General features: G+C 43.8%; 1 protein-coding gene across 1 annotated transcript; it reads left to right on the forward strand.

Annotated features, from left to right (window-relative positions):
- Positions 1-5,805: 5,805 nt before the first annotated feature.
- On the forward strand, positions 5,806-102,101 carry PRELP (proline and arginine rich end leucine rich repeat protein). The gene is made up of 3 exons (XM_075264337.1): positions 5,806-6,041; positions 44,596-45,553; positions 97,761-102,101. The coding sequence occupies exons 2-3, from the start codon at positions 44,605-44,607 to the stop codon at positions 97,934-97,936; spliced, it is 1,125 nt and encodes a 374-aa protein (XP_075120438.1). The 5' UTR covers positions 5,806-6,041; positions 44,596-44,604; the 3' UTR covers positions 97,937-102,101.
- Positions 102,102-144,179: the final 42,078 nt, after the last annotated feature.

Consider the following 144,179-nt stretch of genomic DNA (forward strand, 5'->3'; position numbering starts at 1 on the left):
GAGTCTGTTTGCAGCCTCTCCACCATGAATCCGCATTTTATGGACAGACACAAAGTCCTGTATGTTCTACTTTGGTTTCCGTCCAAAACAGCAGATTCACGGCAGGGAGGCTGCAAACAGACACCTACGGATTGTTTTAAAAACCCATTGATTATGTTTACTCTCATTTATACATTGTGGAAAAAAGAGCCCTGGAAAGATGCAGTTTGTTACTTATTAGAGATGAGCAAACAGTAAAATGTTCGAGGTTCGATATTCGTTTCGAGTAGCCCCTCAATATTCGACTACTCAAATCGAATAACGAACCCTATTATAGTCTATGGGGGGAAAATGCTCGTTTCAGGGGTAGGCAACATTCAATCAAATTATACTTACCAAGTCCACGAGTGAGGGTCGGGCTGGATCCTCCAAGCAGTCTTTTCCTTGCAGCGTCCCTGCGGCATCTTCCGGCTTTTCATTCACTCTGCCAGGCATCGGGCCTGGGCAGAGCCGACTGTGCATGCCCGCACTACAAGTGGACACGCGCAGTCGGCTCTACCCAGGCCCGATGCCTGGTAGAGTGAATGAAGAGCCAGAAGACGCCCCGGGGAAGCTGCACGGAGAAGACTTCTAAAGGTAGGAGAAGAACCAGTGTTGATTGGTCGACTGTATAGTATTCGGCCAATCAATGCTGGTTCTGCATTGAACTTTTACAATCGAACAGCGAGTGGTACTCGATCGAGTACGAGTATTTCGAATACCGTAGTATTCGATCGAGTACTACTCGCTCATCTCTATTATTATTCATAATTTTTTTGCTGCGCTGCGTGTTATTTGTCTTTTCTCTTCCTCTATTAAATCTATAGCTCTTTTTTTCTGGAATGTGTGGATAAGCAGATAACGCAGATAAAGCACAAGAAAAAAATTTAGGAATAAGTAACATATAGCATTTTTCTAGTGTGTTTCTGTAGTTGGCAAAAATTCTGCATTTCTGCAATGTGGGGTCTTAGCCTAAAACTGGCTGTGGTAGGAAAGAGTTAAACCAGAAAATTGTAACTAAATGCCTTTAAGAGAAATGGTGAAATTCAATACCAAGACAAATTATTAAACTTCACAAGCTTAATTTACAGTTATTCACTTTGAAAATAAGAATATACGGTAGAGAGATTTATCTGATTATCTCATTACAACTAGACCTGTAACAATGACCGGAAAAAAAGATTTCACCATCATCATAGATGGAAACTCCTTACCAAAGGAAAAAGTGCTAAAAAAAACTAGTTTATATTCTTATCCGGGTTCTCGGGGCTATCTCTATTGTAGGTAATCATTTGAAGGTTTGTGGGGGGTCCAACCCCCATGGATTAGCTGAAGTCACAGCGCTGCTTGGGCCATGTGATGTCACATTAATCTATCAAATGGCCTGATAAATCAGACCCATTGCAGTGAATGGGCTGATAGGTGATACTAAGTACAAATGTATTTGTAAATGTCTGAACAAATGTATTGCAATGTGCTTGCTAAGTACGAACTACTAAGTCACCCAAGCGTTGCAACTTCCTCAAACAGCTCATCAATTATGTATCCTAGAAAACCCCTTTAGGCTAAGGCCCACAGCAAGCCACAGCCACGTTGATCACAGCAAGCCACAGCCAAAAAATGCTGTGGAAAAGACCATGTCGGGAATCGCATCAAGTTTTCTCCGATCACAAGGGGATGACGCTTATTGAGAAATGGGTTGTGGTCTACTGGAAAGGGGCATGATCTAAGTTGCAACACCTTGCATCAAAAATGTTGGCACTTTTTTTTGTCAGAGAATAACTCAACTAATAAGTAGTAAAAAGTGTGTAAAATGTGTAAAGACTCAAATTATTTTCTACACAAATTGGAAAATTGCCCTATTTTACGGACAGTTGGCAACCCCGGTATAGGATTGAGTTAAGAAATACATGGAAGATTCAGTGAAGCCAGAATATTTGTGAAAAGACTACATTACTACATTAGAACTGCCATTCAAGATCGGTGTTGATCACAGCAGGGGCGTAGCGGCTACCACAGGGCCCAGGACATTAGGGGGTCCGGCAACAGCTGTTGCCGCTGAGTTTTTCTTTTGTTTTTTTTTTAATAGGCCATTACTTACTGATCGTGGCAAGGGCCAGGATTGGTAAGTGACACTGCGGACCCCACAAACGCTATTATTATACTCGGGGGTCTTTTCAGACCACCGAGTATAATGATCGTAGACCCAGGAGAAACAAAAAAAAAACACTGTTACTTACCTCTCCTAGCTCCAGGCAGGCTTCAGGCCTATTTCAGTGGCATCCCTGACATCACATGACCGGGGCCTACAACCTCGTACGCGACGCAGGCCCCAGGTCACATGAAGTCCCGGATGTCATTGTAGATGGCCGCCATCAGCGGTGTTTTTTATGTTTGTATCCCCCTCTTGGGTCTCCAATTATTAAAAGACCCCAGAGTATAATAATTGTTCATGGGTGTCCACAATGGAGCATAATAGTGGGTGCAGGGGCCATTATGGGGTATAATAAGGTGTGCAGGGGCCACTAAGTGGCATAATACTGGGTGCAGGGGGGCCACTATGGGGTATAATGCTGTCTGCAGGGGCCACTATGGGGCATAATACTGTGTGCAGGGGCCACTATGGGGCATAATACAGTGTGTAGGGGCCACTATTTGGCATAATACTGGGTGCAGGGACCACTATGGGGCATATGACTGTGTGCAGGTGCCACTATGGGGCATATTACTGTGTGCAGGGGCCACTATGGGACATAATGCTGTGTGCAGGGGCCACTATGGGGCATAATAATGTGTGCAGGGGCCACTATGGGGCATAATATTGTTTTGCAGGGGCCACCATGGGGCATAATACTGTGTGCAGGGGTCACTATGTGGCATAATACTGGGTGCAGGGGGCCACTATGTGGCATCATACTGTGTGCAGGGGCCACTATGTGGCATCATACTGTGTGCAGGGGCCACTATGGGGTATAATGCTGTGTGCAGTGGCCACTATGGGGCATAATGCTGTGTACTATACAGGTGTCACTATGGGGCATAATAATGTGTGCAAGGCCCACTATGGGGCATAATACTGTTTTTCAGGGACCATTATGGGGCATAATAGCTCGTTCAGGAAAGTGGGGGGGTTCGGTTGGGGTCTTCTTCGTCGGTTGTTCGGGGGGGGGGCAAGTTTGCCATGGCACCCCTCCATTCCTAGTTACGCCACTGGATCACAGGTAGACCTTTTATATCCTCTACAATGTGATATGTTATATACTGTTGCAAAGCTGACAGTGCACTGAATTTTTATCAGTTTTGCAGGTATGTACCCCAGAAGTGGCTTTAGTTTTGGCTATGAATATCACTTCGCTGTCAGAGGAGCCAGCTTTACAGCTAACCCTTATCACTGAACAGTGAGTGAACTCTGACCTGATGGTACACTTCTATAGACTTGTACTGTAAAATGGCCTTGTTCCTTAGCACCCAGTGATGACTCTGAGGTGTAAGGCAGCACCTCTGACAGTGATATCTGTAACCCAAACTAGCAGCACCAATATCTCTAACACCAGGGCACATACCTGAAAAGTTAAGAGATTTATAGCAATATATATGTCACATCTTAAGGACAAGAAAGGTCCTATTTAACCGTAACACATATTATTTCTGAATCATATACTGTGTCCCCTCTTATAGTTTTCCTTTCTGTTTATTTACTCTGGCTGACTATTTCCAGAGGATGACGGGTTTCACATTAGTAAATTTTGCCATCTGCTTCACAAAGATATCTGTGTTATGCTGTCCAAAAGCCATATAGAAAACAGACAGTCTACTGTTCCGAAATACTGAATATATATGTACCGAGGGAGAGAAAAGAAACGTGGGAAAACAAAATGAAAAGTGTTCATGAATAGCAAAAAGACAAAATTTAAAGCAGACTGTCAGGATAATATGAATCTATGAGTTACTAGTTTGGGTATGACTATAGTTTGCATTATAACAGTGATTACATAAAAATAATGTTTTGCTTAAAAATCAATGTACAATAAGGCAGATTTATTTAGAATGGTGGGATTGTACAACAGTCTTAAAGAGGTTGTCCGGGATAAAGTGATACTTTGATACTAAGCTAACCCCTGCCTAACTTCTGACTTAGTTTATAAAAAATGTGTTATATAGGTAGGGCTAGTAGTCCACGGGCTAGCTAGGGAAACAAGGATGTGAAAGAAGGAGGGGCAGAGAGTAAGAGGGGGATCTGAGTGAAGAGCAATACATCATGGCAGTTGTAGGGTAAGAGAGCAGGAAGCTAACCTTGTAAACAAATGCAGAAGATATCAGGAACTTCCAGAGTTTTCTTTTCTTTTCCTCCTACACAACAGATAGAACAATAACAGGTAAATATAAATATAAACAGAGCAAGAAAAACTCCCTTGGTGATAATCTGAATTAGCACCTATGACCTGCTACCTGCAAAAAAAACCAAACCCTTAATCTGAATTAGCACCTATAACATGCTACCTGCTACATCTTTCCGGTTTCAGTCTTCATATTGGCTCCGCAGTTTCAGTCCGGGGCACTTCTCCATGCGGCCTCTTCATCATGTTCATTTCAACATTTGGAATTCATTTCGTTCCAAGGTGGTAAGAGCTTCACTATTTTTTTTATTTTTTTTTGTGTACTTCCAGAGAAACCCATAAATCACTGAAAACACTGCTACAGGTATTTGGGTGCACTTATTAACTCATTAATAGCACTGACAAACCTTTTTTTTTTTTTTTTTTTTTCAAAGAAAAAAAAAGGGTTTTTTTGCTAGGAAACCCCTTTTAATAAAGTCCCCAACTGGTGCAGGAAACAAGTGACTTATGAATGAAGTTCCAGCCTGTTTATAAATCAGATACCTCCCTGCGCCAGAATGAATATCTATGCCAGTTAGAGATCATACATGAAAGCTAGTTTCACAAAATTAGCGTCATGCTACAGTTTTAGGCTAAGGGCCACCATAGCAGGCTGAAGTCAAAAAAAGCGCTGAAGGAAAAACCACAGTGGATACGCGTTACGGTTTTTCCTGCAGAACTTTTCACAGAAAGTCCGCAGAGTTTTCCTCTGCAGACTTTCTGCTTCAATTATAGCTATAGGGAAACTACCAGCGTTTCCCAAGGTATCACTGACATGCTGCGATTCACACAAATGCAATGGTTTTTTAAATCGCAGCATGTCTTCTGCAGATTTTGTCTGCAGCGTGTGGATGGGATTATCCAGAATCCCATCTTCTTTGCAGATACTGTAAAATGCTGCCACAAAATTGCAGCGTTTTTGCAAGGTGGTGCCCCGACCTTACAGTCTGTTGTTCTTATCTGTCTGAGGATCTGAACAATGGACTGTAAAATTGTGAGAATGACTGCAACATTATCAATCACATCAGAACCCTTCTGCCGCATAACACAAGTATGGTACAAGATAGGTCAGGACTCTTATACAGATTTGCATGAAGGAGACTGTTGACTCGAACATTTTTACCAATCCTTAAAACTTTATTCTTCATACACTTTATACTATTCAATATTTGGTAAAGCAGAAATGTGTAAATGTTTCATCTCTGTTATTGCCTTTTGTTTTGTGACTCTTCCTGTTTATAATGGGAACAGAACATTACCAAATGGAAGGTGTGCATAAGAGGGGATGCTAGCAGGCAGGAATATATCCAACAAGCTCTAGCTGCCAAATAAAGACTTCATTGTACTTTCCCTTTGCCCCCACCGTATTTGATTTTGTCATTATCCCCTCCTCTCTCATTTTCCCTTTTTCACCCTCTCTTGTCCTCCTCCCTAATACGCTCCCCTCCTGTATATTGCTCTTCTCCACCCTTCTTTCCTGTATCCCAGAAAACTCAAACATCTGCTCACAGGGATCTGGACTCAAAAGAGAGATAAAGAAGAAAAGGAGGGTGGATAGATAAAAGAGAAGCTGCAGAAGTGACTGGCAGATCCAAATATTATTTTGGGGAAAAAGCCCACCTGTAATCGTGACCAGCTCCTTCACAGGTAAGAGGTCTGCATCCTTTGTGAGTTTACATCAGGAAAAAAGAGTGGAACATGAGATCTTATTATTCGGATGTGCAATGAATATAGAGAACACAGTGAGCCGCAGTGAGAGGAGCCAAGCAGTGCTGTTAGGTTTTATGTTACAAAAGCTGTGTGTTACTGAACAGAATACCAAAACTGCCTAGAAAACATTTTCCTGACCAGTCTCCCAGCCATCATTGGAGTGTGTAAGCTGTAGCTTTATAGAACATCTAAAACTGTCAGAGAAGCCATTAATAGTAAGTAAAGCACATAGATATTCTATTTCAGAGTGTAGTATATAACCTATTCTTTCCACATAATGATCTCCTATTAGAAGAAATATCAGCCTTATGATACCGATTTATTTATTAGCGAATACAAGCATGGGTTAAGTAGCTTAATAACTAATAACCAATATAAAGATGTGTATTGCTAGTAATCCAGGTTAAAACAACAACATACTAATAGGAAAATTAATAGTATAAGCAAAGTGTTTAATCCAACGTGTATATAACCTGTAGCTCCTTCTGGGAATGTATTATTCATGCTTCATATTATCAAACCAATTAATTTAATAAAAACAGATTTTGTCAGTTACTTGCTATATTTCTACATCTCACAGAGCTGTTTGTTAAACAAAATAACAGGCACTAAAAATTTGCCAACTTTCCTGGATACGGATAGAGCATCTGACTCAGTAAAGAAATACAGCATCCCATACTATTACATGTTCACTGTAAAGGATGATAGTAACCAGAGAGCTGTAACACAGACATGATTGGTAGAGATGAGCGAACAGTGTTCTATCGAACACATGTTCGATCGGATATCAGGGTGTTCGCCATGTTCGAATCGAATCGAACACCACGTGGTAAAGTGCGCCAAAATTCGATTCCCCTCCCACCTTCCCTGGCGCCTTTTTTGCACCAATAACAGCGCAGGGGAGGTGGGACAGGAACTACGACACTGGGGGCATTGAAAAAAATTGGAAAAAGTCATTGGCTGCCGAAATCAGGTGACCTCCATTTTAGACGAATAGTGGATTTCAAATCCGGGTCATATGAGAATGTGAACTTTGTGACTATGAGACAGGGATAGCTGTACAGGCAGGGATAGCTAGGGATAACCTTTATTTAGGGGGGAATGTTATTAAAAATAACTTTTTGGGGCTCTATCGGGTGTGTAATTGTGATTTTTGTGAGATAAACTTTTTCCCATAGGGATGCATTGGCCAGCGCTGATTGGCCGAATTCCGTACTCTGGCCAATCAGTGCTGGCCAATGCATTCTATTAGCTTGATGAAGCAGAGTGTGCACAAGGGTTCAAGCGCACCCTCGGCTCTGATGTAGCAGAGCCGAGGCTGCACAAGGGTTCAAGCGCACCCTCGGCTCTGATGTAGGAGAGCCGAGGGTGCACTTGAACCCTTGTGCAGCCTCGGCTCTGCTACATCAGAGCCGAGGGTGCGCTTGAACCCTTGTGCACACTCTGCTTCATCAAGCTAATAGAATGCATTGGCCAGCGCTGATTGGCCAATGTATTCTATTAGCCTGATGAAGTAGAGCTGAATGTGTGTGCTAAGCACACACATTCAGCTCTACTTCATCGGGCTAATAGAATGCATTGGCCAGCGCTGATTGGCCAGAGTACGGAACTCGACCAATCAGCGCTGGCTCTGCTGGAGGAGGCGGAGTCTAAGATCGCTCCACACCAGTCTCCATTCAGGTCCGACCTTAGACTCCGCCTCCTCCGGCAGAGCCAGCGCTGATTGGCCGAAGGCTGGCCAATGCATTCCTATGCGAATGCAGAGACTTAGCAGTGCTGAGTCAGTTTTGCTCAACTACACATCTGATGCACACTCGGCACTGCTACATCAGATGTAGCAATCTGATGTAGCAGAGCCGAGGGTGCACTAGAACCCCTGTGCAAACTCAGTTCACGCTAATAGAATGCATTGGCCAGCGCTGATTGGCCAATGCATTCTATTAGCCCGATGAAGTAGAGCTGAATGTGTGTGCTAAGCACACACATTCAGCACTGCTTCATCACGCCAATACAATGCATTAGCCAGTGCTGATTGGCCAGAGTACGGAATTCGGCCAATCAGCGCTGGCTCTGCTGGAGGAGGCGGAGTCTAAGGTCGGACCTGAATGGAGACTGGTGTGGAGCGATCTTAGACTCCGCCTCCTCCAGCAGAGCCAGCGCTGATTGGTCGAGTTCCGTACTCTGGCCAATCAGCGCTGGCCAATGCATTCTATTAGCCCGATGAAGTAGAGCTGAATGTGTGTGCTTAGCACACACATTCAGCTCTACTTCATCAGGCTAATAGAATACATTGGCCAATCAGCGCTGGCCAATGCATTCTATTAGCTTGATGAAGCAGAGTGTGCACAAGGGTTCAAGCGCACCCTCGGCTCTGATGTAGCAGAGCCGAGGCTGCACAAGGGTTCAAGTGCACCCTCGGCTCTCCTACATCAGAGCCGAGGGTGCGCTTGAACCCTTGTGCAGCCTCGGCTCTGCTACATCAGAGCCGAGGGTGCGCTTGAACCCTTGTGCACACTCTGCTTCATCAAGCTAATAGAATGCATTGGCCAGCACTGATTGGCCAGAGTACGGAATTCGGCCAATCAGCGCTGGCCAATGCATTCTATTAGCCCGATGAAGTAGAGCTGAATGTGTGTGCTAAGCACACACATTCAGCACTGCTTCATCACGCCAATACAATGCATTAGCCAGTGCTGATTGGCCAGAGTACGGAATTCGGCCAATCAGCGCTGGCTCTGCTGGAGGAGGCGGAGTCTAAGATCGCTCCACACCAGTCTCCATTCAGGTCCGACCTTAGACTCCGCCTCCTCCAGCAGAGCCAGCGCTGATTGGCCGAATTCCGTACTCTGGCCAATCAGCACTGGCTAATGCATTGTATTGGCTTGATGAAGCAGTGCTGAATGTGTGTGCTTAGCACACACATTCAGCTCTACTTCATCGGGCTAATAGAATGCATTGGCCAATCAGCGCTGGCCAATGCATTCTATTAGCGTGAACTGAGTTTGCACAGGGGTTCTAGTGCACCCTCGGCTCTGCTACATCAGATTGCTACATCTGATGTAGCAGTGCCGAGTGTGCATCAGATGTGTAGTTGAGCAAAACTGACTCAGCACTGCTAAGTCTGCATTCGCATAGGAATGCATTGGCCAGCCTTCGGCCAATCAGCGCTGGCTCTGCCGGAGGAGGCGGAGTCTAAGGTCGGACCTGAATGGAGACTGGTGTGGAGCGATCTTAGACTCCGCCTCCTCCAGCAGAGCCAGCGCTGATTGGCCGAATTCCGTACTCTGGCCAATCAGCACTGGCTAATGCATTGTATTGGCTTGATGAAGCAGTGCTGAATGTGTGTGCTTAGCACACACATTCAGCTCTACTTCATCGGGCTAATAGAATGCATTGGCCAATCAGCGCTGGCCAATGCATTCTATTAGCGTGAACTGAGTTTGCACAGGGGTTCTAGTGCACCCTCGGCTCTGCTACATCAGATTGCTACATCTGATGTAGCAGTGCCGAGTGTGCATCAGATGTGTAGTTGAGCAAAACTGACTCAGCACTGCTAAGTCTGCATTCGCATAGGAATGCATTGGCCAGCCTTCGGCCAATCAGCGCTGGCTCTGCCGGAGGAGGCGGAGTCTAAGGTCGGACCTGAATGGAGACTGGTGTGGAGCTATCTTAGACTCCGCCTCCTCCAGCAGAGCCAGCGCTGATTGGTCGAGTTCCGTACTCTGGCCAATCAGCACTGGCCAATGCATTTCTATGGGGAAAAGTTAGCTTGCGAAAATCGCAAACTGACAGGGATTTCCATGAAATAAAGTGACTTTTATGCCCCCAGACATGCTTCCCCTGCTGTCCCAGTGTCATTCCAGGGTGTTGGTATCATTTCCTGGGGTGTCATAGTGGACTTGGTGACCCTCCAGACACGAATTTGGGTTTCCCCCTTAACGAGTTTATGTTCCCCATAGACTATAATGGGGTTCGAAACCCATTCGAACACTCAAACAGTGAGCGGCTGTTCGAATCGAATTTCGAACCTCGAACATTTTAGTGTTCGCTCATCTCTAATGATTGGCTCCTTGTTTTCCAAAAATAAAAGGACAAGACTGTTGGTTTTCCTTATAAATCCAAAGTAGTAAAGCATTTAATATGCAGTCTAATTTGAAGGCAGTGAGTTATAGGAGGAACTGAGCAGATTGATATGTAGGATTTTGCTGGGGAAGATTCGGTAAAACTTGTCATATTGTAAGGGAATTGCTAAGACAACAATTCCCAGAACTGTTAAACCCTGGGAGGGGCACAAGAGACAGTGAGCCCTAGGCTATGCCCCCCGCTCTCCCTTCCTATTGCCAGGCCCTATCCTAGGTAATAGGCGACAACCACGAGGACAATCCCTCCCTGAGTACGTGAAACACAAAACGCAGACAAGACGAACAACAACAAAGGGAGGTCAGCTAGCCAGGGTTCGGTAACAGGAGAGTGATGCAGTGCCAAATCGGAGTCAAGAGAATAGTCAATGAGAAAAGCCAAAGGTCAAGTATAATAGTATAAGCAAACAGGGACAGTAAGAGCAGGTATGCGCACGGCAATAACAAGCACTGGTGTGAATGGGAACCAAGGCTAAATAGGGAGGAAGAACCCGCCCATGGAGTTCACAGAAAGGCAGCTGTCAATCACAGGGCAAGGCCAGGTTAACCACTTAATGGACAGAGGCAACCTTGGCAGAAGACGGGTGTGGTGCAAATCCAATTAAGGACTAGAGCCGTGTTCACACAGTGCAACTAAAAACTTTAAGCAGATTCTCAAACTGCACCCGCCTCCTGCGCCGCAGCACGCGAGCAGAGGGTGGTGCAGTGACCCGAACAGGCAGAGATGTTACACATATAGTCATTTACAGCTCAAGAGATCAGTCTTTTAGTGACTGATAGCCTTTGATCATGGCGAACTTTGACTTTTCATATACTGAATCTTTTCCGACAAAACCATATATCAATCTGATCAGCTCATCCTGCTCTAAACATGATGCCTGGAGATTAGAGATGAGCGAACAGTGAAATGTTCGAAGTTCGATATTCGATTCGAGTAGTCCCTCAAAACTCGACTAGTCTATGGGGAAAAATACTCGTTTAGGGGGAACCAATATTCGACTCAGGAGGGTCACCAAGTCCACTATGACACCTCAGCAAATGATGACAACACCTCGGGAATGCAACTGGGACAGCAGGGGAAGCATGCCTGGGTGCATCTAACACGTCAAAGTCCCTGTATTACACCACTAATAATGAGAGAGCTGACTTTTCCCCATATGAAAGCATTGGCCAGCGTTGATTGGCCGAATGCCGTACAGTGTACAGTATTCAGCCAATCAACGCTGGCCAATGCTTTCCTATGGGGAAAAGTCAGCTCCCACATAACGCAAGCTGACAGGGATCCCAACTAGCATATGATTGGTCAATGCTGCTACATCTCAGATGTACACAGCTCTGTCAACTCTGCTATTCCTGAGATGTAGCAGTGCTGTGCGGTCAACGAGAATCATCTGCAATCTGCATTTTTCATATGACAGGTTCCCTTAACAATGACTAACCTGTTACATGAGTGAATTGTTTGGGGGTTAGAGAAGAATACCAACGTATCCGGAATCAATGGAGCAACATCTATTGAAGAATGTGAAGAGTTACTTTTCTGTTATAAAGGACATGTGGGAGAGCTTCATTTAGCTTTCCTCCTACCTGTGCTGCTTTGAGAGTGAATTATCTTTTTTCATTTTTAATTGACAATGCTAATTACATTGGAGCACTAAAGTGAATCTCCAATGAGGTAGGCTAATAAGAAAGGGTCAAGGGGTTGGCCACTTAGACAAATGTTATTGTTCATATAATAAAAAGTGTCCATCAATTCCTCACAGTTTTCTAGATCTCTGCTTGTCATTCATTCTACTTACCCCTATTGGATGAAATTCTGACCATGGTCATGTGATGAGCATACAGGTGCACAGCTCATTACAGTCACAACTCATTAATCAGACCTCTGCCTGGGAACGAGCTGTGCACATGTGTCATCACATGACCAAGGACTGCGTATCACATGACCATGGATTATTTTTAATTTTATTGGAGTAAACAGAATGAATGACAACAAACAGAGATCTATAATACCGTGAAGAATTGATACAGAACATATATTGGAGAATTGTATATATTTTTATTATACAAACCATAACATTTGTCTCTCAATATTGGTCTGAAAGTGGCCAACCCCTCTAAGGCTCTTAGGCCCCAATTGGTAATGAGTAGAGATGAGCGAACACTGTTCGGAACAGCCGTTCCAAACAGCACACTCCCATAGAAATGAATGGATGTAGCCGGGACGCGGGGGGTTAAGCGTCCGGCCGCCGGCAAAGTGTACGTGCCAACTGCTTCCATTCATTTCTATGGGAGCGTGCTGTTCGGAACGGCTGATCCGAACAGTGTTCGCTCATCTCTAGTAATGAGCTCTCACTTATCATGTGGTATCTATAATACAGGTATCTTTGTATGTTGCACAAAGGCCTTTGCTACCTCCATAAAAACACCCCTGAAAGGTTTTTGTCAAACCAGTAAAAATATTAATAAATCTGCTGAGAATGGTATCAAAGATTGTCAAAGCTGCCTGGCCCTCGTACGTTCTGCTACAGATGTCACTTGTCCAAGTTGGGCCATCATCACTTCAGCAGTAAGAAGAGAAACCTTCTGTAAAGTCAGAATCATCACTTGCAATTTATTAGGAATCATTTCTAGGAAAGTTACACACATGAGAGGATAGTCTCATGATGCATATACCAAGCACATAAGAAAAATAATATTTTTAGGTTTGTGTAAAGCATATTCTACGGTTCTTCCAGGATAACCAGAAATTTCTATATAAAAACAAAAAACTTAAAATTACCATACTGCTTTTCCATTAACACTCATCTGTAAAGCAATTTACACATTTAGATTAAGACCCCACATTACAGAAAAGCAAGATTTTATTTTTGTTGCAGATTTTGCTGCAGTTCTTTAAGTCAAAGGCCGGAGCGGATTGGGCAGAAGGGAAGAGTATAAGTGTTTCCTTTATGTTTCCCATTCCTTTTGTATATACTTCTTCGTTTTCTCAAAAAACCACAGCTTTTCAGGTCCTTTGCTTTAAAGTGGCAGGTCTTCCATACTACTCCATATTTCCTGTATGTTTGTATGAGTGAGAAAGACAGGATCGACAGAGCCAGCTCCACTTGGGCAAAAGAGTTAGGCTGGTTGCAGAAGACCGTCTGCTGCCGGCCTGAATTAAAGGCACGGGGGACATGCAGACGTCACCTATAAGTGGCCAGTGCACTGGGCGTGCTTCCACGGCCCCTTTCATTAAATGAATAGGAGCCATGGAAGCAAGGGCCGCAAAATAGGACTTTGCGGCCTGGACTGTTGGCTCGCACATGTGAGTGTGTAATTCAAGATCATGCGTATGGGCCCATAGAAATTAATAGGTGAGTGTGCTATCCGTGAAATACTTGGATAGCACACAGAGTATGGCCACAGTCGTCTGCAAGGGGACTAAAGCCTCATTCACACCTGCAAATGCATGGGGTTCATGCTATTCACTGACAGCACCTCACCCTGCTTATTTGTGGATGGTTTGCTGTTCATTATTGATTCGCTTTTCTGTGAAAAAGAGATCGATTTTTTTTGTTTCATTTTTTTATATCTATGTGTCTGGGCCTGTGAAAAAGGAATGACGCACAGATGTCATTGGGTTTTTTTCTGAGACCCGTAGGCTTTCATTGGTGTGATGCATTCATGGCCTATGTTCAAAAAAAAAAAAAAAAAAAAAAATGAACGTCTGAAGGAAAGCATTGATAACGTGTAAGTACAGAATAACATGGCCATATTCTGTCTGTGAAAAGTGGAGATGGTACATGTACCTGATATACGGATGTGTGCATAAGGCCTTATAATGAGTCCTCTTATGCCAAACCCTATGCACCAATAATGATGCTGGTAACAATTTTTTTTTGTTGTTTTATAATCAAAAATAGAATCTATAATATAATTTCTACCAAAGTATGCTAAAAACCCACCAGGTGTGAACACACCTTCTTAAGGAAGTCAGAAGATTTTTTTGCTTTTACCTTTCCAGAATTATAGCCATATCAGTCATATCAAACAAAACATATGACTTTTACTTTTCATCTTTTTTTGAAGTATAATCTATTCTTATATAAAGATACATCTGTATTTACAGCCTTCACACAGAACAGTAGAGCCTGTGGTTCACTGCTTATGTTTTTTTGCCTTTCACATAGCAAGTTCTGTTTTGAAGACCTGAAGTAAAATATTTATGGTACTGTACTCTCTGGAGAGGTGGTGCTTGTGTGGTAGGGGTCTCCAACCCAATGCAACCAATAGAAGAAACCACAGCACACGCTCTGGAGAGATGCTAAATATTAGTCTGATTTATTGGAGAATTTGCTGTCCACCATATGCGAGTTAATTCAAAAAGACGGTATTCATACTCATATGCAACATTTATGTCCAACTAGCTGGTACCCGCGACTTCGTCTGCGGTGAGTGTAGAAGTGGGTATATACAGGCGTGGGTAAGGTTTTCGTACTGTGTATAAGGTATGGGATATGAAATGTAAGTTTGTATCTTGTTTTTGCTGTAATTCAGAGAATACGTGAGACTTTTGTGTTGAAGTTAATTTGTATTAGAGCTGCTATACGGTGTTGTGAGAAACTTTACATAGTGACTTTGGGACAGAGGTATTTGAAGTTAACCCTTTCCCGCCGATTGCATTTTTTGATTTTCGTTTTTGACTCCCCTCCTTCTAAACCCCATAACTTTTTTATTTCTCCGCTCCCAGAGCCATATGAGGTCTTAATTTTTGCGGGACAAATTTTTCTTCATGATGCCACCATTAATTATTCTATATAATGTACTGGGAAGCAGGGAAAAAATTCTGAATGGGGTGGATTTCAAGAAAAAATGCATTTCTGCGACTTTCTTACGGGCTTTGGTTTTACGGCGTTCACTGTGCAACCAAAATGACATGTCCCCTGTATTCTGTGTTTTGTTACGATTCCGGGGATACCAAATTTATATGGTTTTAGTTACATTTTGACCCCTTAAAAACAAATCCAAAACTGTTAAAAAAATTTTTTTTTGAAAAGTTGCCATATTCCAACAACCGTAACTTTTTTATACGTGCATGTACGGGGATGTATATGGCGTCTTTTTTTGCAGGACCGGGTGTACTTTGTAGTTCTACCATTTTCAGGAAATGTTATTGCTTTGATCACTTTTTATTCAAATTTTTATCAGAATCAAAACAGTGAAAAAACGGCGGTTTGGCACTTTTGACCATTTTTCCCACTACGGCGTTTACCGAACAGGAAAAATATTTGTACAGCTTTGTAGAGCGGGCGATTTCGGACGCGGGGATACCTAACATGTATGTGTTTCACAGTTTTTAACTACTTTTATATGTGTTCTAGGGAAAGGGGGGTGATTTGAATTTTTAATCCTTTTTTTTGTTTTTAATATTTTTTTACTTTTTATAAACTTTTTTTTTGCATTTATTAGACCGCCTAGGGGTATTGACATGGGTGGGCGGTGTCGCGGATTGTCATTGACATGGCTGCTCCGGAGCTTTAAAGAGAGTCTCTTGGAGTATCGTTAAGATAAGGGGCAAAGTGGTAAAGTATATGTATATGTGATTGTGTGGGGTTAGGGGCGAGGCTGTAGAGGGCAATATGAATTTTGTGGCTTGCTATGGTCCAAAGTGTGTGAGATTGCAGAGATGGTGATGTGAGTTTGGGGTTTGTGGGGGTCCTGGGAAAAACGTATGTGCGCTATTGTGACGAAAAGTAGCCTATTGCGCAATGGGGTGTATTAACTATGTTTGTGGAAAATTTCAGCCAAATCGGTGGAGCGAGTTTTGCGTGATTGACTAACAAACATCCGAACACACAAACATCCAAACTCACAAACTTTCACATTTATAATATTAATAGGATAGGATAATGACCTTTGTCAAACAAAATCTGCTTGTAGTAGAGAAGGGGCTTGGTGGAGTCTGATTTTAAGTCCTGGAAGAAATTCAGATACTGAAAAAAAGGGTGAGGGTTAATTAAAAGTATTCAACACTCGGAGAGTCCTTCTTCACACATCCTGTATCTAAGGAGAAACTCCAGAGGATGAAGGATATAGTCTTATATTTTCTACACTAAACAAGAATGAAGAATCTGGTTTATGTTTTAAATATAAAGTCATTCTCTGCATAGCTTAAAATAAATCAAACATCATAATCGCTGGAAAACTCCAGTATGGTATGTCATGGGATGTTACTAAGATAAGATAAGATAATCCTTTAATAGTCCCACCATGTGGAAATTCAGTGTGTTACACCTGCATGGATAATACAGTAATATTACAAGAAATAACACATAGCTCAGAATAGCAGATAGAAGTATAGAAATAGCAGATAGAAATATACTAGGAGTCATAGCAACTAAAAAGAAAAATAAAGACTTCAGGATCATTTCGTTTTCTATGCGGCGTGATCTCCGCTTAACCTGATGTTGATTATATAGCCTAACCGCAGTTGGGAGGAAGGACCACCGATACCGCTCCTTCTCACACTTGGGGTGAAGCAGTCCGTCACTGACAGTACTGCCCAGTGCTGTCACAGTCTCATACATGGGATGGGACTTGTTCTCCAGCATGGAGCTCATCATGGATCGTATCCTTCTGTCGCCCACCACCTGCACTGTGTCCAGGGGGCTCCCCAGGACAGAGCTGGCCCTTCTAATCAGTCTGTCAAGTCTATCTCTGTCCCTGGCTGGTATGTTACTCCCACAGCAGGCCACTCTGAAGAAGATGGCTGATGCTACTACAGAGTTGAAGAAGGCCTTAAGAAGTGGCCCTATGTACTCCAAAGGCCCTCAGCTTCCTGAGCTGTGACCCTTTCTGTGCAGCGCATCCAGGTGATCATCCCAGTCCAGCTTATTATTGAGGTGCACACCCAGGTAATTATAGGTCTTGACTATCTCAATGCCTGTCCCCTGGATGTCCACCGAATTCAGAGCATGTCTCCACTTACTAAAGTCCACCACCATCTCCTTGGTCTTCCCAGCATTAATCCTGAGGTGGTTCCGCTGGCAACATTCCATATAATCCCAGTTTAATTCTCTGCATTCCCTGTCATCTCCATATGTGATGAGGCCTACTATCATAGAGTCATTGGAGTTTCTGTAAGTAACAGCTAGAAGAGTTGCACCTAAAGTCAGCAGTGTAGTGTGAAGAGAAATGGGGCAAGAACTGTACCTTGTGGTGCCTCCGTACTACAGATCACAATGTCAGACACTCAGCCCTGGGCTCTCACATACTGAGTGGATATACTTTGTTAACTGAAATAGAAGTGTAAATACTGTGAGAAGGTGACAGGCAGAGTGCTGGAGTCAAGGTATTTCTTCCCCGGATTCCTGACATATGAGTGGTCCAAGGCGGATCTTGAGTAAACTGCAGCCCGGGTGTGGGTCATAGGCTTGTTACTGGGCCATAAAAGGCTGCAGAGCCTGCACTTCAGGGCATTGTGAAAAAAATATGCGTACCATTGCCATTGCAGCTTTGGAGATTGCAAACATGTCAGTTATATATATAGAAACAATGGCCTTTTCCTTATAGGAATAATGGAAACAGAAAGCTCGTAGAGACTTTTTTGCTGCAGCCCAGTACATTGGGCATAGGGTTCACTTAACATCTTTGTCACATTACAGTACTGGATCCTTTGTGTATGGCTGCAGCGGTATTGATTTCTTTGAGTAAAAAAAAATTGCGCTGCATGCAAGATCCTTTTTAATGTAGATTGTGAGCCCCATATAGGGATCACAATGTACATTTATTTTCCTATTATATTTTTATAGAATGGGAGGAAATCCACGCAAAAATGGGGAGAACATACGACCTCCTTGCAGGTGTTATTCCTAGCAGGATTTGAACCCAGCACTACAGTACTGTAAGGCTGCAGTGCTAACCAGTGAGCCACCGTATTGCCCCACAAGCACTATTCTTACCAAGAGAAGCTATTGAATTTACACCAAAATCTCTGAACTCACTGTGAAATAGCCTAAATTGTATGTATACTAAGTTGCAGCCTCTATTTGAGGTTATTCACGTCACAGTTTTTGTTTTTTAAAAACAAGGTATTTTATAACAATCTTGTAAAATACTTATGATAAAATTATTAGAAATATAAATTAAAATTTGTAAAATAAATATTGTAACAAAGGATAACCTGTATGTGTGTATACACATGTAACCAGGAACATACAACATACCTGATGACAGTTGAATACAAGCACAGAGCATTACCTAAGTTATTAACAATTGTACAATTGTAGCTATGCAGTGCAGCCTCAGTAAAGATTTTATGATAGACAACATTTGCTAGTAAACTATAATTCACTTTGTCATGTTTTAGGTTTCCCTCCAGCTTCTTACTGTGAACCTCCTTTGGATCTTATGCCTGAAATTTCTGCTCAGTCACTTTCCATCAATTTTACTAAGTCTGGGAATGTTTCTGTGAATAAACATAATGGAACTCTTGAGGGCCAGGTAAAAAAAATCCATGGAAACAAATGTAAGTGTTAGATTCAATATCCCTGTTGACAGCAAGAGAGACTACAATTAGACCACAAACAGGCTTATGAATTTTTGATCAAACAGACTAGATTCAGCCCTCCCATTGACTTCATTGTGTTCCGCGCAGAAAACGGAACCCATTCAAGTCAATTCCATTCATTACTCCTAGGCCAGTGACAGTGACAAGAGGACACCCTCTATGTCTGTAGGAGAGAAAGTTTCACTAGAAATATAAAAGGGGATTCTACACAGTAAGAACAGCGAGGCTCTGGAACTCTCTGTCCCAAGAAGTGGTGATGGTGGACTCATTAAACAAGTTCAAAGAGGGCCTGGGTGAAGAGAAAAATATAACAGGTTATGGACTCTAGATTTTAAGGACACGTTGATCCAGGGTTTTATACTGACTGCCAGATTTGAGTCGGGAAGGGATTTTTTCCCCTGAAATGGGGCAATTGGCATGAGCCTCATGGGGTTTTTTTTGCCTTTCCCTGGATAAACACTGTAGGGGATTGTAGAGTTATAGGTTGGACTTGATGGACTGATGTCTTTATCCAACCTCATCTACTATGTAACTATGTAACAATGGGAGTCTTTTTATCAGCGCTGATCCTGCTGCGAGTTATCATGGCAGAATCAGCGCCACTTTACTCCATGTGAATGCCCCCTTAGAGTTCATCAAAAACATTTACTAGGAAGGGTGGAGTTTATTCCCTAGAGTATAATTGTAGCATATGATTGGTGGATCCAGTCACGTGACCTGTTTTGATTGAACAAGGGCATCTCCTTTATGTAAGTCCATTACCCATGCTTTGCAAAAAATTAAAGATGGGCGAACCGTTCAAGATGAATTTTGTTTTGAGTTCAGATGGTTTAGTTCATAGTTCCGTTTTGGATCCAACTAGATTTGCACAAATTGCCTAAATTGGCTTAAAATGTAGTTTATGTCACTGACAGGGATCCTAGGACCCTATCTATCCAATTTTGAGCTTCCAAAGAGAAAGTGACATGTATGTCTATTGAAAAAAACAAAGCAGCAAGCAGTGGATACAAACTCCTAGTTTAACCAATTTGTGGTCCAGGACCAGACACGTTAGGTTTTTTTTTGTATGTGCAGTTTTGAGGGCTGTAACATTTTTCTCAAATGTCTCATTCAACTAATTTTTGCGTCTTTTTTCAGGGGCACATAGGGATTTATTTGTATGTTGTTTTTATTTTCGAACATGTTTAATTTTTTTTATATCCGGGAAAATATAAACAAAATAGGAGGGAAATTGTGTCTGGTTTTCACTTTTCTTTTTTAAATTTTTTTTATTTAATAACACATAGTGCCACTGAAAAACTTTATGAAATAGTTTTTCCTCTCCGTTATGGTCATTTTTATTTTGTATGGTGTTGTCGAGGGTGGGGCTATAACCTTTAATAACGGCATTTTATTGGCATATTATTTTACTTATTTTTTAAAATTATTTTGTTTACATTTTTTTTTTTAACTTTTTTATTTATTTTTTTATACTTTTTTTTCAGATGGTGGCCCCATAAGGTGATAAGAGACCTTTGGGGACATCTGATCACTTTTTTTTTTGTATTCGAGGCTGAGCTTGGTATATCCTGAAATTTAATAGCACGGTCTCTCACGATATCAATGTGAGGACTGACCTCTCGTTCATTTATTAGCATGAATTGAACTGTGGTTTAGGCAGGTTTATGCCTTGCAATGTATTTAAGAATTTAATAATTTTACATTAGCATTGCATTAGCTCTGGGAGGTTGAAGAGAATTAGGTGATACACTATTGTAGTGTTATCTGAGATCTAAGATGACCCTTGCTATAAGATACATTTGTATGCAGTTAAACAATCTATAGTAGTTATGAACTATATAAGTCTACTTACCTGTGTAGTAGTTTGGTCTGGTTAGCTGGAGTTTTTTTTCTATGTGTCCGTGTCCAATTCCACAGTATGTGATCGGCTAACGTATGTTGTAAGAAGGTGATTGGCTAGAAAGTACCACGTGACCATAGGGGAGGAGTTGAAAGGGGTTCATTCATATCTAGTGTTATCTTGAGCGAGTAGTTGTGCGTGGAGTTTATACCCCATAGTGTAGGCGTAGAAAATGATTGGATAGTCCGATCAGCCTATGCAAGAGAATGATAGGCCAGTTTACATCACGTGATCATTAGGGAGGAGTTTGGAGTGGATCCATTCATATATAGAGTAATAGCTCAACGGAATAAAGGAAGGGTGGAGTTTATTCCCTAGAGTATAATTGTAGCATATGATTGGTGGATCCAGTCACGTGACCTGTTTTGATTGAACAAGGGCATCTCCTTTATGTAAGTCCATTACCCATGCTTTGCAAAAATTATGTCATACCATATTGCGATAAGGAAGGGGGACGTTTTTTTTTTATATAGGCATGTAGGATCATTTCGATCTACATCTGTTTTAGAACTAGAGTGAGAACATGGTGGTGATTATTGTGTCTATTACTTCCTTTCATTAGTTAGACTTAGTTGGTGTTTCTTATATGTAGGATCGTTTCGATTTACCTCTGCCTTAGAATGAGAGTAACAATACGGTGGTGAATACTGTATCTATCACTTCCTTGCATTGTATGGACCGAGATGGTGGGTCTTGAATTAATAAACTTTATTGAAGTAACATTTACTAACCGAGTTACAACTCAGGCAAATTGACTTAATGGGTTACAGATGCTATCAATGTATTTGACACTAGAAGCTACACTTTACACTTTATGAGGTTGCAGACCTCATGTTCAGTACGCTATGACTAAGGGAGCTTTTTACCACGAAACGCGTTAGAGGTTTTTTTATCTGCACTATGTTTGTTTTTTCCTACTGCCACTGATGTTTGTTGTGTGAAATCTTTTATATGGAGTAAATAAAGAACACATTTTTGTAGACTCGGAGCATTGCAGTCCTACTTTGTCTATATTTACCTATTACTGGATGTCCTTGTTGGTCCGAAGGTTGGTCTAGCACCCCGAATTACTACCTTGGAAGTGGTAAGCAGCAGTCACCTTATTTTTTATTTACATTTAGCCACATGTAGTTGTAGGAGGAATACAGCCTCATGCATGTTGTATACAGTATACAGAGCTGATCTGGGTTCTGTAGGATCCAGCAGCTCTTGCAAGACACTGATCCCGGCGGACCACGTGACTGACGGGTCAGAGGGTGGCCACATCATGGCGGCGCCCATAGCTGTGTTTACAGCGCTCATTGAGTGCTGTATACACAGTGATCGAGAAGGCAGGGAAGGGAATAAACCTTCCCTGTCTTCTCTCTGGGAGCTCTGGCTGAAATTACAGCTGTGTTCTGGCAGGACGTACCGGCACGTCTTGTCAGAGCAAGGCAACCACTATCCGGACGCATATAGTCAATGGGTGGTCCGGAAGTGGTTAACCATACACTGTGCTGCCACTTGCTTTTATGCAGCTTAATATTTAAAATGCTCCAAAAATAGCTTTTTTTTTTAATACACACGTGGCAGTTATAGTGCAAAAAAAACAATACTTGTATAGAAAAATTAGCCCGTTTTGATGACTTGTGTTACAGGCTTGTTATTCTAGAGAAATACTTGTGGCTGTGTGCCTCGTTGAAAAATGAAGAGGATGATGAAGCTTTCCAAAACAAAAAGCCATGAAAAATGATCCCTTAATGGGAGAAGATGTGAGATCAAAATGATTGATGATTTTTTATGTCAACACTGTGTCAGTGGTAGCTGTGGTAGCATGAGCGGCAAACAATACAGTATGGATTAATATGATGGTTCAGGCCACAGAACATGATGTCTGGCTGAGTGTTGGCAGTGGTAGCTGTGGCAGCATGAGTGACAGCAGTGCAATATGGAGTAATATGATAAGCCAGGCCACAGAGCTCTAGCTGAGTGGTCGCAGAGGCAACAGTGCAGCTTGGTATAAAATGATGGTCAAGGTAGCAAGAGATAATGTCCAGCTGTTTAGGAGTAGCTGGCAGTATCAGCAGTACAGTAAATGGAACATGATACACGTGTGAGAGGCAGCTTTTTTTAAAATTAGATTGTGAGCTCCATGTAGGGCTCACAATGTACATTTATTTTCCTATCAGTATGTCTGTTGTAGAATGGGAAGAAATCCACGCAAACACAGGGAGAACATACAAACTCCTTGAAGATGTTGTTCCTGGCAGGATTCAAATCCAGGACTCCAGCGTTGCAAGCTGCAGTGCTAACCACTGAGCCACCGTGTTGCCCCATGAGTGAGTGGCAGCTTTATTATTAGGCATCAATCAGTAATATGTGAAAATCCTCACCAAACCATGCCTGATGCATATTGATTCACTATGTCAAAGTGAACAGAACATGTATGTCAATGGAAAAACAGATGGTCAACAGTGAATACAAATTCTGACTTTAACCATACACTGTAATGCAACTCGCTTTTGTGCATTTTAACATTTAAAACTCTCCAAAAAATACTTTTTTGGGGAAAAAGGTGCTTTCCTGTCTTTTTTATTTTTTACACATATATTATGGTTTTATTGGAAAACACAATGGTTTTGTAGAAAAATTAGCCCGTTTTGAAGACTTGTAAGTTCTACAGGCATGTTATTTTTGTCAACAAATTTGTGGCTAGTAGGGGGCCACATGGTGGCTCAGTGGTTAGCACTTCAGCCTTGCAGCGCTGGAGACTACAAATTCTGTGAGTGATGTCCTGAAAAAAATACAGACTACACTACAGAAAATGACTGCTGAGGATGTGGAGGATTATTTAACTGTCTTTGAACAGGTTGCAGACAGAGAGATATTGCCTGTACAAGAGTGGACTGAAATACTGGCTCCATACCTGACAGATGAACCACAAAAGGCCTATTATGATCTCTCTGTGCAGGACTCCAAAGACCACAGCAAACTCAAAGCTGAAATACTGGGAGGCCACGTGGTGGCTCAGTGGTTAGCACTGCAGCTTTGCAGCACTGGGGTCCTGGTGCTCAAATCCCACCAAGAGCAAAAAAACACCTGCAAAGAGTTTGTATGTTTTCCCTGTGTTTGCGTGGATTTCCGTCCCATATTCCAAAGACATACTGATAGGGAAAAACAAATGTACATTGTGAGCTCTATGTGGGGCTCACAATCTACATTTAAAAAAAATAAAATAAAAAAATTGTGGCTAGTTGAAACGATGAAGAAACATTGTGGGATTGTTTGTTTTATTTTCTTTATATAATGCCAATAGAGTGGCAGTGGAAAAAATTTTAAGACAAATTTGTGGCAATTGCCTGCCACATAAAAAGAGAAGCATTAAAGAATTGACTTCATATAAAAGCCACCAAAAATTGTCTCTATATGGGAGGAGATGCGGCACCAATGAGTGACAATTCTAAGATATGTAGAAATATTTGAGACACAATATCAGTGTGCATGGCCTGCCTGCAGAAAAAGCTAGAACATACTATAATATGGAACAGATTCCTTGACCGCAAAGAACAGCACTTGGGAGGCAGAAAAGAACCTGGATTATTCTGCTGGTTATCCCTGTATGGGAGCACATGATACTTCAACATTGTTTTGGCAGAGTAACAATTTACAAAATTTAAAAAAAAATAAAAATTTGGAACACACTATCAGCCTGCCAACTGAAAAACTTAGAATATCTTCAAAAATGGAAAGGGATCTAGGACCCTGAGAACAACACTTTGGAGGCAGAAAAAACAAGGATTATCCTACTGGTTATCTCTATATGGCAGCACATGCTACTTCAACATCATAATGACAGAGTAGAAGATTACAAAATTTCAATTAAAATTTGGGGCAAACTATCAGGGTGCGTGGCCTAGCTGCTGAAAAAACTGGACTATTTCATCATGACTGAGGTAGAAACTCCAGACTGGTTATCCAGTCCATTGTAGTTTGCCTTATGCAGTTATCCTTTACCATATACTACTGCTCAATGTACGCTTCACTTTACAACCATGAAATAAGTGCCATGGTGTTTGGGGGCGAAAGATAAGATAAAATAATCCTTTAACAGTTCCACCAGGAGGAAATTCAGTGTGTTACAGCAGCATGGATAATACAGTAATATATTACAAGAAAGAATACATACAAGCTCATAGCAGATAGAAAAGATACTAGGAGTCATAGCAACTAAAAAGAAAAGAAAGACTCAGGATCATTTAGTTCTCTCTGCGGAGTGATCTCCACTTATGTTGATTATACAGCCTTGGGGTGAAGCAGTCGGTCACTGACAGTACTGCTCAGTGCTGTCATGGTCTCATGCATGGGGTGGGACCTGTTCTCCAGCCTGGAGCTCACCACAGACAGTATACTGTTGGTGACAGTATATTCTTTCACCAACCACCTGTACTGGGTCCAGGGGTTTCCCCAGGACAGAGCTGGCCCTTCTAACCAGCCTGTCAAGTCTATTTCTATCCATGGCTGGTATGCTACTTCCCCAAAAAGACCCTAAGAAGTGCCCCCTTTACTCCAAAGGCCCTCAGCCGGTAGAATCTGCTGTGAGAACTCCATCAGATACCATCACATATGTTCAGACCCTGTAGATATGGACAAACACCTTAGTGGCCTCAAAAATACATTCTTGAGGCAGGGTTATCATCCAAAAACAGTTGAAAAACAGGGCCACCAGAATACCAAGATTGGATTTATTAAAATACAACACCAATCAGGAAAACAATCGGGTGCCCCTGGTCATCACATACAACCCACACCTGGAGATGCTGAGAGGAATCAGATACAAAATACATCCACTATTGCAAAACGACAACTGTCTAAAATCAATATTTCCAGACCTCCCTCTCCTGTGCTATGGACAGCCACCTAATCTCAGGAATATGATCATTAGAAGCCCACTGTCACCTGCAACTACAACAGGAAGAATGACAAAGGAGAAATGGTCTGTAACGTAAAGCAAAATCTACAATGCAATGGTTCACAAATAAACGTATCCAGGTGTTAGAATGGCTAAGTCAAAGTCCAGACCTGAATCCAATTGTGAATCATTGGAAAGAGCTGAAAACTGCTGTTCACAAACGCTCTCCATCCAACCTCACTGAGCTCCAGCTGTTTTGCAAGAAAGAATGGACAAGAATTTCAGTCTCTCGATGTGCAAAACTGATAGAGACATACCCCAAGTAACTTGCAGTTATAATCACAGCAAAAGCTGGCACTACAAAGTATTAACGCAAGGGGGCCGAATAATTTTGCGCGCTCAATTTTTCAGTTTTTTGTTTCTTAAAAAAAGTTTAAAATATCCAATAAATTTCGTTCCACTTCACAATTGTGTGACACTTGTTGTTGATTCTTTCCCCCAAAATTTAAATTTGATACCTTTATGTTTGAAGCCTGAAATGTGGCAAAAGATTGAAAAGTTCAAGGGGGCCAAATACTTTTGCAAGGCACTGTAAGTGTTTGAAGAACCATGTACTGCAGAGATTAGTGGCTAAGAATGATTTATTTTTGCCACTACAGTCTTAAGAAATGGCGTGTAATGTGATGGTGGGAACAAAACAGTGAATTTGTGCGTAATTTGTTTTTTCACTGATAAACACTTTTATTTAAGTGATTAGTTGCTAAGAATGATTTATTTTTGCCACTATGGCCACTATGCCAAATGGCCTGTAATGTAATAGTGGGAACAAAACAGCGAATATGTGCGGAATTTGTTTCCCCACTGATAAACTCCTTTAAATAAGTGAAAGATGACTACAGTGATAACTGGATAAGAATTCCATTTTCTTTGGCACAGTAGTACTGATTTATTTTTGCCACTATGGCCACTATGCCAAATGGCCTGTAATGTAATAGTGGGAACAAAACAGTGAATGTGTGCGGAATTTGTTTCCCCACTGATAAACGCCTTTAAATAAGTGAAAGATGACTGCAGAGATAACTGGATAAGAATTCCATTTTCTTTGGCACAGTAGTACTGAATAATGGCCTGTAATATTATGCTTTGAATGAACAGTGAATGCAGTGAATGCCTTGAAAAAAGTATGAGATTAGATAAGTGCAGATGTTAGTGGATAATAATTCACTGTTTTTGGCTGTAAAAGGCTTGCTGTGTTCCACCTTGAACACACAGGTATGAGTAATGAGCAGCAGTATAGTGGCAGTGAGCACTGCAATATGTATTAAGTTTCTTTCTGTTAACAACACTGCAACCACCCCAAATTCTTCTTTGATTCTCTCCCTATACTTTCTCTACACTTGTAATCCTCTTTCCCTGGACATATCCATTTTCTATCACTGTCCCTAGCTCCTGCTGATGTCTGTCCCTGCAGTAAGAGCGATGTGAAACAACAGTACCTAAAATGGCCACTGGTTTTTATAAGGCTGTGACATCACAGGGGAGGCTGGCTGCTGATTAGCTGCATGCTTGGCATTATGGGTGATCCCACGTTCCCTGCCCATTGTCCTAACATGTGCAGCGGTCATTTTAGTAAAAAATGCGATTCAATGCATTGAAGCGTGAGGAAATCCAGATTCTTGGTGAATTGAAGAATTCCTGAAATTCGTATTGAATTCTACTTCTGCAGAATTGATTCGCTCATCTCTATTCACTATTACTACTTTTTTTGTAATTGTATGGGCTCCTCACATTTGTTATGCAAGAGGTGCTCTTAATCTTAGAGTCTGACTGAGAAGTTCTTGCAAGTCAATACCGTTTGCTGTCCCAATGATATGGTGGGAACCGAAGGATCATGTGACCGACTGTTACTTCTGTCTTACCAATGTCTCTGGTTTCTCTGCTAAGAATAAAAAATGCATTGAATATCCCAATCTGCCTTCAGCTATGAGACCAGTACCACATGATGACACCCTTCCAGTACCAAAGCCACCAGAAACATGGAGCCTAGAGGAGGCAGCCAATAAACATTTGGCAGGCTGTAGGTCAGAGATGGGGAATGATGCTGATTCAGACTTTAAGCCATGTGTGTCTGGTGAGCTTCATCTTAGAACACAGCCAAAACTGAATGACTTGGTCCGGGACTTACATTTGTTAAAAGCAAATGCAAAGTTACTGACTTCAAGTCTTCAAGGATGGCATTTGCTGTCACCTGGTAGAAAAGTTTCTGTTGGTTTTTGTTGGTCCACAAATCTGACACATTATGAATGACAAGCGCTTTGAAGAGCTGCTGGTGGGGCCTGAGAAAATGGCTTGGAAATCTTTCAAGGATGTTTCAGAGAATTTCCTTGGGAACTATTGAACACCAAACTACATCAGATTGGTTGAACATCTTCTTAAAGGGGCTCTATCATTTGGAAAAGTCATTTTTAACTTAGTACATAGTTGCATAGCCTTCAGAAAGGCTATTCCAAACATACCTTTTGTATGTAAATCGCCTGAGTGGTTTTTGAATGAGCCGGTTTTTATTTATATGCTAATTAGCTTCCAGCGAGTACAGGAAGTTCTCATTGTGCACCCTCTGCTATTCTTTCCTATCTGTGTGTGCGAGCAGGGAAATGAGTCATCAGTAGCAGCATCAGCAGCAGCAGCAGCCTGTGCTGTACACACGCATAGGAGAGAATAGCAGAGGGTGCACGATCAGACTTCCGGGGTACACGCAAAAGGCTAATTAGCATATGAATAAAAACGGGCTTATTCAAAAACTACTGAGGCAATTTACATACAAAAGGTATGCGTCAAATAGGCTATGCAAGCATGGGCTTAGTTAAAAATGACTTTTCCCAATGATAGAGCTCCTTTAAAGCTTACAAAGCAATGAAGTGCAACTTGTCATTGAAAATTCATTTTCTGTATTCTCATTTGGAATGTTCCCTGCAAATCTTGGTACAGTCAGTGACAAACATGGTGAATGGTTTCACCAGGATATTGCCATAATAGAAAAGTGTTATCAAGGCTACTGGAATCCATCAATGCTAGCTAACTATTGCTGGACAATATTATGGGATGCACCAGACATTGAGTACAAAAGAAAATCAGTAGAAAAACACTTTTCGTTCATAAGAACTAATGCTGTTGGTAATATTTACTGTATATGCTTCATATTCACAAACACTTAGTCTCATGTTTCTTAAAATTTCTACATGATACAGATTATTATAATATTATTATAATTATTAGAGATGAGCGAGTACTATTCGAAACTCCCATTTCGAATAGCACACACCCATAGGAATGAATGGACGCAGTCGGCACGCAGGGGGTTAAGCAGCCAGCCGCCGGCAAAGTCTGCATGTAGGCTGCTTCCATTCATCCCTTGGATGCGTGCTATTCGAAACGGCCGTTTCAAATAGTGCTCGCTCATCTCTAGAAGTTATATTTCTGCTTACTTTGAATGGGTTAATCATAATCACCTGAAATTTTCAAGGAAGCAAAACTCTTGTAAAAAATTGTTGTCCGTTGTAATTATATTGTAATAATTATATTGCAAAAGCTAAGAGTACGTTTCTTCATCCTACTCAGGTATTGGCTACACATTGGGCCAGCAAAGCAGGGGTTGGGCATCTTACATTTAAGTGCTTGTTAACAGGTACACCATTCAGGTACAGGTACACCATTCCCTACTTTCTCTGATTATGTGGTTTATGTACTTGTTAAGGCAACTAGGTCAGTACCCAGGTTCTCATAAATGGACATTTGCCAGGGTTGAATGATGGACTGTTATTAATTCCAGTAAAGTTACTATTTAATCATACTCCGGTATGAAAGTACAAAAGTTTTTGTTTCTATAGAATACTTAACAAGCAACCACACATTGGGCCAGCAAAGAAGTGACTTGTGCACTTACTCATATACATAGATTTAAAGAAATGTCAACTGTCCTAGCAGTAAAAGGTTTAAAGAAAGTTTGCCAGAACAACCACCAATTCCAAAGTAAAAACATAGTACTGTTGGGCAGATTCCAATGGTACATTTATATTGTGATCCAGCATTGAGAAATTCAGCTTTATATAAATTTGTAACTGAGTCCCCAAGTATCACTTGGGGCATTTTATCAAGGGCACCTATAACTGAGAGAACATCCTCTGCAGCACTTTGGACTCATTTGCAGTAGTTTATGACAGATGTTTGTGCTAACATACCTCCCAACTTTTGAAAAGCAGAAAGAGGGATAAAATGTGCAGTGCGCGCAGCGCGCTGTGCCAAATTTGGCTCCGCCCACTTTTATGTTGACTCCACCCATTCTCATTCATTTTTCATGTGCTCCCACACAGTATAATTCTCCTACAGTCACCCATAAATTATGTCCCCCCTCCATCTCTCCCCCAGTTTCATATACACCCTTCATCTGCCCCTAGTTTCATGTCCCCACCTCCATCTCTGTCCCTGGTTTCATGTCCCCCCCTCCATCTCTGTCCCCAGTTTCATATCCCCCCCAGTTTCATGTCCCCCGTCTCTGCCTAGTTTCATGCCGTTCTCACCCCCTTCATCTGCCCACAGTTTCTGTCCCCCGTCTCTGCTCCAGTATCATGCGGTTCTTCCCCCCCTTCATCTGCCCCAGTGTCATGCCATTCTCCCCCCTTTCTTTCATTTGCCCCAGTATCATGCTGTTCTCCCCCCCTTCATCTGCCCCAGTGTCATGCCACCCCCCCCTTCTTTTGCCCTAGTGTTATGCTGTTCTCCCCCCTTCATCTGCCCCAGTGTCATGCCGTTCTCCCCCCTTCATCTGTCCCAGTGTCATGCTGTTCTCCGCCCCCCCCCCCTTCATCTGGCCGCAATTTCATGTTAAACATTATGTTCCACCTTAATGTTTAACACAAACAAACACACTCACCTTCCATCGCTCCCCCGCCGCTCTCTCCACTCTCTCACTCATACACAGTTGTAGGCACGATGTAACATCATCACATTGCGGCTACAAATGCCGGAGCGCAGCATTAAAGCAGGAGCTGAGCTGTGACAGCTCCTGCTTTAAACGCCTATGTATTCAGTTGAAATCGGGACATACCTCCCGCTGACCGGGACCGTGGGACAGGACACCGAAATCGTGACGGTTGGGAGGTATGAAATAATGTTCCAGTCAGATCCACAGTTAAATAATAATATTGTAAGTATGGGGTGCAAATATAATAAAAACAGCTAGTTTAACCGTACGTTATGCTGCTGCTTTCTTTTAACATTTGAAACGCTTCAAAATTAGCCTGTTTGAGAGGAAGTGATCATCTGACGCTAGGTTCACACCTGCGTTCAGGGTCTCCGTTCTATGGTTTCCGTCTTCTGCATGCCAGAAGACGGAAACCATAGACCCGGTCCGGCCGTGAGCGGCAGTGAGCGTTTTAGGCTCTCCGCCGCGAAACCATTTTTTTTAAATGCGGACACAGAGTACTGCATGTCCGACTCTGTGTCCGGATTATAAAACCCGGTTTTGCGGCGGAGAGCCTAAAACGCTCACCGCCGCTCACGGCCGGACAGCTTTCTCACCCATTCAAATGAATGGGTGAGAAAGAGTCCTGTAGGTTTCCATCTCCTGCCTCTGTTTTAGGCAGGAAACGGAAACCTGAAGTACAGAGTGCCGGCGCAGATGTGAACAAGCCCTGAGGTGTATTATACACCCATGTCAGTTATATTGTAAAAACCTATGGTTTTGTATAAAAAAAATTTGCTCATTCTGGGGGCTTGTAAGTACAACTTGTTATTTTGAAGAAAACGTTGGTGTTGTGTGTTTGGTTGAAAGTGATGAACAAGTGGCTTTTCAAAAAAAAAAAAGCCACCAAGAATTATCGTTTTATATGAGAAAAATGCTCAGCAACAAAGTATTGACTTATGGAGGGAGTAATGGGGGGGGGGTGTTTGTTTTATTTTGTTGTTATTATGCCAACAGTGTGGCAGTGGCGAGTGGCAACTACAGACTTTGAAAAAAAAAATGTGTGTCACAGTGTCGTTGTGCCTGCAAGTAGACAAGTGATAAAGAATTGAGTTTATATATAGTCAGTTTCAAACAGGTTTTACCCTGTATGTTTATTTTCTAAAAATGGCAAAACAAAATAAGCCTTAAAAGGCAAAACAATAACAAAAATCCTGCTCGTCTGAGCTACTACATCCGTCCAAGCAAAGATCACTCTGCACAGAAAACTAATGATTATGATTATGAAGTCTTCCTTCTTTCTTCTTCTGTTCCTTAGCTGCTATGGACTCCTAGTATATCTTCTCTTCTCAGCATATGTGTGCCTAAGTCTGTAATATATTACTGTGTATTATCCTGTATCTGTATTACTATGCTGCTATAACATGCTGAAATTTACTATTAAAGGATTATCTTATCTTATCTTACTAACTAAACAAAGAGGCCCTAACTATACATGTGGCTTGCTTCAGCCACATGGTCAACACAAAGCAAAAACAAAAGCAACAGTTCACACTGGTCTCTCCCCAGTTGTTAGAGTGTTAAGGCAAAACCTGGCTCCTTCCTCTTTCCCCCAGTACCTGCCCAGGACTGAGGTCTTTTCAACCTTTTATAGGCTTTTTAATGAGGCCCAGCTCCTACTTGTGCTTGAAGGCTACCTCCTGTTGTTGGACAAGAAATGGTTAACATGTGTTGTGACCTCACTCACCATTAGAGATGAGCGAACACTAAAATGTTCGAGGTTCGAAATTCGATTCGAACAGCCGCTCACTGTTCGAGTGTTCGAATGGGTTTCGAACCCCATTATAGTCTATGGGGAACAGATACTCGTTAAGGGGGAAACCCAAATTCGTGTCTGGAGGGTCACCAAGTCCACTATGACACCCCAGGAAATGATACCAACACCCTGGAATGACACTGGGACAGCAGGGGAAGCATGTCTGGTGGCATAAAAGTCACTTTATTTCATGGAAATCCCTGTCAGTTTGCGATTTTCGCAAGCTAACTTTTCCCCATAGAAATGCATTGGCCAGTGCTGATTGGCCAGAGTACGGAACTCGACCAATCAGCGCTGGCTCTGCTGGAGGAGGCGGAGTCTAAGATCGCTCCACACCAGTCTCCATTCAGGTCCGACCTTAGACTCCGCCTCCTCCCGCAGAGCCAGCGCTGATTGGCCGAAGGCTGGCCTATGCATTCCTATGCGAATGCAGAGACTTAGCAGTGCTGAGTCAGTTTTGCTCAACTACACATCTGATGCACACTCGGCACTGCTACATCAGATGTAGCAATCTGATGTAGCAGAGCCGAGGGTGCACTAGAACCCCTGTGCAATCTCAGTTCACGCTAATAGAATGCATTGGCCAGCGCTGATTGGCCAATGCATTCTATTAGCCCGATGAAGTAGAGCTGAATGTGTGTGCTAAGCACACACATTCAGCACTGCTTCATCATGCCAATACAATGCATTAGCCAGTGCTGATTGGCCAGAGTACGGAATTCGGCCAATCAGCGCTGGCTCTGCTGGAGAAGGCGGAGTCTAAGGTCGGACCTGAATGGAGACTGGTGTGGAGCGATCTTAGACTCCGCCTCCTCCAGCAGAGCCAGCGCTGATTGGCCGAATTCCGTACTCTGGCCAATCAGCGCTGGCCAATGCATTCTATTAGCCCGATGAAGTAGAGCTGAATGTGTGTGCTAAGCACACACATTCAGCACTGCTTCATCACGCCAATACAATGCATTAGCCAGTGCTGATTGGCCAGAGTACGGAATTCGGCCAATCAGCGCTGGCTCTGCTGGAGGAGGCGGAGTCTAAGGTCGGACCTGAATGGAGACTGGTGTGGAGCGATCTTAGACTCCGCCTCCTCCAGCAGAGCCAGCGCTGATTGGCCGAATTCCGTACTCTGGCCAATCAGCGCTGGCCAATGCATTCTATTAGCCCGATGAAGTAGAGCTGAATGTGTGTGCTTAGCACACACATTCAGCTCTACTTCATCAGGCTAATAGAATGCATTGGCCAATCAGCGCTGGCCAATGCATTCTATTAGCTTGATGAAGCAGAGTGTGCACAAGGGTTCAAGCGCACCCTCGGCTCTGATGTAGCAGAGCCGAGGGTGCACAAGGGTTCAAGTGCACCCTCGGCTCTCCTACATCAGAGTGCATTGGCCAGCGCTGATTGGCCAGAGTTCGGAATCAGCGCTGGCCAATACATCCCTATGGGAAAAAGTTTATCTCACAAAAATCATAATTACACACCCGATAGAGCCCCAAAAAGTTATTTTTAATAACATTCCCCCCTAAATAAAGGTTATCCCTAGCTATCCCTGCCTGTACAGCTATCCCTGTCTCATAGTCACAAAGTTCACATTCTCATATGACCCGGATTTGAAATCCACTATTCGTCTAAAATGGAGGTCACCTGATTTCGGCAGCCAATGACTTTTTCCAATTTTTTTCAATGCCCCCGGTGTCGTAGTTCCTGTCCCACCTCCCCTGCGCTCTTATTGGTGCAAAAAAGGCGCCAGGGAAGGTGGGAGGGGAATCGAATTTTGGCGCACTTTACCACGCGGTGTTCGATTCGATTCGAACATGGCGAACACCCTGATATCCGATCGAACATGTGTTCGATAGAACACTGTTCGCTCATCTCTACTCACCATACATAAGCACAGAATCTGGGGGAGCCCTTCCAGAACTTTATCTGTCACTTTCTCACAATATACTGTATATATATATATATATATATATATATATATATATATATATATATATATATATATATACAGTATATATTATCCCTCCTTGCAGAATCAAGGAGTGATAATTACAGAATTTGAAGAAAAATTTCTGGCACAACGTCAGCATGCTTGGAATCACTTGTAAAATGGAAAGGATTATAGGACCATGAGAACAGCACTTGGGAGCCAACAGAGACCCTGGATTATCCTGCCAGTTATCCCTGTATTGAAACAAATGCCACAGCAACATAGCATTGGCAGAGTGACAGTTTACAGAATCTCAATCAAAATTTTTGGCACACTGTCAGTGTGCCTGCCAGGGGAAAGTGCTGAAAAAAATTGAGTTTATAAAATAAAAGCCACAAAAATACATCCTATTATGGGATCACATGCGGTAACAAGGAGTGACAATTTACAGAATTTCAAAAAATCCTCTGGTACCATCAGTGTGCCTAGCCCTTCATCGGAAAAAGCTGGACTATCTTTCAAAAATGAACAATTGTTATTCTTCTTCCTCTCATTGCATAACCGTAAATGTTTGCTCTATGATATATAGAAAATGGATGACATCACTGATACTGCAGTTGTTCCTACTGCTGGGACATTTAGTGGCTTTCTCAAAGTGCTTCAGTAGATGGCACACTACCCTCATTAGCAAAAAATACAAAAACATCACCAATATCAACTAGCATCTTGCAGAAACCTTGCATTAAGCCTGGAGAACTTGATCTAAACTTTAAGATTAGAATAGATGCTACATTTGACTCAAGACACATATGACGCTTGTGAGACATCAGTAGTATACATACGCCGCAGCCCAGATGGAGAGAACTGGAGGATGGGTGTAGTAGTGATGGATGGTGTGCCACCAGATAGACTGAATGCCCTCAAAAAATTAAGAATGAGTTGGATTTGAAGAAAAAATGCATTTCTGCGACTTTCTTACGGGCTTCGGTTTTACGACGTTCACTGTGCAGCCAAAATGACATGTCCCCTGTATTCTGTGTTTTGTTACGATTCCAAGGATACCAAATTTATATGGTTTTATTTACAATTTAACCCCTTAAAAAAAATACAAAATTGTGTTAAAAAATTTTTTTCTAAAAGTCACCATATTCTGACGGCCGTAACTTTTTTATACGTCCGTGTACGGGGATGCATAGGGCTCCTTTTTTGCGGGTCTGGGTGTACTTTTTAGTTCTATCATTTTCGGGAAATGCTATTGCTTTGATCACTTTTTGTTCAAATTTTTATCAGAATCAAAACAGTGAAAAACGGCAGTTTGGCACTTTTGACTATTTTTCCCACTACAGCGTTTACCGTACAGGAAAAATATTTTTATAGATTTGTAGAGTGGGCAATTTCGGACACAGGGATACCTAACGTATGTTTTTCACAGTATTTAACTACTTTTATATATGTTCTAGGGAAAGGGGGTGATTTGAATTTTTAATACTTTTTTAAAAATTTTATATTTTTTTACTTTTTTTTTACACTTTCAGTGTATCCCACTTAGTATTATCCCCACTGCGGAGAGCTGGGTAGCGCTGATGCAGCCTGTGAATCCCACTTTAGCGTTAGTGGGTAGACACTGTGACAATCATTATTTTGGATTCTCCCTTCAATGTAGCTCTTAAAAGAGCTGTTGGTTTTCTTCTCCTCTCCTCTCCTATCGTATCCCTGCCTAGCAGAATCTAATCCCTATCTAAATTGACGGAGACCTCTGTCTGTGACCAGGTGTAAGCTCAGAATGACGCGAAGCTGGGCGGCGCTGTTTTTATGAATCAGAGGTCACATATTTTCGGCAGCCAATGGGTTTTTAGTATTTTTTTCAATGTCCCTGTTGTCATAGTTCCTTTCCCACCTCCCCTGCGCTGTTATTGGTGCAAAAAAAGCGCCAGGGAAGGTGGGAGGGGAATCGAGTTTTTAGTTAGTATACCACGCGGTGTTCGATTCGATTCGAACATGGCGAACAGCATGATATCCGATCGAACATGTGTTCGATAGAACACGGTTCGCTCATCTCTAATAATTCTGCATGTTCTTGCATATTTAATTTAATAAATTTGGGCCACTGCGTGAGATCATTTCTAGAGCAACCATATTGTGGCACAACCACACATCTGACATAAAATGATCAGTGCATGAAAAATGATAAAGGATGATAAATAGAGATGAGCGAACAGTGTTCTATCGAACACATGTTCGATCGGATATCAGGGTGTTCGCCATGTTCGAATCGAATCGAACACCGCGTGGTAAAGTGCGCCAAAATTCGATTCCCCTCCCACCTTCCCTGGCGCCTTTTTTGCACCAATAACAGCGCAGGGGAGGTGGGACAGGAACTATGACACCGGGGGCATTGAAAAAAATTGGAAAAAGTCATTGGCTGCCGAAATCAGGTGACCTCCATTTTAGACGAATAGTGGATTTCAAATCCGGGTCATATGAGAATGTGAACTTTGTGACTATGAGACAGGGATAGCTGTACAGGCAGGGATAGCTAGGGATAACCTTTATTTAGGGGGGAATGTTATTAAAAATAACTTTTTGGGGCTCTATCGGGTGTGTAATTATGATTTTTGTGAGATAAACTTTTTCCCATAGGGATGCATTGGCCAGCGCTGATTGGCCTAATTCCGTACTCTGGCCAATCAGCGCTGGCCAATGCACTCTATTAGCTTGATGAAGCAGAGTGTGCACAAGGGTTCAAGCGCACCCTCGGCTCTGATGTAGCAGAGCCGAGGCTGCACAAGGGTTCAAGCGCACCCTCGGCTCTGATGTAGGAGAGCCGAGGGTGCACTTGAACCCTTGTGCACCCTCGGCTCTGCTACATCAGAGCCGAGGGTGCGCTTGAACCCTTGTGCACACTCTGCTTCATCAAGCTAATAGAATGCATTGGCCAGCGCTGATTGGCCAATGCATTCTATTAGCCTGATGAAGTAGAGCTGAATGTGTGTGCTAAGCACACACATTCAGCTCTACTTCATCGGGCTAATAGAATGCATTGGCCAGCGCTGATTGGCCAGAGTACGGAATTCGGCCAATCAGCGCTGGCTCTGCTGGAGGAGGCGGAGTCTAAGATCGCTCCACACCAGTCTCCATTCAGGTCCGACCTTAGACTCCGCCTCCTCCAGCAGAGCCAGCGCTGATTGGCCGAATTCCGTACTCTGGCCAATCAGCACTGGCTAATGCATTGTATTGGCGTGATGAAGCAGTGCTGAATGTGTGTGCTTAGCACACACATTCAGCTCTACTTCATCGGGCTAATAGAATGCATTGGCCAGCGCTGATTGGCCAGAGTACGGAATTCGGCCAATCAGCGCTGGCTCTGCTGGAGGAGGCGGAGTCTAAGATCGCTCCACACCAGTCTCCATTCAGGTCCGACCTTAGACTCCGCCTCCTCCAGCAGAGCCAGCGCTGATTGGCCGAATTCCGTACTCTGGCCAATCAGCACTGGCTAATGCATTGTATTGGCGTGATGAAGCAGTGCTGAATGTGTGTGCTTAGCACACACATTCAGCTCTACTTCATCGGGCTAATAGAATGCATTGGCCAATCAGCGCTGGCCAATGCATTCTATTAGCGTGAACTGAGATTGCACAGGGGTTCTAGTGCACCCTCGGCTCTGCTACATCAGATTGCTACATCTGATGTAGCAGTGCCGAGTGTGCATCAGATGTGTAGTTGAGCAAAACTGACTCAGCACTGCTAAGTCTCTGCATTCGCATAGGAATGCATAGGCCAGCCTTCGGCCAATCAGCGCTGGCTCTGCGGGAGGAGGCGGAGTCTAAGGTCGGACCTGAATGGAGACTGGTGTGGAGCGATCTTAGACTCCGCCTCCTCCAGCAGAGCCAGCGCTGATTGGTCGAGTTCCGTACTCTGGCCAATCAGCACTGGCCAATGCATTTCTATGGGGAAAAGTTAGCTTGCGAAAATCGCAAACTGACAGGGATTTCCATGAAATAAAGTGACTTTTATGCCCCCAGACATGCTTCCCCTGCTGTCCCAGTGTCATTCCAGGGTGTTGGTATCATTTCCTGGGGTGTCATAGTGGACTTGGTGACCCTCCAGACACGAATTTGGGTTTCCCCCTTAACGAGTTTATGTTCCCCATAGACTATAATGGGGTTCGAAACCCATTCGAACACTCGAACAGTGAGCGGCTGTTCGAATCGAATTTCGAACCTCGAACATTTTAGTGTTCGCTCATCTCTAATGATAAAGCAGAGCACAAGTACAATACTTTGTCACCCCTGTATCATTGGATATGATGATGAGTAATGATGCTATATGAGAATGGAATTGTGTGTGCGTTTATCAAACAAATTACAGAGGTGTCCGGTTACCCTGTCCTGTCATTGTAAGGAGGTCAGCTCATGGGCCAGATGTGTGTGCCCCTTGGGAGTTTCCACCTAATAGACATGCATCCGGCCTAAACATTAGGCTGTTTAATGGGACTTTAACTGTGAATCTCTGGCCTTAGGAGACTTATATGACCCATCATTTCTCCACACTCTCATAATATTTGCAAGATTGCATAATATTAACACTACATGATGAGAAGAGGAAATACATATTAATGATTTTACAAATGGCCAAACATTTAATTGTGTTCATGAACTTCTAAAGAAGGTACTGACATTGTCTGCACAGCTTAATACACAAGGTAACAAATGAATAATGTGCAATATCTAAAATTATTCAAGTTGGTAAACATAGGTAAGTATGTAGAGAAAGAAACAATTATTCAGTCATCTCTAAGCCTTCCTTAGCCAGTATTTTAGTGAGGAGAAGCTGAGACATTCATTTTGTAGGAATGTGAAGCCTGTTGTGAGGCCAAGAAGCCAGCTGTGTTTAAAGTACTTATTCCAACTCCTAGTGTAACTGGGTGTGTCTGACTAGAGCAGTGAAACCATCATGACTGCTATATTACTTCATCATGCAGTCATTTTATTGCCCTGCATTAAAATCTTTATGATTTACTTCAAGGGATAAAATACTGTGCATTCAGTATTAAGTAGTCTCACTGCATGACTGGAAATTTGTAGAAATATGAACAAATGCTAAAGCTATAAAAGATAATATTTAGAGATGAGCGAACGCCGTTCGATCAAATACATATTCAATCGAATATCAGGCCGTTCGAGGTGTTCGATTGCAATCGAACACCATGAGGCAAACGTAGTAAAAATTCGTATCCCCTCCCACCTTCCCTGGCACGTTTTTTGCACCAATAACTGCGCAGGGGAGGTGGGACAGGAACTACAACAACGGAGACAGTTAAAAAAATTGAAAAAACCCATTGGCTGACGAAATCAGGTGACCTCCAATTTAGACGAATGGTGGATTTAACATTCAATTAATTTGGGACTGTGAACTATGTGACTGTGAGACAGGGACAGATCTACAGGCAGGGTTAGCTAGGGATTACCTTTATTTAGGGGGGAATGTTAATGGAATGGGGGAATGTTGGGAACTCACCCAGCACTTTGGGGCTCTATCTGGTCGGGATCCCTGTCAGCTTGCAATATGAGCGAGCTGACTTTTTCCCATAGGAATGCATTGACCAGTGTTGATTGGCCAGTGTACAGCATTCAGCCAATCAACACTGGTTCTGCTGGAGGAGGCGGAGTCTAAGATCTGTCCACATTAGTTTCCATTGTGGTCCGATCTCAGATGTAGCAGTGCTGACATAGCACTGCTTCACAGAGAAGCGGCAGAGCTCAGCACACACAGAGCTGCAGAGCAGAGCTGAGTGTGCAGCATGCTTCAGCGCACACTCAGCACTGCTTACAACAGATGCAGCAGAGCTGATTGTGCAGCATGGTTCAATGCACACTCAGCACTACTACATCAGATGCAGCAGAGCTGAGTGTGCAACAGGTTCAGCTGAACCCTGCTGCACACTCAGCACTGCTGCATCGAACTGCTACATAGGACACTGCTACATCGGCCAGCACTGCTACATCAGGACGTGCGCTCAGCTCGACTACTCTGGAGTAGCCAAGCTCAGCGAACGGCCAGCTCTGCTTCATCTCCGATGTAGCAGTGCTGGCCGATGTAGCAGTGTCCAATGTAGCAGTCCGATGCAGCAGAGCTGCACCTGCTACACACTCAGCTCTGCTGCATCGGACTGCTACATCGGACACTGCTACATCGGCTAGCACTGCTACATCGGAGATGAAGCAGAGCTGGCCGTTCGCTGAGCTTGGCTACTCCAGAGTAGCCAACACCAGGGAACCTGCTACACACTCAGCTCTGCTGCATCGGACTGCTACATCGGACACTGCTACATCGGCTAGCACTGCTACATTGGGCTGTGCGCTCAGCTCGGCTACTCCGGAGTAGTACCGAGCTCAGCAAACGGCCAGCTCTGCTTTATCTCTGATGTAGCAGTGTCCGATGTAGCAATCCGATGCAGTAGAGCTGAGTGTGTTGCAGGTTCACCTGCTACACACTCAGCTCTGCTGCATAGGACTGCTACATCGGCCAGCACTGCTACATCGGGCCATGCGCTCAGCTCGGCTACTCCGGAGTAGCTGAGCTCAGCGAACGGCCAGCTCTGCTTCATCTCTGATGTAGCAGTGTCCGATGTAGCAGTCCGATGCAGCAGAGCTGAGTGTTTAGCAGGTGAACCTGCTACACACTCAGCACTGCTGCATCGGACTGCTACATCGGACACTGCTACATCGGCCAGCACTTAAGGTTGAGCCGATCTTGAAGGATCTTCAGGATCATTTTTAAAATCCGATTTCCGATCATTCGAAGATTGGATTTTAAAAACGTTCCTATTCACTACACAGCATGTAGTCCAAAAATTGTTTCAATTTTTGGATGCCACGCTGTGTAGTGATTAACCCCCCCACACACACATACTCTGGTGTCCACTTACCTGTATAGCTGCAGCTCCCAGTTCTTCTTGGTACGATCCTCTGTCCTTCACATGTTTTCCGAGCGCCCTGCGCCCCACCCCCGCCTCCCGAGACTAGTATTATAGAGAAGGCAGGGCTTAGGAGAGTGTGGGTGGGTACTGGGAGGGGAGACATGAGTGATACACTCATATTTCCCCGCTCACACTCTCCAGCCGCATCAAGCTCCACTTACTATCTGCATCTCTACAATGCTAGTCTAGGGAGGCGGGGGAAGGGAGATGTTTAGCACTCAGCTCTGCTGCATCGGACTGCTACATCGGACACTGCTACATCGGCCAGCACTGCTACATCGGAGATGAAGCAGAGCTGGCCATTCGTTGAGCTCGGCTGAGTGCACGGCCCGATGCAGCAGTGCTGGCCGATGTAGCAGTGTCCAATGTAGCAGTCCGATGCAGCAGAGCTGAGTGCTAAGCATCTCTGAGAACTCCTTCAAGACTACCTCTTGAAGCTCATCAAGAGAATGCCAAGAGTGTGCAAAGCAGTAATCAAAGCAAAAGGTGGCTACTTTGAAGAACCTAAAACATAAGACATATTTTCAGTTGTTTCACACTTTTTTGTTAAGTATATAATTCCACATGTGTTAATTCATAGTTTTGATGCCTTCAGTGTAAATCTACAATTTTCATAATCATGAAAATACAGAAAGCTCTTTGAAAGAGAAGGTGTGTCCAAACTTTTGGTCTGTACTGTACATGTTAGGTATCCCTGTGTCCGAAAATGCCTTCTCTACAAATCAATAAAAATATTTTTATTGTATGATAAACGCCGTAGCAGGAAAAAGAATCAAAAGTGCCAAACCACCGTTTTTTCACTGTTTTGCTTACAATAAAAATTTGAATAAAAAGTGATGAAAGCAATACCAATTCCCCAAAATGCTAGAACTAAAAAGTACACCTAGTCCCGCAAAAAAAAGATGCCCTATACATCCCCGTACATGGAAGAATAAAAAAATTACGGGTGTCAGAATATGGTGACTTTTAGAAAAAAAAAATTTGGCACAGTTTTGGATTTTTGTTAAGGGGTTAAAATAAATAAATAAATAAAACCATATAAATTTATCTCCAGAATCGTACCGAAACATAGAATACAGGTGACGTCATTTTGGCTGTACAGTTAACGCCGTAAAAACAAATCCCGTAAGAAAATCGCTCAAATGCACTTTTTCTTCAAATCCCCCCCCATTCTGAATATATTTCCAGCTTCCCAATACATTGCACAGAATAATTAATGGCGGCATCAAGAAGAACAATTTGTCCCACAAACATTAAGACCTCATATGGCTCTGAGAACAGAGAAATAGAAAAGTTATGGAGTTTGGAAGGAGGGGGGAATTCAAAAACGCAAAACGAAAATCAAAAAATGCCGTCGGCGGGAAGGGGTTAAGAGTGTTTGCTTGTAAAATATTTAAATGTTTTCTAAGAGATGTATCCTGAAGAATTAGGTCATCCTCAGTGTCAATTAGGAGGAGGAAACCCCCCCCCCATGCTACTCTCATACAATCTACCACTGCAAGTACTAGTAAGAAAAATGTGGTAGCAACAGCACTACTTCTGGTTTGGACAGCATCGCGAGTAGCCACAGGGTTGCTGTACTTTCAGATTATAAAGGTGAAGTTTTTTATTACTTTTCTCATTCATCTCAATCTCAGCAGGATATAATACCCATCATCAGAGAAACAGCAATGCTGAGTCAGTGTTCGGTGTGTTACTCCTCCCACTCCTTTGATGTTGTAATGCATAATTTACCACATATAGACTTTCTGCACTGCCAACTATGTCCTTCAGCTTCATCTTCACTGGCGCAGATGTGATTCGCTAGTAGTGATGTAGCATGCATCTGCTGAAAGAGATACTCCTCCCAGCCCAAGTCTGGCTCTTCTTCCATTAGTGGCAGTAGGTGTGGTAGTTGTGCTGTAATGGGCACAAGGGGAAAATCTGGAGGTGGAAATTATAGGGGAATGCAAGAATCCCATTTCAATGATGAGTCAGAAGAAAGGGGGAAGATGATGACTAGAGATGGGTGAACCTCTGGAGATCATTCGTTTTCAGCGGCTCAGGTTCCTTATTCCTTTCGTGTTGAGCAAGTTCAGTATGAACCACACCTTAAATTGGTTTAAGGTTTATGGTATTTTCAAACCTCTGCAGATAAACCTCCAAGTCCCCATCCTTCTCCATAACAGGAAAGTTTTGTAGATGAGGCCCCTGTGTATGGATATTCTGGACTTTTTTCTCCACCTTACGTTCTACCGCTTCTCTCTCAGTTTGTTGATATTGGAGGATCAGCTGTAGATACATGCTAGAGTCACTGGGGCTCTGTTATTGTAAAGCTATTTGCAAAAGAAAAGTCCATTCGCTCCAGAGGGCTAGGGCTTCTTGTCCTGCCAGGAGAAGTTCTCAGGAATAGGGTTAACTGCTGGACTTTCTGGAGTGATGATGACTTCTTAACCCAGCACTTCAGGATACTGCGCCAAATCCTGCCCCACCAGTGCAGAGATCAGCAGGTCCTTGTTCTTCTCAGCATTTGCACATCCAGCTAAAAGCAGTGATTGCTCACTAAAGGGGAATCTTGTACCGGATTCCCTGTTAGTGAGCGATCCGGTCGACCACACATATGCAAGTATAGAGGACTCTGTGTGCCTTCTCTGGCATACGTGCCATAGGTTCGCCATCTAAAAAGACCCCAGAGTATAATCGTTTGTGGGTTGTGAACCCCGAAAATTTTCAGTTCAGCAAAGCACAAAATTTTTGCAATATTTGCAATGAATACTGTATGGGCCACATTATATTGTGTGAAGGGGCCACTATGAGACATTATACTGTATGCTGGTCACTATGAGGCATTATACTTTGTGGATGGGCCACTTTGAGAAATTATACTGTATGGAGGCCACTATGGGACACTATAGTGTGTGTAAATGGGACCGTTCAATATGGCAGTGGGGGACGGGAGGAGTCAAAAGTTTGCTATGGAGCCCAGTCTTTGCTAGTTACGCCTCTGGAAAGGGCTGACAGACTTCCAGGGAATTCTATATATTTAGTCCCTGTTTTTAATCACAGACTAGGCCTTTAGAGTTTTACTGTGTGTCTGCTCTATTTGGCAACTGTCTCCTACATTTTATTACAATAGTGAAAAGTATGGTCTACTGATGTATTACTGGAAATGCGATAAAATGAAAGAATACCACAGTCTATAGATAAACATATTTTAGTTACAATATATCTTTAAAGCCTAATACTTTTTAAACAAGTTCTATCTTTTAGTTTAAACTGCAATAACTTAAATTTTATTACAAAAGAAAATATGCCTATTTCAACTTGGTTTATTTTTCTTTAATCTTTTATTTTACAGGAGGTGACTATGAGAACTTGGGGCATTCTACTTTTACCTCTGATCCTAATTTTGTTTCTAAAAGTAAATGGTCAAAGGCGTAAACCTCGTCCAACAGTAGTTCGTCCACCTAAAAGACCAACTCCACCTCCAATAGAACCTGTGGAACCCACAGATCTTCCCCCGCCACTTCCACCTGGCCCTCCATCTATTTTTCCCGATTGTCCCCGTGAATGCTACTGTCCTCCAGATTTTCCTTCCACAATTTATTGTGACAGTCGTAATTTACGCAAAGTTCCAGTTTTACCATCTCGTGCCAGGTATGTCTACCTGCAAAATAATTTTATTGAGGATCTACCAGAAGAAGCCTTCAAAAATGCCAGTGAAATACAGTGGATCAATCTTGACAACAACCGCATTAAGAAGCTAGACAAAAAAATCCTGGAGAAAATGGAAAACTTGACATACCTGTATATGGAAAAGAACCAGTTAAAAGAAGTACCATCTTATTTGCCGCCAAGCTTGGAGCAACTTCGTCTCAGCCGCAATCAGATTTCCAAAATCCCATCTGGTGTGTTCAACAAAATGAACCATCTAATCTTGTTGGACTTGCACCACAATAAGTTAAGTGATAATGTGTTTAACAAGAATACATTCAAGGGTCTAAAGAATCTTATTCAGCTAAATTTGGCACACAATATACTAAGGAAAATGCCTCCAACTGTACCAGATACCGTGAATCAACTATTTCTTGACAGAAATAACATAGAAGAAATCCCTGCAAACTACTTTAAAGATCTCCCTAATTTAGCTTTCCTAAGGCTCAACTATAACCAGCTCTCGGATAAAGGACTTGATAAAAACACTTTCAACATTTCCAGCCTTTTGGTTCTACAACTGGCCCATAACCGATTTACATCAGTACCATTCATAAGCCAGCAGCTGGAGCACCTCTATATGAATGACAATGTAATAGAAAGTAAGTTGCATTTTTGCATGATCCTTCATAGGATATAACCATAGTTCAATGTTTTGTTGCAAAAGTTCTATTGGTGCTTTGAACGCTCATTTTCACATATTGGCAGTGGCGTAACTACCGTAGAGGCAGCGGAGGCGGCTGTCACAGGGCCTGGGCCATTAGGGGGCTCGGTGACAGCCGCTACCACTGCGTTTTTTTTTTTTTTTTAATAGGCCGTTACGGGCCCTATTCACTCGCTGATCCTGGCTGGGCCGGGATTGGTAAGTGACGCCGCGGGCCCCACAAATACTATCATTATACTCGGGTGTCTTTGCAGACCCCCAAGTATAATGATCGGAGGCCCGGGAGAGGTAAGGGAACGTAAAAAACACTGTTACTTACCTCTCCACGATCCTGCCAGGCCTCCGTCCTACTTGTCTGACGTCTCTGACGTCACATGAACCCGGCCTGCTTCCCGGGTCATGTGACGTCCGACGTCATACAAGAGGGCCGACAGCGGACAAGACAGTGTAGGAGCCAGGGGACAGGTAAGTAACAGTAATTTTTTATGTTATTATTCCCCCGGGTCTCCAATTATTATACTCTGGGGTCTGAAAAGACCCCAGAGTAAAATAATTGTTTATGGATGTCCACTATGGGCTATAATACCGTGTGCAGGGACCACTATGGGCTATAATACTGTGTGAAGGGACCACTATGGGCTATAATACTGTGTGCAGGGGACACTATGGGGACATAATACTGTGTACAGGGGTCACTATGGGCTATAATACTGTGTGCAGGGGCCACTAAGGTACATAATACTGTGTGCAGGGCTTACTAAGGGACATAATAGAGTGCGGAGGAGGGGGTCGGTCGAGGTCTTCGGCGTCGGTGTCGGTTGGGGGGGGTCATGTCAAAAGTTCGCCACGGGGCCCCGCCATTCCTAGTTACGCCACTGCATATTGGGGCAGGTTTATTAAACTAAATATGTCAGAATTTTGACTTAATTTGCACCAATAAACTTTTTTCTTAAGATGGTGTCTCTTACATCAAAAGGGTTATATTATTTGGGATTAATTTACAACAACATGCATAAAAACTGCAACAATTTTCTGGCATGTTTTGTCAGAAGCTAAGTCAACTAAAATCCCTTTTCTACTGCAAGGTACTGGAACTTCTGACTGCTTTAGTTGTTTTTAACTGTGAAACATTACCAGAAAGTACCTGATACTGAGTATTTTGTAGTGAAGAACTCCCCCAGTAATAGTCTATGCATGAGTACTGTCAGGAGGGAGGGGCATTCCTCACTGCTCAGCGTCATGGCTGGGTGGTAAGGAATGCTCCCTCTGACACTAATCAAATCAAATCAAATAGGCTTCATTGGCACGTCCGAATGGATATTTGGCATTGCCAAAGCTAGTAAAGTGTGCGGGGGGGGGGGGGGGGAGTCGAGGGTGAGAGTATGGGGTAGGGGGGTGGCTGATTTGGGGTATAACAGTCCATGGAGTCTCAACTTCCTCTTAGTTGGTGACCGCTATATGGGGAGGTGGGGTGGGGCAGGAGGTTTGGGGTATAACAGTCCGTGGAGTCTCATCTTCCTCTGGTTTGGTGACAGCTGGACACGTATTGGGCAGCGATCTCCACAGTGGTCTCTTCTTCTCCCAGTAGGATGTAGAGTTTCCTCTTCTCGTCTGCAGATATGAAGTCTGGGATGTGGGCAGAGAGTCTTTGGTAGTAGACGGCCCTCACAGCTGAGTATTTGGTGCAATGTAGCAGGACATGAGTCTCGTCTTCTAGGGCCCCCTGGTCACAGTGCCGGCATAGTCTGTTCTCCCGTGGCTTGTACGTCTGCCTGTGTCGCCCCATCTCCATCTCCAGGTTGTGGGCGCTCAGTCTGTACCAGCTCAGGGTCTGTCTGTGTTTGGGGTGGCGTATTCTCTCCAGGTAGGTGGCCATGGTGTAGTCTCTTTGCAGTGACTGGTACACGGTGAGTTTCTTGGAGTTATTTATTGCGCTTCTCCATTCCTCGAGGTACCGCTCTTTGTCTCTCTCAATGACTCCTTTTATTTGAGCCTTGTTCAGGGCATGTTGGGGGTTTTGGCTTGGCAGATGGCTGATGCTTGGTTGGGGGATATCAGTTTTTCTCTGGGCTCTGTGGCTCAGCCAGGCTTGGTGGTGGTAAGAGCCAGGACTGCTGTCCTGTATGTGAGTCCAGAATGATAGCGCCCTTTTCTGCATGGTGATCCATAGGGGGAGTCTGCCTAGCTCTGCCCTGCATGCCAAGTTGGAGGTGCTGCGATGGACATGGAGCAGGTACTTGCAGAACTCCAGGTGGAAGTTCTCTGTTGGGCTGGAATCCCACTATGACTGGTCTGAGTAGGTGGCTGGGCCCCAAACCTCACTGCCATAGAGAAGGATCGGGGAGATGACTGCGTCACTATAGCACTACGGACAGTACTTTCAGGAGGGGCATCAGGAACTGTAAGGAACACCCTTCTGACAGTGAAGAACTATCAGTAATTGCCCCGATATCTCTTCCCCCAGGGCACATAACGGGAAAGCCTTCAGTGCGCTGAATTCAGCGCACTGTCGGATTTCTAGTCTCTCTATATTATAAAAATGAATTCCTGTCTGTCTGTCTGTTCTTTATGCGCGACCAAACGACTAAATGGATCTTCACCAAAGTGTGCACACAGAAACGTCAGGTGTCCGATAAGGTTTAAGACCAGGCCCCAATTCGCTTGTACATACCGTTCCGGATATACGGCTTTCCCAAAACCCTGACCCCCCCCCCCCCCATTAGCCAATACAAACCTGCAAATCTTTCTTTCATATTCCAACTGCCATAAACACGGTCACTCCACATGCACAAACCAGCACTGATATCCAAACTGAGATACATGCATCAGAGGATTAGATGCACAGGTCAGCACCCAGTAGCACACAATAGCATATGCCAGAGGATTGGATACGCGCCATTGCACACAGTTACACACGCCGCAGGATTAGATACGCGCATCTATACACAGTTTCACACGCCGGAGGATTAGATACGCATGTCTTCACACAGTTCTACATGCCGTAGGATTAGATACGCACGTCTGCACACAGTTCGACATGCCATAGGATTAGATGCGTGGCTCAACACATAGTACCACACGCCGGAGGATTAGATTCATACGTCTTTACACAATACCACACGATGGAGGATTAGATACGTGCCACTGCACACAATACCACATGCCGGAGGATTAGATATGCACGTCTGCACACAGTTCCACATGCCGTAGGATCAGATACATGCGTCTATACACAGTTACACATGCCGCAGAATTAGATACGTGCCTCAACACAAACTACCACAAACCGAAGGATGAGATATGCACATCTGCACACAGTACCTCACGCCAGAGGATTAGATACGTGAGTCTATACACAGTTACACACACCGCACGATTAGATACGCACGTCTGTGCACAGTTACACATGCCAGAGGATTACATATGCGTGTCAGCACACAGTAACACACACCGGAGTACTAGATACGTGCATCTGCACACAGTACCACATGCTGGAGGATTAGATACACAAGTCAGCACACAGTATTACATGCCAGAGGATTAGATATGCACGTCTTTACACAGTTCCACACGCTGGAGGATTAGATACGTGCAACTGCACAGAGTACAACATGCTGGAGGATTAGATACGCACTACTGCACAGAATACCACATGGGGAGAGTTAGATACACGCACCTGCAAACAGTACCGCACACCAGAGGATTAGATACGTGTGTCAGCACACAGAACCACACATCGGAGGATTAGATACCCGTGTCTGCACACAGTTCCACATGTCAGAGGATTAGATATGCGCCTCTGCACACAGCACCACACACCAGAGGATTAGATATGTGGGTATGCACAGACTATCACACATTAGAGTTTTATTCCAGGTTTCCATAGCAACCCAGTCATTTTTCTTCACTGTATTATGTCAACTTTAAAGGGGCAGAGTGCTGTGGATGACACTGTTACACAAGATCACAGTCACACAGCTTTACTCCAGGTATCCATAACAATTGATCGCAGGTTTTTCACTGATATCCAAACTGATATACACATGATCACATGACGCTTGTGGACACAAACACAAACGACATACAAAATACACAACTGCAAAACTACACAATTCTTAAACAAAAAATGAAATATACCCATGCGAAGCCGGGTCCTCCTGCTAGTGGTATATAAAACTGCATGTGCCCAAGGACATAAAGGTACTCTTTAAACTAGGGACCAAGTAAGCCAAAAATGGTGCTAGAATGTCATGTGTCCAAAGACTTCAACTATGGGTGACAACCAGATATGTGACATAAATACTGAGTGGCGTTGAACGGTACGAAATTGAGCTAATGTTATTTAGTGATATAAACTTAGAGCAGACACCTCACCGGATTTATTATCCAGCATCAGACACCTCATTCTAAGATTGTCTGACTTATGTTTGTACTGAAATTAGAAGCATTAGTAAACATTAGAGATGAGTAAGTAGTGAAATATTCGATATTCGTTTCAAGTAGACCCTCAATATTCGACTATCTGACCGAATATCTAATCATATTATAGTCTATGGGGGAAAAAAGGCTTGTTTCAGGGGAAACCACAATTCGAATAAGGAGAATCACCAAGCCCACAATGACACCCCAGGAAATGATGCCAACACCTCTGGAATGCAACTGGGACAGCAGCGGAAGCTTGTCTGGGTGCATCTAACACGCCCAAGTCCCAGTATTACTCCACTATCACAGCCTATCAACTAGACACTTTCCACACTCAATAAAACCTCTATAAAAGTGGAAAAATACTTTGAAACCTTCTTTCCTCTACATTAGTATGGACAGAAACACAAATTTTAAGCTAAAGAAACATTAGCATGCACCTCTTTAAATCATGTTGCCCATGACAACCACAGATGGCATAGGCAATAGGAAATCCAACAGCCCCCACCCTTAATTGTCATTGTTTATGTGTGTGTGATGTGGTGAGACCTCCAAAAATTACTTTTCTGTTCCTTCACGCGAGCCCTTCCAAATTAAGTTAGAGGCCCCTAAGTTGAGCCATACAAAAATTTACTTTTCAGGCCCTTGGGGTGAGCCCTCCCAAACTTAGCTTCAGGCCCTTGAGGTGAGTTGAGCCTTGTACCAGCAGAGTTTTAGGCCCTTGGGGTGAGTTGAGCTTTGTACCGGCAGAGTTTTAGGCCCTTTGGGTGAGTTGAGCCTTTAACCAGCAATGTTTTTGGCCCTTTGGATGAGATGAGCCTTGTAGCAGCAGAGTTTTAGTTATTGACCCTTTGGGTGAATTGAGCCTTTAACCAGCAGTGTTTTTGGCCCTTGATGTGAATTGAGCCTTTAACCAGCAGTGTTTTTGGCCCTTGAGGTGACTTGAGCCTTGCACCAGCAGAGTTTTTGTTATTGACCCTTTGGGTGAATTGAGCCTTTAACCAGCAGTGTTCTTGGCCCTTTGAGTGAATTGAGCCTTTAACCAGCAGAGTTTTAGTTTTTGGCCCTTTGGGTGAGTTGAGCCTTTTAACCAGCAGTGCTTTAGTTTTTGGCCCTTTGGGTGAATTGAGCCTTTAACCAGCAGTGTTTTAGGCCCTTGGGGTGAGTTGAGCCTTTAACCAGCAGATTTTTAGTTTTTGGCCCTTGGGGTGAGCCCTAAAACATTAATTTTCAGGCCCTTGAGGTGAACCATAAAAACATTATTTTTCAGGCCCTTGGGGTGAGCCTTAATGGGGTCATTTTAATTAGTTTTTAACGGTGATGGTGGTGGTATTGGAGGAGGAGGAGAAGGACGAGGAGGAGGACAAGGAACTTGTGAGCTGGCACAGAAACATGGAACTGTGTCTCGTCGTCAGCACTGAGGACGGGACATGCTGGTTGGTCCACAGCCACTACATCGCCAGGAGAGGCAGACTGTTGTGTTATTACACGTCTGGGGGTAGTGGCTGACCGGCTGGTGCAAATGCCGCTGGAAGCAATATCCGCTATCCACTGTAACATCAGTTCCTGGTGCTCGTCAGCGGGGTACCCTGTACCCTGCTTGACTGCTTGACGTTGTGGATGAGGGCACTGCTGGCTGCCCCTCTCCAGAAGCCATTGGATCCGCAGTAGCTCAACTGTGGACTGGATCCCCAGATGGATTTCCACGTCCCCGTCCTCGTCCCCATCCCTTTGTAATACCCTGATGCATTTTCAGATGATTACAGGTGATGACAGTATTAAGCTTTCTTCTTACCCCTATGGGACAGTTAGAATGTATACCGCTTGTAATGAATTTGAGCCCTAAAAAGGGCTTTTGTAAAATTTTGGCAGGTTGAATGTATATACATGGTTGGGTATATACACTCTTCCTGCAGTGTAGCTCTGAAAAGAGCTGTTTGTTTTCAGTTTTCCTGCCTAGCAGAAGCTAATCGCTATCTCACCCTCAGCAGTAAGTCTCTCCCTATCTCACCAAACCGCATCTGACACGAATATGGCTGACACTATTCTTATAAATCCGAGGTCACCTGATTTAGCCAGCCAATGACTTTTTCCTATTTTTTTTTTTCGATGCCTACGTTTTCCTGCTTCCTGTGCCACCTTTCCTGCACAACTATTGGTGCAAAAAAAGGGAAGGTGGGAAGGGATATGAATTTTTACTGTGTTTACCGCGTGGTATTCGATCGAAATCGAATATGTTGAATACCTTAATATTCGATCTAATACCTACTCGATCGAACAGTATTCGCTCATCTCTAGTAAACATAAATCTTCCGAAATCTAAACTCTTCCATTGAAAAACTAATAATATTATAAACTAATAATATTGTTAATTATGATGGTGGCTTTTTGGAAGATGAAAATGAAAACGTAAAAATAAAAAAAGGAAAATTGACTTTTTTTAAAATCAGTTGAAATTAGATAGTGATTCTTATTAGTTTTTTCTTACCTGTTTTTACTTTTTGAGTGCAGATTTTTTTATTCCATGTTTTACACATGATTATGGAGGCTGTTAGCTATCCTGAGCTATTTTTAACATTTAGAGATATGTTTTACAATAGCCACATGGAGATATTCATTGAGGTCTATTATTTATTATGTTAATATTTTTAAGATAAAAACTTGATTTTCGAAAGGAACATTCCTTTTAAGGAATTAAGGACCAAGGCTACTTTGGCATTGAACTGCAGAAATTTTTTGATTTTTGAGTTGTTGCATTCAGAGAGCCATAGATATTTTTTTTATCTTTTTACTGATGTAATTATATGAGGGCTTGTGTTTTGCTGGATGAGTCATGTTTTAATGTCACCAATTTAGGCTCACATAACTTAATGAGCTTTTATTAACTTTTGATAGGACTGAAACAACAGTAATGGATCAGTAGTCTGTGTTTAAAATGTATGCTGTCCATCATGTGATATAAATAATATGTTAGTGTAACACTCCTTTGAGCCATCCTTCATAGTGTCTCCACCTAAATATTGCTGAGAGTTCCACAGGAATGTCTTTCTCTTCTGCTACAGGTCAACTTACACTCAACCCACACCTAAGCTCAGTACCAACTCACAAGCAGTAAGGATAAAACTACGTAACATGTTTATTGGAGAAGGGAAAACTAGGATGAACATAAGAACATAATAACAGTGATTGAAATAGAAAAATGGTGCAGCAGTTTACACAATACACAGGTACAGTGTAAAATAACGCAAAATAACGCGGCGTATACGATCCTAACTCCCATTGAAATCAATGGGAGCTTTTACAGCGTGCAAACTCTCACACGCCGTATACATGCCAGATCACGCTGCACATTACATCGTGTGAAGGCACCCTAATATGATTGAACACCCTAGCGGTGGGAATGTGCTATATGCCAGGCCTGATTGATGTAATGAAATATGGTGAATAACAAAGGTTTAAGATACCGTTTTCACCAAATTCAGTAACTCACATATGATAATGGTCACACATGCAATCATACTGCAGGTAACAGCTATCACACCTAAATACAAATGGCCATCAAAATGGGGGGAATCCATAAAAACAGGTTGCACCATTTTTTGCAGAAGAAAAAAACCTGAAACACATTAATGAAAATGTAACAAAAAATGCAACAAACTACTGTGTGTGATTTTTGCCTTATATGGGAATGTTTTCACAAATATTTTAAAAGTTGAGCAGGTTCTTAGGTTCTGTGAACTATGTGACCTATCAAACTCAAAGCAGCTAAAGTCTCTACTTCAAAGCATAGCAGTCCTCATTTTTAATTAACCCTGAAAGGCTTACATGGATTTTTTCACAAATTTGATCCATTCACTTTTTTTTAACTCATATATATATATATATATATATATATATATATATATATATATATATATATATATATATATATATATATATATATTTTAATGTTTCATCCTATTGAAACACAGTACTATTGATTAAAAAAAAAAAAAAAAAAAAAGGAATTGCACAATTGTTTACTGTTTAACATGTTTTTCTACCATAAATTTTTTTATAGGATGACTTGATCACCAATCTTAGGGCCCGTGCACACGGAGTTTACGTGAGCGCATTTTAGCATAATACATGTGTATTGGAAAAATGGTCAGGTCCCGAACTGGTTAAGGGCCCGTGCACACGGAGTTAACGTGAGCGCATTTTATCATAATACACGTGTATAGAATACACGTGTTAAAATAACACTCCCAATCTTTTACACATGTAAAAAAACGCAACGCATTTTTTGACATGTTTTTTATACGTGTAAAAAACTTAATTGAAGTCAATGGGAGTGTTATTTTAACACTTGTATTCTATACACGTGTATTATGCTAAAATGTGCTTGTGTTAACTCCATGTGAACGGGCCCTTAACCAATTCGGGACTTGACCATTTTGCCAGGTTCAGACACATTTTTGTCTTTTTTTTGTACATGTGGTTTTGATAGCTATAAAAAAAAATGTGCCTTTGAGTTATCTGAATAATATTTGCATCTTTTTTGTCAGTAAGGATATGTACAGTGCTGCTGTAACCAACAATATTAAAACAACTAATTTTATTGTTAACTAGTTTAAAAGTGTCAAAATGTTGCACCTCAATAAAAACTTTTGCACAAGTAAATAGACCACTAGTTCACACCTGTATAGGAAACGCTGCAATATGCCGAGCTAGTAATGCAGGTTATCAGCCACTGCCTTCCTATCTAAATGGTGAATAGGATATAGCATCTGCTCCCTCATTAGATACGATCTATGAAAAGCCTCAAACTATGACAATAATGTTACCTCTAAATTTAGGGGCAATCATGAGTTGAAGATTAGTATAAGGGATAAACACTATCCTAAAATTCTAGACCAAACCAATGTATCATTCTATTGTCATTTGCTACAGGTAAGTCTGAATGGAATTCTATTGATTCCTAGCTCAGGGTGATCTAACTAGCAGCACAAAATGATTGAAAGCCGGTCTCCGATGGCTAGACAGAGGAGCTCTCTCAGATGTAAGAGAGATCCTAACAAATATGCTAGAGACCTAACATGGAACACCAAACGCGTTTCTCAGTTATATTTTAAATAACTATTCATCAGAGGTGTAAAATTGTATCCATATCAAGGTATTAGAAGAGCTATTGTTTGCCCCTGCTCCCCCTCGGCACTAGTTTGTGGCCCAAAACTTGTGCACAAGTTTTTATTGAGGTGCAACATTTTGACACTTTTTAAACTAGTTGACAATAAAGTTTGTTGTTTTAATATTTACCTTGTTGGTAGTGTGCATTACTAGATTACTGGTACCGTGCATACGAATAAAGCTGTTTACTAGAGATGAGCGAACACTAAAATGTTCGAGGTTCGAAATTCGATTCGAACAGCCGCTCAATGTTCGTGTGTTCGAACGGGTTTCGAACCCCATTATAGTCTATGGGGAACAGATACTCGTTAAGGGGGAAACCCAAATCCGTGTCTGGAGGGTCACCAAGTCCACTATGACACCCCAGGAAATGATGCCAACACCTCTGGAATGACACTGGGACAGCAGGGGAAGCATGTCTGGGGGCATCTAACACACCAAAGACCCTCTATTACCCCAACATCACAGCCTAACAACTACACACTTTACACACTCAATACCACCTCTCTGACAGTAGGAAAACACCTTGAAACATGTGTATTTGGCACTTGCAGTGAGGAGAGCTTGTCACCAGCAGTGAATTTGGCCCTTGTAGTAAGTTGAGGTTGGCACCAACATTTGTTTTGAAAATCAGGGTGGATTGAGCCTCTAACCAGCAGAGTTTGGGCAAATTCATGGTGGAGGGAGCCTCTAAAAACCCCAGTTTGGACCAATTCATGGTGGAGGGAGACTCTAAAAAGCCCAGTTTGGACCAATTCATGGTGGAGGGAGCCTCTAAAAACCCCAGTTTGGACCAATTCATGGTGGAGGGAGCCTCTAACCAGCCCAGTTTGGGCAAATTCATGGTGGAGGGAGCCTCTAACCAGCCCAGTTTGGACCAATTTATGGTGGAGGGAGCCTCTAACCAGCCCAGTTTGGACCAATTAATGGTGGAGGGAGCCTCTAACCACCCCAGTTTGGACCAATTCATGGTGGAGGGAGCCTCTAACCAGCCCAGTTTGGACCAATTCATGGTGGAGGGAGCCTCTAAAAAACCCAGTTTGGACCAATTCATGGTGGAGGGAGCCTCTAAACAGCCCAGTTTGGGCAAATTCATGGTGGAGGGAGCCTCTAACCACCCCAGTTTGGACCAATTCATGGTGGAGGGAGCCTCTAAACAGCCAAGTTTGGACCAATTCATGGTGAAGGGAGCCTCTAAAAACCCGTTTGGACCAATTCATGGTGGAGGGAGCCTCTAAAAACCCCAGTTTGGACCAATTCATGGTGGAGGGAGCCTCTAACCAGCCCAGTTTGGACCAATTCATGGTGGAGGGAGCCTCTAAACAGCCCAGTTTGGGCAAATTCATGGTGGAGGGAGCCTCTAAAAAACCCAGTTTGGACCAATTCATGGTGGAGGGAGCCTCTAATTAGCCCAGTTTGGACCAATTAATTGTGGAGGGAGCCTCTAACCAGCCCAGTTTGGACCAATTAATGGTGGAGGGAGCCTCTAACCACCCCAGTTTGGACCAATTCATGGTGGAGGGAGCCTCTAAACAGCCAAGTTTGGACCAATTCATGGTGAAGGGAGCCTCTAAAAACCCGTTTGGACCAATTCATGGTGGAGGGAGCCTCTAAAAACCCCAGTTTGGACCAATTCATGGTGGAGGGAGCCTCTAACCAGCCCAGTTTGGGCAAATTCATGGTGGAGGGAGCCTCTAACCAGCCCAGTTTGGACCAATTAATGGTGGAGGGAGCCTCTAACCAGCCCAGTTTGGACCAATTAATGGTGGAGGGAGCCTCTAACCACCCCAGTTTGGACCAATTCATGGTGGAGGGAGCCTCTAACCAGCCCAGTTTGGACCAATTCACGGTGGAGGGAGCCTCTAAAAAACCCAGTTTGGACCAATTCATGGTGGAGGGAGCCTCTAAACAGCCCAGTTTGGGCAAATTCATGGTGGAGGGAGCCTCTAACCACCCCAGTTTGGACCAATTCATGGTGGAGGGAGCCTCTAAACAGCCAAGTTTGGACCAATTCATGGTGAAGGGAGCCTCTAAAAACCCGTTTGGACCAATTCATGGTGGAGGGAGCCTCTAACCAGCCCAGTTTGGGCAAATTCATGGTGGAGGGAGCCTCTAAACAGCCCAGTTTGGGCAAATTCATGGTGGAGGGAGCCTCTAACCAGCCCAGTTTGGACCAATTCATGGTGGAGGGAGCCTCTAACCAGCCCAGTTTGGGCAAATTCATGGTGGAGGGAGCCTCTAAACAGCCCAGTTTGGGCAAATTCATGGTGGAGGGAGCCTCTAACCAGCCCAGTTTGGACCAATTAATGGTGGAGGGAGCCTCTAAACAGCCAAGTTTTGGGAAATTCATGGTGGAGGGAGCCTCTAACCAGCCCAGTTTGGGCAAATTCATGGTGGAGGGAGCCTCTAAACAGCCCAGTTTGGGCAAATTCATGGTGGAGGGAGCCTCTAACCAGCCCAGTTTGGACCAATTAATGGTGGAGGGAGCCTCTAAACAGCCAAGTTTTGGGAAATTCATGGTGGAGGGAGCCTCTAACCAGCCCAGTTTGGACCAATTCATGGTGGAGGGAGCCTCTAACCAGCCCAGTTTGGACCAATTCATGGTGGAGGGAGCCTCTAAACAGCCCAGTTTGGGCAAATTCATGGTGGAGGGAGCCTCTAAAAAACCCAGTTTGGACCAATTCATGGTGGAGGGAGCCTCTAATTAGCCCAGTTTGGACCAATTAATTGTGGAGGGAGCCTCTAACCAGCCCAGTTTGGACCAATTAATGGTGGAGGGAGCCTCTAACCTGCCCAGTTTGGACCAATTAATGGTGGAGGGAGCCTCTAACCACCCCAGTTTGGACCAATTCATGGTGGAGGGAGCCTCTAACCAGCCCAGTTTGGACCAATTCATGGTGGAGGGAGCCTCTAACCAGCCCAGTTTGGACCAATTCATGGTGGAGGGAGCCTCTAAAAAACCCAGTTTGGACCAATTCATGGTGGAGGGAGCCTCTAAACAGCCCAGTTTGGGCAAATTCATGGTGGAAGGAGCCTCTAACCAGCAGAGTTGTGGGAAAGCAGGGTGGAGGGAGCCTCTAACCAGCAGAGTTGGTGGAAATCAGGGTGGAGGGAGCCTCTAACCAGCAGAGTTGGGGGAAATCATGTTGGAGGGAGCCTAGTATTAGCAGAATTGTGCAACGCTTATGGTGGATGAGTATGAGGATGCGGAGGAATTGGAGAGGTTGAGTACAGACATGGAGTTTCATGTTGGGGTGCTTTACACAGGTGGGCACAAAAATGAAGGCTCTATCCAGTGGTGGTTCATTTTTATCAAAGTGAGCCGGTCGGCACTCTCAGCTGACAGACGGGTGCGCTTGTCAGTGATGATGCCACCGGCTGCACTGAACACCCTCTCAGATAGGACGCTGGCGGCAGGACAGGACAGCACCTCCAAGGCATATAGGGCAAGTTCAAGCCACAGGTCCAACTTCGACACCCAATACGTGTAGGGCGCAGAGGGGTCGGAGAGGACAGGGCTGTGGTCGGAAAGGTATTCCCGCAACATGCGCCTATACTTCTCACGCCTGGTGACACTAGGACCCTCCGTGGCGGCACTTTGGCGAGGGGGTGCCATCAAGGTGTCCCAGACCTTAGACAGTGTGCCCCTCGTTTGTGTGGACCGGTGAGAACTTGGTTGCCTACTGGAGGAACTGCCCTCCCTGCCGCCAACGTCACATGCTGGAAACATCTCCATCATATTCTGCACCAATTGCCTGTGGCAAGCATTGATGCGATTGGCCCTCCCCTCTACCGGAATAAAAGACGAGATGTTGTTTTTATACCGGGGGTCAAGGATAGCAAAGATCCAGTACTGGTTGTCCTCCATGATTTTGACAATACGCTTGTCGGTTGTAAAGCACCCCAACATGAACTCAGCCATGTCTGCCACAGTGTTAGTTGGCATAACTCCTCTGGCCCCACCGGAAAGTTCAATCTCCATTTCCTCCTCATCCTCCATGTCTACCCATCCGCGCTGCAACAATGGGACGATTCGAAGTTGCCCGGAAGCCTCCTGTATCACCATCACATCATCGGACAACTCTTCTTCCTCCTCCTCCTCCTCCTCCTCCTCCATTAAACGCAGTGAAGCGGACAGATGTGTGGACCTACTCTCCAGCTGTGACGGATCGGATGCTATCCCTAACTCCTCTGTGTGATCTGAGTTATCCCTGATGTCAATCAGGGATTCTCTCAGAACACACAAGAGCGGGATTGTAAGGCTCACCATCGCATCCTCAGAGCTCACCCTCCTTGTGGACTCCTCAAAGACCCGTAGGATGTCACAAAGGTCTCTCATCCATGGCCACTCATGGATGTGAAACTGAGGCAGCTGACTTTGTGGCACCCTAGGGTTTTGTAGCTGGTATTCCATCAAAGGTCTCTGCTGCTCAACCACTCTATTCAACATCTGAAACGTTGAGTTCCAGCGTGTGGGGACGTCGCACAAAAGCCGGTGTTGTGGCACATGCAGGCGTTGCTGGAGAGATTTTAAGCTAGCAGCGGCTACTGTCGACTTGCGAAAGTGGGCGCACATGCGCCGCACTTTCACCAGTAGCTCTGGAACATTGGGGTAGCTCTTTAGGAAACGTTGCACCACTAGGTTGAAGACGTGGGCCAGGCATGGAACATGTTGGAGTCCGGCAAGCTCCAGAGCTGCTACCAGGTTCCGGCCGTTATCACAAACGACCATGCCTGGGCCCAGGTGCAGCGGCTCAAACCATATTGCCGTCTCATCGAGGAGGGCATCCCTCACCTCGGAGGCAGTGTGCTGTCTGTCCCCCAAGCTGATCAGCTTCAGCACAGCCTGCTGACGTCTACCAACGCCAGTGCTGCAACGTTTCCAACTCGTAGCTGGGGTCAATCTAACAGCGGAGGAGGAGGCGGTGGCGGAGGAGGAGGCGGTGGCGGAGGAGGAGGCGGTAGAGGAGGAGGAGGAGGGGGGTGTTCTTCTCGTGTCCCTGCCAGGAATGTTAGGCGGGGAGACGAGGTACACCGGGCCAGTTTGGGAAGCAGTCCCAGCCTCAACTACATTCACCCAGTGTGCCGTCAGTGAAATGTAGCGTCCCTGTCCGCATGCACTTGTCCACGCGTCGGTGGTCAAGTGGACCTTTGTGCAAAGCGCGGAACTAAGGGCCCGCCTGATGTTGAGTGACACGTGCTGGTGCAAGGCGGGGACGGCACACCGGGAGAAGTAGTGACGGCTAGGGACGGCATAGCGAGGTGCCGCAGTTGCCATCAGGTCCAGGAAGGCGGGAGTTTCAACAAGCCGGAACGCCAACATCTCCTGGGCCAGCAGTTTAGCGATGTTGGCGTTCAAGGCTTGCGCGTGTGGGTGGTTAGCAGTGTATTTCTGCCGCCGCTCCAATGTCTGAGAGATGGTGGGTTGTTGTAAAGAAACGCCTGATGGTGCCTTTGATGGTGCAGGAGAAGGAGATAAGACAGGACCAGGGGAGGATGAGGTAGAAGTCAACAAAGTGGCGGAGGCAGATGAAGTGGTGTCCTGGCTCGTCCTCTGGAGTGCATCGCCAGCACAGTCAGCAGTGGCAGTGGCAGAGGCAGAGGCAGTGGCAGTGGCGTGAACGGCAGGCGGCCTTTGTCCTGCCGTTGCTGCCTGCCACTGATTCCAGTGCTTGGATTCCAAATGACGGCGCATTGAAGTGGTGGACAGGTTGCTCTTCTCAGAGCCCCTAATCAATTTCGAGAGGCAAATTGTGCAGACAACACTATATCTGTCCTCGGCGCATTCCTTGAAAAAACTCCACACCTTCGAGAAACGTGCCCTCGAGGTGGGAGTTTTTCGGGGCTGGGTACGAACTGGAACATCTTGGGAGATTCCGGGTGTGGCCTGGCTTCGCCTAAGCTGCTGACCTCTGCCTCTGCCTCTAGCTACCCTTTTTGGTGCTGCACCTGCCTCAACATCCACACTACTTTCCCCGCTTGACATCCCCCCTGTCCAGGTCGGGTCAGTGTCCTCATCATCCACCACTTCCTCTTCCAACTCCTGTCTCATCTCCTCCTCCCGCACAATGCGCCGGTCAACTGGATGCCCTGACGGCAACTGCGTCACATCATCGTCGATGAGGGTGGGTTGCTGGTCATCCACCACCAAATCGAACGGAGATGGAGGAGACGCTAGTGTTTGAGCATCTGGACACAGATGCTCCTCTGTTAGGTTTGTGGAATCGTGACGTGGAGAGGCAGGTTGAGGGACAATGAAAGGAGCGGAGAACAGCTCTGGGGAGCAGGGACAGTTTGGGTTATTGTTCTGTAAAGCTTCGGAATTTTGGGAGGAAGGAAGACAAGACTGTTGGGTAATAGGAGGAGAGGAGGCAGAGTCTGACTGGCTGCTGGACAATGTGCTGTAAGCGTTCTCTGACAGCCATTGCAAGACCTGTTCCTGGTTCTCGGGCCTACTAAGGTTTGTACCCTGCAGTTTAGTTAATGTGGCAAGCAACCCTGGCACTGTGGAGTGGCGCAATGCTTGCTGCCCCACAGGAGTAGGCACGGGACGCCCTGTGGCTTCACTGCTACCTTGCTCCCCAGAACCATTCCCCCGACCTCGCCCACGGCCTCGTCCACGTCAATTTCCGGGAGCCTTGCGCATTTTGAATTCCTAGTTAGAAATTGGCACTGTATACCAGTAGTAAAAATTGTGGGTGCACGTAACCCCAATATATTCTTTGAATTCCCAGTCAGAAACTGGCACTATATGGCAGTAGCAAGAAATGAGGGTATTTGTATTCCCAATATACTCTTTGAATTCCCAGTCAGACAATGGCACTGTATACCAGTAGTAAAAATTGTGGGTGCACGTAACCCCAATATATTCTTTGAATTACCAGTCAGACACTGGCACTATATGGCAGTAGCAAGAAATGAGGGTATTTGTATTCCCAATATATTCTTTGAATTCCCAGTCAGACAATGGCACTGTATACCAGTAGTAAAAATTGTGGGTGCACGTAACCCCAATATATTCTTTGAATTCCCAGTCAGAAACTGGCACTATATGGCAGTAGCAAGAAATGAGGGTATTTGTATTCCCAATATACTCTTTGAATTCCCAGTCAGACAATGGCACTGTATACCAGTAGTAAAAATTGTGGGTGCACGTAACCCCAATATATTCTTTGAATTACCAGTCAGAAACTGGCACTATATGGCAGTAGCAAGAAATGAGGGTATTTATAACCCCAATATATTCTTTGAATTCCCAGTCAGACAATGGCACTGTATACCAGTAGTAAAAATTGTGGGTGCACGTAACCCCAATATATTCTTTGAATTCCCAGTCAGAAACTGGCACTATATGGCAGTAGCAAGAAATGAGGGTATTTGTATTCCCAATATACTCTTTGAATTCCCAGTCAGACAATGGCACTGTATACCAGTAGTAAAAATTGTGGGTGCACGTAACCCCAATATATTCTTTGAATTACCAGTCAGAAACTGGCACTATATGGCAGTAGCAAGAAATGAGGGTATTTATAACCCCAATATATTCTTTGAATTCCCAGTCAGACAATGGCACTGTATACCAGTAGTAAAAATTGGGGGTGCACGTAACCCCAATATATTCTTTGAATTCCCAGTCAGAAACTGGCACTATATGGCAGTAGCAAGAAATGAGGGTATTTGTATTCCCAATATACTCTTTGAATTCCCAGTCAGACAATGGCACTGTATACCAGTAGTAAAAATTGTGGGTGCACGTAACCCCAATATATTCTTTGAATTACCAGTCAGAAACTGGCACTATATGGCAGTAGCAAGAAATGAGGGTATTTATAACCCCAATATATTCTTTGAATTCCCAGTCAGACAATGGCACTGTATACCAGTAGTAAAAATTGTGGGTGCACGTAACCCCAATATATTCTTTGAATTCCCAGTCAGAAACTGGCACTATATGGCAGTAGCAAGAAATGAGGGTATTTGTATTCCCAATATACTCTTTGAATTCCCAGTCAGACAATGGCACTGTATACCAGTAGTAAAAATTGTGGGTGCACGTAACCCCAATATATTCTTTGAATTACCAGTCAGACACTGGCACTATATGGCAGTAGCAAGAAATGAGGGTATTTGTATTCCCAATATATTCTTTGAATTCCCAGTCAGACAATGGCACTGTATACCAGTAGTAAAAATTGTGGGTGCACGTAACCCCAATATATTCTTTGAATTACCAGTCAGAAACTGGCACTATATGGCAGTAGCAAGAAATGAGGGTATTTGTATTCCCAATATACTCTTTGAATTCCCAGTCAGACAATGGCACTGTATACCAGTAGTAAAAATTGTGGGTGCACGTAACCCCAATATATTCTTTGAATTACCAGTCAGAAACTGGCACTATATGGCAGTAGCAAGAAATGAGGGTATTTATAACCCCAATATATTCTTTGAATTCCCAGTCAGACAATGGCACTGTATACCAGTAGTAAAAATTGTGGGTGCACGTAACCCCAATATATTCTTTGAATTCCCAGTCAGAAACTGGCACTATATGGCAGTAGCAAGAAATGAGGGTATTTGTATTCCCAATATACTCTTTGAATTCCCAGTCAGACAATGGCACTGTATACCAGTAGTAAAAATTGTGGGTGCACGTAACCCCAATATATTCTTTGAATTCCCAGTCAGAAACTGGCACTATATGGCAGTAGCAAGAAATGAGGGTATTTGTATTCCCAATATACTCTTTGAATTCCCAGTCAGACAATGGCACTGTATACCAGTAGTAAAAATTGTGGGTGCACGTAACCCCAATATATTCTTTGAATTACCAGTCAGAAACTGGCACTATATGGCAGTAGCAAGAAATGAGGGTATTTATAACCCCAATATATTCTTTGAATTCCCAGTCAGACAATGGCACTGTATACCAGTAGTAAAAATTGTGGGTGCACGTAACCCCAATATATTCTTTGAATTCCCAGTCAGAAACTGGCACTATATGGCAGTAGCAAGAAATGAGGGTATTTGTATTCCCAATATACTCTTTGAATTCCCAGTCAGACAATGGCACTGTATACCAGTAGTAAAAATTGTGGGTGCACGTAACCCCAATATATTCTTTGAATTACCAGTCAGAAACTGGCACTATATGGCAGTAGCAAGAAATGAGGGTATTTGTATTCCCAATATACTCTTTGAATTCCCAGTCAGACAATGGCACTGTATACCAGTAGTAAATATTGTGGGTGCACGTAACCCCAATATATTCTTTGAATTACCAGTCAGACACTGGCACTATATGGCAGTAGCAAGAAATGAGGGTATTTGTATTCCCAATATATTCTTTGAATTCCCAGTCAGACAATGGCACTGTATACCAGTAGTAAAAATTGTGGGTGCACGTAACCCCAATATATTCTTTGAATTACCAGTCAGACACTGGCACTATATGGCAGTAGCAAGAAATGAGGGTATTTGTATTCCCAATATACTCTTTGAATTCCCAGTCAGACAATGGCACTGTATACCAGTAGTAAAAATTGTGGGTGCACGTAACCCCAATATATTCTTTGAATTACCAGTCAGAAACTGGCACTATATGGCAGTAGCAAGAAATGAGGGTATTTGTATTCCCAATATACTCTTTGAATTCCCAGTCAGACAATGGCACTGTATACCAGTAGTAAAAATTGTGGGTGCACGTAACCCCAATATATTCTTTGAATTCCCAGTCAGACACTGGCACTATATGGCAGTAGCAAGAAATGAGGGTATTTGTATTCCCAATATATTCTTTGAATTCCCAGTCAGACAATGGCACTGTATACCAGTAGTAAAAATTGTGGGTGCACGTAACCCCAATATATTCTTTGAATTACCAGTCAGAAACTGGCACTATATGGCAGTAGCAAGAAATGAGGGTATTTGTATTCCCAATATATTCTTTGAATTCCCAGTCAGACAATGGCACTGTATACCAGTAGTAAAAATTGTGGGTGTATATAGCCCCAATTCTATTGCTAGGGGACTTGCAGGGTATTTCTGGGGTGAAGGTGGGGGGGCACACCGTTGGAACGGGTATCGGGGTATATATCGGGTATACGGGAATACACTGACAGTGTATTCCATTCAGGACCCTGGGAAAGCTGGGTTGCGGCGATTGAGCCCGTCAGTGCCACGTTACACTGACAAGCTTCTCCCTGGAATTTAGCTCTTACAAGAGCTGTTGGTTGTCTTCTCCTTCCTATCCTAGCCTGTCCCTGCCTACCCAGAATCTAAGCCCTAGCTAGCTGGACGGAAACCTCCGTCCCCGGTGAATTGCAAGCTCAGAATGACGCGAAGCTGGGCGGCGCTGTTCTTTTAAATTAGAGGTCACATGTTTTCGGCAGCCAATGGGTTTTGCCTACTTTTTTCAACGTCACCGGTGTCGTAGTTCCTGTCCCACCTACCCTGCGCTGTTATTGGAGCAAAAAAGGCGCCAGGGAAGGTGGGAGGGGAATCGAGTAATGGCGCACTTTACCACGCGGTGTTCGATTCGATTCGAACATGCCGAACAGCCTAATATCCGATCGAACATGAGTTCGATAGAACACTGTTCGCTCATCTCTACTGTTTACCTAATCCATCAGACTAAGGCTATATTCAGACGACCAAGGTACAAACAGCCAAGAAAAAGATACATTTTTCATGGCCATCTTGCACCCAAGGGGGAGAAGTTTTCATGGATCCTCCCATACATTACAGTGTACAGTCATGTAAATAGCTCCCATTCACTGACATCGAATTTAATGCTAGCATGTGATGTCCATTAAAAAAAAAAAAACAGATAGTACACTGCCAGTAATCACTTTCGTTAGAATGTACCTTTAAGGGCATGTTTGGCAATTAAGAAATTAACATCATTAGTTTAGTCACCACATAATTAAAAAGTCACCCAGAGCATCTCCTTTTCAATATAGCCCAGAAGAGCCTGTATCCCTTGTGGTGACGTGACCGGCTATCTCCATCTTCAGATACTGCAGCATTATAGTCCATTATAGTCCATCTGCCAATCATTTGACTTCTTGTGGCTACATCCCTTTTAGATGGAGCATGGCCACATCCATTTTTATATTTGTACCACAAGGTCAAAATATTACATACACTAAAATTTCATTTTACAATTTAGCATTTTTTTTTACCTTATACACATCTCCCAGTATTAAGATATTAGCTTTAGGATTATATGCTCAAAAAGCGCAATTACTACATTTATAGCTCCCTTTGGGGATTCCTTTATTCAGCCAAGTATCCTCCCTAGCCTTGAAGCAACCTGATCTTTTATGGTCTCGGTGTGTCTAAACTAGAGATGAGCGAACAGTGTTCTATCGAACTCATGTTCGATCGGATATTAGGCTGTTCGGCATGTTCGAATCGAATCGAACACCGCGTGGTAAAGTGCGTCATTACTCGATTCCCCTCCCACCTTCCCTGGCGCCTTTTTTGCTCCAATAACAGCGCAGGGTAGGTGGGACAGGAACTACGACACCGGTGACGTTGAAAAAAGTAGGCAAAACCCATTGGCTGCCGAAAACATGTGACCTCTAATTTAAAAGAACAGCGCCGCCCAGCTTCGCGTCATTCTGAGCTTGCAATTCACCGGGGACGGAGGTTTCCGTCCAGCTAGCTAGGGCTTAGATTCTGGGTAGGCAGGGACAGGCTAGGATAGGAAGGAGAAGACAACCAACAGCTCTTGTAAGAGCTAAATTCCAGGGAGAAGCTTGTCAGTGTAACGTGGCACTGACGGGCTCAATCGCCGCAACCCAGCTTTCCCAGGATCCTGAATGGAATACACTGTCAGTGTATTCCCGTATACCCGATATATACCCCGATACCCGTTCCAACGGTGTGCCCCCCCACCTTCACCCCAGAAATACCCTGCAAGTCCCCTAGCAATAGAATTGGGGCTATATACACCCACAATTTTTACTACTGGTATACAGTGCCATTGTCTGACTGGGAATTCAAAGAATATATTGGGAATACAAATACCCTCATTTCTTGCTACTGCCATATAGTGCCAGTTTCTGACTGGTAATTCAAAGAATATATTGGGGTTACGTGCACCCACAATTTTTACTACTGGTATACAGTGCCATTGTCTGACTGGGAATTCAAAGAATATATTGGGAATACAAATACCCTCATTTCTTGCTACTGCCATATAGTGCCAGTGTCTGACTGGGAATTCAAAGAATATATTGGGGTTACGTGCACCCACAATTTTTACTACTGGTATACAGTGCCATTGTCTGACTGGGAATTCAAAGAGTATATTGGGAATACAAATACCCTCATTTCTTGCTACTGCCATATAGTGCCAGTTTCTGACTGGGAATTCAAAGAATATATTGGGGTTACGTGCACCCCCAATTTTTACTACTGGTATACAGTGCCATTGTCTGACTGGGAATTCAAAGAATATATTGGGGTTATAAATACCCTCATTTCTTGCTACTGCCATATAGTGCCAGTTTCTGACTGGTAATTCAAAGAATATATTGGGGTTACGTGCACCCACAATTTTTACTACTGGTATACAGTGCCATTGTCTGACTGGGAATTCAAAGAGTATATTGGGAATACAAATACCCTCATTTCTTGCTACTGCCATATAGTGCCAGTTTCTGACTGGTAATTCAAAGAATATATTGGGGTTACGTGCACCCACAATTTTTACTACTGGTATACAGTGCCATTGTCTGACTGGGAATTCAAAGAGTATATTGGGAATACAAATACCCTCATTTCTTGCTACTGCCATATAGTGCCAGTTTCTGACTGGGAATTCAAAGAATATATTGGGGTTACGTGCACCCACAATTTTTACTACTGGTATACAGTGCCATTGTCTGACTGGGAATTCAAAGAATATATTGGGAATACAAATACCCTCATTTCTTGCTACTGCCATATAGTGCCAGTGTCTGACTGGGAATTCAAAGAATATATTGGGGTTACGTGCACCCACAATTTTTACTACTGGTATACAGTGCCATTGTTTGACTGGGAATTCAAAGAGTATATTGGGAATACAAATACCCTCATTTCTTGCTACTGCCATATAGTGCCAGTTTCTGACTGGTAATTCAAAGAATATATTGGGGTTACGTGCACCCACAATTTTTACTACTGGTATACAGTGCCATTGTCTGACTGGGAATTCAAAGAGTATATTGGGAATACAAATACCCTCATTTCTTGCTACTGCCATATAGTGCCAGTTTCTGACTGGGAATTCAAAGAATATATTGGGGTTACGTGCACCCACAATTTTTACTACTGGTATACAGTGCCATTGTCTGACTGGGAATTCAAAGAATATATTGGGGTTATAAATACCCTCATTTCTTGCTACTGCCATATAGTGCCAGTTTCTGACTGGTAATTCAAAGAATATATTGGGGTTACGTGCACCCACAATTTTTACTACTGGTATACAGTGCCATTGTCTGACTGGGAATTCAAAGAGTATATTGGGAATACAAATACCCTCATTTCTTGCTACTGCCATATAGTGCCAGTTTCTGACTGGGAATTCAAAGAATATATTGGGGTTACGTGCACCCACAATTTTTACTACTGGTATACAGTGCCATTGTCTGACTGGGAATTCAAAGAGTATATTGGGAATACAAATACCCTCATTTCTTGCTACTGCCATATAGTGCCAGTTTCTGACTGGGAATTCAAAGAATATATTGGGGTTACGTGCACCCACAATTTTTACTACTGGTATACAGTGCCATTGTCTGACTGGGAATTCAAAGAATATATTGGGGTTATAAATACCCTCATTTCTTGCTACTGCCATATAGTGCCAGTTTCTGACTGGTAATTCAAAGAATATATTGGGGTTACGTGCACCCACAATTTTTACTACTGGTATACAGTGCCATTGTCTGACTGGGAATTCAAAGAGTATATTGGGAATACAAATACCCTCATTTCTTGCTACTGCCATATAGTGCCAGTTTCTGACTGGGAATTCAAAGAATATATTGGGGTTACGTGCACCCACAATTTTTACTACTGGTATACAGTGCCATTGTCTGACTGGGAATTCAAAGAATATATTGGGGTTATAAATACCCTCATTTCTTGCTACTGCCATATAGTGCCAGTTTCTGACTGGTAATTCAAAGAATATATTGGGGTTACGTGCACCCACAATTTTTACTACTGGTATACAGTGCCATTGTCTGACTGGGAATTCAAAGAGTATATTGGGAATACAAATACCCTCATTTCTTGCTACTGCCATATAGTGCCAGTTTCTGACTGGTAATTCAAAGAATATATTGGGGTTACGTGCACCCACAATTTTTACTACTGGTATACAGTGCCATTGTCTGACTGGGAATTCAAAGAATATATTGGGAATACAAATACCCTCATTTATTGCTACTGCCATATAGTGCCAGTGTCTGACTGGTAATTCAAAGAATATATTGGGGTTACGTGCACCCACAATTTTTACTACTGGTATACAGTGCCATTGTCTGACTGGGAATTCAAAGAGTATATTGGGAATACAAATACCCTCATTTCTTGCTACTGCCATATAGTGCCAGTTTCTGACTGGTAATTCAAAGAATATATTGGGGTTACGTGCACCCACAATTTTTACTACTGGTATACAGTGCCATTGTCTGACTGGGAATTCAAAGAGTATATTGGGAATACAAATACCCTCATTTCTTGCTACTGCCATATAGTGCCAGTTTCTGACTGGGAATTCAAAGAATATATTGGGGTTACGTGCACCCACAATTTTTACTACTGGTATACAGTGCCATTGTCTGACTGGGAATTCAAAGAATATATTGGGGTTATAAATACCCTCATTTCTTGCTACTGCCATATAGTGCCAGTTTCTGACTGGTAATTCAAAGAATATATTGGGGTTACGTGCACCCACAATTTTTACTACTGGTATACAGTGCCATTGTCTGACTGGGAATTCAAAGAATATATTGGGAATACAAATACCCTCATTTCTTGCTACTGCCATATAGTGCCAGTTTCTGACTGGGAATTCAAAGAATATATTGGGGTTACGTGCACCCCCAATTTTTACTACTGGTATACAGTGCCATTGTCTGACTGGGAATTCAAAGAATATATTGGGGTTATAAATACCCTCATTTCTTGCTACTGCCATATAGTGCCAGTTTCTGACTGGTAATTCAAAGAATATATTGGGGTTACGTGCACCCACAATTTTTACTACTGGTATACAGTGCCATTGTCTGACTGGGAATTCAAAGAATATATTGGGGTTATAAATACCCTCATTTCTTGCTACTGCCATATAGTGCCAGTTTCTGACTGGTAATTCAAAGAATATATTGGGGTTACGTGCACCCACAATTTTTACTACTGGTATACAGTGCCATTGTCTGACTGGGAATTCAAAGAGTATATTGGGAATACAAATACCCTCATTTCTTGCTACTGCCATATAGTGCCAGTTTCTGACTGGGAATTCAAAGAATATATTGGGGTTACGTGCACCCACAATTTTTACTACTGGTATACAGTGCCATTGTCTGACTGGGAATTCAAAGAATATATTGGGAATACAAATACCCTCATTTCTTGCTACTGCCATATAGTGCCAGTGTCTGACTGGTAATTCAAAGAATATATTGGGGTTACGTGCACCCACAATTTTTACTACTGGTATACAGTGCCATTGTCTGACTGGGAATTCAAAGAGTATATTGGGAATACAAATACCCTCATTTCTTGCTACTGCCATATAGTGCCAGTTTCTGACTGGGAATTCAAAGAATATATTGGGGTTACGTGCACCCACAATTTTTACTACTGGTATACAGTGCCAATTTCTAACTAGGAATTCAAAATGCGCAAGGCTCCCGGAAAGGGACGTGGACGAGGCCGTGGGCGAGGTCGGGGGAATGGTTCTGGGGAGCAAGGTAGCAGTGAAGCCACAGGGCGTCCCGTGCCTACTCCTGTGGGGCAGCAAGCATTGCGCCACTCCACAGTGCCAGGGTTGCTTGCCACATTAACTAAACTGCAGGGTACAAACCTTAGTAGGCCCGAGAACCAGGAACAGGTCTTGCAATGGCTGTCAGAGAACGCTTACAGCACATTGTCCAGCAGCCAGTCAGACTCTGCCTCCTCTCCTCCTATTACCCAACAGTCTTGTCTTCCTTCCTCCCAAAATTCCGAAGCTTTACAGAACAATAACCCAAACTGTCCCTGCTCCCCAGAGCTGTTCTCCGCTCCTTTCATTGTCCCTCAACCTGCCTCTCCACGTCACGATTCCACGAACCTAACAGAGGAGCATCTGTGTCCAGATGCTCAAACACTAGAGTCTCCTCCATCTCCGTTCGATTTGGTGGTGGATGACCAGCAACCCACCCTCATCGACGATGATGTGACGCAGTTGCCGTCAGGGCATCCAGTTGACCGGCGCATTGTGCGGGAGGAGGAGATGAGACAGGAGTTGGAAGAGGAAGTGGTGGATGATGAGGACACTGACCCGACCTGGACAGGGGGGATGTCAAGCGGGGAAAGTAGTGTGGATGTTGAGGCAGGTGCAGCACCAAAAAGGGTAGCTAGAGGCAGAGGCAGAGGTCAGCAGCTTAGGCGAAGCCAGGCCACACCCGGAATCTCCCAAGATGTTCCAGTTCGTACCCAGCCCCGAAAAACTCCCACCTCGAGGGCACGTTTCTCGAAGGTGTGGAGTTTTTTCAAGGAATGCGCCGAGGACAGATATAGTGTTGTCTGCACAATTTGCCTCTCGAAATTGATTAGGGGCTCTGAGAAGAGCAACCTGTCCACCACTTCAATGCGCCGTCATTTGGAATCCAAGCACTGGAATCAGTGGCAGGCAGCAACGGCAGGACAAAGGCCGCCTGCCGTTCACGCCACTGCCACTGCCTCTGCCTCTGCCTCTGCCACTGCCACTGCTGACTGTGCTGGCGATGCACTCCAGAGGACGAGCCAGGACACCACTTCATCTGCCTCCGCCACTTTGTTGACTTCTACCTCATCCTCCCCTGGTCCTGTCTTATCTCCTTCTCCTGCACCATCAAAGGCACCATCAGGCGTTTCTTTACAACAACCCACCATCTCTCAGACATTGGAGCGGCGGCAGAAATACACTGCTAACCACCCACACGCGCAAGCCTTGAACGCCAACATCGCTAAACTGCTGGCCCAGGAGATGTTGGCGTTCCGGCTTGTTGAAACTCCCGCCTTCCTGGACCTGATGGCAACTGCGGCACCTCGCTATGCCGTCCCTAGCCGTCACTACTTCTCCCGGTGTGCCGTCCCCGCCTTGCACCAGCACGTGTCACTCAACATCAGGCGGGCCCTTAGTTCCGCGCTTTGCACAAAGGTCCACTTGACCACCGACGCGTGGACAAGTGCATGCGGACAGGGACGCTACATTTCACTGACGGCACACTGGGTGAATGTAGTTGAGGCTGGGACTGCTTCCCAAACTGGCCCGGTGTACCTCGTCTCCCCGCCTAACATTCCTGGCAGGGACATGAGAAGAACACCCCCCTCCTCCTCCTCCTCTACCGCCTCCTCCTCCGCCACCGCCTCCTCCTCCGCCACCGCCTCCTCCTCCGCTGTTAGATTGACCCCAGCTACGAGTTGGAAACGTTGCAGCACTGGCGTTGGTAGACGTCAGCAGGCTGTGCTGAAGCTGATCAGCTTGGGGGACAGACAGCACACTGCCTCCGAGGTGAGGGATGCCCTCCTCGATGAGACGGCAATATGGTTTGAGCCGCTGCACCTGGGCCCAGGCATGGTCGTTTGTGATAACGGCCGGAACCTGGTAGCAGCTCTGGAGCTTGCCGGACTCCAACATGTTCCATGCCTGGCCCACGTCTTCAACCTAGTGGTGCAACGTTTCCTAAAGAGCTACCCCAATGTTCCAGAGCTACTGGTGAAAGTGCGGCGCATGTGCGCCCACTTTCGCAAGTCGACAGTAGCCGCTGCTAGCTTAAAATCTCTCCAGCAACGCCTGCATGTGCCACAACACCGGCTTTTGTGCGACGTCCCCACACGCTGGAACTCAACGTTTCAGATGTTGAATAGAGTGGTTGAGCAGCAGAGACCTTTGATGGAATACCAGCTACAAAACCCTAGGGTGCCACAAAGTCAGCTGCCTCAGTTTCACATCCATGAGTGGCCATGGATGAGAGACCTTTGTGACATCCTACGGGTCTTTGAGGAGTCCACAAGGAGGGTGAGCTCTGAGGATGCGATGGTGAGCCTTACAATCCCGCTCTTGTGTGTTCTGAGAGAATCCCTGATTGACATCAGGGATAACTCAGATCACACAGAGGAGTTAGGGATAGCATCCGATCCGTCACAGCTGGAGAGTAGGTCCACACATCTGTCCGCTTCACTGCGTTTAATGGAGGAGGAGGAGGAGGAGGAGGAGGAAGAAGAGTTGTCCGATGATGTGATGGTGATACAGGAGGCTTCCGGGCAACTTCGAATCGTCCCATTGTTGCAGCGCGGATGGGTAGACATGGAGGATGAGGAGGAAATGGAGATTGAACTTTCCGGTGGGGCCAGAGGAGTCATGCCAACTAACACTGTGGCAGACATGGCTGAGTTCATGTTGGGGTGCTTTACAACCGACAAGCGTATTGTCAAAATCATGGAGGACAACCAGTACTGGATCTTTGCTATCCTTGACCCCCGGTATAAAAACAACATCTCGTCTTTTATTCCGGTAGAGGGGAGGGCCAATCGCATCAATGCTTGCCACAGGCAATTGGTGCAGAATATGATGGAGATGTTTCCAGCATGTGACGTTGGCGGCAGGGAGGGCAGTTCCTCCAGTAGGCAACCAAGTTCTCACCGGTCCACACAAACGAGGGGCACACTGTCTAAGGTCTGGGACACCTTGATGGCACCCCCTCGCCAAAGTGCCGCCACGGAGGGTCCTAGTGTCACCAGGCGTGAGAAGTATAGGCGCATGTTGCGGGAATACCTTTCCGACCACAGCCCTGTCCTCTCCGACCCCTCTGCGCCCTACACGTATTGGGTGTCGAAGTTGGACCTGTGGCTTGAACTTGCCCTATATGCCTTGGAGGTGCTGTCCTGTCCTGCCGCCAGCGTCCTATCTGAGAGGGTGTTCAGTGCAGCCGGTGGCATCATCACTGACAAGCGCACCCGTCTGTCAGCTGAGAGTGCCGACCGGCTCACTTTGATAAAAATGAACCACCACTGGATAGAGCCTTCATTTTTGTGCCCACCTGTGTAAAGCACCCCAACATGAAACTCCATGTCTGTACTCAACCTCTCCAATTCCTCCGCATCCTCATACTCATCCACCATAAGCGTTGCACAATTCTGCTAATACTAGGCTCCCTCCAACATGATTTCCCCCAACTCTGCTGGTTAGAGGCTCCCTCCACCCTGATTTCCACCAACTCTGCTGGTTAGAGGCTCCCTCCACCCTGCTTTCCCACAACTCTGCTGGTTAGAGGCTCCTTCCACCATGAATTTGCCCAAACTGGGCTGTTTAGAGGCTCCCTCCACCATGAATTGGTCCAAACTGGGTTTTTTAGAGGCTCCCTCCACCATGAATTGGTCCAAACTGGGCTGGTTAGAGGCTCCCTCCACCATGAATTGGTCCAAACTGGGCTGGTTAGAGGCTCCCTCCACCATGAATTGGTCCAAACTGGGGTGGTTAGAGGCTCCCTCCACCATTAATTGGTCCAAACTGGGCAGGTTAGAGGCTCCCTCCACCATTAATTGGTCCAAACTGGGCTGGTTAGAGGCTCCCTCCACAATTAATTGGTCCAAACTGGGCTAATTAGAGGCTCCCTCCACCATGAATTGGTCCAAACTGGGTTTTTTAGAGGCTCCCTCCACCATGAATTTGCCCAAACTGGGCTGTTTAGAGGCTCCCTCCACCATGAATTGTTCCAAACTGGGCTGGTTAGAGGCTCCCTCCACCATGAATTGGTCCAAACTGGGCTGGTTAGAGGCTCCCTCCACCATGAATTTCCCAAAACTTGGCTGTTTAGAGGCTCCCTCCACCATTAATTGGTCCAAACTGGGCTGGTTAGAGGCTCCCTCCACCATGAATTTGCCCAAACTGGGCTGTTTAGAGGCTCCCTCCACCATGAATTTGCCCAAACTGGGCTGGTTAGAGGCTCCCTCCGCCATGAATTTCCCAAAACTTGGCTGTTTAGAGGCTCCCTCCACCATTAATTGGTCCAAACTGGGCTGGTTAGAGGCTCCCTCCACCATGAATTTGCCCAAACTGGGCTGTTTAGAGGCTCCCTCCACCATGAATTTGCCCAAACTGGGCTGGTTAGAGGCTCCCTCCACCATGAATTGGTCCAAACTGGGCTGGTTAGAGGCTCCCTCCACCATGAATTTGCCCAAACTGGGCTGTTTAGAGGCTCCCTCCACCATGAATTTGCCCAAACTGGGCTGGTTAGAGGCTCCCTCCACCATGAATTGGTCCAAACGGGTTTTTAGAGGCTCCCTTCACCATGAATTGGTCCAAACTTGGCTGTTTAGAGGCTCCCTCCACCATGAATTGGTCCAAACTGGGGTGGTTAGAGGCTCCCTCCACCATGAATTTGCCCAAACTGGGCTGTTTAGAGGCTCCCTCCACCATGAATTGGTCCAAACTGGGTTTTTTAGAGGCTCCCTCCACCGTGAATTGGTCCAAACTGGGCTGGTTAGAGGCTCCCTCCACCATGAATTGGTCCAAACTGGGGTGGTTAGAGGCTCCCTCCACCATTAATTGGTCCAAACTGGGCTGGTTAGAGGCTCCCTCCACCATTAATTGGTCCAAACTGGGCTGGTTAGAGGCTCCCTCCACCATGAATTTGCCCAAACTGGGCTGGTTAGAGGCTCCCTCCACCATGAATTGGTCCAAACTGGGGTTTTTAGAGGCTCCCTCCACCATGAATTGGTCCAAACGGGTTTTTAGAGGCTCCCTTCACCATGAATTGGTCCAAACTTGGCTGTTTAGAGGCTCCCTCCACCATGAATTGGTCCAAACTGGGGTGGTTAGAGGCTCCCTCCACCATTAATTGGTCCAAACTGGGCTGGTTAGAGGCTCCCTCCACAATTAATTGGTCCAAACTGGGCTAATTAGAGGCTCCCTCCACCATGAATTGGTCCAAACTGGGTTTTTTAGAGGCTCCCTCCACCATGAATTTGCCCAAACTGGGCTGTTTAGAGGCTCCCTCCACCATGAATTGGTCCAAACTGGGCTGGTTAGAGGCTCCCTCCACCATGAATTGGTCCAAACTGGGGTTTTTAGAGGCTCCCTCCACCATGAATTGGTCCAAACGGGTTTTTAGAGGCTCCCTTCACCATGAATTGGTCCAAACTTGGCTGTTTAGAGGCTCCCTCCACCATGAATTGGTCCAAACTGGGGTGGTTAGAGGCTCCCTCCACCATGAATTTGCCCAAACTGGGCTGTTTAGAGGCTCCCTCCACCATGAATTGGTCCAAACTGGGTTTTTTAGAGGCTCCCTCCACCATGAATTGGTCCAAACTGGGCTGGTTAGAGGCTCCCTCCACCATGAATTGGTCCAAACTGGGGTGGTTAGAGGCTCCCTCCACCATTAATTGGTCCAAACTGGGCTGGTTAGAGGCTCCCTCCACCATTAATTGGTTCAAACTGGGCTGGTTAGAGGCTCCCTCCACCATGAATTTGCCCAAACTGGGCTGGTTAGAGGCTCCCTCCACCATGAATTGGTCCAAACTGGGGTTTTTAGAGGCTCCCTCCACCATGAATTGGTCCAAACTGGGGTTTTTAGAGTCTCCCTCCACCATGAATTGGTCCAAACTGGGGTTTTTAGAGGCTCCCTCCACCATGAATTTGCCCAAACTCTGCTGGTTAGAGGCTCAATCCACCCTGATTTTCAAAACAAATGTTGGTGCCAACCTCAACTTACTACAAGGGCCAAATTCACTGCTGGTGACAAGCTCTCCTCACTGCAAGTGCCAAATACACATGTTTCAAGGTGTTTTCCTACTGTCAGAGAGGTGGTATTGAGTGTGTAAAGTGTGTAGTTGTTAGGCTGTGATGTTGGGGTAATAGAGGGTCTTTGGTGTGTTAGATGCCCCCAGACATGCTTCCCCTGCTGTCCCAGTGTCATTCCAGAGGTGTTGGCATCATTTCCTGGGGTGTCATAGTGGACTTGGTGACCCTCCAGACACGGATTTGGGTTTCCCCCTTAACGAGTATCTGTTCCCCATAGACTATAATGGGGTTCGAAACCCGTTCGAACACACGAACATTGAGCGGCTGTTCGAATCGAATTTCGAACCTCGAACATTTTAGTGTTCGCTCATCTCTAGTCTAAACGTAATAAAAGGTTTTGTCTGTGCCTGAGGAAACAGAATAGGATCTGCCTCCAACTAACTTCAATTTTTTCTAATTGCTGATTTAGTTTGAGTGGCCTTTGGGCTGAATTTAAGAGAAAAAATTAAATCTGCCCAAATCATTTCTCCTAGATCGAATAGCCTCTCTTTTTAGAGTTTTTGCCTTATTATAGGCCAGGACATCTGGATAGCCTCTAGCAAGAAGACACATTTTTAATTTGCTAGCCTGTTCTATGAAACCTTTGTCACTATTGTTTATCCTTTCAGTCTAATGAATTGTCCATATGGGACTGCTGTTTTAACTTGTTACTATTAAAATATAGTAATGAATTTGAAGCAGCAAGTTTTCTAAATATTTTTGTTTTAATGCTGTCACTAAGACATATAGAAATTCTAGACCAGTGATGGCGAACCTATGGCACGCGTGCCAGAGAGGGCACGCAGAGCCCTCCATGTTGGCACGCGTGCGGTCGCCCGGATCGCTCACCAACAGGGAATCCGGTACAGGATTCCCCGTTGATGAGCGATCACTGCCTTCAGTTGTATGTGCAAATGCACATACAGCTGAAAGCTGTCAGGGTAGGCCGCGGATCGCGCGACCGCGGCCTACACTGGCTGCAGAGTTTGACCTCTGCCCCGACGCGGGCGCGATGACGTCATCAGCGCCGCCAGTGACAAGAAGGTGGATGCCGGCGGCTCTTCAGGGGTGAGTATGAGAGTGGCTCACTGTGTATATGATGTTGGGGGGAGCGCTTATAATACTTGGTGGGGTGTATGATACTGGGGGGGAGTGTATAATACTGGGGGGGCTTATAATACTGGGTGGGGTGTATAATACTGGGGGGAGTGTATAATACTGGGGGGAGTGTATAATACTGAGGGGGCTTATAATACTGGGGGGAGTGTATAATACTGGGGGGGCTTATAATACTGGGGTGGCTTATAATACTGGGGGGTGTACTAAAGAGCATATAATACTGGGGGGGGGGACACCTACTGCGGAGCATATAACACTGGGGGCTACTGTGGTACTGTGCAGAATATAATATCGTGTGGTGGGCCCACTGCAGAGCATATAATACTGTCTGGGGTCCCCTCACTATTTATATCACACAGTATCTGTTTTATAGCAGACGTGATATTAGTACAGGATGTAAAAATATTACACGGTAACTATAAAACAGATCCTGTGCGATGTAAATAGTGAAAATTAATTGTTCAAAGTACCAAATGCCGAGACCTTTACATTTCAGTACAACGTTGTTTGTATTATTGAAAGCTCTGTAAAGCCCCACATGACTGTAATTTTTGGTCAGTAACTGTCCGCAATTGTGGATCCGCATAGTATTAAGTCTATATTGTCGTGTTGGCACTCCGCGAAAATTTTGTGGGTTTTGGGTTGCAGTTTGGGCACTCGGTCTCTAAAAGGTTCGCCATCACTGTTCTAGACGGTCTCATCAATCTTTGAAGTAAATTTCATATTTATATTATTCATGGTATTTAGGTATTGAAGTCAGTAAACAATCCTTTAGGTCCAGACCAAAGGATTTTGTTTTGATATATGTTTTGCCTAAATGTTAGAAACCAAGAACACATATTTCTTCAAATATGCCAGGTAAAAATTTGCATAGGTTCATGCCACAGGCGTACCCATGGCAGTTCCATCTTTCATTAAATACAAAGGCGTTGTTTGTCAATCAAAGTTCAACTCCTTCACAGATAAATTGAATAAGACTTATGATGTTTCTGGCATATTTTAAGATGTGTGTAATTGCTTCTATGCCCCTATTATACGGGATTCTTGTATAAAGACTTTCATTGTTGATAGACGCTAAATATAGATCCCCCTCTTAATGTACTTCATTGAGGCTCATAAGGAAATCATTGATATCCTTTTCATATGAGGTTATGTCTTTTAGTACTATTCTTAACAGCCAATCTAAATATTGAGAAAGGGGTTCTAATACTGAGCACTCAGTAACAATCAAACAGCCTGGCAGGTCTATTCAAGTCTTGTGTATTTTTGGGAAGGTAATACTAACCTGTTTTTGGTTTTTTTTGGAAACTCCACCATAAGTTTTTTGGCTGCATTTATTTATATATGTAGATATAGTTCCTCTCTCTATATTGTTCCTAAGGAAAGTTCTAGTATTTGTCTGAATGTTTGGAATAGGATCTTTATCAAGAAATTTTTATAGGTGGTTAATAACCACCTATAAAAAAAACACTGGTTATATCTCCCAATTGCCTTTCTGCCTCTTAAATACTAATCTTTAGTAATAAATACTGTATTCCCTCCCTCGACTGCTTTTTTATTATATTTTTTTGCTTCTATAACCATATTATTAAGGTTTTTTGTTTTTTGTAACCCCACACACACACACACTTTATAAGAAACTGCTAGTGAGCTCAGCATGAACGTTGGGAAGGAAAGGACAGGCTAGGAGAGTATTTTTTATTTTCTTTTTTTATGTACTCTATTCTTTGGGATCATGTAACTCTTTAACTCAAATTTTTTTCGCCTAAACTACCCCTTCAACTGTCCAATAGATTCTTCCCTATTCCATCTCTCTTATATTCTGAAAATATTGTTTAGGCTGATTTATAGTCAGACCAAAGTTCAACTTCAGCTTATTTACTTTTAGCTAATAATACCAAGCGCAGTATGCAAATTAACTTTCACTCTAAGATTTACCGGCCTGAACATTATGCTAGGAGAGGGACTCCTAGCATATTAGTTAGTACAGCAACATACTGTCCTGTATTAGAATCGGTACAGGATAGTATGTTGCTGGGAGGCAGTAGTTCCTATCAGAATAAATAATTATTATGGTAAGAGTCCCTCTCCCAGCATAATGAAAAATTGGGGCCGGCCTGATACAATGCTCAGCCTGAAGAACAGCGCTCACCCAGAAGATGACAGAAATTTCTTTAATAACAAATGGAACGGCACAACGCGTTTCGGACATATGGTAGTCCTTCCTCAAGTGCACAGTCACTGGCCTGGATGGCTCCAAACATGATGTTGATATGATATGACATGATATGTTTGGAGCCATCCAGGCCAGTGACTGTACACTTGAGGAAGGACTACCATATGTCCGAAACGCGTTGTGATGTTCCATTTGTTATTAAAGAAATTTCTGTCATCTTTTTTTTTTTTTTTTTTCTTTTTGGTAGAGTTGGAAGGGACCTCAAGGGCCATCGGGACAACCCCCTGCGAGTGCAGGTCTTCCTAATTCATCCCAGCTATATGTTTATCCAGATTCCGCTTGAAGATTTCCATTGATGGAGTGCCCACCACCTCCCGTGGCAGCCTATTCCACTCTCTCACTACCCTCACTGTCAGAAAGTTTTTCCTAATGTCTAATCTGTATCTCTTTCCCTTTAGTTTCATCCCATTGCTTCTTGTACTTCCTTGTGCTAATGAGAATAGGGTAGATCCCTCTGCACTGTGACTACCTTTCAGATATTTGTAGACTGCTATTAAATCTCCCCTCAGCCTTCTCTTCTGCAAACTAAACAATCCCAGTTCTTTTAGCCGCTCCTCATAGGACATGGTTTGCAGACCTTCCACCATTTTGGTTGCTCTTCTCTGGACTTGCTCCAATATATCGATGTCTTTCTTGAATTGAGGCGCCCAGAACTGTACACAGTATTCCAGGTGTGGTCTGACCAGGGAAGAGTACAGCGGAATAATGACCTCTCTTGATCTAGATTCAATGCTTGTCTTAATACATCCCAGAATTTTATTAGCCTTTTTTGCAGCAGCACCGCACTGTTGGCTCATGTTGAATTTGTGATCTACTATTATGCCCAAGTCCTTTTCCCCTATGCTATCACTTAGTTCTATTCCTCCCATACTATATATGTTTTTTACATTTCTGTTACCCAGATGTAGAACTTTGCATTTGTCCCTGTTAAACACCATTTTGTTCGCCTCAGCCCATTGTTCCAGTGTGTCTAAGTCCTTTTGAATACACTCTATCTTCTGGGTGAGCGTTGTTATTCAGGCTGAGCATTGTATCAGGCCGGCCCCAACTTTTCGTTGTACGTTCCCGTTCATGTAATGGTCCTGCAGCTGCTGCCCTCCATCTTATTCTACATACCCTGGACTTGCTTGCTCTCAAGGTTATTTGGGTTGCTGTGACCTCCTCACAACCCACCCAGGTGAGCAAGCACTTTTCTCTACATTTAAACCACATTTTCTTCCAGTGGTAATACACGAGGATCGGCTCGGTGTTGTTTGTTTTTTGTCTCCCAGCATAATGTCAGGCCTGTAAATAAGACACACAAGGGACCAGGTTTCACAGGTAAAACTTGTAAGAAATATATTAAAGGAATGACATCACTGAAGTTGTAGTGAGTCCTGTACCTGTCAAATTTAGTTGGCCTCTTCAAAGGGCTTCAGAAGGCGACACACTTTGATTATGAGTCTCCAGTAGCAGATTTCAAAATAACGTTTTGCCTATGGTTTGTTGCATGCAGTAATCATTCACTACCTTCTGCAGCTTGCACAGACAGGTCAGCATATGTAACTCCATGTTTGCTTCACTTTATAGCCATGAAATGTGGGAGGAGGAGTGAAAGCAATGTTTTATACTGGAGAAGTTAGGGTTGGGAAGTAGTTCAGTAAATAGAAACCAGAGGAGAAAAATGGGCCCTACATTCTGTTGGAACAGGGCTTGCACCGACAGGGTGCATTTTCTGGATTGTGAATGCTTCCGCTGTATACATTCACCCAGTGGGCCATAAAAGCCATGTTTGGTTGCTGCCCATAATTGCTGTTCCATGTACCAACAGTACCATACATCTTTTCCCATGCTGACAAATCCAAGGAGAGGTTTACATTTTACCAAATAAACTGATAACGGCATAGTATGTGAGTACTGTAATATCTATTTCATACATTTGTGCCTGCATGGCCATGGCTTATTTTCTGCTTGGATATGGTAATGTAAAGTACAAAAAAATTTGTAAACAGGAGATGGCAACATAAAGCTGCTGCCATCAGCACCTGCAGCATTGAAATTGTATCTGCCAGTGCCAACATCACTACCACCCCCTGAGCATGTCTTAGACTTGCCCCAGTCAAGTTTTTATTTTATTTGGAGTTGCACATTAGATTGATAGATTGATTAGATTTTTACTATTACAGCTGCCACCACCCTTTTCCACTGATGTTACTCTGCCACCTTGTCCTCTTGGCACATATCCTATATGCAACAGAATCATCAGATTCAGCAATAACCTTCTCCACTTTTTGTGATTGTAATGGGATTCTTGCACATGCAATTTCTACCTTTGTTTTCCCCCTACCCATACCAACATGAGGAAGAGGGAGACTTGTGCGACAAGAAATAACTGTTAGGTATGAGGCCGGAGCCTCTGATGCGATGCACTGAGGCTGCCGGCCTGCTCTACTCCAGGGGGATAGAATAGTCTGCAAGGGTTGCCAGTCTCCTCCTGAGACTGGAATCTGGACTTCCGGGGTCAGGGAGTTGGCGGCTATTTAGGCCTGACTTTGGCTCCAACTCGCCACTGGTTATTCGGATCTTCTGATATCAGCTCACCCTGCGCTCATGTTTCTCCCTGGCCTGCTTTTCCTGCCCTTTACTGTGTTCCTGCTATTGGCCTCTCGTGTATCACCCTGCTTGCCTTCCAGACCTCGTCTCCTTGACCTGCAACTCTGTACCACATGACCCCCAGTGTATGACCCAGCTTCCGACTACATCTTGTCTAATCACATTCACCGTGTTTGGAGGAAGAAGGATGTGTACAACCCCAAGAATACCATCCCAACCATGAAGCATAAGGATGGAAATGTGATTTTCTGCAAAGGGGACAGGACGACTACACTCTGAATGGATGGGGCCATGCATCATGAGATTTTGGCCAGCAACCTCCTTTTTTAAGTAAGAGCATTGAAAAAGGGTCGACCAGCATGATAATGACCTGAAACACACATCCAGGGTAACTAAGGAGTGGCTCTTTTAGGCCTGGAATGGCCTAGCCAGTGTCCAGACCTGAACCCTGAAAATATTTCAAGCAAGCTGAAACTCAATGTAGTCCAGTGACAGCCCCAAAACCTGAAAGTTCTGGAGAAGATCTGTATGGAGGAGTGGGCCAAAATCCAGTGCAGTGTATACAAACTTGGTCAAGAACTATGGAAAACATCTGACCTCTGTAATTGCAAACAAAGGTTTCTGTACTAAATGTTAAGTTGTGTTTTTCTATTGTATCAAATTCTTATTTCATGCAATAAAATGCTAATTAAATATTTAAAACTCATACAATGTGTTTTTCTGGATTTTTTTTAGATTCTGTCTTTCACAGTTGAAGTGTTCGCTAAAAATTACAGACCTTTCAATTCATTGTAGGTGGCAAAACCACCAGTGTATCAAATACTTATCTTCCCCACCAATCAATGTTTTGCATTGTCATATATATAATCTATACAACTTGATGGCACCTAATATTCTGATACTTATGCTTAGTGAGATATATTTCTATTTATGTGAATTTGTGAATTAAATATCACATTATTTCATTGTAATTTTTTCAGGATTTTTTTCTGCATTATGGACAATATATTTCTACAAGACCTGGTTGATTCTGATTTTAGAATTAAACAAATAGGGTCGGGAAAAGAAAAAATACAGCCCACTGGTATGGTGCAAAAGATCAACTTTCAATGAAAAAATATATATGTAAAGGAAACACTCACTTTCCAAGAAATGGGATTAAGCGCACGGGTCTCCAAAAAAATTCCTCCGGCTAGGAAGGAACTCCACATAATGAATAATACCTCCAAAAGAATGTTTAAATTAATAACTTCCCTGTGTACCCCTTTAAATAGTGCCCTAATTAAAAGGTTTCCTAAGTTTTCCTAATTAAAAGGTAAAAAAAGGTAAAAAGAAAAAAATATTGGGGTTCCGATACCTGGGCCACCAGGATCAGGTGTTTGAGTGAACTGTAGTGAACTGTAGTATAGTGTCATTAATTTCATAGTGGTCATGTAATGTATCCTCATCTTATACATGTCTATGTTTCAAGACTGTAATTACATCATAAGGTCAGTATACACAGCCACCATGACCCCTTCATACAGCTGATCAGAGGGGAGTCACTCATTTCTTATTGATGATCTATTCCAATGATAGATCATCAATAAAAATGAGCTAGAAAACTCCTTAAGGTCAGGCCTCACATGGCGTCCTGCAGCAGAGAAGAGCTGTGGAAAAAACTGGTTCTTCCTGTAGCACTTTGCACAGAAAGATTGCAAAGATTTCTTCTGCTGACTTTCTGCTTCAATTTTATCTATAGTGAAACCACTAGCATTTCCGTAGGTTAAATTGACATGCTGTGTTTTCCAAAACCGTACAAAATCTTGATTAGCACATATTATATAGGTTAAAATCAGAAATTTGTGGTAAAAGTGAAGTCCAGCGAATCCTCTTTGTTAAAATCTTTCTTTTATTGAATCGATATATTAAAATTGCAAACATTTGGATGGTTACAGACAGAGATGGTAAATCCATAGTAGTGAATCACACTAATAGCTGACGCGTTTCGAAAAGAAGTCTTTTCTTAGTCATAGCTAAATTTCACTGAGAGCTAGGTGTCTATATGTAGTCAAATGTTGGAAAGGTAACAGCTCTGTAATTTTTAGCGAACACTTCAACTGTGAGAGACAGAATCTAAAAAAAATCCAGAAAAACACATTGTATGATTTTTAAATATTTAATTTGCATTTTATTGCATGAAATATTAAAATTATTTGTTTGCAATTACAGACGTCAGACGTTTTCTATAGCTCATGACCAAGTTTGTACACACTGCACTGGATTTTGCTCCACTCCTCCATACAGATCTTCTCCAGAACTTTCAGGTTTTGGGGCTGTCACTGGACTACATTGAGTTTTTCCCACAGCTCTTCTCTGCTGCAGGACACCATGTGGGGCCTGACCTTAAGGAGTTTTCTAGCTCATTTTTATTGATGATCTATCCTTGGAATAGATCATCAATAAGAAATCAGTGACTCCCCACTGATCAGCTGTATGAAGGGGTCATGGTGGCTGTGTGTATCTCACGCTGTCTCTTTATACTGACCTTATGATGTAATTACAGTCCTGTCACATAGACGTGTATAGGATGAGGATACATTACATGGCCGCTATGAAATTAATGACACTATGTAAACAGAGAAGCAATCACAGAGCCTACACAGGTACTACAGTTTACTCAAACAACTGAACTTGGTGGCCCAGGTATCGGAACCCCAATATTGTTTCTTTTTACCTTTGTTCATAGGTGTCTACAGTGGGGCATAATACTGTGAGTAACGGCCACTATGGGCCATAATACTGTGCGTATGGGCCACTATGGGGTATAATACTGTGTGCGGGGGCCAATATGGGGCATAATACTGTGTGCAGGGGCCACTATGAGATATAATATTGTGTGTAGGACCCAATATGGGGTTTAACAGTGTGCACAGGAATTCGATTTGGGGGAGAGAGGGGGTCGGTCTGTCAGGGAAGGGGGGGCCATGTCAAAAGTTTGCCACGGGACCCCACCATTCCTAGTTATGCCACTGGTAGTGAAAGGTACTCTTTAAGCTAAAATGCTTCAGGAAAAAAAGAATTACAATGACAGAACCTTTGAATCCTGGCTGTCAATTGTCAGGAGCAGCATGAATACAATTTACACATGTGCACAAATATTGAAAATATATTATGTTTTGTAGTAACAATTTCTCATGAAGAGAAAACTTTCCATAATCAAAATTTCATAGAATGTTTTGGTTCTTCAAGTGTTGTGATGAAGTGAATGATTAGAGGATTTTGCTTGTCCTTTACTCTTCACAAGTAACTGAAGACACAGTTTAATCATCTCCACAGTAATGAAGAGTCTAATAGGGAGCTTTTGGAGTTCCTTTACTTAACTAGTGAGGAAAATGAATTCTGCAAGAACTATTCACGGAGCCAAATATGCATGAAATAACTAAGATGGGAACTGTTGAAGCATCAAGTGTTTCAAAAAATCCATTTCTGAAGCGGTCAAGTCAAGGTCTTATTATCCACCCACTAAACAATATTGATCTACGCATTAATCACTTTTCTAAACATCGAGATGAAAAAGTCAATTCATTGACTTTTCCATGAATCAGAATTGGGGATGGGAAGTTTCATTTACTAGGTTAAAATCAATTTTTGTTTAAGAGACAAAATCTTTAAAAGTTCATTAAGGTTGAGGGAAAACTGCGGTAGCAACGCATTGTGATTTGTCCCGCAGCGCTTTTCACAGAAAGACTTTCTTCTCCCATTATACCTACAGGGAAACCTCGCGTTTGCCGGTATATTTGACATCCTGCAATTTCCAAAACCACAACGGTCTTTACACTGCATGTATTTTTCTCCAATGTGTGGATGGCATTGCTTGAATACTGTGGTTTTTGGGTTTATGCCACGTGGGGTACAGCCTAATAATGACTTTTTTTATTTTGGGTTTGTTTTTTTTTTTTTTTTTAAAAGCCAACCATGCTCCATCTCAGGTATCCCTCCTGTTCTCAAAGACAATACTTCCTGCTACAATCACAGACTAGCCCTCTGACTTCTGGTGACATTGTAGCTGCTCCCCATAAAGATGAAGATCAACCAAACAAAACAAACTCCATGTGCAAACTCCCTGAAAAAGACAAAGTTCGCTCTTGAAAAGCATGCCTTCACCCTGACATAACCCAAGCCATACGGCACCTAGCAGAGGGTCATACCACAGAACATCTTATAGAACACCTCTTGGCACAAACATTCTTCTAGAACAACCGTTGACACATTCCATCTTCACATGCAGCACCTGCAAAAGAAACACAACAACATACACTCTGCATTACCAACAGTTACACAGCACATATGGAAAATGGTCACAAACAAATGTAACACTGAATAAACACAGGCCCATAATTACTATTATAATTATAACTAGACAGTGGCATAAACATGGCACAATACGGCTGTCTTTGGTGTGTCGTGGCACATCTAGTTTGGACTAAAAAAATTTCACTTGCTAAAGATGTGGGTGTAGATTCTAAGAAAAAGGGGGTATGGTGGAGACACACCACTATATTCCAAAATAACCTCGTAAAATTCTGGCTGAAAGGAAGCCAACCAAAAGGTGGTATAAACTTGGATTAGATGATCTAAAGATGACCGACATTTATCATCCAACTTCAGTCAATGCGGTGAATCTGAATGTATTTTCAGACAGCCTGTCTACTTCTGCACTGTGTATTATTAGTAAACCTGGAGCATTGTTTCTAAAGTGATGCCGACTGGTCTTGGGCTGAGACTCTCCATATGGCCATTTACAGAATCCGAACTTGGGTTGCTCACTATAAAGAAAAGAAAGGGTAACCCATTTAAAACTTCTGGACTCCAATGCAAAATCTCTAATAGAGTCCCCAACATGACACTATATTTGTAATGGACTCTTGCAGTTGAGATAGAACTTTTAAGCCACTTTGAGCTCTAGAGCTAGTTGCCAAAAGGAATTATGTAGGCTTTAAGCATCAAATCCTTCTTTGCATTGCCAGTTTCATAAGTTTTTATTTTTTTTCAATGTAGCTATACAAGACCTTGTATTTTGTCCACACATTAGACTTTTTGATCAGTTTTTATTACTTTTTTGTTTTTGAGAGGTGAGATGAGATGAGTCAGAAACAACAATTCTGGCATCTAAATGTTAACTTTTATGGTGTTTGAGGGAGAGTGGGCTGGAGGTTATGGAGGCAGACAGTTAGCTGCTGCGTTCTCATCTCCGCTGCCTTAGATTACCGAGCCAGCTTGCTACAACCGCACTTATGGGGAAGAAGCTCCCCCTCAAGAAGACTCCGATATCCATGGCACCCAGTGGGTTTTTTTTTCCTGATGGACCCTTTCTCCAGAGGCAGCCTCGTGTATGAGTGGTGACTAGAGATGAGCGAACACTGTTCGGATCAGCCGATCCGAACAGCACGCTCCCATAGAAGTGAATGGAAGCACCTGGCACGTACGCTTTGCCAGCGGCCGGTCGCTTAACCCCCCGTGTGCCGGCCGCTTTCATTCATTTCTATGGGAGCGTGCTGTGAGCGTGCTGTTCGGAACGGCTGTTCCGAACAGTGTTCGCTCATCTCTAGTGGTGACCTCGGCGACACGAGGAGTCATGTCAAGCGCTAGAACTGCACTCTTCTCCCTGGGACCCAGCACTTCATACTCTGTTGGCATCCTTGGAATCCTCCTATGGGGACTTGGCACCTGATTCTCCTGCCCAATTCCCGTTACAAGACCAGTCCCTACATCACTCAGGTGCCATATTGGAGGCCCTTCCTTGTGGTGGCTCGGCTCTGTCTTCTCCACAACGGTGAAATCCTGCCTCTCCCCTGCTGTCCCATGTGCCCACCCTGATGGCTGCTCTGGACCTCCAGAATCCCCCTGCTGGACTTTCTTCTCCCAATGAGACCATCTATAATACTGTCTCCCTAGAAGCCCCTCTCTCTTCCTGTGCGCCCTGGGTCTTTCTCCTCTCTCCAGCCTGGACTTTCCTTTGAATTGTCTTCCCTGCTGGTGACCCCACTGACACCCCATCCTTTGGATGCTATGGCTGTGCCGGGGCTCACAATGGTGGAGAAACCCAGGTATACACATCATTGGATCCCATACCAGATCCCCACTACCAGTGCATGTCAGTTCTGGATTTTTTCCTGCAGTGGCAATCCGTTCTTAAACAGCTTCCCATGAAACAGGAAGTTACATTTCTTATAGATGACATAGGCATAACTTTAAGCAGGAAATTTTTGCCATCTGGGTCGAACTACGCAACTAGCTGTGAGGATGGACTACCCATGAATAGACCCGTACATATGTCTCCCAGATGCATTAAATAGTTTCCAAAAAATCTAAGATTCTTAAACTGACGACCCACCATTTTGAGGATATGGATAACCGTTGCAGGAAACATAATAATAGAGGTCCATGGCTTTTGACTTTGAAGGTGCTAAGGTCCAACTCCACCCTTATCTCTCCTGGATAATCCTCCAGAAGCAGTAAATGCTCTGAAATCTCCCATCGGATCAACAGCTGCCATACCGCTGGAACTTCCCCTTTGGTCGTACTGCTACCCTGAAATCTTATGCTGACCAGCCCATCCCTGAGGACGAGGAGGTTGCTACCCGGCCTCCCCCTCTATCTCTAGTTTGGAAGACTGTGCAATCAAAGCAGCGGCACCTACCTTACACAGATTCTGCTCCTGTCTCCAGGTCCCTCTGCCTGCATCATTGGAACTCCCCTTGCTGATGACATTTCTTTTTTTTTTCCCATCCAGAACTGATGTCTCCTAGACCCTTCCTCTGTTGCCTTCTCCTGGGTCCTGGATATTCTGCATTTGTCTTCTTCCCTGCTACTCTATTTATTACTATATGTTCTCTCCCTATGGAAGGGGAGGCTATTACGAGTCGACTCTGACCTGACCAATTTGGGTGTTCCTCACCAGCCTGTTGGACTTCCACAGCCTTGCCTCCCACTCTATAGGGGCACATTGCTGTAGCTATTACTGTTATTATATGACAGAACATCATAGTTTAGTTTGCACTGTTTTTATTTATATATTTGCATTTTTCCTAGCCCCTACCGGGAGTATTGCTCGCTGGATTTATTGATGGTCTTTGATATATTTTATTTGTTACGCTCTCTGTCTTGTCTCTCTCCCTCTCTCTTTGTTCTTCCCCGTCTCTCCCAGGACTTCCTTTTCTTTGCTCTGCCTCTGCTTTCATGACTTCTCTACACTTTACTCTACCCCTGTGTGGTCCTTGGTTCTGCAGTGGTAAGCTAAATTATTTAAGTGTTCACATTCCTACACTCCCCCTTGGCTAAGATTCTATCTATTGATGTCAAAGGTCTCAACTCTAATGTGAAGAGCAAGCTGGCCTTGGTGCAACTGCAAGCTTAAAGATGATATTGCATTTCTCCAAGAAACCCACTTTGGCAGTTCTTGAACTTTTAATTTTGTCCTTTGCTTTTCCCCACAGTACACTCTGCCACTATGTACTGTAGTTCCTAAGAGTACTCAGGGAATTAGGGAGGGTGGTGTGGGGATTGGAGAGGGTTAAAAGGACATCATCTGCAAATAGAGATATTTTAAACTCCCTATCACGAACCACAATATTCCAGTACATTGTATGGAATATTAAATGATACCAGTACAATATGTCCACCAAAAATGAAGCCCTCATACAGCCCTCATGCCCCCACTGTTTAGTTATTAAAACAACAACTCTTAGTCAGTCTCTGAAAATTGATTGATGATCTGCTCTTTGTACAGACATGCCAAACACAGATATTTATGACTGCTGACAGCTAAAAATATCTAACACAACCAATCTTGTTTTATCAGACATGAAACTCCTGTACTGGTATTTGCATGTCCGATCGTTGGCTAAATCAATCATTTTGGTCAATAAAAGACTAATGTTCATATATATGTTCACAGATACGCTGCAAACTGTCTGTCATGGAACTGTGAGGGAAAAAAATAAAGCAATGTTTTGTGTGATACATTCACAGTACCCTTGTTTAATAACACCAGTTTTAATATACTTTATATATTTTTATATATTTTGAAATAAAATGGTGATTAATTATGTCATATCAGAATGATAATCTATTCCTATGTAGACAACAGACTTTTGACAATAGACAGTTTATAGTATAGCAGAAGCAAACAAGTACTAAATAATTCACTGCAGTTAGAAATATTAGGGCTCATTCACACTGAGTTTTTGGCAGCAGATTTTGACGTGGAATCTGCCTCAAAATCCACTGCCAAAAACAGCTCTCATTGACTTCAATGGGAGCCACTCGCTTCTTTTTTCTGCTAGCTAGTAGCGAAAAAAAGAAGCGACATGTCCCTTCTTCCACGGTGCAAGACTCCGTCCCGATTAGGCCCATACATTCGGGCCTAATCCAGAGTGGAATGCCGCAACGGGATGCTGGTTCACTGCATCGGCATTCCGTCGCAGCTAGCCGTGCAGTATCTTCACACGCGGAATCCGTTTTCCGCCATGTAAACATACCCTTACTGGGGTCTTCAAACAAGAACTGAAGGATCTGTTATTGCAGGCACATTCCAAACAGTCTCATTGACAAGAAGGAATTTGGGTTCCTGTGGCCTGAACATCCCACGCTTGCATCCTTCTATATCCTCCCAAAAATACGTAAGGGCCTCCACTAAATACCTTTAGCAGTGTTTTGAGTGATTTCTGGGTCTCTCTGGGAGCTCCTGGCATCTTCTGTATTTGTTTATATGGGTAGCTTCCTGTTCTGTTTTCCTCCAACTACCATGATCAATTGCACTTCAGTCAGAGCTGACTCACACTACCTTTCTCTTTTTCACTCCCTCACCCTCCCTCTCTCACTCCATCCCCTCCCTCTTTCATTCCCTCATATCTCCTCCCTGTTTCCCTTACTAGCCCACCCACTACTAGCCCTTCCCAACTAATTAACTCAACCCCACCCAATCATACTTACCTGTCTTCCTGTCCAGATCTTTTGGGCAAGGAACATTACTTCCTTCTGGGGGGCCAGTTCCGCCTCTTCCTGACGTCTGCTGTGTGCATTAGACCAACGTGTGCATTAGATGCGACGTGTGCATTAGTGCCGTAGAGCCGAGTTGCGCTGAAGCCAACACTCCAGCTCTATTGCACAAGCTTGGGCGGCCAGCAGACGTCAAAAAGAGGAGGAGCTAGCATCCAGAAGGAAGTGCAGTCCCGTGCTCATAAGATGTGAACAGAAAGACAGATATGTATGATGGGCTGGTGGGGGATAGTATGGGTCACATTCCATTTCTGCAAACAGGTAAACGGAGCATCACCAGAAAATCTGAAAATATGCCTGGGTGATCTAGGGAAATATACTTTTTTTTTTTTTTAATGTAATCTAAGCAAGTTAGAAGGTAGGAGGGGAGATGTTGTTTAGCTTAGAGTAGAAATATCATTTTATTTCGGACAACCCCTTTAAATAAGATCAAAGGTTTAACGCTGAATGAAGGTGAGTGTCTCTTGAGTCTAGATGTATAAGCCCTTTATATTTTATACTCTGCACAAATCTGGCTATGTGACTATTGATTACTATCTCAGATTGAGGGGCATATATCTTAGGTATCACAACTCAATGATACACAAAATATTGAAATTTATATTAGAGAGGAATTTTTGTCTTTGTACCTTCCACCAGCTGACGGGTACAGTTATGGGGAGTCCGGGGGCCCCGATATATGCAAGCTTGCACCTTGGCCAGTGGGAGAAAACGGTTGTGTTCTTAGATCATGTTCACTGGGCATTTATGATTGATCTTTGGTTGTGTTATATTAATGACATGGTGATTTTTTTGGCGAGATACTGAAACTGACTGTGAGTACCCTGAATATCAATACCTTAGAACTTCAGTTTACATCAGAAATCAGTGCAGCATCTCTGGCCTTTCTTTATCTTAATCTTGTTAAACAACAAGAAATGGAAGTGTCCACACTATTGTACCTAACAAAAGCACAGCCACAAATAGTTTTTTTCAACTGGGAAATTGCTATCCTCTCCTGTAGAAATGCGGCATTTTCTATAAAGAAATTCTCTATATAAGACCCAACTGATTCTCTATATAAGACCCAACTGCTTCACAATAACCGAATTTGATCAACAGGCATCAGATTTATCAAGAAGATTTGGGGAAAGGGGGTTTCCCAAACAATTCTTTAATACTGCCTACCAAAGAGCAAAAGCAACCCCAAGAAGCTCTCTCTTTGCACTGAAAAATACATAGACAGTTGAGGAGAACAAAATGAGAGATAGGCACCTATGACTCTAGACAACAACCATGACAAAGAGGTGCTCACACGCCACCGGCACATTCTAAAGACTGATCCGGATATAGCTTCCCCAATGCCCTCAAATCACCCTTCAGCATGGGAAAAATATTCACGATAAGCTGGTCCACAGTTGTTTAAAACCTCATAGAAGAGTATATACTCTTGACTTGATGCATATTCTTTATCCATATATGAATCTTTTGAAGTCTCCTTGTTTGTGTGGTTATCAACTGTTTATAAAAATCGGTACAACAGGTTATTCTCCTACTTAGGATATAATTTGGCAGTGTCCCTTTTTTCCATACACTTAGTTATAGCTATGATTCATAGTCACTTGATTAATTAGGGTCCAGCTTTCAATCTTAGAAGATTACTCTTCTTTATTTATACTAGTCTTGCTTTCATCTGAGATACTGTACGCTAGTGTATATTTATTTCTTTCAAGGAGCCTTTTTCCTTCATTTGGGATGACTAATTATAATACAATATCAGAGCAATAAGTTTTCTCCCCCTTGAGAGATATTATTTAGCAGTGCCTCTGTATCTATTTACCCTACAGGGTGTTTATCAGGTTATGGAATGACATTTAAGGTGGAATATTTTTAGTATAAGACATTTTCGTTGGGTATTCTTTTTAGCACAGAAAGGGTTAATATTGTGAACCCGGTGCAGTGATTGTACCCAAATCATGTGTTGGTCAGCCCTTTTATTGTTACAGTGGGGGAAATAATTATTTGATCCTGAAAATCACATTGTACGATTTTAAATAATTCATTTGCATTTTACTGCATGAAATAAGTATTTGATACAATAGAAAACAAAAATTAATATTTGGGACAGAAACCTTTGTTTGTAATTGTAGGAGGTCAAACATTTCCTGTAGCTCTTGACCAAGTCTACACACACTGCACTGGACTTTGGCCCATTTCTCCATACAGAGCTTCTCCAGATCTTTCAGGTTTCATGACTATCACTAGACTACATTGCATTTCAGCTCCCTCCAAAGATTTTCAACTGGATTTCAGGTCTGGAGACTGGCTAGGCCTTGGCCTAGACCTTGAAATGCTTCTTATGAAGCCACTATTTAGCTGCCCTGGCTGTGTTTGGGTCATTGTCGTGCTGGAAAACCCAGCTACGGCCCATCTTCAATGCTGTTACTGAGGGAAGGAGGTTGTTGCTGCTGGCATGAGCAGGGGGGAATCTTAAGTGCCCTGCAGGATTTTAATCCATGATGATGTAGTGTGTTACTAATGGTAATCTTGGAGACTTGGAGACAGCTCTCTTCCGGTCATTGACCAGGCCCTCCAGTGTAGTTTTGGGCTGATTCCTGACCTTTCTCAGAATCATTATTACTCCATGAGCCAAGATCTTGCATGGAGCCCCAGACTGAGGAACATTGACAGTCATATTGTTTTCTTACATTTTTTCAATAATTGCGCCAACAGTTGTCCGAGCCTTTATGATCCTCTCCATTTTTCTCTTCCATGCTGGCTATTGGTTTGACCCTGGCTTTGGCTCCCATCCCTGTTGATCCCTGTTCCTGTTTGTGTTTCTCTGGCTCTGACCTTTGGACTTTGTGCCAGGACTTTTCTTTGGATTACGACTCTGTACTTACCCTCTCTGGAATTTGACTGACTACGTACCTCGACCTCTCCTTCCATCACTCACTCCTGTACTTTGCTGCTATCCCCGCTTCTGGCCCTGCTCTGTCATTTACTCTTCATCTGGTGGCACATTCCTCTGTGTTACCAACTCCGGTCTGGAATTTTGCCGAGCCCATCTCCATCAGTAGGAGCTCTGGTGAAAATGTCCTGAGACTGGCTTTGGTTCATACTGGGTGTGTAGCAGTTTGGTTATGGATTCTCCACTAGCGGTCATTATGTTCAGTTATGCTGTGTTCACACATCAGTATGCCAGTATACTGATTGTATACTGACACCTTTTTATGCTGATAGCAAACACTGTCTGTCCCCTAGAGGACAGATAAGGGGATTAAAAGTAGCAATTGTAAACAAAGTAAAGATAAGGAGATATAATAAATGTCCTTATGTCCTCCTTATCTCTACTCTGTTTACAATTGCTACTTTTAATCCCCTTGTCTCTCCTCTAGGGGACAGACAGTGTTTGCTATCAGCATAAAAAGGTGTCAGTATACAATCAGTATGTGCATCAGTCTGTTTTGAAGTGTCAAACTGAATTCAAACGGACGGATGGCATACTGATGTGTGAACATACCCTTAAGCTGCTTCTCTCCATTCTGACTACTCTGGATCCTGTACTGGCATCTGAGCTACTAACAATGTCCTTGAAAGCTGACTCTAGTCGTTCTTCCTGACTTATGAACATGCTGAAAGTAACAGGTACCATTTTGTCAGATCCCTGTGATGCCTCTGAGAGTCATTCACTGACAGTGGTGCCCAGTTCATTCCAATCATCAGAGGTATTTTCAGGTGTGAAGGATCTGTCCAGTGTTCTAGTAAATAATTTCAGTGTTTCCCAACAGGCATCTTTGGCTTAGCTAGATCTTGACTCCGGTCCTCTCCTTGTCTTGCTGGATCTTTATTTTTCTGGGCCATGCTGGCCATCTAGACAGTTGAACTGTTATCTAAGCAGTTGAATTTTAACACTTAAATTAAATCACCACCAGAGGTGACTGGCAGTGGCTTACTCAACTCTCTCCATTAAAATATATATGTCAGCTAAACTGAGTTTGTATGTTTAAGGTGAAGTATATGGAGGAATAGCTGTCAGCAGAATGAACATTGGCTATCAGCCATTAAAGGGGTTATAGAGGATAAATAGCTGATCAGCGAGGGTGTGAACCCTGAAAAAGGTGGCAATTGAATTCAGCCTTACTGCAGCTGCCAGCTAAATGTAAGCGCACCACTTGCTGGAAGTACAGCACTTTGCAATTTCCAGACTCCCATTGAATAATAATAATACATTTTTATTTATATAGCGCCAACATATTCAGCAGCGCTGTACAATTTGTAGGGTTCAAATACAGACAGATACATAACAAAGAACGTCATTTAACACAATGGGACTGAGGGCCCTGCTCACAAGAGCTTACAGTCTATGAGGTAGAGGGGTTGACACAATAGGTAGCAAACTTGAACATGAACTTATGAACATGCTGGAAGTAACAGGTACCATTCAGCAAGGGACATGCCTTCAATGAGGATGAGTTAAAGAGGACCTTTCACCATATCTGGGCACAGGCAGTGTTATATACTGCCAGAAAGCTGACAGTGCGCTGAATTCAGCGCACTGTCGGCTTTCCCGATCCGTGCCCGGTGTAAAGCGCTATCGGTCCCGGTACCGTAGCGCTTTACAGTCAGAAGGGCGTTTCTGACCATTAGCCAGAGACGTCCTTCTGCCTCGCGGCGCCAATCGCGCTGTGCTGTGGAGCCGGGAGGAACTCCCCCCTCCCTCTCCTGATAATGCTAGTCTACGGACAAGCTGTGTGAGCAGAGGGAGGGGGCGTTCCTCCCCGCTCCACAGCACAGCGCGATTGGCGCCGCGAGGCAGAAGGACGTCTCTGGCTAATGGTCAGAAACGCCCTTCTGACCATAGAAGAGCTACGGTACCGGGCCGTAAGCTCTTCACACCGGGCACAGATCGGGAAAGCCGACAGTGCGCTGAATTCAGCGCACTGTCAGCTTTCTGGCAGTATATAGAACTGCCTGTGCCCGGATATGGTGAAAGGTCCTCTTTAACAAGATAATCCTTTAATAGTCCCACAGAGGGGAAATGTCAGCATGTTACAGCAGCATAGTAATACAGGTACAGGATAATACACAGTAATATATTACAGAAGTAGACACACATATGCTGAGAAGAGAAGATATACTAGGAATCCGTAGCAGCTTAGGAAGAGAAGAAAGAAAGAAACAATGGGTGTAAAACAACCCCATTCCTAGGATCTGTTTAATCTCACCAATCAGCTATTTATCCTATAGAAACAAATATTTTTTGTGCCATAACCCCTTTAAAGTTCTATGGCAGATTTTCTCAAAGTGGGCAATAATGCTCCTTGTGGGTGCTGTAGTCTTACAGGGGGGTGCTAAAGGGATCAGAGAAAATAAGGGGGAAAGCTGTGTTTTATTGCTCTCATTAGAACAGTCTCATCTAAAATGTAAGTTTGAACTCCACAGCATTACAGAATCAAACATATTCATGGTTTCCGTATTACATTGCATGTGTATACTATTACAAAAGTTAATTGACTGATATTTACATACTTTTCTCTCTCTTTACAGAGATTAACGGCACCGAACTTTGCCCACTACCTTTTGCTCCATTTGATTTCTCGACAACAGATTTGTCCTCCATTCCACATCTACGATACCTGAGACTGGATGGAAATCAGCTTAAACCTCCAATACCACTAGATGTTATCATGTGTTTTCGACTTTTGCAGTCTGTGATCATCTAAGTGTCACAGAGCATAACATGCACACTTACTAATAAACTGCACTAGTACAACCGTCTGTACTAACACACCAATATGTAATAGCATTGTTACACATCAGTATATCTGTATTGTTTTCTCATGCATTGCTATTAGATGTAATGTCACTATTATAATGACCAGACCTACAATCTAAGTGGTACGCCTTCAAGGGAATCTTAGTAATAAAAAACATTTCTGATAGTAACACTGTCAAATTTCATTCCTCCAGACACAAGAAGCAGGGTTTGTTTATATCACCATGTCTATTAGTGAAGTTGTAAGGATTTATTACAGTGATCATCTCCAGTGGCATTCCTGTTATGGGGCCCATGATGAAAGTGAGACCTGACACTGAATGACTCAGTCTCTTCCCTGCACATTCATATAGTTTACTTGCCTAGTGGTGGCTGCAGGCAGTCAGAACTTTATCATTTACAATGTGAATTTAAAGCTCATTGGAGGACACAGTTTATGTGCATTTATGCCAGTCTTTTGGTATAAGTACATTGAACAATATGATGTTTGTATTAAAAGCAATGTTTTTCTAAAAGCAATATTTTCCTGACATGCACAGATGTGTCACACAATTTCTGTCACAAAAAGCTATGTAATGTTCAACCATATCATATTAACAGACATTTACTCTGGGGTGGATTCCATCCTAAATCTTGCTATTGTGCCCTATGATTTCTTTGTACACCTATTGAATCTGTACAAGCTCTATGTGCATTCAGCTACTGTTCTGTACCTGTTTAGAATTGGTAGCCAGAGACAGTCAAGAAAGGCCTGGTTCCCATCTGCGTTTGGTACTCGATTCAGGGAGTCTGCTTGGGGACCCCTCAAATGGAATACTGAACGCATTGACAAGCAGTGAGCAATGAAAGCACACGGACCGCATAGACTATAATGGGGTCTGTGTGTTTTCCACGCGGTGTCTGCACAAATAATGTGGAAAGAAAAGTACTTCGTGAACTATACTTTCCTCTCCGCATGACTCATGCGGACACACAGACCCCATTATAGTCTATGTGGTCCATGTGCTTTTATTGCTCACCACTTTTTATTGCTTTTGGTATTCCGTTCGAGGGGTCCCCAAGCAGACTCCACGAACGTAATAGCGAACGCAGATGTGAACCAGGTCTTAGAAGTCATGCGATCGCCATTTTACAGTACATTGTAATGATTCATTCTCCAATACTCACAAAACAAACACATGGGAAATAATGAACCTTTACTTATGCAGTGGGCTATGATATAAAAATAGTTATACTTCCAACATCACAGCTTAACCACTTCTCTTTTCCCTTTTGTTAATTAAATGACCGACCCAGTGGCTTAACTAGGAATGGCGGGGCTCCCTGGCGAACTTTTGACATGGCCCTCCCCGCAACCGACGCTGAAGACCCCATTCGACCCATCTCCCCCCCCCATTCCTGCAGGACTATTATGCCCCATAGTGGCCCCTGCACACAGTACTATACGCCATAGTGGCCCCTGCACATAGTATTATGCCCCATAGTGGACCCTGCAGACACTATTATACCCCATAATGGCCCATGTACACAGTATTATGCCCCATAGTGGCCCCTGCAAAAAAGTATTATACCCCATTGTGGACACACATGAACAATTATTATACTCTCGGGTCTTTTAAGACCTCAGAGTATAATAATAGGAGAGCGAGAGGGGAAACCACATAAAAAACACTGTTACTTACCTATCACTGACTCCGCTGCACTCCTCGGTGGTGTTGGCCATCTTCAATGACATCCGGGATGTCACATAACCCGGAACGCAGGCCCTGGTCATATGACGTCAGGGACGTCACAGAAGCAGGCCCAAAGCTTGTCTGGAACCCGCAGAGGTAAATAACACTGTTTTTTAAGTTACCTTATCTCTCCTTGGCCTCCGATCGCTATACTCGGGGGTCTGAAAGGACCCCCCGAGTATAATAATAGTATTTGTGGGGCCCACGGCATCACTTACTGCCAGGATCGGTAAGTAAATAGGGCCCGTTACCGGGTGGAGTAACTTCAGCCGGTAACAGCCTATTAAAAGAAAAAAAAAAACGCAGTGGTAGCAGCTGTCGCCTGTCCCTAATGTCCCAGGCAGCCGCTACCCCTGCTACCCCGGTAGTTATGCCCCTGGACCGACCCCTTTATTTTATGTTGCAGTATATATTTTTACTGCCTTTTATTGTTCTGAATTTTGGCTGGTAGAGTCTATTAACTATATACTGTATATTCCAAATATTGTTTAGCTATCACAAAACTTCTAATATATAAGTTACTGTATATACTGTAATATGTGATTCCCATGTTTAGTACAACTTTGTGATTTATTTTTTTATTGTCTAATTCAGCATACACAATGAGAGTTATCAAAACTGCTACTTGGGAAAGATGGAGCTGTTACCCATAGTGAAGTAGCAGCTTTGATTTTTCAAAAGAGTCTTAAAATCAGGCCTGGTTCAGATTGGTTGTCAGTGGCAACTGTAATACCATGCAGTAGTTTTGATAATTCTCCCCAATATGTCACTCTGATAAACTTATTTACTGGGTGGACCAACTTCAATTAATGACTGGTAAACATCCAGGCCTTAGTATAGGTTTGCACTGTCTTGGGTACTTTTGCACAATAACAACCACTTGCATTTTCAAATAACCACATATACGTTTTTATAAACAGATGCGCTTATGTGCAAATACGTTTTAGATTAAGAACGGCATGCTTTAACTACAGCAGTGTGCAGTATATTTTACTAGGCATTTCGGCTGAGCCGCACAATTTTATGTGTAATATTAAAATATGCAAGACATTAGTGCAATTAAAAAAGCATGCAGATCTTAATTTTTAAAAAAAAGTACAGTGTGAATCCTGCTTTAATTGACCAGTTGCTGAAATGTTACCAAGTACAGAAAACCTGAATGCTTCCTATAGCTTACATAGAGATTACATCCTGGAGAATAGATTTGCATATTTTTTACCCATAATCCCTAGCGGAGCAGGAATGACTTGTAAGTCTCCGTACTGCCTATGTAGGCAAACACTCTCCCTGATGTGGACGAGTGCCCCCATACCCTGGTCTATAGTCTCTCACTCTGCTAAATCAGTATCCCTACACTATGCTGAGGATGGCCCAATAGGCCGAAACAGCGCTGTCCATAGCTGGGAATCTGTTCCTTTTGGGACAGAAATACTGATTTGGCAATTAAATCTACATTATGATTAAAAGACTTTATAACTGAGTCGTTCATGATGTTAAGGATGCTGCCCTCTATAGGGTGGTGTACAGAGTGCACTGTTCTCCTAATTACATCCTGGAGAATAGATTTGCATATTTTTTACATAGAGATCTACAGTATGTTAATATATTCAAACTTAGGAGCTAATCCTGTTATACATACTGTTCAGATGCTGATGAAATGATAGTGGAATGAGGACTCTGAGTACAACTAGTGAAGACTATTATTAGAATGTTTTACATAAATATCTTGCATTTTCTTAAACTATAGAAGGTGAGGGCTCTATTTGTATAACCAATACTTCAAATCACCTGTATTCCTGGTAAACCTGCAAAATAAGTGTAAAAATTCCAGTGACCTATTTTCACCACTAGAGGGCACATGTTGTATACGGGTTTCTACTGAGTCCATTTAGTCATGTGTTAAAAGAAACATTATGAGTGCACTAATTATATATAGCTTTCTTAGTGGTAATTTTCTATTAGCTGTGTTCATATACATGTATGTACAAAATTTAGACATCTATATATGGAGACAGATCAGTAGGCAGTATTCATTCCTTAAACATTTCCATTGCGCATCTACAAGATTGCTTAAGTAATGATCTGGAACTTGTATAAGACACACAAGACATGATGTTTACAAGGTCTTATAACTAGAATTGTCATAGTGAATAAACATTGTGATGACTTTGCCTCAAGATGGATTACCTGGTCATATTCCACAATGATTGTCATTCAGTTTGGGGTACTGAGATATATTATTTGCGCTTGTTCAGTTTGCATCATGTAAGTCTATTGTTAATGTCGAGTTAGTTTCCATTTCTTATGTTACGATGATTTTTATTAGTGTCTCTTATTGCATGATTTGTCAGTACTCAGCACCTTACTGTATTTACTTTATTCACCTTAATATATTGCTGTTGTGCACTTTTATTTTTCACAATAAAAGAGATATACATACTATATATATGGTATATATACTCCTGGTACAGTAAAATATTATACTCCAAGGCTTTGACTTTGACATTTGATGTGGAAAATACAATGAATTCCAAATTATGCAATTAAACGAATGGATTGTATTGTGTGAAAATTAATCTCAACACCTGTGATAATTAATTTGCCAGGTGAGACCAATTAAAAGAAACCTACTTATGCTAAAACCCCACGTAGCATCCTGCAGCAAAAAAGCGCTGCGGGAAAGACCACGGCGGCAAAGTGTCAACATGTCAACGCTCTTCCTGCAGTGCATCAGCATCCCGTCGCGGCTAGCCATGTGGAGAATTCACACAGCAGAAAAGATTTCCACTGTGTGAACATACCCTTAGGGTTCCTAAAGGTGCAAAAATGGCTTCTGCAAAGTATGTAGAATTTCTGACTGACCGCTTTCCTCAGTGGAATGAAAACACCTGACCAGCAGTAGAGGCAGCTGCCACAGGGCCTGGGACATTAGGGGCCCGGTGACAGCCGCTACCGCTACTATCATTATACTCGGGGGTCTTTTCGGCCCCCCCGAGTATAATGATCGGCGGCCCGGGAGAGGTAAGAAACATAAAAAACACTGTTACCCTGTTTCCCCGAAAATAAGTCATCCCCCGAAAGTAAGACATAGCAGAGGTTTTGTTGAATTGCCTAATATAAGGCACCCCCCCCCCCCAAAAGTAAGACATCCCCAATAATAATAATCTTTCCGTGCAAAGGTTGTATGAAGAAAAACACTGCAGCCGGCTGAACACTGTGCACGATGTTCCTTGTGCACAGGTATGCCGGCTTCTGACGCTGCTGCGATACGTTGTTTGCACTGTTCCTGTTGCTGTATGCGACGGGGGGTCCACTCTCCCAGCTCAACCCACAGCAGCAGGAACAGTGGATACAACATACAGTATCACAGCAGTGGCAGCAACCGGCTTTCCTGTGCACTCGGAGCACCGCACACAGCGTTCAGCCGGCTGCAATGTTTTTCTTCATACAGTCTTTGCACAGCAAGCACATCTCAGCGTAGCGCAGTGGTGGCAGCAAAAGACCCCAGAGTATAATAATTGTTTATGGGTGTCCACAGTGGGACATAATACTGTGTGCAGGGGCCACTATGGGGGATAATACTGTGTGGAGGGGCCACTATGGTGGATAAAAGTGTGTGGAGGGGCCACTAAGGGACATAATACTGTGTGCAGGGGTCTCTATGGGGTATAATACTGCGTGTAGGGACAACTATGGGGCATAATAGAGTGTGCAGGAATGCATAGGAGGGGGTCGGTCAAGGTCTTCGGCGTCAGTGTCGGTGGGGGGGGCTATGTCAAAAGTTCGCCACGGGGCCCCGCCATTCCTAGTTACACCACTGATGACCAGGTTATTGGCATAAAAGGAGAGAAGGTCATAGTGTGGCCAACATCCTTCCCTGACCTTGAGAACCTTTGGAGTATCTTCAAGCCTAAGATCTATGAGGGTGGGAGGTAGTTCACCTCAAACAGCAGCTCTGGGAGGATATTCTGACACCCTGCAAAAGAAATTCAAACAGAAACTATCCAAAAACTCACAAGTTCAATGCATTCACTTATGTTACTAGGGCTGGATTTACATAACATTGGTGATTGTGCCATATAGTAGCATACTAGCAACACTTATCATCCTATCCTTTACAATTACAAGGACCTAGTGCACCATTACTTTTTAAGGAATTGGCAAACATTATACTCTGTCATCTGCACCAGTCTATAGAATTGTATAGATCAATAACTAGATAAGCACACTACTCACACCTGTATAAAACTTATGCACAACACTGCATGGTCAGGTATTTGCAGCTGTACGGTATATCTAAATGTATTTATATTGCATGATATACTATAAGCTTTTTTTTTTTTTCTTTAAATCAGATATTTCTCCACCTCCACCAACTCTAACTCTTTGCATCCGCTCTTCTTACTCTGGCACAGTTGAAATATTTTTTTTCTAGCACATACAGTTGTAGAGCAATTACTGCAATTAATTTAAAGACTAGTGTCATGAACATACTGATACCATTCAAAAACAAACACTAAGGCCTCATTCACATTTACGGGACTCCCCCCACACGGACTGCCGAATGCATTTGCAAGCAGTGTGCAGTGAGTCCCCATGCGGACTCCCCGAACGAATTACCAAACGCAGATGTGAACCAAGGTTAACCTATCTGGTATCCATGCATGATAATAAATAGTGCCTACACAAAATGTTAAATAATTCCTCAAAAAAGTTTTATTATTACATATAGTCTGACAGAGAAAAAATGACACACATTTAAAATCATTTAAAAGAATATAATCATCAAAAAGTGGAGGTCAAAGTGTAATTTTACATAATACCAAAAAAACGAGTGCAAGCATGCATATGTAATTAAATATTATGGCCCACAGACGTATTCAATATCACTGGATATACTGCCACCATATAAATATTGCACAATAATAATAAAGGAAATCAATACAATGTGCAATCCACATAATAGGCATAATTCACCAGTACCTGTATCATATACAAATGGGCCCAACACTGTGACCTCCAATTTGAGCCACCATCTTCTGGTCCCAATAAACAAACAAGTGGCCGATGATCCATACAGTTAGTTATACCTGTGAAAACTTAAAAAAGTAAATTAGCAAACATGTAAATCCAGACGGACATACTATACAACTTATATCTATTCAATGACTGCCTCCCATCCAGGTTAACTACTGATGTCTTTAAAACTACGTTAGCAGTCTCAGTGGCTGCACCAATACGAAAAGAATGTGATAAAAATAACATCCATGCAATTCCATTGCATCTAAATATTTTGACAAAGTAGATCTAAATTGAAATTAACTGAAAGGAGAACAGTCTACTGCACAAAAAAAATAAATAAGACTGAATAGGCTGAACACCCAAATATCAAGAAAAGTTACTTAACAAACATATTCCCGTACCATGAACCTTTTACCTACTCGAATCAATGAACCCAATCTGATCAATTTTAGAACAAGTAAGAAAAATCGAAACATAATTATGTAAACATCTTGTCAAGCAAGACCTGCCATAGACCACTTACTCTTAAGGGATAGTTCGCTAAGTCTAGAAGCTCCAAACATACACAGAAAGCTGAAGAAAAGAGAAGCAACTCATAATAGTCTCTTTATACTGAAGATGCAACATTGCACTAACAGAGTAGAATATTAATAGAAATAAGGCACCTCCTATAATGCTTTAACATTTATTTGGTTACAAAGTCATCTGTACATGGAGTCATATGCAAAAGTCTCATAAAAAATAAAACAAAACAGCTAACATCTTAGCTACAGAGGCATTCCCCTGGTGCCTGCTAAAAATAAATGCAACAAAAACCAAGCACCTTCTGTTCACAACTATTAAAAGGAGACCAACCATTAAAGGGGTTGTCCCATCTCAAGGATTCTATCTATACTTGTAGCTTATGTAAATTTAAGACTTTTCCTAAATATATTGCTTTAGATATTCTGCTTTCTTTGCCTGGTATGTGACCTTATTCCTCTCATTGTTTACACTGCGTTGCTATAACCATGGACCTGGAAGATAGGACAAGTGAGTTACTCAGTGCCCACAGGACAATCTGTTCAGCTAATTGCAATTTGATGATAAAGCCAAGTCTGTTATCTCTCTATGTAAACACACAGATAGCACGGAGTCTGTTCTGTACAAGAATCTGTAGATTATCTGACCTGCAGAAGTGTTGTTTGTCCCGTTCAGCAGGAGGGAGGGGGAGGGAGGAGAAATACAGGAAGTGAGAAGCAGACACTGCAGGCAGCCTTGCTGAAAGACTGAGATGGGAGAACCCCTTTAACTTAATTGAAATTAACCCATTTTGACCATTAATGAACACAGCTAGTCCAAGTAGAAGGAGTCACTGGCCTTTGAAAATAAGAGAGGCCTACGCCCATATTAAGTACCATAAATGAACTTGAAATCTGCCCCTTGTAAATTTGCCCCCGGAGCCAACTCCTGAAACCTCTGAAGTTGAAATTAAGACAATGCATCAGCTAACTTATTATCTACTCCTGAAATATTCTGAGCTTTAATCCAAATATTAGTTGGAGGCAAAGCAATACTAAGAAGTTTACAACCACATCACATTTAAACAGTTATCAGCATACAGTACTCCTTTATTGTCAGTATGAAGCGAAATATGTAAATTAGCAAACAATCTGCCCCATATGACAAAACCACCAGAAACAGCTCCAACAATACCAGATTCCTTGTAACACCATTTGAAAACCCAAGACTCTGACTATTGCTCAGCACACCAATGACCATTCCAAAATACATTGAAACCACACAAACTACCTGCATCAGTAAAAACCAGCAATTCAGAACTAATAAATTGACTTTACCAAAAGGAACAACCGTTATATTTTTTCAATCTAACCACACTAAATAGATCTTTCACAACCTCTCTACATATTTAACATGAAAATCTGGAATAGGAATCCTAGCAATCTCATCAGTCAGCCAATGACTAAAAATTAGACCCAGAGGCATAGCTAGTGGGGGAGCAGAGCCCGGGCCCACTAACTCTACGGGGCCCACCCCGGGGCAGCCGTTAATGCTTTACTTTTAAAGGGGTATTCCCATAACTCTTGTTCTGCAGCCTGAAGGCTCTGTGCTCTCTTCATTTCCTGGATTTCTCGGCACATTGGTGGGCGGGGTTTCACTTGCTCTGATATCTGCTATGCATTACCACAGTATAAAGCTGATGTGGAAACTGATGTAGCAGAGCTGGATTTGAGTCAGCTTGCATTACATACAGAGGTAATGGACTTCATATCTCAGCCCTTATCAGGCAAATTCAATTAAACCGGCTGATAAGTGGAAAAGCACAGTAATCCGGGAGCTCTTACCTCCCTCCTCCCCTATCTGAGGAGCTCCGTTGCTTGTCAGCCCCTCCCTCCACCCCTGAGAGCAGGCAGCTAAGTCACTTGGGAAATAATCCCAGTGGCCATAGAAACACAGTGTCAACAATGAAGTGAATAAATTAAGATAGCGGCCAAACAAAGCAGTTTTGATAAAGCAATGTATTTAGGAAAAGTCTTAAATCTACATAAACTAGCAGTATAGATAGGATGCTTTTCATGGGACAACCCCTTAAACTAGATTGGTGTCTGCAGAAACTGATTTAGATAAAAACCCATCCTGCAAGTTAACAGTCTTGTAAACCACAAGCCACTTCAGGTTTGTGGTTTACAAGACACTGAGGCCAGACAGCACTTCTTCTCTAAGCACAGGTGGATGTAATGACATCATAGTGGGCGCCCTCCTGCACCAAAACACTGACATCCTATGCGTGGACCCTGTGCATAGAACGCGGGACAAGAAAAGGAGGCAGCAGTGGCTCCAATTATCAGGATCGCAGGTAGGTGAGTATAGTTTTTTAAATTTTTGTTTTTATATAGCACAGTTGTGGGGGTTTTAAAGGGGCTCTATCAGCAAAATTATGCTGATAGAGCCCCACATATGCGTGAATAGCCTTTAAAAAGGCTATTCAGGCACTGCTAAAGTTATATTAACCCCCCCCCCCCGTTTTAAAATAGAACCCTAAAAAAGAATATGTACTTATATTAGATTATAAGATATGTACTTATCTACCGTGCACGGTGGGCAGGCATTCAGGGTCCAACGGCATCTTCAGCCACACCTCCTCTTCCAGCGATGTCCTCAGGTCCCGTCTTCATCCGACGCTCGCAAACTGCCATTGAAAAATAATGTTGCAGGAGCATGCGCAGTAGCAGTAGTAGTAGGACATCGCTGGAAGAGGAGGCGTGGCTGAAGATGCCGTCGGACCCTGAATGCCCGCCCACTGTGCACGTTAGGTAAGTACAACATATTCTTTTTAAGGGTTTTATTTTAAAACAGGGGGGGGGTAGTTTAATATAACTTTACCGGTGCCTGAATAGCCTTTTTATAGGCTATTCACGCATATGGGGGCTCTATCCGCATAATTTTGCTGATAGAGCCCCTTTAATAATATAAGGGAATGGTTAGGAGGGGGAATTATAAGGGAAGATTCATTTGGGGCCTTAGAGAGGAAGTTATTTACAAAAGGGGCATTGTGAATATAAGGGGTGTCATTTCTATAAGGGCTATTAGGGGATATCATAAGAGGGGGAGGTAATTTCACTCACATTCCCCTCATTTGAATCAGAATTTTCCGCCCACTCTCCCACTCTCCTTACGTGTAGCCGTGATCTACCGTCCACCTGGCTCACCCTAATAATTTTTGGACAACTTCGCTTCGTGGCTTCCCCACTTTTTATCCAGCAAAATTACTACCCTCATCATGGGTGATTTTAACATCACTATTGACACCCCTATCTCCCCAGCTGCCTCACAGTTTCTCTCAATAACCATTTCTTTTGGTCTTTCACAATGTTCTTCTTCAACCACACATATAGATGGCAACACAATTGATCTTGTCTTCCGTAGACTCCTCACAGTTTCTAAATTTACTAATAGAGATGAGCGAACAGTAAAATATTTGATATTCGCTATTCGTTTTGAATAGCCCCTCAATATTCGACTATTCAAACGAATATCAAATCCCATTATAGTACTATGGGAAAAAAAGTTTGTTTCAGGGGAAACCACTATTTGACTCAAGAGGGTCACCAAGTCCACTATGACACCTCAGCAAATGATGACAACAACTCTGGAATGCAACTGGGATAGCAGGAGAAGCATGCCTGGGGGCATCTAACACGCCCAAGTCACAGTTTTACCCCACTATCACAGACCATCAACTGGACACTTTCCACACTCAGAAAAATCTCTATGAAAGTGGAAAAATACCTGGAAACCTTCTTTTCTCCCCAATTGTATGTAAAGGAACCCAAATTTCAAGCTAAAGAAACATTAGCATGCGCTCATCACAATCCCTGACTTGATAGCTGCATTAAGAAGGGCACCACACTGAACAGGACCGAGCACCAGGAACAGGTGTTACAATGGCTAACGGATAATGCTTACAGCTCCTTATCCACCAGCCAGTCAGCCACTACCTCAAGTCCTCTTCCTTGCCAAGAGTCTGGTCCTCCTTCCTCCCAACATGCCCAATCTTCCCAGCACAGTCATCGAACATTTCCCCCCTCCTAGGAGATGTTTTCAGGTCCTTTAACTGTTATTCACTCTGTCCAACCACTTCACCAACCCCAGGAGCTACCAGACGACTTTGTGTGTCCTGATACCCAAACACTGGAGCATCCGCAATCTCCGGGTGATTTAGTTGTTGTGGACCAGCAACCCATCCTTCGGTGACGTCAGTGCTGGTACTGCAGTCCAGACCACCAGCCAGGTCACCTCCACATCTGCCTCTGACACTTTGGGGAGTTCAGCCTCATCCTCCCCTTTTCCTGCCACTGCTCCTTTTGCCTGCACCATCATGTGCCTCTTCCCAGCAACTCCCTATCTCCAAGGCCTTTCATTGCTGGCAGAAGTACAGCGCAACCCACTCACATGCCCAAGCCTTCAACGGCCTCATCTTAAAACTGCTGGCCCTGGAGATGTTGCCGTTTCGGCCTGTGGAGACTTCTGTGACCTGCTGGCAACTGCGGCACCTCACTATGCCATCCCTACTTCTCCCGGTGTGCCGTCCATGTCTTGCACAAGCTTGTGTCCCGTAACATCAGGCGGGCCCTAAGTTATGCACTTTGCACAAAGCTCCACTTGACCACTGACGCGTGGACAAGTGCAAGCGGCCAGGAACGCTACATCTCAATCACAGCACACTGGGTGAATGTAGTTGAGGCTGGGACCGGGTCGCAAACTGTAACGGCCTGCCTTGTCTCCCCGCCCAATATTCCTGGCAGGAGTGATGAAACACCACCCTCCTCCTCCGCCGCTGTTAAATCGACTCCAGCTATGAGCTGGAAATGCTGCAACACTGGTGTGGGGAGATATCAGCAGGCCGTGCTGAAGCTCATCAACTTGGGGGACAGATAGCACACTGCTTCCGTGGTGAGGGATGCCATCCTGGATGAGACAGCAATGTGGTTTTCACCATTGCACCTGGGCCCAGGCATTTTCTCATGTGTGATAATGGCCGGAACCCGGTAGCGGCTCTGGAGCTTTCCAGCCTCCAACATGCCTGGCCCACGTTTTCAACTTATTGGTGAAACAGTCTTTAAAAACGTACCACAATGTTCTCGAGCTACTGGTGAAAGTGCAGCACCTTGGCAAGTCTACAGTATCTGCTGCTAGCCTCAATACACTCCAGCAACGCCTACATCTGCCTGAAGCATCGGCTGTTGTGCGAGGTCACCACATGTTGAAACCCTAGATACCATATGTTGAGCAGGGTGTGTGAACAGCAGAAACCTTTGATGGAGTTCCATCTCCAAAACCCAAGGGTTCATCAAAGTCAGCTCCCTCAGTTTCTGCACCATGAGTGCCCATGGATGGCAGACTTATGGGAAATCCTATCCCATCCTTTCCACTGGACACTTTACAAACTCCCTAGAACCTCTATGAAAGTGGATAAATAATTTGAAACCTTCTTTGCTCTACATTAATATGGACAGAAACATAACTTTAAACCGAAAGAAACATTAGCATGCGCTCATCACAATTCCTGATTTGACAGCTGCGTTAAGCAGGGTGCAGGATACAACACAGATGAAGCCCAAGTACCAGGAACAGGTGTTACAATGGCTAGCAGATAATGCTTCCAGCTGCTTTTCCATCAGCCAGTCAGCCACTACCTGCAGTCATGTTCATACCCAAGAGTCTGCCCCTCCTTCCTCCCAACATGCCCAATCTTTCCAACAGACTCATCCCACCCTTGCCCCCTCCCAGGATCTCTTTTCGGGTCCTTTTACTGCCTCTCCCTCTATTGCACCACTTCCCGAATCCCAGGAGCTACCAGATGACTTTGTGTGTCCTGATGCCCAAATACTGGAGCATCCGCCATTTCCTGCCAAATTTGTGGTTGTGGACCCGCAACCAGCGTTTCTGGGCCTCAGTGATGATGACGAGACACAGTTGCCATCAGGGCAAGCTGTGGTTATGTGCTTTTTGCAGTAAGAGGAGAGTGAGCAATTGGAAGAGGAGTTGGTGGATGACGAGGCCACCGACCTGACATGGACAGGGGTGATCTCTAGTGGGGAAAGCAGTGTAGATGTGGAGGCATGCTAAGGAGGAAAAAAGGTGGCTAGAGGCAGAGGCATGGACAGGGGTGATGTCTAGGGGGAAAACAGTGTAGATATGGAGGCAAGCACAGCAGCAAATAAGGTGGCTAGAGGCAGAGGCATGGACAGGGGTGATGTCTAGGGGGAAAGCAGTGTAGATGTTGCCACGTTCCTCGATGGTGTGGAGATTGTTCAACGTATACGTGGAGGACAAATTTAGTGTGGTTTGCACACTTTGCAAGTCTAAACTGAGTAGGGGCTCTGAAAAGAGCAACCTTACCACCTCTGGCATGCGCCGTCATTTGGAAGGCAAGCCCTGGGCTCAGTGGGAGAGAGCAAACGCAGGACAATCGTCGGCTGGGGTTGCCAACACTGACTCTTCCACAGTTTCCAGTGCTGGAGATGCAGTCCAGACCACCAGCCTGCACACCTCAATATCTGCCTCTGACACTTTGTGGAGTTCACCCTCATCTGCCCCTTTTCCTGCCTCTGCTCCTCTCGCCTGCACCATCATGGGCCTCTTCCCAGCAACTCCCCATCTCCCAGGTGTTTCATTGCAGGCAAAAGTACAGCGCAACCCCTCCCCCTTACATGCCCAAGCCTTCAACGGCCTCATATCAAAACTGCTGGCCCTGGAGATGTTGCCATTCCTGCTAGTGGAGACTCATGCCTTCCGTGACATGATGGCAGCTGCGGCACCTCGCTATGATGCCCCTAGCCATCACTACCTCTTTTGGTGTGCCGTCCCCGCCTTGCGCCAGCACGTGTCCCCTAACATTAGTCGGGCCCTGAGTTCCACGCTTTGCTGTAAGGTCCACTTGCCCACCGATGCATGGACAAGTGCCTGCGGTCAGGGACACTGCTTCTCTGTAATGACAGGCCGGGTGAATGTAGTTGAGGATGGGCCCGGGGTGCAAACTGGGGTGGCCTATCTCCTCTCCCAGCCCAAAATTCCTGTTAGGGCCTCTCTGAAAGCCTACTCCTCCGCTGCAACCTTGACCACACCTGCGACCTGTAAGTGCTCCAGCACTGGAGTGTGGAGACATCGGCAGGTCGTGCTGAAGCTCATCAGCTTGGCCGACAGAAAACACTGGATGCGATGCAATGTGGTTTTCCCCGCTGCATCTGGGTCCAGGCATGTTTGCGTATGTGATAATGGCCGGAACCTGGTAGCAGATCTGGAGCTTGCCAGACTCAAACACAGTCCACACATGGCCCACGTTTTCAACTTGTTGGTGCTAAGGTTCTTTGAAACTTACCCCATTGTGCCTGATATACTGGTGAAAGTGCGGCCATTTTCGTAAGTGAAAAGTAGGCTAAAAACATTCAGAGCACACTCCTGTAATCTTCACATCGTTGGCTGACGGAGGAAGACGAGAGAGATGAAGTGGCATTTCATGTCACTGTCCCACATGAGGCTTGAGGGGAAGTTCAGTGCATCCCATTGCTTCAGCACGGATGGTGTGAAGGGGAGTGGAAAATGGAGGAAATGGAGAGTGACCCTTACAGTTTGGGGCAGCGAAGTCATGCCAAGTAACACTCTGGCACACATGGCTGACTTCATGTTGGGTTGCTTTTCAAGAGACAAAGGCATAGTTCACATCATAAAGAGCAAACAATACTGGATTTTTGCAATCCTCGACCTCCGGTATAAGAAAAAAATCTCGTCCTTCGTTCTGGTAGGGGAGAGTAAAAATCACATAAATAATTGCCACAAACAACTGGTGCAGAATATGATGGAAATGTTTCCATAAACCCTCGCTGGCAGCAGAGAGGAGATTTCCTCCAAGAGGCTAACAACTGCCATCCGGTCCACAACCACCAGGGGAACACTCTCGAAGGTCTGGGACACGTTACTGCCACCCCCCTGCTGGCTAAACTACCGCCGAGGGGCCTAGTGTCATCAGGAGGGAAAAGTATAGGCGCATGTTGCATGAGTACCTGGCCAACCACAGCCCTGTCCTCTCCGATCCCTCTGCACCTTACACATAATGGGTGTAGAAGTTGGACCTGTGGCCCTTGGGGTGAGTGGAGGCTTCCCCCAGCTGAGAATTGGGTGAGTTTGGCAAGGGGGTGCAAGTACGCCCCGCAGTTAGCCTTTTTGGTTACATAGTTGCATAAAAACAAACCTAGCACATAAGAGGGAAAAACTAAATATAGTTTTGAGACACATATTATGTTCCCAAAGTAGGGTCCTACATCCAAAATCATGTCTATACCACAAACTAATAGAGAAAAAACAAAGAAATAGATATACAGACACTCAAAATAGTGGGGTCAAAAATAGACCAAAACTCGTAATAGGAATATACAAATTTTAATAGTATCACATTAAAAAGTTATACAAAATATATGATGCGAGTAACACACAGATAAATGTACAAAAAAAGAGCACAGCAAAGAGTCCAATACTGCCCACTGTAGTTATTAAATGTAGTTAAACATGAGTGGTAAACAGAATATATATATACCACATGAACCAGCAAGCTAAAACATAAGGCCAGATTATACAAATGCTACCAAAAGGAGGCCAAATTTATCCTATAGTATATATAGTGCAAAGTGCAATAAGGCAAAAACGCAATTAAGCTAAAAGTAAAATAATGTAACAACATGTGAGCATTGAGTACTTTTAGACAAGAAAAATGGCCACAAAGTATATTGTAAAAGACTTAATCAGCGGCAGCAGAGGTTACACAGCAGGTCTATCATATTAATACATGGAAGTACAGCTTACCCATGATATAAACCACATGAACGCTGAATCAGTGGTGAAACTCACAAAATTCATCCTCACCCACAATTACTTCTCTTTTGGTGACTGCATCTATCTACAGCAGACTGGCACCGCAATGTGGAGCAAAATGGCACCACAGTACACTAATCTCTTCATGGCCAAGCTTAAGAGTGACTTCCTATCCACCTGCACCACCAGGCCTCTGGCCTACTATCGCTTCATTGACGATATCCTAATCATTTGGACTGGGTCTGAACAACAGCTGAAAACCTTCCATGAACAATTCAACCAGTTCCATCTCACCATCAACCTGACGCTCAATCACTCCTTCTCGGAAATAAACTTCCTAGACACAGTCATCAAGATACAGGACAACAAAATTGAGACATCACTGTATCGGAAACCGATTGACCATCGCATATGTTCAGACCCTGTGGACAGAGACAAGCACATTGGGGGCCTCATTCTTGAGGCAGGGTTACCATCCAAAAACAGTTGAAAACCAAATTAACAGGGCCATGAGAATACCAAGATCGGAGTTATTAAAATACAACACCAAACAGGAGAACAATCAGGTGCCCCTGGTTGTCACATATAACCCCCACCTGGAGATGCTTAGAGGAATTACATGCAAATTACATCCACTACTGCAAAAAGACAACCATCTAAAATCCATATTTCCAGATCCCCCTCTCCTGTGCTACAGACAGCCACCAAACCTCAGGAATATGATTATTAGCAGCTCACTGTCACCTCCAACTAACAAAGGAACATTTCCATGTGGACATAAGAGGGGCAAAACCTGCCCTCACATACTGACTACGGACAAAATAAAGATCCTGAACTCTGATCGACACTACAAGATCCCAGGTAACTTCACCTGCAGCACACCTAATGTAGTGTATTTGATATTGTGTACTAAGTGTCCTGAGGGCCTGTATGTAGGTGAGACAGGACAGTCACTTAGGATGAGGATGAACTCACAGACATACGATTAGAGAACAGAGAATGGACATCCCTGTGCCAAAACACTTCTGCAATGAAAATCATATGACCCAGGATATGAAGATTCTGGTACTAAAGGAATTTTAAGAACAGAAAGGATCGCCGCATATGGGAGTTTAAACTTATGACAACCTTTAACACTCTCCAAAGGGGGTTAAATCAGGCACAGGGTTTTATGGCCTTTTACAACCACTAGACAACACGTCACTGATCAAAGAAGCCATAAACCCAGAGAACTTTCCTGTGAACTGATATATACGTTTTTTTAAACTGTTTATTTATATGTTCTGTTTTCCATCTATTTTGCATATAACATTCCATTCCTCTGTGTATATATATGCCTAACTTCAGAAATTGTGTTATACTATCCTGATGAAGAGACCTCTATAGTAGTCTCGAAAGCTTGATATGTTATCAAAAAACTTTTTAAGTTAGCCATTAAAAAAGGTATTAACTACTGAGGACTTCTCTCAAAAAATTTCTTTCATTTCATATCCACTGGCTAACACGGTACAAGGATATTTTTTCTTTTAGCCCTTATACTGTATATTTTATAATTGGGGTAGCAGCAGGATGGGTGTGCAGGTAAAGACAATGTGCGTCAGATGCCTGGAAAAGTAAGGAACCAAAGATGGGGCAGCTGTCCAGGGCCCACTGACTATGGGGCCCACCCCGAAGCCGCCATTAATATATCCTTTATTTCTAGCTAGATCGCTGTCTGCAAACACAGGTCTAGTTAAAAAAGTATCCTGCAACTTAACAGTCTTGTAAACCGTAAGCCAATTCAAGGCCTGATGTTTACAAGGCACAGGCACCATAGACTTCTCTGCACAGGACGCTCAATGATGTCACAACATCGCTCCGCCTATGCTGATACACAGATGTCATGTACATGAACAGAAGATGCATAAGCTCCATTCATCAGGATCACCGAAAGGTGAGAATAAGTTTTGTTTTTTTTTGTTAATTTATCGCAGTTGTGGGTATATTAATAGCATAGGAGGAGGAGAATTATAACTATAATGGATGATTTATTAGGGGGGTGTTATGATGATAGAGGGCATTATGGACATGGGAGGGTCATTTATATAAGGGGTGATTAGGGCTCAGTATTTATGTCAGGGGGAATCAGGGGCATAATATGAGGGTCAATTAATTTGACTCTTGGGCTTTATGAAGACTAAGGCCCCACATTAGGGGGCTGCAGCAAAAAAGCGCTGCATGAAAAACATTGTGGTTTTTACTGCAACGCTTTTCACAGAAGGTCCTCAGAGGTTTCCTCTGTGGACTTTCTGTTTTCAATACACCTATATGGAAACCATCAGCGTTTCCATAGGAATAACTGACATGCTGAAATTTCCCAAATTGTAACAACGTTTTTTTTTTTTTTGCCACGTGGGATCCCCATCCCATCTTAACTTTGCAGTAAAATATGCATAGTAGACATGCTGCGATTTCCAAAACAGTCACGGTTTTGAAATTGCAGCATATCAATTATACCTACGGAAACGCCAGCGGTTTCCTTATAGATACATTTGAAGCAGAAAGTCCATAGAGAAAAACTGATGTAATTCCAGTTTTGTCACATAGACGTGTATAGGATGAGGCTGTAATTACATTACATTACCACTATGAGATGAATCCCACTATGTAAACAGTGAAGCAGTCACTGCGATTGCACAGGTACCACAGTTCACTCAGACAACTGATCCTGGGGGCCCAGGTATTGGAACCCCAATATTTTTTTTACCTTATAATTAGGAAACATCTAGAACATTATTAATATGAGCACTATTTACAGGGGTGCACAGGGAAGTTATTAATTTAAAGATGCATACAGAGGTATTATTCATTATGTGGGGTTATATTGTATATTTTATAATTGAGGTAAGCAGCAGGATGGGGGCTTTGTGTAGGTGAGGACAATGTGGGTCAGGTGCCTGGGGAAAGTGAGGAGCCAAGGATGTCTATGCTGTAAACTTTACAGAGACGGGAAGAAGTGGCCATGATGGTCCAGATGGAAGAGATGGGGAATGTGAACGATTAGTCAGAGACATCACCTGTATGTCACTAAATGTTACTGCCTGTATTCACTTAAATCATCTGAAGACCACTGTGTTACACAGTATGCTCGTGTAAGTGGCCACAAGAAAATGGCCGCAGACATTCGCAGTTGGCTCTGCTCGATGGTAAAGCTGACTCAGCATGCATGACATTTAAATCCAGAAGAAAGCATCGGAAGAAGACATTGTGGAGAGGCATTCCAGAAGAAGACAGAGGCTGGCGCTTGAAAGTTTTCTTGCAGGTGAGCACTGGGGACTGCCCTCAGTGCTGTGAGAAAACTCATTTCCATACCGAAGAAAATCGGGATATTTACTGAACAGCGGCACAGAGAAGACTTCTAAGAAGAATAGTCTTTCTTAAGGCTATTACTATGTGTTAGTCTTAAAAATGGGATAATGATAGATTTCCTTTAAAATAAAAACATGATAAAGAAGAGCCCACAGGGAGACATTTATCAAAATATGAAGATCCATTAAATTGAAAACTCAAAGAATTAAAACCATCTGGGTGAATAGGAAATAAGCAAAATGCAGACAGATTGCACATCAGATTTAGCCAACAATGGGCCTTTATCAAGTACATGAATAATATCAATAACCAAATTGAAACTAGAATCCTGAACTGAACATAAACCTTTATTAATCTCATCATTTAAAGAATCGCCAAATGTGATAGATGACTGATGATTAAGATGTCAAGAATTTGGTTCCTTCTTAGAAATAACACCTAAAGGGGAGAGCCTTAAATTGGCAAAGGTGGAAATGAAAAAAACTACAATCTATTTAAAGGGAGTCTATCATCACTTTTTAAGTAAGCATTAGAGAAGATCAAGTAGTGAAATATTTGATATTCGATATTCGTTTCAAGTAGCCCCTCAGTATTCGACTATTTGATCGAATATCGAATCCCATTATAGTCTATGGTGAAAAAATGCTTGTTTCAGGGGAAACCACTATTCGACTAAGGAGAGTCACCAAGTCCACTATGACACCTCAGAAAATGATGCCAACACCTCTGGAATGCAACTGGGACAGCAGGGGAAGCATGCCTGGGTGCATCTAACATGCCCAAGCCCCAGTATTACCCTATTATCATAGCCTATCAACCAGGGTCGGACTGGGGTGTCTAGGGCCCACCAGTGGAATTGTTTCTAGGGGCCCACCACCAGGACCCTGCAGACCAGCGATACCGAGACAGGACAGCTAAAGGTAATACCATCTCGGGAGCCATGCTGCTCACCTGCCATACAAAGTGCAACAACATACTACCTAAACCTACTGCTACACTCTGTATGGAAAGTGAACAGCGCAGCTCCTAGAAATGTTACCATTACCTGTAGCCACACTGTCCTGGAAGAGCTGATCTGTAGAGGTCCTGGCTGTTGTATCATCACAGATGTAATATTGACGGCCTATCCTAAGGACAGACCATCAAGATTATAAAGATGGATCAATCCTTTAAAGATTTGTCCAGGAATTGGATCAACCCATGTGCCTGGCGGGAGGTGTAAAAAAAAATAAAATAAAAAACGCTTTCACCTGTCCCCATTGCTCCATTGTCCGCCGCCAGTGTCCATTTAGTCTCGTGCCGGCGCCTCCATGCTGGGAGTCCTGCACCTCATGGGACCACTGAAACCAATTAGATACAGGATTTCCAGAAATAAGGCCATGAGACTGAACAGACACAGGCAGGAGGATAACGGGGCGCTGGGGACAAAAGCTCAATGAAAAACACTGCGTCTCACTGTTGCGCCTAATCCTTAAAGAGGACCTTTCACCATTTGGGGCACATGTGGTTTAATACACCGCTAGAAAGCCGACAGTGTGCTGAATTCAGTGCAGCTTTCCCGTTCTGTGCCTCGGGTGAAGAGCTATCGGTGCCAGTACCGTAGCTCTTCACTGTCAGAAGGGTGTTTCTGACAGTCAATCAGTAACGCCCTTGCTCACAGTAGCGTCTATTGCGCTGTACTGTGTGAGGGGGCTTTGCTTACCACCTAGTGATGACGTTGAGCGGTGAGAAACGCTACCTCCCCCCAGTACACGTCTATGGACAAACATTATCAGAAGGGGAAGGGGCGTTCCTCCCCAATCTCATAGTACAGCACAATAGGCGCTGCTGGGAAGAAGGACGTTCCTGACTGACTGTCAGAAACGCCCTTCTGACAGTGAAGAGCTACGATACCGGGACCAATAGCTCTTTACCGGGGGCACAGAACAGTTGGCTGCACTGAATTCAGCGCACTGTCGACTTTCTAGCGGTATATAAAACCGCATGTGCCCCAGGAGGTGAAAGCTCCTCTTTAACATCTCAATATATTGTACATCACACTATAAGGATAAGACCTAACACAGCGACCCACAGCAAAAAAGTGCTGCAGGAAAAAAACCCGGCAGCAACATATCAGTTTTTCCTGCAGTGCTTTTTGCAGAAACTCCACAGAGGTTTGCTCTGAGTACTTTCTGCTTCCATTATACCTATAGGGACACTGTAGGTGTTTCCGTAGGTATAAGTGCTGCTATTTCCAAATACTGCAACAGTTACCTACACACTCATACATATACATTCATATATACTCACTCACACACACACACATATATATATATATATATATATATATATATATATATATATATATAAAATTAGCATAGCATATACACATTTATATACATTCATATGCCATATATACTATATATGCTCACATATATACATACACTCACACATTATTATAGCATACTGTATATATACACACATACCTGTATACAAACATACAGTCCTCACACAGTATACAAGACACATGCTTTAACCCTTAAAGGGTCTCTATCAGCAAAATCATGCTGCTAGAGCCCCACATATGCGTGAATAGCCTTTAAAAAGGCTATTCAGGCACCGTGAATGTTATATTAAACTACCCCCCCCCCGTTTTAAAATAATAACCTAAAAAAGAATGTGCTCTACTTACAGATCGTGCACCCTGGGCGGACATTCAGGGTATGTCTTCATCTTCTTCCCCGCCTCTTCTTCCTCCGATGTCTTCAGGTCCCGTCCTCCTCCGGCGCTCGCTCGCGGACACTGATATAAAAAAATGGCCTGGGCGCATGCGCAGTAGCATGCGGCTTCTACTACAGCTACTGCGCATGCGCCCAGGCTATCACTGTCCGTTCACGAGCGCTGGAAGAAGACGGGACCGGAGGACATCGGAGGAAGAAGAGGCGCACCCATAGGAATGAATTAACGTAGCCGGCGTTTCTCTAGTTACTAGAGATGAGCGAATAGTATTCGAAACTCTAGTTTCGAATACCTTGCTCAATAGGAATGATTGGAAGCTGACGGCCGGCGCTTAACCCCTTGCTGTTCAGCCTCTCCCATTCATTCCTATTGGAGCGAGGTATTCAAATCTATGTTTCGAATACTATTCCAATCAACTCTAGTGGTTACGTGTGGAAACCAATGAATCCCATAGACTGTAATGGGATCCACCTGAAAAATGCAGGACATTTGTCAAGCAGGATAGGAGACGGAGTCCCTGACGAACCCATGTCAAAAATTCGCCATTCCTAGTTACACCACTGGCCTCATAGATTACTGTGGGGCCCTGCAGAGAGGGCTTCATGGCCATGCTGGCTGCTTCTCTATTTGTATCAATTTCTATCTTTCTCTGTTCATTTATTGTGTTGAAATTGACAATTATATCACCGTATTTAGGATCCCATATTTTAATGAATATCAATAAAATGTAGTTTTATTTCGCTATTTATAGGTTTACGTTTCTAGTTGAGTCAGTATTCATAAAATAACAGTGGCAGCTATGACGACATCACAAGGCAGCTGACATCACACATTCCGCATGACATCACAATCAGAATGGAGTGTGTAACGTTGTGCACTGACACCATCTTGGGTCACTTGAGCTTAATAGCTTGAAGAGGACAGTATGACCAGGTAGACCAGGCTGAGGCTTGCGTGGTGCGGCACAGAACTGAACCATTAGCCCCCCAAAATCTTGCTGACATTAGGTTCATACAAGCGTTTTTCTCTTCGTTATTCAGGACGCCGGGGGACATGAACAACAGAGGCCGGGTCACTGTTTCTATGGTAACAAACATACATGGGCAGACCCCATTGACTATAATGGAGTCCACTGGGTGTCTGTCAGGTGACCATGCGGATTATAGTCTTTGGGGTCTTAAGGCCTGCCAGCGCTGTGTGATTGTGATTAACCACTTCAGTACTGGGCCAATTTGTGGTCCAGGACCAGACACATTTTCGGGATTTTTGTATGTTCGGTTTTGAGGGCTGCAACATTTTTCTCGTACGTCTCATTCAACTAATTTTTGCGTCTTTTTTCGGGGACACCTAGGGCTTTATTTTTATGTTGCTTTTATTTTGAAATGTGTTTGAATTTTTTTTATATCTGGGAAAATATAAACAAAATAGGAGGGAAATTGTGTCTGGTTTTCACTTTATTATTATTATTTTTTTTAATAACACAAAGTACTACTGAAAAACTTTATAAAATAGTTTTTCCTCTCCTTTACGGTAATTTTTATTTTGTACGGTGTTGTCGGGGGTGGGGCTATAACCTTTCAGAACGGCGTTTTATTAGCTTATTTTTTTATTTTTTATTATTTTATTTTCATTTTTTAAAACTTTTTTATTTTTTTTTCAGATTGTGTCCACATAAGGTCATAAGAGACCTTTGGGGACATCTGATCACTTTTTTTTTATGTGTATTAGGGAGGCTAATTTCCCCTATAACTGAGGCTGATACATTTAGCCTCAGTTGCAGGAGGAATCCAGTTTTTTACAATTACAGAGCTGATCTGGGTCCTGTAGGACCCAGCAGCTCTTATAAGACACTAAGCCTGGTGGATCACATGACCGCCGGGTTAGAGGCCAGCTGCATCATGGCGGCGCCCATAGCTCACTGAGCGCTGTATACACAGCGATCTAGAAAGCAGGGAAGGGAATAAACCTTCCCTGCCATCTCTCTGGGAGCTCCGGCTGAAGTTACAGCCGGCTCCCAGCTTCAGCAGCTGCACGATTTCCATCCAGCTGCTGTGTTCTGATTGGACGTACCGGTACGTCCTGTCAGAACTAGGCAGCCACTTCCCGGACGTTTATAGTATATGGGCGGTCCGGAAGTGGTTAACATAATTAATTTCATATCATTATGTATTGTATTAGATTGTAAGCTCTTAAGGGCAGAATGTGTATTGTATTAGATTGTAAGCTCCTAGGAGCAGGATGTCTCTTTCTTTCCTTACAGCGTCAGATCTCCAGAACAAATAAAAATATACAAATATAAAGCAGTATGCAGCAGGACAGTTTGGATCCAGGGAGATATCCGATTGCCACACGTGGGGTCAGGAAGGAATTTTTTGCCCCCCTGAGGTATAACGCTCCGGGGAGTTCGTTTCGCCTTCCTCTGGATCCTTTGGGTCAGATGGCTTTCATCTTAGGACATGGTGGTCAGAATGCAGCGAGCTCCATGGTATCCACCGGCCTGACCTCTCGGTCAGTGACCCATTTATTCTATGTTAAAGGTCCAGTAATAACTTTATTACAATGTTGCTACTCAATAAAAAAAAAAAAAAAAAAAAACTATATGGCGTTTTTTGTCTTTTATTTGGATCTGTCTTTACATACTAGCTATGATGAGAGTGGTCGCCGCCGCTAAGCAATCCAGAACTAGATTCAGCTGCTGATCCAAGTGTACATGGTGGCAGGATTGGGGACTATGGGAGGTGCCATATACCAAGAGTAGATCACACATAAATCCTGTCCAAAGTGTTATGGGGGTCAGTCTCTGTGATGGGGACAATAACATTGCACGTCCTCTCTTCTATACACAACATTTTACCTCAAAGAAGACTGAAGACTGAGTCATCAAAAGCCACCAAATATAGTAGACACCAGGGGTCATATCTTGAATCTCAAGTACGTTTGATATAAGTAAAGGGGACTGAGCTTGTAGCAGGGGCGTAACTTCCGGGGTAGCAATGGTAGCAACTGCCACAGGACCCGGCCTCAGATATTGATTGGAGGCCCAGGAGAGATGAGGGAGCATAAAAAACATTGTTACTCACTTCTTCTGGCTCCAGAACGCTTTGGGCCTACTCGTGGTATACTTATACATTGCGATGCAAGCCCCAGCTCAAGTTATGTCTCTTCCATCATTGAAGATGGCTGACATCAGGAAGGAGTGTGCTGGAGCTCAGGAGAGGAAAGTAACAGCGTTTTTTATGTTTGTATCCTCCCCTGGGATTCTGATTATTATAATCTGGGGTCTGAAAAGACTGTGTACAGGGGCCACTATGGGGCATAATACTGTGTACAGAGGTTACTATGGGACATAATACTGTGTACAGGGGTTACTATGGGACATAATACTGTGTGCAGGGGTTACTATGGGACATAATACTGTGTGCAGGGGTTACTATGGGACATAATACTGTGTGCAGGGGCCACTATGGGGCATAATACTGTGTACAGGTGTTACTATGGGACATAATACTGTGCGCAGGGGCCACTATGGGGCATAATACTGTGTGCAGGAGCCACTATGGGGCATAATACTGTGTACAGGGGCCACTATGGGGCATAATACTGTGTACAGGGGCCACTATGGGACATAATACTGTGTACAGAGGTTACTATGGGACATAATACTGTGTACAGGGGTTACTATGGGACATAATACTGTGTGCAGGGGTTACTATGGGACATAATACTGTGTGCAGGGGTTACTATGGGACATAATACTGTGTGCAGGGGCCACTATGGGGCATAATACTGTGTACAGGTGTTACTATGGGACATAATACTGTGCGCAGGGGCCACTATGGGGCATAATACTGTGTACAGGTGTTACTATGGGACATAATACTGTGCGCAGGGGCCACTATGGGGCATAATACTGTGTACAGGGGTTACTATGGGACATAATACTGTGTACAGGGGCTACTATGGGACATAATACTGTGTGCAGGGGCTACTATGGGACATAATACTGTGTGCAGGGGTTACTATGGGACATAATACTGTGTGCAGGGGCCACTATGGGGCATAATACTGTGTACAGGTGTTACTATGGGACATAATACTGTGCGCAGGGGCCACTATGGGGCATAATACTGTGTACAGGGGTTACTATGGGACATAATACTGTGTACAGGGGTTACTATGGGACATAATACTGTGTGCAGGGGTTACTATGGGACATAATACTGTGTGCAGGGGTTACTATGGGACATAATACTGTGTGCAGGGGCCACTATGGGGCATAATACTGTGTACAGGTGTTACTATGGGACATAATACTGTGCGCAGGGGCCACTATGGGGCATAATACTGTGTACAGGTGTTACTATGGGACATAATACTGTGCGCAGGGGCCACTATGGGGCATAATACTGTGTACAGGGGTTACTATGGGACATAATACTGTGCGCAGGGGCCACTATGGGGCATAATACTGTGTACAGGTGTTACTATGGGACATAATACTGTGCGCAGGGGCCACTATGGGGCATAATACTGTGTACAGGGGTTACTATGGGACATAATACTGTGTACAGGGGTTACTATGGGACATAATACTGTGTGCAGGGGTTACTATGGGGCATAATACTGTGTACAGGGGTTACTATGGGACATAATACTGTGTGCAGGGGCGACTAGGGGGCATAATACTGTGTACAAGGGTTACTATGGGACATAATACTGTGTGCAGGGGCCACTATGGGGCATAATACTGTGTGCAAGGGCCCCTATGGGGCATAATACTGTGTACAGGGGTTACTATGGGACATAACACTGTGTGCAGGGGCCACTATGGGGCATAAAACTGTGTGCAGGGGCCACTATGGGGCATAATACTGTGTACAGGGGCCACTATGGGACATAATAATGTGTGCAGGGGCCACTATGGAGCATAATACTGTGTGCAGAGGCCCCTATGGGGCATAATACTGTGTACAGGGGTTACTATGGGACATAATACTGTGTGCAGGGGCCACTATGGAGCATAATACTGTGTGCAGGGGCCCCTATGGGGCATAATACTGTGTGAAATGGCTACTATGGGGAATAATACTGTTTACAGGGGCCACTATGGGATATAATATTGTGTGCAGAGGTCACTATGGAGCATAATACTGTGTGCAGGGGCCACTATGAAGAATAATACTGTGTGCAGGGGTCTCTATGGGGCATAATACTGTACAGGGGCCACTATGGGGAATAATACTGTGTACAGGGGCCACTATGGGATATAATACTTTGTGCAGAGGTCACTATGGGGCATAATACTGTGTACAGGAGCCACTATGGGATATAATACTTTGTGCAGAGGTCACTATGGGGCATAATACTGTGTACAGGGGCCACTATGGGGCATAATACTATGTACAGGGGTCACTATGGGGCATAATACTGTGGGCAGGGGCCACTATGGGGCATAATACTGTGTGCAGGGGCCACTATGGGGTATAATACTGTGTACAGGGGCCACAATACTGTGTGCAGGGGCCACTATGGGGAATAATACTGTGTGCAGGGGCCACTATGGGGCTTAATACTGTAGGCAGGGGCCACTATGGGGTATAGTACTGTGTACAGGGGCCACAATACTATGCGCAGGGGCCACTATGGGGCATAATACTGTGCACAGGGGCCACTATGGGGAATTATACTGTGTGCAGGGGCCACTTTGGGGCATAATAGTGCGTGCAGGAATGCGGGGTGAGGTGGGGATTGATCGGTCAGGGTCTTCGGGAGGAAGGGGGGGGGCATGTCAAAAGTTCTCCAAGGGGCCCCGTCATACCTAGTTGCGCTATTGACAAGGGGGGCATCTATTAGTGATTCATTGCACCCCCAACGTGTGCTAGCCTAATTATTCCACCCCTATGTGCTACCCCTGATAGTATTAGTGAAGCGCATGTGGGTGTGGCAGAGGTAAACATAAAATACTGATGCACATCTGTTATTGGATCAGTATTTTGATGCATCATTTTTTTATTATTATTAAAAAACGGATCCGTTAAAATGAAATGAGCCTAATACTGCGTCTGACGTATACAAAAAGTTGGCAAGTTTAGTTGCTGCTGGGTTCACACCAGCGTTCGGTCTCCGTTATCAGGTTTCCATCTTCTGCTGGCAGAAGACGGAAACCTGTCAGACAGTGTCCGGGGTTGAGCGCCGGTGAGCGTTTCAAGCGCTCTGTGGCGAAACTGTTTTATTTAAAAACAAAGTCCTGCATGTTCGACTTTATGTCCGGTTAAAAAAAAAAACGGTTTCGCCGTGGAGAGCATAAAATGCTCACCGGCGCTCACACCCGGACAATTTTAAAACCCGTTCAAATGAATGAGTTTGAAACATGCCTGCAGGTTTCTGTCTCCTGCCAGTTTCGTGCAGGAAACAGAAACCTGCATAAAGGAGACCCGGGGTGCAGGTGTGAACGAGCCCTAAGTTGGGTTTAGTTTGCGGGTTGACCATCGCAGAGAGAGCAGTGGAAAATCTTTCTGCTGCTGGAAATTCCTCCCAACTAAGTAAAGAGCAGCCTAAGGTCTATTCATTTTGCAACTGCAAGAAACTACTCTGTGCCGTGACTGAAGTTGCTTCAGGGATGCAGAGGAGTCCTGCACGTCTTAGGGGGCATTCACACGGAGTAACGCCGGGCGTGTATCACAGCCGTACACGCCGGCGTTACGGCAGACTGCCGAACACTTCCCATTCACTTCAATGGGAGCGCTCGTAACGGCGGCGTGTACGGCTGTGATACACGCCCGGCGTTACTCCGTGTGAATGCCCCCTTATAAGGGTCCATTCATACTGAGTTTTTTGGCGAGGATTTTGAGGCTGTATTCGCCTCCAAATCCTGACCAAAAAGACGGCTCACATTGAAATCAATGGGTGCGGGTCAGGTGTTTTTTCTTGGAAAAAGAAGCGAGGTGCTCATTCATCAGGCCATTTCGCCTTGTGATTCGGCCTGAAGACACTCCCTCCTCCGGACTAGGCCCATGCATTGGGCCTAATCTGGTGCGGAGTGTGCAACTGGATGCCGGTACAAAAAATCCTGTGTGAACGTACCCTTAGACTCCTTAGAATTTAGGAGTTTATGGAGCCATGTTTTATTGAGCCGCAGTTTATATTTTTTACAATAACAGATTTGGGTAATTTATGGGTCATTTGGATAAGGCCTCGGTCAGTCTAGGATAGGGTGGTGGCATTGTGGGATTTTGAAAAGTGGTTACTAGTAGAGATGAGCGAGTACTATTCGAAACTCCAGTTTCGAATAGCACGCACCCATAGGAATGAATTGACGTAGCCAGCGTGCCGGCCACTTCCATTCATTCCTATGGGTGCATGCTATTCGAAGCGGCCGTTTCTCTAGTTACTAAAGATGAGTGAAACTCTAGTTTCGAATACCTCGCTCAATAGGAATGAATGGAAGCTGGCGGCCGGCGCTTAACCCCTTGCTGTTCAGCCACTCCCATTCATTCCTATGGGAGCGAGGTATTCAAATCTATGTTTCGAATACTATTCCAATCAACTCTAGTGGTTATGTGTGGAAACCAATGAATCCCATAGACTATAATGGGATCCACTAGGTTTCCACCTGAAAAATGCAGGACATTTGTCAAGCAGGATAGGAGACGGAGTCCCTGACGAACCCATGTCAAAAATTCGCCATTCCTAGTTACACCACTGGCCTCATAGATTACTGTGGGGCCCTGCAGAGAGGGCTTCATGGCCATGCTGGCTGCTTCTCTATTTGTATCAATTTCTATCTTTCTCTGTTCATTTATTGTGTTGAAATTGACAATTATATCACCGTATTTAGGATCCCATATTTTAATAAATATCAATAAAATGTAGTTTTATTTCGCTATTTATAGGTTTACGTTTCTAGTTGAGTCAGTATTCATAAAATAACAGTGGCAGCTATGACGACATCACAAGGCAGCTGACATCACACATTCCGCATGACATCACAATCAGAATGGAGTGTGTAACGTTGTGCACTGACACCATCTTGGGTCACTTGAGCTTAATAGCTTGAAGAGGACAGTATGACCAGGTAGACCAGGCTGAGGCTTGCGTGGTGCGGCACAGAACTGAACCATTAGCCCCCCAAAATCTTGCTGACATTAGGTTCATACAAGCGTTTTTCTCTTCGTTATTCAGGACGCCGGGGGACATGAACAACAGAGGCCGGGTCACTGTTTCTACGGTAACAAACGTACATGGGCAGACCCCATTGACTATAATGGAGTCCACTGGGTGTCTGTCAGGTGACCATGCGGATTATAGTCTTTGGGGTCTTAAGGCCTGCCAGCGCTGTGTGATTGTGATTAACCACTTCAGTACTGGGCCAATTTGTGGTCCAGGACCAGACACATTTTCGGAATTTTTGTATGTTCGGTTTTGAGGGCTGCAACATTTTTCTCGTACGTCTCATTCAACTAATTTTTGCGTCTTTTTTCGGGGACACCTAGGGCTTTATTTTTATGTTGTTTTTATTTTGAAATGTGTTTTAATTTTTTTTATATCCGGGAAAATATAAACAAAATAGGAGGGAAATTGTGTCTGGTTTTCACTTTATTATTTTTTTTTATTTAATAACACAAAGTACTACTGAAAAACTTTATAAAATAGTTTTTCCTCTCCGTTACGGTAATTTTTATTTTGTATGGTGTTGTCGGGGATGGGGCTATAATTTTTCATAACGGCGTTTTATTAGCATATTTTTTTATTTATTTATTTTTAATTATTTTATTTTCATTTTTTTAAAACTTTTTTATTTTTTTTATTTTTTTTTCAGATTGTGTCCACATAAGGTCATAAGAGACCTTTGGGGACATCTGATCACTTTTTTTTTATGTGTATTAGGGAGGCTAATTTCCCCTATAACTGAGGCTGATACATTTAGCCTCAGTTGCAGGAGGAATCCAGTTTTTTACAATTACAGAGCTGATCTGGGTCCTGTAGGACCCAGCAGCTCTTATAAGACACTAAGCCTGGTGGATCACATGACCGCCGGGTTAGAGGCCAGCTGCATCATGGCGGTGCCCATAGCTCATTGAGCGCTGTATACACAGCGATCTAGAAAGCAGGGAAGGGAATAAACCTTCCCTGCCATCTCTCTGGGAGCTCCGGCTGAAGTTACAGCCGGCTCCCAGCTTCAGCAGCTGCACGATTTCCATCCAGCTGCTGTGTTCTGATTGGACGTACCGGTACGTCCTGTCAGAACTAGGCAGCCACTTCCCGGACGTTTATAGTATATGGGCGGTCCGGAAGTGGTTAACATAATTAATTTCATATCATTATGTATTGTATTAGATTGTAAGCTCTTAAGGGCAGAATGTGTATTGTATTAGATTGTAAGCTCCTAGGAGCAGGATGTCTCTTTCTTTCCTTACAGGGTCAGATCTCCAGAACAAATAAAAATATACAAATATAAAGCAGTATGCAGCAGGACAGTTTGGATCCAGGGAGATATCCGATCGCCACACGTGGGGTCAGGAAGGAATGTTTTGCCCCCTGAGGTATAACGCTCCGGGGAGTTCGTTTCGCCTTCCTCTGGATCCTTTGGGTCAGATGGCTTTCATCTCAGGACATGGTGGTCAGAATGCAGCGAGCTCCATGGTATCCACCGGCCTGACCTCTCAGTCAGTGATCCATTTATTCTATGTTAAAGGTCCAGTAATAACTTTATTACAATGTTGCTACTCAATAAAAAAAAGAAAAAAAAAAAACAACTATATGGTGTTTTTTGTCTTTTATTTGGATCTGTCTTTACATACTAGCTATGATGAGAGTGGTCGCCGCCGCTAAGCAATCCAGAACTAGATTCACCTGCTGATCCAAGTGTATATGGTGGCAGGATTGGGGACTATGGGAGGTGCCATATACAAAGGGTACATCACACATAAATCCTGTTCTAAGTGTTATGGGGGTCAGTCTCTGTGATGGGGACAATAACATTGCGCGTCCTCTCTTCTATACACAACATATTACCTCAAAGAAGACTGAAGACTGAGTCATCAAAAGCCACCGAATATAGTAGACACCAGGGGTCATATCTTGAATCTCAAGTACGTTTGATATAAGTAAAGGGGACTGAGCTTGTAGCAGGGGCGTAACTTCCGGGGTAGCAATGGTAGCAACTGCCACAGGACCCGGCCTCAGATATTGATTGGAGGCCCAGGAGAGATGAGGGAGCATAAAAAACACTGTTACTCACTTCTTCTGGCTCCAGAAGGCTTTGGGCCCACTCGTGGTATACTTATACATTGCGATGCAAGCCCCAGCTCAAGTTATGTCTCTTCCATCATTGAAGATGGCTGACATCAGGAAGGAGTGTGCTGGAGCTCAGGAGAGGAAAGTAACAGCGTTTTTTATGTTTGTATCCTCCCCTGGGATTCTGATTATTATAATCTGGGGTCTGAAAAGACTGTGTACAGGGGTCACTATGGGGCATAATACTGTGTACAGAGGTTACTATGGGACATAATACTGTGCGCAGGGGCCACTGTGGGGCATAATACTGTGTACAGGTGTTACTATGGGACATAATACTGTGTGCAGGGGCCACTATGGGACATAATACTGTGTGCTAGGGCCACTATGGGGCATAATACTGTGTACAGGGGTTACTATGGGACATAATACTGTGTGCAGGGGCTACTATGGGGCATAATACTGTGTGCAGGGGCCACTATGGGGCATAATACTGTGTGCAGGGGCCACTATGCGGCATAATACTGTGTACAGGGGCCACTATGGGGCATAATACTGTGTACAGGGGTTAATATGGGACATAATACTGTGCGCAGGGGCCACTATGGGGCATAATACTGTGTACAGGTGTTACTATGGGACATAATACTGTGTGCAGTGGCCACTATGGGGAATAATACTGTATACAGGGGTTACTATGGGACATAATACTGTGTGCAGGGGCTACTATGGGGCATAATACTGTGTGCAGGGGCCACTATGGGGCATAATACTGTGTACAGGGGTTAATATGGGACATAATACTGTGTGCAGTGGCCACTATGGGGAATAATACTGTGTACAGGGGTTACTATGGGACATAATACTGTGTGCAGGGGCCACTATGGGGCATAATACTGTGTGCAGGGGCCACTATGGGTCATAATACTGTGTACAGGGGCCACAATGGGGCATAATCCTGTGTACAGGGGCCACTATGGGACATAATACTGTGTACAGGGGCCACTATGGGAAATAATACTGTGTACAGGGCCCACTATGGGATATAATACTGTGTGCAGAGGTCACTATGGGGCATTATACTGTGTGCAGGGATCACTATGGGGCATAATACTGTGTCCAGGGGTCACTATGGAGCATAATACTGTGTGCAGCGGCCACTATGGGGAATGATACTGTGTACAGGGGCCACTATGGGACATAATACTGTGTGCAGGGGCCACTATGGGGCACAATACTGAGTACAAGCGCCACTGTGAGTCATAATAATGTGTGCAGGGGCCACTATGGGTCATAATACTGTGTGCAAGGGCCACTATGGGGAATAATACTGTGTACAGGGGCCACTATGGGGCATAATATTGTGTACAGGGCCACTATGGGGCATAATATTGTGTGCAGGGGCCACTTTGGGGTATAATACTGTGTACAGGGGCCACTATGGGGCATAATATTGTGTGCAGGGGTCACTATGGAGCATAATACTGTGTGCAAGGGCCACTATGGGGAATAATACTGTGTACATGGGCCACTATGGGTCATAATATTGTGTGCAGGGGCCACTATGGAACACAATACTGAGTACAAGGTCCACTATGGGGCATAATACTGTGTGCAGGGGTCACTATGGAGCATAATACTGTTTGCAGGGGCTACTATGGGGAATGATTCTGTGTACAGGGGCCACTATGGGGAACAATACTGAGTACAAGGGCCACTGTGGGTCATAATAATGTGTGCAGGGGCCTCTATGGGGCATAATACTGTGTACAGGGGCCACTGTGGGGCATAATACTGTGTGCAGGGGCTACTATGGGACATAATACTGTGTGCAGTGGCCACTATGGGGAATAATACTGTGTACAGGGTTACTATGGGACATAATACTGTGTGCAGGGGCCACTATGGGGCATAATACTGTGTGAAGGGGCCACTATGGGGCATAATACTGTGTACAGGGGTTACTATGGGACATAATACTGTGTGCAGGGGCCACTATGGGGCATAATACTGTGTACAGGGGTTACTATGGGACATAATACTGTGTGCAGGGGCCGCTATAGGACATAATATTGTGTGCAAGGGCCAATATGGGGCATAATACTGTGTACAGGGGCCACTATGGGGCATAATACTGTGTGCAGGGGCCACTATGGGGGATAATAGTGTGTACAGGGGCCACTATGGGGCATAATAGTGTGTACAGGGGCCACTATGGGACATAATACTGTGTACAGGGGCCACTATGGGGCATAATACTGTGTACAGGGGCCACTATGGGACATAATACTGTGTACAGGGGCCGCTATGGGACATAATACTGTGTGCTGGGGCCACTATGAGGAATACTACTGTGTAGAGGGGCCACTATGGGGAATAATACAGTGTACAGGGCCCACTATGGGATATAATACTGTGTGCAGAGGTCACTATGGGACATTATACTGTGTGAAGGGGCCACTATGGGACATAATACTGTGTGCAGGGGCCACTATGGGACATAATTCTGTGTACAGGGGCCACTATGGGGCACAATACTGAGTACAAGCGCCACTGTGGGTCATAATACTGTGTGCAGGGGTCACTATGGGGAATAATACTGTGTACAGGGCCACTATGGGGCATAATACTGTGTACAGGGGCCACTATGGGTCATAATATTGTGTGCAGGGGCCACTATGGGTCATAATATTGTGTGCAGGGGCCACTATGGGGCACAATACTGAGTACAAGGTCCACTATGCGGCATAATACTGTGTACAGGGGCCACTATTAGGAATAATACTGTGTGCACTATGAGGAATAATACTGTGTGCAGGGGCCACTATCGGGAATAATACTGTGGTCAGGGGCCACTATGGGACATAATACTGTATGCAGAGGTCACTATGGGGCATAATACTGTGTACAGGGGCCACTATGGGACATAATACTATATGCAGAGGTCACTATGGAGCATTATACTGTGTGCAGGGGCCACTATGTGGAATAATACTGTGTGCAGGGGCCAATATGGGGCATAATACTGTGTACAGGGGCCACTATGGGGAATGCTACTGTGTACAGGAATTACTATGGGACATAATACTGTGTGCAGTGGCCACTATGGAGAATAATACTGTGTACAGGGGTTACTATGGGACATAATACTGTGTGCAGGGGCCACTATGGGGCATAATACTGTGTACAGGAGTTACTATGGGGCATAATACTGTGTGCAGGGGCCACTATGGGTCATAATACTGTGCACGGGGGTTACTATGGTACATAACACTGTGTGCAGGGGCCACTATGGGGCATAATACTGTGTTCAGGGGCCACTTTGGGACATAATACTGTGTGCAAGGGCCAATGTGGGGCATATTACTGTGTACAGGGGCCACTATCGGGCATAATACTGTGTGCAGGGGCCACTATGGGGGATAATACTGTGTACAGTGGCCACAATGGGGCATAATACTGTGTGCAGGGGCCACTAGGGGACATAATAATACGTACAGGGGCCACTATGGGGCATAATACTGTGTAGAGGGGCCACTATGGGACATAATACTGTGTAGAGGGGTCACTATGGGGAATAATACTGTGTACAGGGCCCACTATGGGATATAATACTGTGTGCAGAGGTCACTATGGGGCATTATACTGTGTGCAGGGGTCACTATGGGACATAATACTGTGTGCAGGGGTCACTATGGAGCATAATACTGTGTGCAGGGGCCACTATGGGGAATTATACTATGTACAGAGGCCACTATGGGACATAATATTGTGTGCAGGGGCCACTATGGGGCATAATTCTGTGTAGAAGGGCCACTATGGGGCACAATACTGAGTACAAGCGCCACTGTGAGTCATAATAATGTGTGCAGGGGCCACTATGGGTCAAAATACTGTGTGCAGGAGCCAATATGGGGAATAATACTGTGTACAGGGGCCACTATGGGGCGTAATACTTTGTACAGGGGCCACTATGGGTCATAATATTGTGTGTAGGGGCCACTATGGGGCACAATACTGAGTACAAGGTCCACTATGGGGCATAATACTGTGTGCAGGGGCCACTATGGGGAATAATACTGTGTACAGGGGCCACTATAGGGCATAATACTGTGTACAGGGGCCACTATGGGTCATAATATTGTGTGCAGGGGCCACTATGGGGCACAATACTGAGCACAAGGTCCACTATGGGGCATAATACTGTGTGCAGGGGTCACTATGGAGCATAATACTGTGTGCAGGGGCCACTATGGGGCATAATACTGTGTACAGGGGCCACTATGGGTCATAATATTGTGTGCAGGGGCCACTATGGGTCATAATATTGTGTGCAGGGGCCACTATGGAGCACAATACTGAGTACAAGGTTCACTATGCGGCATAATACTGTGTACAGGGGCCACTATTAGGAATAATACTGTGTGCAGGGGCCTCTATGGGGAATAATACTGTGGTCAGGGACCACTATGGGACATAATACTGTATGCAGAGGTCACTATGGGGCATAATACTGTGTACAGGGGCCACTATGTGGAATAATACTGTGTGCAGGGGTCACTATGGGGGATAATACTGTGTGCAGGGGCCAGTATGGGGGATAATACTGTGTGCAGGGGCCACTATGGAGGATAATACTGTGTGCAGGGGCCACTATGGGACCAGCGCCGCACCTCCCATGAGGTGACCTGAAGCGACCGCTTCAGGCGGCGCTATGCCAGGGCCTCAGGAAGGGCGGCATTTTTGGTTACCTAAGCCAGTCCAGGACAAGCTTCCCTGGACTGGCTTTGCACCGAGCAGTGGTTTGGGGAGGCCACTGGAGCAGCACTGCTCCAGCAGCCTCCTCTCACGCTCAGGCAGAGAGCAGGTCATCTTCGTGCCTGCTCTCTGCCGGCGAACGGCGCTAAGCGGCTTTCTGTAGTTCGCCTTGGGCGGCGAAAGGGGCAGGTTCACCGCTGCTGCAGGTACACAGTGGGCTTCACATATTTACTTCCTAATAGGGAAAGTATATGTCGGAAGCACACTGTGTACCTGCAGCATTGGCTAATAGAGAGCAGCCAGTGCAGGGCTGATAGAGGACCGACAGGGGGCCCCTGCAAGTGCTGGGGCCCTCAGCAATTGCCCTGCCGTCCAACCTGACCTGCGTTTTGTTAGGTCCAGGCCCTGCCGCTCGCCCAGCCCTGGATCCGCCCCTGCCTCCATCTCTGCCCCCAGTTTCATGTCCCGTCCATCTCTGCCCCCAGTTTCATGTCCCCTCCATCCCTGCCCCCAGTTTCATGTCCCCTCCATCCCTGCCCCCAGTTTCATGTCCCCTCCATTTCTGCCCCCAGTGTCATGCCGTCCTCTCCTTCATCTGCCCCCAGTTACACGTTCCACCTGAGTGTAAACATTACACTTACCTTCTCCTAGTTCCCGTGCCGCTCTCTGCGCGCCTCTCTCTCACTGGCACACAGTTGTAGACGCAATGTGACGTCATCACATCGCATCTACAAAGCCAGTAGCCGGCGTGCAGTGGCGAAGCAAGGAGCTGAACTATGTTCAGCTCCTTGCTTTAGCCGCGTATGTGTTCAACTCAGATCTGCGTCCTCTGGACGCAGATCTGAGTTGAAATCGGGACATACCTCCCTCCAACCGGGACCGCGGGACACGTCACCAGAATCGTGAATGTCCCCCGCAAATCGGGACGGTTGGGAGGTATGTGACTATAGATCAAAAACGTGTGTAGACGAATTACCCTTTACCCAAGAATTGTTGCACCCTACAGTAGAGTGGAATGGCGATTGTCAGGATCAGCTATTCAAAGAGGCCACAGCTCTGCCTTCGCTATTGTGGTTGTTATTGAATGGGCCGAAACTGTAGCCACTGCTTAAAATACAAAACTGTACCTGAGAAACAATGAAGGACAGAAATGCCACTCTGCCAGCTCTTGGGCAGGATTGCCAAGTCAGATCCTCAACAATCTTATAATGATAGCCTATCCTAAAAATAATAATTTAACCTGTTGCTACTACCATTCTGAAAAGGAAGTAAAGGTATTTGGTCTGCCGTTCTCAACTTCTCAGATCTTAGATACATTTTTTAATGTTGTTCTGCACTGATGTGAGTTTGCTGCCATCTACTGGTAAGATCCGATACTGAATGCATTTATAGAGCCAAAGGTTCATGGCTTTCTTATGACTCATAAACAGATACTTTACCATTGTTTTTCTATTTTTACTATAATTATTTTGGCTGTATAAAAGTGTAAATATTTTTCATATTTATTTTATTTTCTTAAATGTATGTAAAATGAATAAGTCTTCTCATGAGGAAAAACAATTCCTCAAAAGAGTGATTGTCATGTTGGATGATAAATTCCAATTCTTTTTGTATTTTACTATAAATGAAAGCTTCATGGACTGAAGACATCATTTCAGAGCAGATTTAAAGCATCATTCTTGGGGATCGGAGTTTGTTGAGCTAAGTGATGGACACATAATCACGTAGCTCTTCTTCAGACCCACTCAAACCTCTAGCCACACAGCTTTTTCGGATGATATGGGTGGCCTATGTAACTGGCACTACACACCTACCCTCCTTCCCTCCCCCCACATACTAAAATGGTACATAACAGCTGGTTTTCACCCCCTAAGTCTGGGTTACTTAGGAGGCAACTGTATTATTTTATAGTTCTCGTATTAGCCTAGACTGATGTTCCCGGCTTTAGACTGACCCCCTGTTCAGCTGAACATTTGTTTCGTATCAGATTGTTTACTATGTCACTGTGTGACATGGTGTCTTGAACAAATCTCTCATTCATTGTACTTTCTATTCCATATGGGTAAGCTAAAGATTTGGTGCTTTAATGCAAAGGCTTTAAATTCTCCCCAGCAATGCTCCCATCTTTTTCATGTATTCAAGAAAGAATCCCCTCTATACTCTATATACTTTTTTTCAGAAGACCCATTTTTACCACCATGTTTCTAATCTGTACTGACCATGTTATACCCAATGGTATTGCAACATGTACTCGTCTAAAGTGAGATTATTCATAAGTTTTCACAGAGATGCTACTTTTGCATTAGGCCCTATACACATCTGCAAGCACTTTTCTCTCTGCATGATTCATATGGAAATCGAGCAGAAACTACATAGACCCCATTATAGCCTATGGGGTCCATGTGGTTTCCTTAGGTGAACGCTTTTTAATGTCTATATGTTTCCATTCAGGGGATCTGCAAGTGGACTCCACGAATGGAAACCCGAACGTAGATGTGAACCAGGCCTTAGAGGCTTCATATATGGACAAAAATGGTCATTATTTATTCTTGAAGGGTCAAGCTGCAAATATGAAAATAACACTGGCTAATGTACAGTACAGACCAAAAGTTTGGACACACTTTCTCATTCAAAGAGTTTTCTGTATTTTCATGACTAGGAAAATTGTAGATTTACACTGAAGGCATCAAAACTATGAATTAACACATGTGGAATTATATACTTAACAAAAAAGGTGTGAAACAACTGAAAATATGTCTTATATTCTAGGTTCTTCAAAGTAGCCACCTTTTGCTTTGATTACTGCTTTGAACACTCTTGGCATTCTCTTGATGAGCTTCAAGAGGTTGTCACCGGAAATGGTCTTCCAACAGTCTTGAAGGAGTTCCCAGAGATGCTTAGCACTTGTTGGCCCTTTTGCCTTCATTCTGTAGACCAGCTCACCCCAAACCATTTCGATTGGGTCCAGGTCTGGTAACTGTGGAGGCCCGGTCATCTGACGTAGCACCCCATCACTCTCCTTCTTGGTCAAATAGCACTTACACAGCCTGGAGGTGTGTTTGGGGTCATTGTCCTGTTCAAAATAAATGATGGTCCAACTAAACGCAAATCGGATGGAATAGCATGCAGCTGCAAGATGCTGTGGTAGCCATGCTGGTTCAGTATGCATTCAATTTTGAATAAATCCCCAACAGTGTCACCTGCAAAGCACCCCCACACTATCACACCTCCTCCTCCATGCTTCACGGTGGGAACCAGGCATGTAGAGTCCATCTGTTCACCTTTTCTGCGTCGCACCAAGACACGGTGGTTGGAACCAAAGATCTCAAATTTGGACTCATCAGACTAAAGCACAGATTTCCACTGGTCTAATGTCCATTCCTTGTGTTCTTTAGCCCAAACAAGTCTCTTCTGCTTGTTGCCTGTCCTTAGCAGTGGTTTTCTAGCAGCTATTTTACCATGAAGGCCTGCTGCACAAAGTCTCCTCTTAACAGTTGTTGTAGAGATGTGTCTGCTGCTAGAACTCTGTGTGGCATTGACCTGGTCTCTAATCTGAGCTGCTGTTAACCTGCGATTTCTGAAGCTGGTGCAGTGCTGAACCTAGCCTCTCTGCTGCCTGAGGCGGACGACCAAAAAATGTCCCCCCTTCACGGTACTGAGTCCGGGGAGGAGGGGGGGGTGTTGGTCATCTTTTGATCGTCCGCCTCAGACAGCAGGGGGTTTGAGGATTCTAGCGGTAACATTATAATAAATACAATGCAGTAATATTTTGTGCAGTAATGCTCACAGGAGACGTCTTCCCACATTTCCCATCTCTTCACTTTGGACCGCCATGACCACTTCTTCCAGCTGTGACTTGACTCTGTAAAGTTTGAAACACAGACATCTTTGGCTCCTTACTTCTCCACGCCCCCAACCCCTATATACAGTGGACCCTTCAAGCTCTATTATGCCTCACAGTTTCCCACTCATTAACTATTATTATACTCAGGAGTCTTTTCAGACCCCCGAGTATAATAATCGGAGCCCCAGGGCAGATGAGGGAACATAATAAACACTGTTAGTCACCTCTCTGGGATCCAATGTTAATCCTAGCAGGCTTTGGGCCTGTATGGTAAAAATACACAACAAAAAAAGACTTTCTGCGGATATCTTGTTATACAATAATTGACCTTAGTCAATTTGAACATGCCAATTTCAAATATGCAAACCGCTTTTTTTTATCACCCTTCATTCTTGAAATATCCTCGATTTAAAATTTTATATTTCAATTAATTACTTCAAAACATAAGAAATGTAATTTTTGCACAAAAACTTGTATTTTAAAAGTTATTGCTACATGAATTTTAAACATGAACGTGGCTATAGCTACTGAAATTATACATAACATACATAATTATATGATAAACAAAAATTCAGTTTGACGTCTAATATCGGTAAAATATGTGCAAAAATTTTTTAAACATGTTTATGGTTTAAATTTCTTGGCTGTGGACTTTGGCTTATACCGATGAGTTGACAAATCACACTGAAGCGTCCAACAGTAGTCTGCCAACATCGCTGCACTCCACCAACCCTGATAGCGTGACTCCATCACCGAAATGTCCTGGTGGAAGCGCTCGCCATGTTCAATGCTGACTGCGCCTAGGTTTTCTGGGAAGAAGTCCAGATGCGAGTTGAGTAAATGAATTTTCAGAGACATATTGCAGCCAAGATGTTTGTACGCACTAATGCATTTTTGTACAACATTCACGTAGCCAGCACTTTTCTTATTTCCAAGGAAATTGATTATGACTGACTTGAATGCCACTCACGCATCTTTTTCAGAAGTACTTAGAATGTCTTTTACTTGTGGACCTATGAATACACCTTCTTTTACCTTTGCATTACTCAACCCTGGGAACTTGTGCAGGTACCGAAATGCATCAGTGTCACTGTCTATTTTCTTGACAAAATTTTTCATAAGTCCCAACTTATGAATGAGAACGGTGGCATGAGAATCTTGTCCTGAACAACCAACAGTGGATGAAGAACGTTTTTATTTCCTGGCTGCATTCTGTCTCTGATTGGCCAGTTCTTCTTGATGTAGTGTTGCTTCCTATCTCTGCTGTCCCATTCGCTATGCAAGGATGTGATTAGTTAAAAATTACTTTTGCCAATGATAGAGCCCCTTTAAGAAATAATGATAATGCAATATTCTTATATATATATATATATATATATATATATATATATATATATATATATATAACATATATATATTTATTTATTGAGAATATATATTTTGTAATTTTGTACACTGTCAGAAGCTTGTAGTCCTATTTAAGCAAAATAAAAACATTTATTCGACAATATCTTAACAATTTGACCTGATAGATCAAAATGGTTTTCAGATTTGAAATCAGCATAAAAAACTGCTTAAGAAACACTTAATGACATTTAAGATATCCACAGCGTGTTTTCCAGTGTAATGTGTCAGACGTCACGTGGTCTGGGATATTACCATATAGGCCCAAAGCCTGTGCTAGCAGTAACAGGCTAGTAGCACTAGTACAGGCTTCAGGCCTATATGTTAATATCCCAGACCACGTGACGTCTGAGACATTACCATATAGGCCGAAGCCTGTTAGGATTAACATTGGATCCCGGAGAGGTGAGATATATTGTATATTATGTTCCCTCACCTCCCCTGGTGCTCCAATTATTATACTCGGGGGTCTGAAAAGACCCCTAAGTATAATAATAACGGTAGTGGGATCGCGGCTTAGGCCCGGGCCTATTCACTACCGGCTTGTAGTACAACGTGAAGCAGGGGCAGCAGTGAACAGGTCCGGGGAGGTTGGTAAATAGGCCGCTACCTGCTAGGGGATACTCTATCAGGTAGCAGCCTATTATAAAACAAAAAAAAAGTTATTTTACTTACCGATCTCGCTGCTGCTCCCACTGCTGCCTCTTCTTCTCCCGGCAGTAAGACATCTGCGTCTCAGCGTAAGCGGCGTGATGATGCAGCCTGCGCTGAGATGCAGAGGTCAGCGCAGGAGAGGGGATGCTGTCCTGCATTAGTATAGGTAAAAAAAAGTTAAAAAATATGATACGCAGAGATGATTGGTCCGTAGGATCATGGAGGGGTGTGGGAAGGAGTTGAAATATCCCAAGAGCGGCGAGGCAACTCACCACTGATTATTGAAGCGGCGGTCCTGCCGGCGGTCAGTTTACCTACCGCTGATCTTTGCTATACAGCATTCTTTTAGTATGGTCCAGTTGCGAGGACCTTGTGAACAGACCCCTGATGAATCCCTCCTTTAGAGAAGAAATGCGTAGGGTTAATGTATATAGTTATTGATGTGATACCCACACATGGATAATCTGAGCAGTAACCTAGCCAGTGGTACCTCCCCTATATGTTGGCATGGTGTTAGGCCAGTAACCTTGGAGGGGTGGCGGAGCTATCCACTGAGCCCCTGATATTGTGGTTCTGTTCTTATTTTAATCTGTGGAGTCTTTGGTGCACATCTTATGTTGTAATAAGGAGGCAGTAAGGAATACACCTTAGGGAAAGGAACCTCCATTCCTCGCAACAATCTTTTTGCAAAGTTGGTATATGGTGTGGGACATGTTTTTACACTTTTTTTTTGTGTTTTTATGAGAACCTAATAAAAGTGAAGTTTTATTAATAATTATTCCTATGGTGGATAAGTCTATCCTCCCCCTGTGAACCTGACTACCTCTTGAAGTTCATCAACGGAATGCCAAGAGTGTCCAAAGCAGGAATCAAAGCAAAAGGTGGCTACTTTGAAGAACCTAGAATATAAGACATATTTTCAGTTGTTTCACACTTTTTTGTTTAGTATATAATTCCACACGTGTTATTTCATAGTTTTGATGCCTTCAGTGTAAATCTACAATTTTCATAGTCATGAAAATACAGAAAACTCTTTGAATGAGAAGGTGTATCCAAACTTTTGGTCTGTACTGTATATGCACCAAATCAACATGAAATCCAATGGGTAATTAAGACTATGCAATACCTTGCAACCTTTGCGAAGGACCAGTAATGTGTGTGCTATGCTTTGCAAGTATAAACCTCTTATATCCCAATTTGCATTGGTAGATGTATGGAGGGTTACCCACCCCACCACAAAAGATTGTAGCTTTTACACTATTCCATATAAATTCTATTATAAGATAGATATATCTGCTTCCGTTTGACTCCTCCCTACAGTTAGCAACCCAAAAATTGGAAAAATCATGATTTTAAGCCAATCCCCCACCTTTTTTTTACACCACTGCTATCCACTATCCCTAACAAGGAATGGACATGGCGGTTCAATAACACTGATTTAACTGGAGGGAAACTATCGTGACTTTCAGCTGCAAGAGTATTATTGCTTCAATGGCAATCCCTATATTGCTATCCTATAGTATGGGAAACTCACAAGGCTTTCCTTTAGCCCTAGGAACAAAGCTCAAAAAATATGTTTTTCCCAGTTAGATGATACCCTGACTCAGATATTGTCCATTAAGTTAGCCCACAAATATTCCTCTTAATAGTAAGAGGAATTGCTTATTTCCTGGCAGTGACTGCATGACTTGCTGAACAATTGCACAAATAAATCTCTCTAAAAGCTAAAATGCCAATCTTACATATATGAAGATGAGGGTCTAAGCTTATGACTCATCTTATATCAACTGTCAAAATTACGCTAGGTTCACACCAACACTCAGGTTTCCAGTCTTCGGGTCCACTTGGGGACCCAAAAAATGGAAACCTGATCTGCTTAAAAAGCGGTTACCCATTGAAACCCCTGGACCCTGTGGACTATAATGAGATTCATTGGGATTCTGCCTGGATTCCACCCAGTTTCTGTCTGAAAAATCCGGTGAGAAGTCCTGCTTGCAGGACTTTTCTCTCCACATTTTATCAAGTGGAATGGGGGACGGAATTACTGAATGGTGTTCAAGCGCAGATGTGAACCTACCTTTAATAAAACTGATAAAGTCACTTTTACTCCTCTTGTAGCGAAGGAATTTCTTCAGTTCTTCTCTTCCCTATATGACCTGAAAACTCAATCTCAGCCTGAACAGATGGAGAGCTTGATAAATTCTTTCCTTTCCTCCCTAGAAACTTCTTGTTTGACTCAGACTAGTCATATACAGACTTATTTATCTGGTCTTGAAGAGTTTGAGCACATTGGTTTTGTTACTGGGAGGGAGGTGAAAAATAATATCACCAGAGTAGTTCATGCCATACATCATGCCAAATGTCTGGGTACTCTGTTCGTCCTTCTCGGCACTGATGCTGAGAAGGCCGTCTATAGTCAATGTTGGCAACAAATGAGAGCAATTTTAGTAAAGTTTAGCTTTCTCCCTATATTTATAGATGTTATTATTTCATTATATCAGAAACCTGCACCAAGGTTTCAGGGTATTGGAACCAGGGCCATTTTAACACATGAGTGGGCCTGTTCACACAAAAGAAAGCCTGAAGGATTGTTTAATGTCTGCAGTTTTCTCTGTGCGACTGTAATGATGATATACAGAGTTCATTACAATATTACAGCCAAAGAAGGTTATTGAGTGAGAACTAGGAATCTAAAGATGGCTGCTGAGGGTGTAGTGGGCGGGCTAGCTAGGGAAACAGGGAGGGGGAGTGTGTGTGAGAGAGGACAGGGGTTATGAGTGAGAGAGGGAGGGGGGAAAGAGGGACAGAACAGGAAGCTACACCTAGTAAACAAATGCAGAGGATGGCAAGAGCTCCCAGAGAGACCCAGAAATCACTCAAAACACTGCTATATACGTCCGGGAAGTGGTTGCCTAGTTCTGCCAGGACGTACCTGTACGTCCACCAGAACACAGCAGCTGCACGGAGACCGTGTAGCTGCTTTCACTAGGAGCCGGCTGTAACTTCAGCCGGAGCTCCCAGAGAGAAGACAGGGAAGATTTATTACCTCCCCTGCCTTCTCGATCGCTGTGTATACACCACATAATGAGCACTGTATACACAGC

Source organism: Leptodactylus fuscus, chromosome 2, assembly GCF_031893055.1.
Source record: "Leptodactylus fuscus isolate aLepFus1 chromosome 2, aLepFus1.hap2, whole genome shotgun sequence".
In the NCBI taxonomy this organism is placed as follows: domain Eukaryota; kingdom Metazoa; phylum Chordata; class Amphibia; order Anura; family Leptodactylidae; genus Leptodactylus; species Leptodactylus fuscus.

What these genes read in the sequence shown, in the direction of transcription:
- PRELP (XM_075264337.1), top strand. Translation starts at nt 44,605, where the DNA reads ATGAGAACTTGGGGCATTCTACTTTTACCTCTGATCCTAATTTTGTTT. An exon ending in GAATGACAATGTAATAGAAA is followed by an intron (nt 45,554 to 97,760) that starts GTAAGTTGCATT and finishes CTCTCTTTACAG; the next exon opens with AGATTAACGGCACCGAACTT.